At 47.7% G+C, this 111681-nt stretch overlaps 13 protein-coding genes and 1 long non-coding RNA gene across 18 annotated transcripts; 7 read left to right on the top strand and 7 right to left on the bottom strand.

Moving 5' to 3' along the window:
* The first annotated feature begins 3812 nt into the window (after nucleotides 1-3812).
* On the top strand, nucleotides 3813-5003 carry LOC128298671 (uncharacterized). Its single transcript, XM_053034440.1, has 2 exons — nucleotides 3813-4871; nucleotides 4935-5003. Exons 1-2 carry the CDS (start codon nucleotides 3813-3815, stop codon nucleotides 5001-5003), a joined length of 1128 nt encoding a protein of 375 aa, XP_052890400.1.
* Nucleotides 5004-18152: 13149 nt separating this feature from the next.
* LOC128297445 (FAM172 family protein homolog CG10038) lies at nucleotides 18153-19856 on the bottom strand. The gene is made up of 5 exons (XM_053033082.1): nucleotides 19696-19856; nucleotides 19421-19577; nucleotides 18695-19359; nucleotides 18536-18620; nucleotides 18153-18323 (listed from the first exon to the last, which is right to left on the bottom strand). The coding sequence occupies exons 1-5, from the start codon at nucleotides 19750-19752 to the stop codon at nucleotides 18193-18195; spliced, it is 1095 nt and encodes a 364-aa protein (XP_052889042.1). The 5' UTR covers nucleotides 19753-19856; the 3' UTR covers nucleotides 18153-18192.
* A 224-nt stretch (nucleotides 19857-20080) lies between these two features.
* LOC128297826 (integrator complex subunit 3 homolog) lies at nucleotides 20081-25136 on the bottom strand. Of its 2 annotated transcripts, XM_053033527.1 has the most exons (2): nucleotides 23395-25136; nucleotides 20081-23013 (listed from the first exon to the last, which is right to left on the bottom strand). In XM_053033527.1, the coding sequence occupies exons 1-2, from the start codon at nucleotides 24878-24880 to the stop codon at nucleotides 21326-21328; spliced, it is 3174 nt and encodes a 1057-aa protein (XP_052889487.1). In that variant the 5' UTR covers nucleotides 24881-25136; the 3' UTR covers nucleotides 20081-21325. The 2 variants fall into 2 exon arrangements, with proteins under 2 accessions (XP_052889487.1, XP_052889486.1); XM_053033526.1 differs by having other exon boundaries at nucleotides 20081-25136.
* A 7307-nt stretch (nucleotides 25137-32443) lies between these two features.
* On the top strand, nucleotides 32444-34042 carry LOC128297358 (vacuolar protein sorting-associated protein 37A). The gene is made up of 3 exons (XM_053032986.1): nucleotides 32444-32669; nucleotides 32754-32946; nucleotides 33030-34042. Exons 1-3 carry the CDS (start codon nucleotides 32626-32628, stop codon nucleotides 33744-33746), a joined length of 954 nt encoding a protein of 317 aa, XP_052888946.1. The 5' UTR covers nucleotides 32444-32625; the 3' UTR covers nucleotides 33747-34042.
* A 937-nt stretch (nucleotides 34043-34979) lies between these two features.
* Nucleotides 34980-49242, top strand: LOC128299227 (calmodulin). Of its 2 annotated transcripts, none has more exons than XM_053035126.1 (4): nucleotides 34980-35075; nucleotides 43252-43938; nucleotides 48258-48945; nucleotides 49048-49242. In XM_053035126.1, the coding sequence occupies exons 2-4, from the start codon at nucleotides 43936-43938 to the stop codon at nucleotides 49203-49205; spliced, it is 849 nt and encodes a 282-aa protein (XP_052891086.1). In that variant the 5' UTR covers nucleotides 34980-35075; nucleotides 43252-43935; the 3' UTR covers nucleotides 49206-49242. The 2 variants fall into 2 exon arrangements, with proteins under 2 accessions (XP_052891086.1, XP_052891094.1); XM_053035134.1 differs by lacking the exon at nucleotides 34980-35075 and having other exon boundaries at nucleotides 42930-43447; nucleotides 43590-43938.
* Nucleotides 37281-41605, top strand: LOC128298830 (bursicon). The gene is made up of 2 exons (XM_053034629.1): nucleotides 37281-37329; nucleotides 41277-41605. The coding sequence occupies exons 1-2, from the start codon at nucleotides 37281-37283 to the stop codon at nucleotides 41603-41605; spliced, it is 378 nt and encodes a 125-aa protein (XP_052890589.1).
* Nucleotides 47310-52025, bottom strand: LOC128299210 (serine/threonine-protein phosphatase Pgam5, mitochondrial). Of its 2 annotated transcripts, none has more exons than XM_053035104.1 (4): nucleotides 51601-52025; nucleotides 51139-51535; nucleotides 50540-51053; nucleotides 47310-47806 (listed from the first exon to the last, which is right to left on the bottom strand). In XM_053035104.1, exons 1-3 carry the CDS (start codon nucleotides 51780-51782, stop codon nucleotides 50772-50774), a joined length of 861 nt encoding a protein of 286 aa, XP_052891064.1. In that variant the 5' UTR covers nucleotides 51783-52025; the 3' UTR covers nucleotides 47310-47806; nucleotides 50540-50771. The 2 variants fall into 2 exon arrangements, with proteins under 2 accessions (XP_052891064.1, XP_052891074.1); XM_053035114.1 differs by having other exon boundaries at nucleotides 50540-51050.
* Nucleotides 52026-52370: 345 nt separating this feature from the next.
* LOC128296701 (dihydropteridine reductase) lies at nucleotides 52371-53649 on the top strand. Of its 2 annotated transcripts, XM_053032170.1 has the most exons (4): nucleotides 52371-52563; nucleotides 52667-53187; nucleotides 53265-53352; nucleotides 53485-53649. In XM_053032170.1, exons 1-4 carry the CDS (start codon nucleotides 52480-52482, stop codon nucleotides 53491-53493), a joined length of 702 nt encoding a protein of 233 aa, XP_052888130.1. In that variant the 5' UTR covers nucleotides 52371-52479; the 3' UTR covers nucleotides 53494-53649. The 2 variants fall into 2 exon arrangements, with proteins under 2 accessions (XP_052888130.1, XP_052888129.1); XM_053032169.1 differs by having other exon boundaries at nucleotides 53265-53649.
* An 871-nt stretch (nucleotides 53650-54520) lies between these two features.
* Nucleotides 54521-56222, bottom strand: LOC128297221 (polycomb group RING finger protein 3). The gene is made up of 4 exons (XM_053032828.1): nucleotides 56009-56222; nucleotides 55780-55932; nucleotides 55421-55704; nucleotides 54521-55332 (listed from the first exon to the last, which is right to left on the bottom strand). Exons 1-4 carry the CDS (start codon nucleotides 56112-56114, stop codon nucleotides 55207-55209), a joined length of 669 nt encoding a protein of 222 aa, XP_052888788.1. The 5' UTR covers nucleotides 56115-56222; the 3' UTR covers nucleotides 54521-55206.
* A 176-nt stretch (nucleotides 56223-56398) lies between these two features.
* LOC128310279 (cyclin-J) lies at nucleotides 56399-57795 on the top strand. The gene is made up of 2 exons (XM_053046882.1): nucleotides 56399-56787; nucleotides 56853-57795. The coding sequence occupies exons 1-2, from the start codon at nucleotides 56586-56588 to the stop codon at nucleotides 57680-57682; spliced, it is 1032 nt and encodes a 343-aa protein (XP_052902842.1). The 5' UTR covers nucleotides 56399-56585; the 3' UTR covers nucleotides 57683-57795.
* A 52-nt stretch (nucleotides 57796-57847) lies between these two features.
* LOC128310278 (threonine aspartase 1) lies at nucleotides 57848-59215 on the bottom strand. Its single transcript, XM_053046881.1, has 3 exons — nucleotides 59084-59215; nucleotides 58080-59017; nucleotides 57848-57986 (listed from the first exon to the last, which is right to left on the bottom strand). The coding sequence occupies exons 1-3, from the start codon at nucleotides 59109-59111 to the stop codon at nucleotides 57906-57908; spliced, it is 1047 nt and encodes a 348-aa protein (XP_052902841.1). The 5' UTR covers nucleotides 59112-59215; the 3' UTR covers nucleotides 57848-57905.
* A 398-nt stretch (nucleotides 59216-59613) lies between these two features.
* LOC128298038 (ADP-ribosylhydrolase ARH3-like) lies at nucleotides 59614-60857 on the top strand. Its single transcript, XM_053033770.1, has 3 exons — nucleotides 59614-59804; nucleotides 59878-60557; nucleotides 60618-60857. The coding sequence occupies exons 1-3, from the start codon at nucleotides 59642-59644 to the stop codon at nucleotides 60822-60824; spliced, it is 1050 nt and encodes a 349-aa protein (XP_052889730.1). The 5' UTR covers nucleotides 59614-59641; the 3' UTR covers nucleotides 60825-60857.
* Nucleotides 60858-62686: 1829 nt separating this feature from the next.
* On the bottom strand, nucleotides 62687-90188 carry LOC128299755 (1-phosphatidylinositol 4,5-bisphosphate phosphodiesterase epsilon-1-like). Its single transcript, XM_053035824.1, has 14 exons — nucleotides 89571-90188; nucleotides 75487-75654; nucleotides 75164-75309; nucleotides 73431-73554; nucleotides 72667-73320; nucleotides 69959-70103; nucleotides 68998-69847; nucleotides 68789-68922; nucleotides 68479-68705; nucleotides 68162-68399; nucleotides 67887-68098; nucleotides 67660-67817; nucleotides 67453-67589; nucleotides 62687-67380 (listed from the first exon to the last, which is right to left on the bottom strand). Exons 1-14 carry the CDS (start codon nucleotides 90186-90188, stop codon nucleotides 64733-64735), a joined length of 6459 nt encoding a protein of 2152 aa, XP_052891784.1. The 3' UTR covers nucleotides 62687-64732.
* Nucleotides 78548-82122, bottom strand: LOC128299757 (uncharacterized). Its single transcript, XR_008287313.1, has 5 exons — nucleotides 81406-82122; nucleotides 80683-81169; nucleotides 80297-80589; nucleotides 79815-80217; nucleotides 78548-78668 (listed from the first exon to the last, which is right to left on the bottom strand). It is a non-coding gene; the product is annotated as an uncharacterized LOC128299757 (long non-coding RNA).
* Nucleotides 90189-111681: the final 21493 nt, after the last annotated feature.

Raw genomic sequence — 111681 nt, 5'->3', positions numbered from 1 at the left:
AAGAATCAGTGGCATTGGTGAGGCTGAAGACGAAGAGATCGAAAGATTGGGCCTCAAAGATTTGCAGCAATTTTCTCGATGTTTGCCGTCAGCAGAACGGTAGCTTGCGTTGCAGAATTATGGGCAAAACGGGAAGTCAAAAATTGGTTGTAAAACATTTGAATGAAATTTCATATAAGAATTCCCACATTGTTGCAATTAAAACTAAATAATAATTAATCTCTACGTCAATTTTAATAAAAAGTAAGTATTTATAAACCCTCCTCCTAGACTTCGGATATTATTCCTCCCACTGTTCAGCTGCAACTGGGTGTCCTGTTCACCCAAAAGCAAATAATTCAACCACTGCAGGTCGGCATCAGCTCTAAATGCATGCATTTTGTTTTATGTCGCCGTTTTTTCCTTCTTTTTTAACTTCGCCACTACACGAACGAATGATCGGAGTACGCAAAAGCTCACCGAGCATCGAGATGCACCCACGGCAACCTTCCCACACACCCTAATCCATCCACCCACGAGCGAAGGAGGAAACGAAAAGAAACGCCATAACAATAAAAGGTTAAAATAATAACATAGAGAAACGAGATTGCATCAAATTAAGATAATAATTACGGCACACCAGTCCGCGCCTGGACCTTCTGCACGGAAGCTGCGCGAATGCGGTCCGTCGTACCCATTCCTGCGCCGCTGTTTGCGATAATTTGCGTGCGTGGTCCGAAGTGAGGACGTTTCTTCGCCCTCGCGGAAGCGGGAAAAAGGATACCGAACGTCGTGTTTGCATACACGACACAACCGAAAGTGAGCAAACAGATCGGAAAAGTACCATCGGAACTCATTCCCTTCGGTCCATCGACATATCACGTGCATACACGGTCGATAAACTTCGTACTTCCGCGGCCTCTAGCAATTACTCAAGAATCACGGCACCGTCAGGGTGAGACCACCTCATCACCGGTGGTCGTACGGGGTTGTGTGTTGTTCCTCGGCACACCATGCTCCTCCACCGCCCGAGCCCAACCGTTTGGAGATAATTTAATTCAATTAAATAAGACAACAAGCGGTCCCGAATCGGAATATTTTCGATACACTACAAGCGCAAAACGGACGGAGCGCCATGGTGTGTTTCTGAATGAAAGATTCGTAACGTACGGGAACGCGGGGACTACACAGCGAGCAGCGTAGGCAAACGTGGCAGAGGTCCAAAAGGCGCACAACCTTCGGCGCGAGATTGCACTGATTCGCGTAAAAAATCAATAAAAGATAGCACACGATCATCGGCTTCAGGTGTGGGCATTCGTGGTGCTGCTGCATGTCCGTTTGGGCAGGCCGCATAATTGGCGCAGGATTTTATGCACGAACGGGCACAACATCGCCTTAGTAGTAGTCCGATCAGGAAATGAAGCCATTCTGGACGGCTGGTCGTGACATCGTGTGGTTGATTTTAAATTGTTTCGGCAGGGCATGGACCCCGCGTGCGGACTGAATGACCTTTGTTTGTATTGCGTTGAAAAAGTGGGAGGATTCTGTGGCCGAAATGATCTTCAATTACACCACAATCTTCTGCAAGATGGGCATGCTGTATTTATCCATTATTATACAGTAGTTCCACAAAATCATAACTTATTAACACTCCGAGCTGTCAGGATCGTTTGGTGGGATCAGATAGAAATTAAGCATTATGAGCCTCGAGTACAGAAACTAAAGGTTTATACAAAATTAAAGATACAATTTGAGATGTTTCGTGAGGATGTACAAAAACCTTTGTACAAAGTATTATCACTGTTGATTAAATTATTCCCTAATACCCCCTTAACGTTGAAAGATTTTAAAACCAATGTTTTGTGAACGAAATTCTTGCTTGCTTCATCCATAATTGTTCGACAAATAAAATAAACCACAAGAGCAAATGGAACGCCTTCCCGCCCGGCAAGGCTTCTACTACCGTCGCCCGATGCTTAAAAGCGTTACAAAAGTGGTTCCCCGGGATCACAAAAAATAAATCACCGCACCCACTGGTGGTGAAAACTTTTGCCAAAATCTCGACGCTCAAATCTCCCCCTAACACGCATTCGTTGTCGCCCGGAAGTGCCAAACGACCTATCCCCCAAGGGACTCTTCAGCTGTCATTGAGCGGTCTTATCGCGGCTCGATAAGGGAATAGTGGGGGTGGCAATGCTTTCACTCACAGACAGCAGCAACTTCGATGGAATGTGACAATCACGGACCGATTTCCCGTTTCCCGTGAAACTCCTCTCGTACAGGACACCACGAAACCAACTGCTCGATTGCTTTCAAAGTAGCAATTGAGAGATTTATCGCTGGCATGCGTCGGTTGGATGAAGGGACATTCCTGACTCGTGATTCGACGTGTACAACCATCTTCACTCACTGGCAAGGTTGGTGGCATCGCCATGCCGTACTAGACTGACGAAGCATCTTTACCAAGCGTATGGCAGTAGAAAGGTGATTTAAAATTCAAATCAACCATCAAATGTAAATCGACAAATTATTTCCACGTTTGATGGGCCATTCGCGGAACAGCGCCTTCACGATGTCGCCTGTCCGGGTTCGTTTCTATTCTTCTAGCCACGTCTGGCTGCAACAACTGTTTGTGTTCCGGAAAGCAACTCCGACAATCGGATAGGACGGTCCTGTGCGAGCAGAAGTCGATAACCTGCACGCCCAAAAGGTCATCTCGCTACCACTACTTGTTGTCCCACTAACACCACATCCTAGATGTCATAGATCCTGCCAGACCCCGCATTTCGTGGACCGTTCTAGAAAATGCCTTTTTTATGTTTCACATCAAGGATGAACAAATCCACACACACAAAAAAAAACCCTCCAATGGAAACATACACACATGAGACAGACTTTCCGTGACTTCTCGGCCGGAAATGATTTATGATGTTCTTATTGCCCGCGACCAGCGGGCACCACGCCAAAGGAATCCATAAACAGTGAGGTATAGTTCCGAAACAATAATGTCTGGAGGGAGTAAGTAAAAAAAATGGTCCAAAATCATACGTCGCATAAAACACTCAGCTATCAGGAATCTGCCCACACCAGTCGGTTGTGTGTGAAGGGGAGTTCCACATTACACTTTCTCCGGCACAGCTCTCCAGGACAACTCGCCCCTCGCAGATCTTGCGAGCTGTTCTTGGGCAATAGCTCCAAGTTTATTTCAGGCCGCACGATGATGTATGGTTTTTTGCTGAAAAATATAATGCAAAACAATACATTTTAGTTTTACAAAAAAATTTTCAGCGGTAATCTAATAGATTTAGTGACGGTAAGGACCAAGGACCACAACTTCCCATCACACCCAACTGCATCAACTCGGTGGTTTATGTAATTGTCCAAAACATGCCCGGTGTAGTATATCATGTCCAATAAATATTTATGAATTCCAGCCCTCATCACGAACGCCCACACTCACTCACAGTCCCAAATCCCTGTGGAGAAATTCCTGCAAAGTGAACCACATGGAACGGAACTTCCGCCCGTTGCTACTTGATGCCGCTTCACCGAATGCTTCCGAGAAAGTGAGGCGACACACTCGCTGTGCGTTGGGTATGGGAAAAACCTTCATATTTCAGGGTACTGTTTTGATTTTTCCACTTTCCATTTCATTTCCCTGGGATTGTTGAGACTTATCGAATTCTAATAACCTTGGTTAGGAGTATAAATAAAACTGTCAATCAAAAGCGGCAATCGACATCGCAGTAAGCTGTGGGAGTGTCCCTTCACGTCAAAACTAGCAACAGCCGGCTCGTACCGTATCGAAAGGGACATTGGGAGATGGTAGAGCAATGAACTATCTCCTGCACCGACAACGAAGCCCTGGTGCGGTCATACCGATCCCAGAGGAACTGGAGCAATTGATGGGGGAAATGAGTCGCGAAGTACTCCGCTCCCAGCCACCGAATGTGATCTCCTTCCTGGCGGACTACCTCGAGGACAAGCTGGCCCGCCGTGAGAACCGTCGTGTAGCGGAAAAGATTGTCGACAACGTGCTGGACTTCAGCATGGACATTGTGGCCATGCTGGAATCGGTCGGTATTGATTCTCCGCGTGCCGAGTCGGCAGTGAAACGCATCCGGGAGGAGTTCCATCGTCACTTTGAGACGAAGCCGGACGATGAACGATTGCGTGAAACATTCCGGGAGCGTGACGTGCTAGAGCGGTTGGTTAAAGAGTGCCACTTTAGCGAGCAGGAAGCGCGCAAAGCGTCGCGGATAATCGAACAAGCGTACCGGACGTACTACTTCCGAAATGCGTACAAGGAGCCACACGCCGTCGGTAAGGACAAGGACTGGCGACAGGCAGCGAAACACACGCTTGGTCTCTACGCCCAGACTGGTCCAACTAAAGAAGAGATGGAAACCGCTGCACGTCGAATTCAAGTTGCGTATCGTGCGTACTATACACGCAAACGCCGGGAACTGGATCGGAACGCAACGCTCATCCAGCGAGCTGTCCGAGGCCACCAAAGTCGCCGACTGCAGGAAGCAGAAATTGCCGGTGTACCTTCCGTAATTATCAAGCGCGAAATTATTGACCATGATCTGTACACACCGTCGGAAGAAATTCGAGATTTAATCAATGCTGCTCTTGAAGTTGGCGATGATTCGACGCAAGACATTCACTCCACACAACAAGATATGACCACCGACGAAGCGGCCACCTTGATCCAATCGGTGTTCCGTGGCCACCAGACCCGAAAGCAAACGGTTCCAAAGTCTCCAACGCCCGATGTCGACGTGGAACAAGCGGCCATATTGCTCCAATCGACTGCCCGGGGACATCTGGCACGAAAGCGCGTACAGGAGGAGCAGCATCATCAGCACGAGATGGCCACCCTGCTGCAGGTAAGTTTGTACGGTCGCATATATCGCACTGACCCCGAACTAATAAAGCCATCAACTTTACAGTCCCACGCTCGTGGCTATCTGGCCCGCAAGCAACTGCCGCGGAACGATCCGTCAGACCCGAAGCCGTGATTGTTTCGCCCTCCTCGGGATGCCCGAAATTTCCCGGAAGCCATTCCACGGTGTACTTTCTCACGCTCTTCGCCACTCGCCGTGGTATGTACATGGGTCTTACCTTATCCGTGCTGCTGGCCACGGTGCTGCTGCGACACTTTCCAAGCACCGTCAAAATTTAATTAATTAAAACATCCCGTCGTTCCTAACCTGGCCCGCGGTGTTTCGAAGGTGTGTAAGTTCCGCGGAACACTGGGGCGCTCGTACGTCAAAGTGCGCAAAGTAGCGCGAGATCGTTCCAATTTAGGCAACGCTCATTCGGTTTCCCATCTTGTCAGTGATGCTTTTCTTTCGTTTCGCCTTGTTGGACGACAACCCGGGATGATGTAGTTGCTATGGGTTTCTCAAGAACATCTTCCATGGCAGTGGCCCAGGATAGGGGATCGTTCGTTAACGCGGTCGGTCGGTTTACGACTTTCTGTGTGAGTTTATTTCCATTTTCATAAGTGTCCTGTATCGAGTGTACCTGTACTCGTCGGATCGCCATAGCGGGACCGCACGTTAAACACGCCACCGTATCATAAAGCAGCGGAGTATCTGCGTGCGTCAACATAAATAATTTAATTACCTCGTGTGAGAACTCTCCCGACGTAACATTTCGGGTGGCAGTTGATCCATATGTGTGTATGGTCCTCCTGCCGTCATTGAGAATCATAAAACCCTGGCTCTGGCTAAAACTGTTTCTGCGTGCACAGGTCTCTCCACATCATGATTCATCTTTCATCCATCGTTTCTTTTCTGCCGAAATCTTCCACGTGTGCTTTTTCACATTTGCTTTTACACTGCCAGTTTTATAGACATACAACCGGGTAGCGAACGTGTTAGATTCGCGTTCGATTCCCGCTCTCTCGCTATCCACGTTTCGGTGGACCACCAACGTGTTCAGCTAAAGGAGCAAAATTAATGACCCCACTACTGGACCCCCTTGCGGAGGTTAAGGTCGGCTTGGCGGAACAGAAACATGCCACGGAACACTTGCCGGTTTCCAAGTTGCTTCTCCGGCCGGGTTCATCACCGAAACCTTTGGGTGTCAACCAAGGTCCTAACCCGTCCTGTGTGGCCCAACAGACGCATCAATCGAGGGATGAAGTGTCGTTGGTGTTTTTTTTTGTTTCTCTTCCAACCACTTCCTAGTAAAATGAAAAAAAGTTGGTTCCGTTCCGCCGACTCCCGAAATCTCCAGGAGTTATCGGCGTGTTTCAAACTGCAAGACCAACTCTACCTCTTCCTGGACGGTTTGCCCGTATATCCGGACTGTTGCATCGAGATTTATGACGACTTCCGACTAATTACGGACACATGTAGCGCCGGGTGTTTGCGCGTCGTTGTTCTTGCGGTTGTAAACTAATTGAGATGAGATGCGTGAGAAAGTTCTCGCTTTTAAGGGAACGATGGTGTGGATTGGTCCTTATGGAATACACACAGCTGGATGAGCTGGAATTATACTTTTAAATCCCGCAAGACATTAAACCATGATTCACTACCATTCGTTGTTCGTTTTGATGGCCGGGTAAGGTTATTCTTGTATTAAAACATAACTAGGCTTGATGTAAAGGAACTCGGTTTGGGTAACTTAGACTGCATGTAAATTAATTACGAACTTTGTTACTTGTTTTTGGCAACAAATCGATCAAACTAATCACCTCGAAAACTGGACATCTTTCTTGGGTCGACCTTGCGGCCACTAAATTGTCTAATCACTGCCATCAGAGCACCGCAGAAAACAAATGGGCCAACATTTGTCGTCGACTTTCAACGAATGGCCACCGTTGGCATCTCACTCGCGCAGGTCCTTTCGGTCATTGGTCTGAATGTCCAACAAGCGCCACTGAAGAATGACCGTTGAATCTCGACCGTCCGGTATTAGATAGATTAATTAAAATGTCCTCCTTTTTGTACGGTGCCATTAGGGTGGCATGGAATGTAACCCACGGTTACGTCCATTCGATTCTTCGACACAGGGGAGGGGGGGGTGGGGTGGGGCGGGGGGAGAATTCCAATCCTTTTCGAAATAAATGTATCCTCTGGGCGAGATTGCGAGGTATTGCGCTGTATGGAAAAACCTCAAGCTGCACAGCCACATCCCTTCACCACATGCGGCAGGTTCTGTAAAATTTAATAAAAGTTATCACTCACCACCACCGCACAGCAAACTCGCCCGCTATCGATCATTGTCAACCGGAATGTAATTATGCATGGTGCCGGAACCTCGCTGTGGCTGCCCGGCTGGAGATGGATGAGCACACAAGCGGTCACCACCATGACACGCACACACACCGCAGCGCAAATTCTCCGGGGGATAATTGGGATAGTCAGTCCCACGTGCGATCGGATAGGTGTTGTAGCGTATCCATACTCCCGGTGGGTGTTTTGGGAGGAAAAACCATCCCAAAATGGACGCGTATCAACCGCGTTGACAATAACCGGACAGGAGCACGTGATAATTGTTATCTGCCCATTGGAACTCATAAATGTTTCATAATCACATTACGCTTAGACGCCTGGGGGATGGCATGCGTTCACGGCGCAGGACGTGGTCCATTGTAGCACAACCGACGCTAATCACGATGTGCATCAGTGCGCTTGTATCGCAGTGCGGTCTTCTGATGCAATTGTTACCGGTTTGTTGGTTGAAATTGATTTTTGATTACACCGAAACCATTCAAAGGATGCACAGGGTGACAATTATTAGACCTGCAGCATAGAAACATAGAGGTTAAACGAAAAAGATTAAACTCTGTGCTTACCTTTCACGGGAAACAACATTTCCATTACATCAGATGACATCCATGTTTGAGGAGTTACTTATTTCCAATAAAACAGACTATTCGTCTTCAACTTGTGAAAGTATTCTGTCGAATGGTTCTTTAAACGAAGGACATAAAAAAGGAAGGCACACAAGAACGCTAAGTGCTACAAAATCACGTCACCCTTACGGTGGACGAACGACCCCGTAATTGGACACTCCCGAGCAATACAACACCGGAAAATGATTAACATATTAAGGAGTCGAAAGGAACCGAGCAGCACTGACTCGCTCACTATCACTTCATTCTAGTTTGCTTTGTTCCATGTGCCTCCTTCTTGTGCAGCAGTTCCCATACCGATCGATGACTCTGCAGGAAGGAAGCAACACAAACTGTGGATCGTTTTAAGGGAGTAAAGATTATTGAACTAACGTTGCGTTCGGGCTAGATAAAATGTTGTGTCCCCTTGAGCGAAACCTCGCCCAACCTAAGGAACTCCCCGCAGAAGCGTAAATCACACACACTAATCGTTGCTTCCTTTTCGACTTCGGAACATCTTGGAACACGACCTCGGTGCGCGTGGAAAGTCAAGTTCACACTGTATCATATGCGTGCCCAACTCGGAAGCCTATCGCACCCGCAGCAACCAGGCGCGCGCAACATCTGGAGCGAACGGAAGAAGGTCATCGGGGGTTGTCGACCATGGTCGGTAAGACCGGGAACACATACCGTTGGAAGCTTCAGGACGTTCAAGTGCTTAATGCTTAACTTCCTGAATGCGATGGGAAAATCATGTCGTGACTCTGTCGCGCAGCCGGAAACATCAGGAGAGGAATGCGAGAAATTGCACTCAAGTGGGTGATCATTTAGGCAGGACGTAGGACACATCGATAGGATTTCTGCTATTGCTTCCCCCTCTGGTTACACAAAAATCGCACCAGCATGGGGAGTCAATCAAACTATCCTGCCATCTTCGTTGACGTGGCGGATGAGATAACACGTGTACCAAACCACGAAACATCCCTTTACACATCTGTCGTCGCTTGTTTGTGATATGGATCGATGTTTGACATCGTTGAACACACCAGAGAACACAAACAGTAACGCAGCTCAATGTCGCCATTGTCGGTGTCGAAAGGCGGAAATGGCTGGCGCCGTTATGCGTGCGCCATTGATCAATCGCGCGAGCTGTTTAATTGAGTTTTTCCACTACATGGAAAACATTTGTTAACAGCATTTAAAATTATAGCAAAAAAGTTTGATAAAAATTTACATCTTGTACAACATACATGCTCCCAACAATTTGATTCTTCAACAGTGCGCAGCCTCGCCGAAAATTATTCCATTGGCTTTTTGTTTCTTTTCATCTTCATGCTAATTTATGGCTAAGTGACTACTCACGGCGCTGAACACCTGTGTCCTGGCGGTTGCTAAGAGCACAGGGACAGGACACATTACCAAAAAACGCTCCGATCCTAATTACAAGCGTGCCGTGTGCTTCCAGACTTTGTAATAATTGATGCCAAAACCAACTGTGTCGCGCGTGTTGATACGAGCGCGTTTTAGTGTCTTCGGCAGAGTACCTTCTCCACGCGTGGTAAAGTTTTGAGCAAGTTTTTTGGAGGGTGTTTTTTTGTTGGTACACTTGAAATGCGTGATCATAAATTAGGCTACGGGAGCGTTATTTATTCAGCAAAATCTACTCCGGCGGTTCAGTTTATGAAGCTGAACGGTGTGTGGCGTTTGCTAAATTAGTCTCTCTCAGTAGGCTAGTAGATAACAAAGTGGTTGGCTAAATCGAGTCAAACGGATGAACGATGTGTAGTAATCCGTGAGAGCGCAAATTTGCACCCCTCCCCCGGGGGGTGTCTAACATTTGCCTCTCTACAAAAGGAACTCCACTTCCATCGCAGAAGCCGCATCGACCATCTACTGATTAAGTAATTACTCTCTTGCGAGCGCACACCATCCTCACCACACCCCTGGGTGCGTTAAATTGTGGTGAACCAAACATTAATACACCCGCATTCTTGTCCCTTTTGCGAGGACAACAAGAGAGTGAAGCCACTCGGTGAAGCCCCAGTCACTTCCGAAGGTATGGACGGTATTCCTGTGGTGCGCTTAAAACAAAGGCGCGATTTTTGCCAGTAGCGCCTAACGGGAAGGGTACTTAAATAAAAATAATGAAGCGCACCAGCTGAAGATACGAAGCGAGCGCGTACAGAGCGCGGCAGGAGATTGTGTATCCTCCCGTTTGCACAGGTACACAAGCACCAAAGGGACATGATATTTAATTCCCATTCGCTCCCCTTTTTTGTGCAAACCGTTTGTACACTTTAGAAAGGGAGGCGAAGTTGGAGTTGGGATACGAATTGCCAGCAAAAGGTCCTCGTTAATCTTTGGCTGGTTTTGTTCCCCCGATTCGCATCACCCGGCCACGGCTTTGTTCCGCCGAGGTGACGGACAGATTCCTTTCGCTTATCATAAATATTGCAACACCTCCCCAAACCCGCAACTCTCCTCACACGCAGCCACGATTTCATTCGCAACCACAAATCATCAACAAAAAAACGCAAAACAAAAAAAACGGCAACAACACCTCCTCGGCGAAAAGGACCCGAACCCCACAGTGCACAGCCCCTTAATGCGCTCGGTATTATTAAGTACTTAACATAATGACCACCGGCTGGATTGGATTGGTGGGAATGAACGGGGAGCGCAAGTGTTTCTATCACTAAATGATGCACTTTATTCGTCTGCTTGTCTGCTTCTTTGGCTTCGCGGGGTTCGGCGATCTATTTAGCGACCACATGACCACCGACGGAACCGCCAGGCAAAAAGTAACACATCCTTGGCATGGTAAGGGGACAAGGACAACACCGGTGCGAGATTCTAGTTTGCCGGATTGCCGTTTAATGATTATTATGATTTACCGAGCACCGATGTGCATGGTGCGATAGTGGATTGTGGCATACAGTTGCACAACGACGACCCCACCAGCGCACCCCCAAGGGTAATTATTTTAATGGTCAATTTGTCACTCGATGCTTTTGGGGTGTTGCGCCGGGCTATATCCCATGCAGGAACATCACATTCCAGCGGACACACTATCACGCTCACACGCGCACACAAATAACGCGCCTAATAACGGACCGCACAATTAGTCCGAACCGCCGGACTAGATTAATTACTCACCCCGCCTCACCAAGATCAAGTGGGACCTTCTTAATGTAGTAAGCTAAGCGTTGGCTAACCTTTTTTCGTGGGTGATCGCGGTCTCTTGCATCACACCCCCGGCGAACTTGCCATTGGTATACATGAACCCTCAAACCGCAACTAACTCGTGCGCTTCGACACGTGGGGTCACAAGATGGAGCAGCATCCACAAGCTCCGGCGGGAGTTTGGCTGACCACAACGCACCGAACTGCTGCTGCCGCGGAAGGCTCCAGAGCACAAAACGAAGATAAACGATCGATCTAAATCGGGCATCCGTGAACGTGCGCGTGTAGGGTTTCCCGTTCGACCATCAATTCCACACGATCACCGGTACCGATCGCTGGATGGCTGGATTCGGTGAGGGTTCGCTCAGTTCTTTTGTGTCAGATTTGCTACAATGAAAGGGGCATTCATCAATGATAAATTAACGTATGCAACGGTGTAATGCTTCGTTCGATTACAAATTAGATTAGATAACAACAAATTGGTTTTATCTGAAGGTGTTAAACAAACAGAGCTGCATGTCAGTGTCTCTTGAGCAATCGACCGTGAAGGAGTAGCATTCCAATGCTGTTCCTTTGTATTGTGCACTTGTGTACGCAGCATGTCGCAAACGGCATTATACAACAGCTCACCATCACTTGTTGCCTTCGATTGCCATCAATAACCATTTCGTTTGCCCCTGTCTCAATACCTCTGCAGCATCACACGAGACCCACATCGAATCGGCGTGTAAATCCAATTAATGGACTCTATTTCTAATTGAAATGTTTATAAATCTCCTTTCTCGCGGCGAGACTCGGACTCGGCGTGGTCACACCTTGCACCACGAACGCACCCATCACTGAGGTTCACCATCATTATCGCCGGCTCTTGCCGGGTTCGGTTTATTGGTTGGATCGGGACAACCTCCCTGGAACTCCAGTCCCCGACGGTCTAACCGTTGGAGAAAGGGATCTGCTCGCCTGGGGGGGGGGGGGGGGGGGGGGGAGAGTTAGGGAGGTTGTGTAGAGCCCGGGAGGAGGGGAAACACCTCATCCAGTGCGTCGTCTCCTTTGAAAACTGAGCAACCGATATTGGAAGACGTCAATCATTACTCATCCAGCGCACATCCCAGAGACCTCTCTCTCTCCGTGTGTCTCGATGCTCAATCACAGGGCACCGCCACGGCCAACAACAATCAAGCGGAGCGCACGGACGGCCACTTCGAGACGGGCGAGAAAGCAAACGAAGTGTTTTCATAAATTCATTACCGTGTATCATTTATCATTTTCTCGAATTTTAAAACGATTCGTACACGCTCCGGCACCTCCATGGCTTGTCGTTCGTCCTTTGGGTTCCCTTAGTCGGATGGGTCGCTCACACACCCGTGGCGAACCGTTAACAATATCAACCCGAAACCTATCAGCCCTGGGGAACGTACACGAGGGAAGGGAGTGAGAGAGAAAAAACGCAACAAAAATGCCACCAGGGATGGATGCCACGTTGGACGCTGTGGAGTGGGGAGTCATTTCCCGGGAACTGAGTTCCTGTTTTTCGGCCCTCATCTCAAATCCTGGCGCGCATCGTTAAGAGATGACTCGCGGTAGGGTATGTTGTCAAACGGATGGGTAATGGCCGTTGGCCAAAGGTGCGAGAATGATAATTTCATCACACACCGACATGAGCAGGACGGCGGGCACGACCCTACCGGTCGCATTTGGGGTGTCCAGGTTCAATGAGAGGGCCACATTCGGGGATGTTGTTAAGGGTTGCAGGAAGCAAATGTTCTGTCAACCGAAGGATGATTGATAAAATCATTTGCGAGATGCGATCTGGATGAAAGTACACAATAATGATTGCAGTGCAAATATAAAAGGCAGGACAAGAATAGGAAGGAGTAGAGTTCCCAAGGGTCTTCAATTTGTGTCCTGCCTTGAGTCAAAAGATCGTCATATTAGAGAAGATCATTCTAATTGATCTCAGGTCGGAAGTTGTTCGGTATCAGGTGAATGACGTGAGGAACCTCTTGTAAAGTATTAGAGAGATTTCAATATCTTCCCAAGGATGTTTTCAGAAATGGAGTCTTCATAATATTCCTATGTTTAAAGTCGTTGTCTAGACAAGATTTTATCCGCAAATGGGTTTGTAGTGATGTCAGTCCTTTGCTGTTTGATTAGCTCATTAGACACAGTATAAGAGTGACTTAGTTATGTCCTGCATCTGCAATTGACATGAGCTTTGTCAGTAATTACACGAATTTTAGTGACTAATCCGCGTAAAAGACCACTTTTTGTCTACTCTTCAGTCGGCAAACAGCTGAAATGAAGCAAAAACAAATTTATCATCTTCATGAAAGACAATCAATTTATGGCACGAAATCGATTCCGTGCACACTAGAACGAAAGGAAAAACATACCTTAATTTGCTCCGGTTCTTGCGGCTGCCAAACCTCAAAACCACAGTTCCAGAACGATCAATCACCGCTTCACGAATTTTTTTCCGAAAGTTTCTTTGAGCGTAGCAAAAGCCTCATTTTCCCTCCAGTCGAGCTGCATCCGAGACGATCGTCATTGAACCCACTTAACCGACGGGGAAAAAGGTGAACCGCGAGCCCGGCTGACAAAACAGCGCAAAAGTGCACAGTTAGCAGCTTCCACAAATTAGTTTGCACCTTCGAGCGACTTGTCAGGGAGGACCTCCCTTCGTTGGCACCTTCGTTTTGGCTTTCCTTTTTTTTGCGCAACAGGATCAACCGAACACCATGGCCAAACCACATTCACTCGGAGCACCACACGGCTGGAACGAACCAAACCATCAAAATCTGTTAATTTATTGAATAAAATTTATTATATTTTGATCATTAGTTACCACGCCATTGCCGGGCACCGGTACGCCGGTGAAGGGAGAAGGGGCTCATCAATCTTTCTCCACTATTGGTTGATTACTGAGCACGGATCCACGGGTTCCGAGAGGGGGAGGTTTGCCGAGGGTGAGCTCCAGCAGAATTATCGCTTGGGCCCTTTTTACGTGCGCTCCGTCCTCTTCTCGATTCTCCGGCCTCGCGCTGGAGTGTTGATGATTTTCGTGGATCATCATCATTCACATGCAACCCAGTGTCTTGGGTTAGGTGTTCCGCTGATGCTACGGATGCTGCCCGGGAATCGCCTTCTGCCCAGCAGAGTACTTCTAGCCGTGTATTTATGCTCGTCAACAATCTGTGCCTCGCTAGCTGCCGTGGCTATGCTGGTGCACGGGAATCGGGAGGTTATAATCAGCTTCGGCGCGAGCGAACTTCAGCGATCGAGCAATGTGGCACAGATGAAGATGAAGCAAAGGTGCGAACGGTTTCGCACGCACCGTTTGGATCCGAGTGATGGTGGTGGTTCCGCGCATGCATACGTTTGGCGGGAAGCCAAACGGTGATCATGTCAAGGGCAAGCCCATTTATCAGCCCACAAAATCATTAAAACTTACCGTAAGCTTTTCTCTGCCTGTCCGGAGGGAACGAAACGGATCCGTGGCTCTTACGCCGTGGTCCGCGTTCTATTACATTTTATCTCTCACTGCCGCTGCACTGCCGGTGCCTGATGCCATTGTTTTAGGATTGTTAACAGACCACCCGAGGGGGAAGGTGGGGGGGTTCAGGTGCACCGGAGGTGATCTGCGCGCAAGTGTTAAGAGCTTTTACTTATGCACATGCCCCTCACGGGGCGGGTGAGGTTAAAGGTGCGAATCCCCAGGCGAGCGAGTGCTGCGTTCGTGTGCAGTAATGAATAGGCACAAAGCTGACAAAATATTTATTTCATAGAATTATGGAACTGTGCAATGGGTACGCACCGTACAGGCAATGAATCATGTCGATCCCGATTGCGATGAAGAAACGTAGTCAACCTGCTGCTATCATCTTCTAGCCTCGGTGTAGCGGAGGTTTCTCTTTGTTGGTTCAAGAAGATCGTTGCCCAAGATTGCATCAAAGGTTACGGCAGTATTTGTCCATCAAAAATGGTAATCTGAATTGAAGCTTCGTGGAAATTGATCAAATATTGCTTCTTAAACCAAATAAATGTTGGTAGTTTATTTAATCAATAGTTTCTTTAAGAATATATTCAGAAATATATTCAGATAAAATACAACTAACTCCTAACCTCTAGATTATTGCCCCCCGCATGAAAGTTTTGTACTTTTCCCACGCAATCAAACCTACAAGGACATCTGTCCTGTTAAGATTTGATCAACTATACCGGAAATGGTCAACTGCCGTTTTCCTCCGATTCAAGGTAATCAGTTCCCTTTCCATGTTGTTTCACATGAGGTTTGATTCAACGAAACAAAAACTCACTCACACACGTTCATCATGCATCGGGAAAGTGCAACTGCACATGGAGCGCCTCAATCAAACCTCAAAACCTCAAAGTCAGTGTAATTATCTATCTGACCACTCCGAAACAGTTAGGGGTCAAAAATTCCCACACACTGATTCCGCTGCGTTATTGTTTCAACTGCCGATCAGCTCACCTTAAACGATCATGATTTTTTGGATGCTCTCCCTTTTCGCTACAAGTCCCCCCTAGAAAAATATCCTGCCGGAACTAGCGCGCCTAAAGTACGAGTGCACGAAAGGATCATTTGGAGGAAAAAGTTAATCAAACAAAATTATCAACCGAATTTGATGTCCTGGAACGAAAAACAGGACTCTCACCGTCCTGCTAAACCCCGACCAGTAATTACACTCTTAAACACAGATTTTACGTCAATTGTTAGCGGAGCATGAACGTAAATTACGGAACATGACAGAATAACCGACGTTGAAATGTTTTTTTCGTCCCCCCACGATTTGGGTCCAAATAAAAATACACGCACATCCTTCCCTTTCCCTCGGTGGTGGTGGTGGTGGTTTCAGGATATGTGGCGATTCATTTTGTGGACAACACATCCTGCTCACCACCGTCACGCACGCAGCTGGTGGGGTGTGTGACGGTGCTGCTCAGTCACCGGAAAACCCGGACTACCCGGGGGGAAAAAAGCACTCGAACGAAATGCAGTTGCACACACTCTGACGATGACTGTCAGCGAAGCGTAAATTGCGCGTTGCAAAGGTAAAATGCATTTGTTTTGTTATTGGGGCTTTTTTCCTGTTTTCGAACGTTCGTAGGTGGGTACCCTCGTCCACTTTTAACCAGTGTGTACTCGTAACTCGTTTGGTTCGATTAATTCTCCACACGGTGGCAACTATCAATCGCGGCGGGAGAAAATGAACGTGTGAATTTTATAATTACGATCGGTTGAGTTTTTTTTTCGATTGAATCCCTGGCGAATGATGAATGCGTTCGGTCCCATAAATCCTGTGCCGTGTAGCACAACCAAATGCCAGCACTGATGCGGCGAGAAGATAATTTACTGTTCAACCTTTAGCATTCTGCGCTTTGCGTGTTGCAATTTAACATAAATCCTTCGCGGTATGCCACCCGTAGGTTGACGAGGGGAATTTTTTATCGTCAAATTTTTAAACGCTACAGTATTGAAATAGTGCAACCCTCTTTTTTTGTTCTATCGGCCATCATTAATAGCGGCAGCAATTATTGTGCTTGATGGATGATTTTAAAAAAGGCTTTTCCATTCGTCCCTTTTTTACCTCCTCGGGACACATTCTCCATCCCTAAGAGCTGTCTCAATTGACGAACGCATTATGAGACGATTAAAAGAATTTATTGCCATTGCTGGGATGACGATTTATCATGCAAAATATTTATCGGAAATTGTAAAATAAATTAACTTTGGACACATGTTGAACTAAACCTCCCGTTACTCTTAATGTCCTGCTTGTGTAATGTGAAACGAAATGTTTCATCCACTCCCTAACAACACCTGTCACACCGACAGCAAAAGGTTACACATCGAAAGGGACAATCTCGCTGATAACCGCTCAATTAGAAGACGCCGCAGCATCATTAGCATATTCGACCTACTCGTCTTGCTTTAAACCAAGGCTGTAACAACTTTCGCGACAATTTGTGGCACTGGCTCGAACCACCAAGATGGGCCACTTCGTAGCACGAAGATTAAGCATCTGCATCCCGGCGTTACGGTCGGTTCACTAACCGAATTTCGCACTCGAAGCTCAAAGACACTCCTAGCTGTCTTAAATGGAGTCCGGGTGCGTTGAACAATTGCTGCGCGATTACTTGTACTTTTCACTCGTACAAATCGCACCGTGTTGTCCTTGGAGGCTAAGATAGGCTAAAGATAAAATGATCCGATAGCACAACGTTCGTTGTAAATCTCCGCAAGCAGTGTGTCCCATTCAGCCCTTGCGGAAACGAGACCGACGCACACAACCTGCAATGGGGAAAATACACACAAAATGAGATACTTTATCCATTGGTGGTAGCAATTCTTACCCATCCTTACATCCCTCGCGCCTTTTTCTCTCTCGTAGTCAGCGTTTCCGTACAATGATCATCACCCCACAGCGCAATGGTGGGGGATAAGGGATTTTCTGCTACTCCATCGAGTGGAACTGAACACAATAGAGCTGACTGCTTGCAAATTTCCTTAAGAAGATTGAGTCGTTTTCACTAAAATTATACTCCGAGACTTGGTTCCTTCTGGTCTTACTGGTTTTTTGGTGTTTGCTATTTGTGTGGTGAACATAATAAAAACAAAATCATCGCCGGAAAGCGGCAGTAGCGAAATTGTCCCTAGCAGCAGCAGCTGGGGAGCCGATGGGAGAGCATCGAACAAAGAGCGAATTGTAATCTACTGTTACAATCGGCACGGGATTTATGCACAAAAGTGAAATGTAAAATAGACTTAGCTTCTATTTAGTTGTCGTTCAAGTCTCTAGTGTTTGAGTTCCTTTGCTTGTTCTTGTAAGACGTCAAGAAGCGTGCACGAACACCACGAGGCGAATGGAGGTACTGGAAAACTGGGAGTTTCCGTAGCTATTGATCTGCCTTCCAAGATATTGGTTTTCAAGATGAATGTAAACATATGCACCAATTCAAACTTGTCCTTGCTAGCTACTGTAGCTCTAATTCTCTACTGTAGCGTTTCTGCTCGATGTACGCTTCGCACACCGCCGCAGATGTCTTTCGAAACAGGTTAACTATTGGTGATATCAAACTATCTTTCATAATTCCGCAACCTTCCGTACCATTTTAAAATTGGCTTTATTTTTATCATAATCAACCATGCAGGACACTCACAGTTCGTCGCCCTTCACCTTCTTCGCCAGTGGTTCAGATGCGCCCCGAAACGCCGCGTAACGACTCTCGAGAAACTCGAAAAGTGCACTCATGCAACTGTACGATGTCATTTCATGTTTGATGTGGCCTGTGTGAAAGATGAAGAAGAACGCCAATTAGACCATCGCAGTTCAATTGCAGCTAATCAACGTAATCTAGTTAGCCTGGTGCAGTATGTAGCAGTTTGTCAAGTATCATCCATATCGCAGCAGGCGCCCCCTGGGTCGACACCTCTTGATAACACTCAAACAACCACACTTGACACACCGAACGCATCCACAGTTTCTTCGTTCGTCTTACCTGCGGAGTGTCGAGGAATATCTTGCTTTGTGATTGTCAGCGGGGTATCGAGTGGATCCTTTGCCGTCACCCAATTGCGACCAATCTGAAACAAAATGAAACACATTAAGGTACTGCTCTCTAATATTGTTTTTTTGTTTTTCAGGAGAATCGTCCTACCTTCTTCAGCACCTCTGGCACGAGCGAAGCAGCATGGACACTATCGGTAAAACCTACGGCGAATACTTTGTCCTGGAAAAACTCCGGATAGCGTTGTGCCAGCTCAACCGTTACCACCCCACCATAACTGTGGGCCACTATTGCTACCGATTGGGGTTCGCTCGTGAGAATGTATTTCTTCAGCACGGTTACGGCATGTTCGGTTGGATTACGACTACCACGGATCGACTGCTTCGCCCCTTTCACCGTGCGATAGTTATCGTTCGTGTTCAGCAGCAACACCTCATAGCCTAGCTCGCGACCCTTGTTGATGTAGGGGATCTGCGAACCGGAATCGAGACAATCGTTGATGATTAAACTGCGCGCCCATTGTCCCGCACGGACTACACCGCTGCCATGTATCAACACTAGCAGCTTCTTCGGTTTATCCAACTTTTCCTTGGTGCTAAAGATGAACGTGGCCTCTTCGGGTGGCACATTATCTGGAACGTAAAGCTTCTTCATGTCTTCCTTCTCTTCCAGTCGCTGATAAACGTACTGCGTGATTACATCGCCCAACGCTTCATAGTGCAGCTGGTTCTCCTTCAAGGATGTGTACACCTGATAATCAAAGACACGGTCGGTAAGCTTTCCCGTTTCCGTGTCAAGCTGGCGCAATTTTCCATCTAAAATAAACAGCGTACATTTAGCGTGTGTAACGAACTACCCTGTTGTATGTAAACTCACCTTCATTGAATCCGTATCCAAATCCTTCCAAGGTGGTCGGATAGGTACGTTCCTCTGTGGAAGCCATTCGAATAAGCGCTGTCGTCGTCACTACTACCTGAGGCCACCGTAACTCGTATCCACTCGTATGGCCACGCTGTCGTGCTAGTTGGGCGTGCTGGAACAGACGAAGCAGAATCCTCATAAGCTATACGCCGTCGGTGGTGCCGGTGTGCCGGGACAGTATTTCGATTGTGCAGCAAATGCAGATAAATCGGGCTTCACTGTGCACTAACATTAACCAACTGAAAAGCACCGAGGGCGAGCGGGATTATGTAAAACGCAGGATACATTGATTGAATAACCACCCCCGAAAATCGTACGCCAAGTTTGCACTTTGTTTATGTCCTCGAACTCGTCGTCGTCGTCCGGTTCCGCCTTTTTTCCGTCGCGGGCATTTGTTTTGAATTGTGGCTGTCGTTCAGTTTGGCTGACAACACTGAGTTTGTTTCGTTGAAAAAAGAACGCAAGCGTTTTGACGTTTTCGTTCAGTTTGAAGCGTTTTCAATTCAAAAACGCTTCATCTCACAAAAACCGTTAAATGCAGTTCCCTGGTTGCAACTGCACCTTTTTCATTCCAGTGATTTTGTAATGCAACACCCACGGGGCGCACGTTTTACATCAATGTTCGCTTTATTTAATCTATAAACATTTTTTTAGAAATACTATTACATATTTTACGCAATTTCTAAGTGTGTATATTCTTTTGTAGCCGTGCTTTTCCCTTTTCCTACTGCTCCCACCCAGACATTCCGGAGTAGATGGTTGGGGATGCACATCCGGTTTACTCTTTTATCCTGCCGAATAAAGGATCGTGCTCGTGAGGGCCACCCACCGTCATTAGCTTCGTCTGGCAAAGACCTACGCGAGGAGCCCGGATTTTGATTATGTGACAATTACACCACACGGGGAAGAATTTCTACCATCCTTTTTCCCAACGACATGGATGATCCATTAAAATGAGTCCTTCGCTTACTCGACGCTCTCTTCCCCGTCACCACAACCACCACCAGCACCAGTCGTCTCCAAGTCTTCCCAACCCAGTGTATCGCAGTGTGATGTCGATCAACCTTCTTCTCCGGGTTCTGATTTTGACCATAATTGTTGAGTTGAAGTCGTGCCCCACCGTGTTCAAACACGCATTGGCGCAAAACATGTTAAAAAAACAAACTATGCATAATTTAAAAAACACATACAGAGGCCATATACAAATACATATTGAATATCACGAAGAAAACCCTCCCGTATCTTCGTACCCATTACGACCAGCGAGAGGTCGTGGAACGATTCTAATCGATACTGATAACTATTTATAAAAGATATTGTACAACATTGCATCTCAGGTTCACAATTCCAGTACAACCGTTCGTTTAGCATAGCAAACGAGCGGTTCGGCTAAACAAGATTAAAAGAAAACTCACGAAGTACAAACAAAATGACTTCGAAAATTCCCGCGTCCGGTTACAACCAACCGAACCAGCTTTAAAAAACCGACCTTATACCCTGTTGGTTTAGGCGAGCAGAGAGTGTCCACCATTATCTTGCAAAGATGCCCTACATCTGGAAGGGAAAAAGAAGGAAAGACAGACCGGGTTGGACCAGGTGGGTGCGTACGAGCGTGTGACCTACTCCCTCCCTCCCCATCTTCCCCTAAACTGATCGCGGATCGGTTAACGTTCCCTGCTTCTAAAAACAAAAGTACTGATCGCTGTGCCACCACCACCAACGCGGATGTGTCCATTGGATGGCATTGGGCAATAGAGCCGCGGCAAACTGTACACAATTACCTCCCATCGCCAGGCGCACCACCAACGGGAGGGACGCCATCGTCGCGCGCCGAACCAGTTGTTCCACCGCCGAACGGTGTCAATCGGAATCGCTTAGCGTTTTCCTTCGCTTCGAGGCTTTCTGCTTGGACCAGTCTTCGTCGCTCGAGTCGTCACTGAAGTGGCCGGACGCTTCCGCCGCCTTCTTGCTGTTGTTGGCATGTGCTGCGGCGGCCGCAGCTGCCGCCTTCTCCGCCGCCGTCTCCTTCTTGTTCGAGGGTGCTTTTCGACCGCGACTGCTCGTACCCCGCCGGCCAACCGTGGTGGAGGTTTCGTCTTCGGCTGCCAGTGCAAACAGATCGCTAAACTGCTTCCGTTGACTTTCGGAACTGTGAGCGAATGCTTGCTGCAGGGCACGCTGCATGTCGTTCTGTACAAACAGTCCGGTGCCGGTACCGTTCCCGTGCCTGCAGCTGCGCCTAAAATGTTCCAGATGGTTCAGTAACTGCTCCGAGGTGGGGGCCGTATTTTGTTGCGCGCTCTTCGAGGGCCGCTTGCGTTTGTTCGGCGAGTTGGAGGGATACTTCGAGGTGAGCAGGGCCGCTATCAGCTCGGACAGCTTTTCCTCAAACTCCTGGCACCAGTAGCGGAGGACCGAGGTTACGAACGGGTCGCCCCGGTGTTTCGTTTCCGTCTCGCGGCTTAGCAGCAACCGGACAAGCTCGGTGGTCGGTTTCTCGGCGCGGAGCAGCAGCAGAATGGCGGTCAGCGCCTCCGCATGTGCACCGGACTCCAGCTCGGGGATTATCTCCTGGAACGTTTCGAGTGGGATGTCGTGGGCCTGTACCAGCTGCCAGATGCACACCTGCTCGAACGTTTCGTACTCGAGGCTCTTGCGCAGAATTTCCACGATGCCTTCCTCGTCGAACAGGATCAGCTTGCCCTGTGTGATGCTGTAGATGATGTCGCCCAGATTGCTCGCATCGATGCAGCCCACCAGCAGCCGCAGCACGGTCGTGTTGTTGAGCATGGTCTGCTTGAACTCCCGGTACATGTCCGGCAGGATCCACAGGAACATCTGCGTGTTGTGCTTCTCGAGCAGATTGAGATCCTTCTCGATGTAGTCGTCCACGGAATCGTCCGATTCGAGCGCATCACACAGCACACCGTACACGGACGACTTGAATGCGGTGCTGCCGGCGTTCTCTTTCCGCCGGCTCTGCAGCTTCCCGTGCACCTTCAGGAAGAACAGCAGCATGTAACCGGCCACATTGATGCGCGTCACGATAGCGACCAGCAGCGCCATGATGCGCTTTTTACACGATTCCTCCTGCTGGTACAGTATCCGGTAGGCCGCAAACAGTGGGTAGTTGATGCTTTCGGACAAATTCTCGTCCGTCTTCGACGTGGGGAAGTAGCTCTTGTCCGGCAGTGTCTGCTTGATCACCGATATCACACTCTCCGTGAGGTAGTTTTCCTGCTCGAGGTTGAGTGCCGCCTTCCCGCAGCTGCCCAGACTTTGTAACAGCGGCTCGAACGACTTGACGCTTTTCTCACGCAGAAACTCTTCCAGATGGCCGTTCAATGTGTCCGGCAGGGCTACCTTCGCGATGGCCGGCTTCTCCAGCAGTCGTACCTTTGCCAGCGGCAGATCATCATCATCCGACACGTCCTCCGTTTTCGTAGCCGTCGTTGCAGTGGCTTTCGATGCGTCATCTTCATCGTCACTAAATTTGGGATCGTCCGCTGTGCCTACACTATCCGCTGATCGAGGCGTTTCTGAAGGTTTGGCAAAAGTTCCACCACCACCGCTGGCTGCACCACCCGGCCCACCACCACCAACATGTATTCCGCTCGGAACACTTCCGGGTCCACCTGGACCGACCATCGGTCCGGGTCCACTGGGAGGACCACCTCGCAACACTCCCTGTGTAATAGGCATCGTTCCGGTACCAGTTGCCATAGGTCCTCTTAAGGCGAGCCAACCGGCCCCTACTCCTACTCCTCCGCCTCCACCACCACCGCCGCCGCCGCCACCTCCTCCACTGTCGTGTGCTTTCCGTGAGGGATCCATTCGATTTACCTGTGTCATATCGGTCTGGCTAGGGTGAACCGTATGCACGGGTGGATGCATTAGATGGGGTGGTGGATGTTCCACCGGTTCACCGGGATAGTGCATCATCATCTGCGTCTCCATACCGGGCTGGGGTGGATGCATACCGTACATACTGTTCGGCGGTACACAAAACTCACGGAAGTTTTCCCGCAACATTGCCTTCAGATCACGGTCCAGCTTGGGCGATTCAAACAACGGCACCAGATTCGGGATCACCTTCATCTCGAGGATCTTACGCAGGGAGTTGTAAATACCGGTCCGAATGCGATCCTCCCACTTCGGGTAAAAGTTTTTCATGATACGACAGAGGAAATCCAACAGTGTGCAGCTAACGAGCGGATGGTTCTTGATCGAATGGTACATCACCAGTATACCCGGTTCCACGTTCATGATGTTGTCTTTGGCCGGGTCGAAGAACAGCCAATCGTAAAACAGGGCCAGCTTCGCATTAGCCAGCGTAACCGCATTCGTGCACGACGTCAACAGCCACCCGATGATGGCCCAGCGTGGAATAATGTCCGAACAGAGCATATCGTTCGTCGGATGAATCGCACTGATAATGAACCGTATCAGATCGCACCGCAAACTCTGCGATTCGGGCGTGTTGAAGTACCGCTCCTGAAACCAATCCTGGTAGCGCTTTTGATTGCCGAACTTGACGTTGCTCGTGAGAAAGTGTATCTTGCGCTCGATGTCCGGGGTGATGCGGCCCCGCAGAAATCGCCGGCTTGTGCGTGTCTGCAACAACTGCCACACACCGTTGAACGAGGGGCAAAGCGATTTCGGGTTGTACAGCATGTCCTTCCACAGCTGATCGAACTCCGGTAGCCGGCCCACGTTTTGCAGCAACCGCACGAATTCCCGCCCGAGCGGAATGATGTCCATGAAGCGGTCCCGTATCAAAGAGATTACAAACTTCACTTCCCTGTTGCGTAGATGCACAAACTGTGGCCCACAGTGGTCCTCGATGAGCCGAACGAACGTGTACGCCACCGTACCGATCAGAAACTGATCCTTTTCTAGCCACGCCCGGTGCTCCGTGAAAATGTCCAGCAAACCCTCGATCAATGCAATGTTCTTCGGGCTAATGTCGCCACCGCTTGCCTGGCGCAGAATGTTCCACGCCAGATTGTCCACGTTCAGCACCTGGTTTTTTATCAGCTCGCGCAGCAACCAAAGCAACTGCTTACGCCCAACGTCCGTCAGCTTATGGTATTTCTCCGCAACCAGCATTGCCAGATTGGCCGTCACGAACCCGAGCCCGTCCCGGGTCAGCAGCGTCAGATCGCGGTACATCTTTGGTGCACCGTTCGGGTCGGTCAGTATGATATAGACGAGGGCGAGCGAGATTTCCTCGTGCTGCTTCTCCTTGCTGACCAGCGAGGACAGCAGGTCGTGAAAGTCCTTATCGCTGAGACCCGCCGTCGTTTCCTCGAACGAGCGGTACGCCCGCATATACTTTTCCTCGTTCTCATCGCGCGCGTCGATTGTCTGCACGAACAGCTTGCCCTCGAAGGCCACCTTCCCGCACGAGTCCATTTGTGTGCGATCCGCGCGTCACTGTGTCCGCGTCCGCTTACCGCTACGCGTCCGGGTTAATCGTCGCTAGCGGAGCTGAAGCCACCCTTCTTCTGGCGTTGTGTACATTCACAGACTTGCCGTGCTGTGTGGCGCGCGACCAAGAGCGAGAATGTCACGCACACGGCACTCGTTTCACAGCACAGTGCATGCAAATGCCAGGTGAGCTGGCGCTAGAAGGGCAACGATTTCGCTCGCCCGTATTCGTGTTGGCCAATCGTTGTTCGTTCCCGTTTACCAAAGCAGCAGCAGCAGCACCAGCAACCCGTTTTTTGCCGTGCAACTAGAGCTGTCAAAACGAGACCAAACCTATCAAGAAACGGACCCGCCACGCTAAACGCAACTGTTCGAACTTCCCAGGCTGCAAAGAACCCGCGAAAAGACCGATTCTTTGTGTTTATACTACTAGTTAGCGAGTTCATTTGTTTCAAAATCGTTTGTACGACATATTAAGTGAAAAGTCAACGTTATATTGTACTTACAGTATATTGCATAATTTATCCTACAAGTTTCATGCACAATCAGACGATTTTCCAACAATTTTCTATTTTAAGCCTACAACTGCCCAAGCTCCAAAACGGCACATGAAAAGACATCTTTCCGCAGTCTTTTCGTCCCCGAAAAGACCGCGGAAAGACGTCTTAATAACGCCTCATCGGACCAACTGTCATGGCGGCACAAAACATCAACCGCTGTACAAAAAGTTGTGCCGCAGCAACAATTATTTTTTGTGCCGCTTTTTCTGAGCTGTTTTTGCGACGCTTTTTTCCTTCGGTCATCATTCCCCAGTTAAACCCTACAACAGTCCTCATATGCAGGCTAGCTATAGCTATTTATAGAATTGAACTTGTGTATGGCTGAATATGCAAATGTTTCTAGCGCTTTATTGAATTGTCCTATGCGTCTGTGTTGTTTGGAAGACGACTGTAGAGCAAGAAAAGCAACAATGGTGTAGTGAAGTGGAAAACGTACTGCTGTTGTATTTCTTCATCATCAAATCGCGTAAAATGCGCAAAATTGATGGTGTACAACTCGGTAAGCGTTTTGATGTACAGGCAGTCCCCGAGATACGCGGTTCCTCTTATACGCGGATTCGGAGATACGCGGTTTTTGAAAATTAGACAGATGACAGATTTGACAGATGACAGATAGTTTATAGCGCAACATTTAAGCAAAATGGTGAAAAATAGGTCGAAAATACCTTCGATGTCACATAAAACATTTGTTTTTAACTTATTTTAATGTAATGTTTCTAAAAATCGCCTGATTCGCTGCATAAATTAAAGGCAGAGAAGGAAGTCGACTCGGTGACTTTGAGGTATAAACGAAATCGCACCAGGATTCGACTTACGCGGAAATTCGAGTTACGCGGGTTTTCCCGGGTTATAGCGGTCCGCTATAATAGCGTATCTCGGGGACTGCCTGTATTTATCACCTTTGACCTCGGCCACGTGTTTTCTTTATATGGTTTATATGGTTTGAGATAAACACAGTGCGATATTTGTGAATCGTTTCAGATACGGTAAACGCTTCCGATGCCATTTTACCATCTGACTTTCTCCTTCGAACCTTTCTGGAAAACCTTTCTCCTTCGAAAAACTGCATCGAATCGGCAATAGGTTAGAAACATATCCATGATGTGTTATCAACTAACCGAGGATTAGAAAATGTTTAATGTTTTTTAATGTTAACCGAAGTAACAAAGATGCGTCCTCGTTCCTGTATTACACAAATAGTCATTTCGTCAAGAATAAGACCAATAGGGACAAATGGAATGATATTATAAAAGAATGTTTGCAATCCTGCAGACCCGCTGGAAGAGATACAGCATCATGACCACCTGCCTGTGTAATAGAGGGCAGTGCACTCCTTTCTTTCAAATAAAAGCTTGCCTCGTGCAATCGCAGTGCTAAAACACGCCACCTGCAAAACGTACATGTATTGTTCATTCATTCTATTTCATTTCATTTCTATTGTCTATAACTTATGCGTTGTTTTGGCTGTTATGCCATATGAATATATTACACAAATAGTCATTTCGTCAAGAATAAGACCAACAGGGACAAATGGAATAATATTATAAAAGAATGTTTGCAATCCTGCAGACCCGGTGGAAGAGATACAGCATCATGACCACCTGCCCGTGTAATAGAGGGCAGTGCACTCCTTTCTTTCAAATAAAAGCTTGCCTCGTGCAATCGCAGTGCTAAAACACGCCACCTGCAAAACGTACATGTATTGTTCATTCATTCTATTTCATTTCATTTCTATTTTCTATAACTTGTGCGTTGTTTTGGCTGTTATGCTATATGAATATATTACACAAATAGTCATTTCGTCAAGAATAAGACCAACAGGGACAAATGGAATAATATTATAAAAGAATGTTTGCAATCCTGCAGACCCGGTGGAAGAGATACAGCATCATGACCACCTGCCCGTGTAATAGAGGGCAGTGCACTCCTTTCTTTCAAATAAAAGCTTGCCTCGTGCAATCGCAGTGCTAAAACACGCCACCTGCAAAACGTACATGTATTGTTCATTCATTCTATTTCATTTCATTTCTATTTTCTATAACTTGTGCGTTGTTTTGGCTGTTATGCTATATGAATATATTACACAAATAGTCATTTCGTCAAGAATAAGACCAACAGGGACAAATGGAATGATATTATAAAAGAATGTTTGCAATCCTGCAGACCCGGTGGAAGAGATACAGCATCATGACCACCTGCCTGTGTTATAGAGGGCAGTGCACTCCTTTCTTTCAAATAAAAGCTTGCCTCGTGCAACCGCAGTGGAAGAGATACAGCATCATGACCACCTGCCCGTGTAATAGAGGGCAGTGCACTCCTTTCTTTCAAATAAAAGCTTGCCTCGTGCAATCGCAGTGCTAAAACACGCCACCTGCAAAACGTACATGTATTGTTCATTCATTCTATTTCATTTCATTTCTATTGTCTATAACTTATGCGTTGTTTTGGCTGTTATGCCATATGAATATATTACACAAATAGTCATTTCGTCAAGAATAAGACCAACAGGGACAAATGGAATGATATTATAAAAGAATGTTTGCAATCCTGCAGACCCGGTGGAAGAGATACAGCATCATGACCACCTGCCCGTGTAATAGAGGGCAGTGCACTCCTTTCTTTCAAATAAAAGCTTGCCTCGTGCAATCGCAGTGCTAAAACACGCCACCTGCAAAACGTACATGTATTGTTCATTCATTCTATTTCATTTCATTTCTATTGTCTATAACTTATGCGTTGTTTTGGCTGTTATGCCATATGAATATATTACACAAATAGTCATTTCGTCAAGAATAAGACCAACAGGGACAAATGGAATAATATTATAAAAGAATGTTTGCAATCCTGCAGACCCGGTGGAAGAGATACAGCATCATGACCACCTGCCCGTGTAATAGAGGGCAGTGCACTCCTTTCTTTCAAATAAAAGCTTGCCTCGTGCAATCGCAGTGTTAAAACACGCCACCTGCAAAACGTACATGTATTGTTCATTCATTCTATTTCATTTCTTTTCTATTTTAAGCCAACAACTGTGTGCATTCCTATTGCTTATGTTAGTAACTTGTGCGTTGTTTTGGCTATCATGCCATATGAATGATTATGATTATGATTATATATCATTTCGTCAAGAATAAGACCAATAGGGACAAATGGAATGATATTATAAAAGAATGTTTGCAATCCTGCAGACCCGGTGGAAGAGATACAGCATCATGACCACCTGCCTGTGTAATAGGGCAGTGCACTCCTTTCTTTCAAATAAAAGCTTGCCTCGTGCAACCGCAGTGGAAGAGATACAGCATCATGACCACCTGCCCGTGTAATAGGGCACTGCACTCCTTTCTTTCAAATAAAAGCTTGCCTCGTGCAATCGCAGTGTTAAAACACGCCACCTGCAAAACGTACATGTATTGTTCATTCATTCTATTTCATTTCATTTCTATTGTCTATAACTTGTGCGTTGTTTTGGCTGTTATGCCATATGAATATATTACACAAATAGTCATTTCGTCAAGAATAAGACCAACAGGGACAAATGGAATGATATTATAAAACAATGTTTGCAATCCTGCAGACCCGCTGGAAGAGATACAGCATCATGACCACCTGCCTGTGTAATAGAGGGCAGTGCACTCCTTTCTTTCAAATAAAAGCTTGCCTCGTACAATCGCAGTGCTAAAACACGCCACCTGCAAAACGTACATGTATTGTTCATTCATTCTATTTCATTTCATTTCTATTTTATTTCATTTCTATTTAAGCCAACACATGTGTGCATTGATATAGCTTATGTTGGTAATTTGTGCGTTGTTTTGGCTATTATGCTATATGAATATATAGGTATGAACAAGAACGAGGAAAGGATCCCGAACTACAACTGTGTTGCCTTATTCCTGTGTAGACACACCCAGCGATAGTTCCAGCATCACATCGCAATGCTTTTTTGTCGGAATAGTTTCTCTAAACGCCATCAACCCTCGGAATCCGAATCTGTTTTTACATGTTGAATTTGTGTAGCTGATGGTATTGTTTGTGTAGTTTTTGTGGCACTAAAGGCCGTGAATGAACAATACATGTACGTTTTGCAGGTGGCGTGTTTTAGCACTGTGGTTGCACGAGACAAGCTTTTATTTGAAAGAAAGGAGTGCACTGCCCTATTACACAGGCAAGTGGTCATGATGCTGTATCTCTTCCACTGCGGTTGCACGAGGCAAGCTTTTATTTGAAAGAAAGGAGTGCACTGCCCTCTATTACACGGGCAGGTGGTCATGATGCTGTATCTCTTCCACTGCGGTTGCACGAGACAAGCTTTTATTTGAAAGAAAGGAGTGCACTGCCCTATTACACAGGCAAGTGGTCATGATGCTGTATCTCTTCCACCGGGTCTGCAGGATTGCAAACATTCTTTTATAATATCATTCCATTTGTCCCTATTGGTCTTATTCTTGACGAAATGATATATAATCATAATCATAATCATTCATATGGCATGATAGCCAAAACAACGCACAAGTTACTAACATAAGCAATAGGAATGCACACAGTGGTTGGCTTAAAATAGAAATGAAATGAAATAGAATGAATGAACAATACATGTACGTTTTGCAGGTGGCGTGTTTTAACACTGCGATTGCACGAGGCAAGCTTTAATTTGAAAGAAAGGAGTGCAGTGCCCTATTACACGGGCAGGTAGTCATGATGCTGTATCTCTTCCACCGGGTCTGCAGGATTGCAAACATTCTTTTATAATATTATTCCATTTGTCCCTGTTGGTCTTATTCTTGACGAAATGACTATTTGTGTAATATATTCATATGGCATAACAGCCAAAACAACGCATAAGTTATAGACAATAGAAATGAAATGAAATAGAATGAATGAACAATACATGTACGTTTTGCAGGTGGCGTGTTTTAGCACTGCGATTGCACGAGGCAAGCTTTTATTTGAAAGAAAGGAGTGCACTGCCCTCTATTACACGGGCAGGTGGTCATGATGCTGTATCTCTTCCACCGGGTCTGCAGGATTGCAAACATTCTTTTATAATATTATTCCATTTGTCCCTGTTGGTCTTATTCTTGACGAAATGACTATTTGTGTAATATATTCATATGGCATAACAGCCAAAACAACGCATAAGTTATAGACAATAGAAATGAAATGAAATAGAATGAATGAACAATACATGTACGTTTTGCAGGTGGCGTGTTTGAGCACTGCGATTGCACGAGGCAAGCTTTTATTTGAAAGAAAGGAGTGCACTGCCCTCTATTACACAGGCAGGTGGTCATGATGCTGTATCTCTTCCACCGGGTCTGCAGGATTGCAAACATTCTTTTATAATATTATTCCATTTGTCCCTGTTGGTCTTATTCTTGACGAAATGACTATTTGTGTAATACAGGAACGAGGACGCATCTTTGTTACTTCGGTTAACATTAAAAAACATTAAACATTTTCTAATCCTCGGTTAGTTGATAACACATCATGGATATGTTTCTAACCTATTGCCGATTCGATGCAGTTTTTCGAAGGAGAAAGGTTTTCCAGAAAGGTTCGAAGGAGAAAGTCAGATGGTAAAATGGCATCGGAAGCGTTTACCGTATCTGAAACGATTCACAAATATCGCACTGTGTTTATCTCAAACCATATAAACCATATAAAGAAAACACGTGGCCGAGGTCAAAGGTGATAAATACAGGCAGTCCCCGAGATACGCTATTATAGCGGACCGCTATAACCCGGGAAAACCCGCGTAACTCGAATTTCCGCGTAAGTCGAATCCTGGTGCGATTTCGTTTATACCTCAAAGTCACCGAGTCGACTTCCTTCTCTGCCTTTAATTTATGCAGCGAATCAGGCGATTTTTAGAAACATTACATTAAAATAAGTTAAAAACAAATGTTTTATGTGACATCGAAGGTATTTTCGACCTATTTTTCACCATTTTGCTTAAATGTTGCGCTATAAACTATCTGTCATCTGTCAAATCTGTCATCTGTCTAATTTTCAAAAACCGCGTATCTCCGAATCCGCGTATAAGAGGAACCGCGTATCTCGGGGACTGCCTGTACATCAAAACGCTTACCGGGTTGTACACCATCAATTTTGCGATCAAACGCGATTTGTTGATGAAGAAATACAACAGCAATACGTTTTCCGCTTCACTACACCATTGTTGCTTTTCTTGCTCTACAGTCGTCCTCCAAACAACACGCATAGGACAATTCAATAAAGCGCTAGAAACATTTGCATATTCAGCCATACACAAGTTCAATTCTATAAGTAGCTAGCAGCTTGCATATTAGGACTGTTGTAGGGTTTAACTGGGGAAAGATGACCGAAGGAAAAAAGCGTCGCAAAAACAGCTCAGAAAAAGCGGCACAAAAAATAATTGTTGCTGCGGCACAACTTTTTGTACAGCGGTTGATGTTTTGTGCCGCCATGACAGTTGGTCCGATGAGGTGTTATTAGGACGTCTTTCCGCGGTCTTTTCGGGGACGAAAAGACCGCGAAAAGACGTCTTTTTATGTGCCGTTTTTAGCTTGGGTGGGTCCACTCAGTCTGTGTTCGAATATTTTCGAACTTCGAGTGCACGGTTTGTATTTTTCTCCACAATTGCATTCAATCTTTGTGCAATTTCTTAGTTCGGTTTGATTTTTGTTAATTTCCCGTAATTTTTTATACCATTCGCATGAACTACCGATTGTTATTGTCCAAGAACTGCATCATCGATCTTTTGGTCATTGAAGAATGGAGTTTCATGAAGGAAAAACGTGTGTAAAATTCAATCAAGCATTCTCCGAGTTTCCTGAACAAAATTATCGCACGATTTGCTAAGTTCAGCATTATTCAAAGCACTTTTCCGTCCCCACAAAATCCATCCCACGCGCCAACCCTGCATGATTCGTTCGAAATTCTGCTGGAAACGGATTTCGAACTCATCGCTGTCCCGAAATTAGACGTTTCGCGTAAATAAGAAAAACACAATGACGGCACAAACGTAACCAAAACAAATCAAAACTTGATCATCGCGATTTTCTGCTCCTCGCTTCGGCCGTGGTTTGTAATCAAATTACCGATTATCAATGACCTTCTCCCCGTAGGCCGTATTGGGTTTTTGGTGCTGGATCATCGACAACACATCCCAGGATAGTCACATTCGCAACGATGCGTAAACGCCAGATCGATACGCTCAAGATATTCAACCACAAGTGAGCATAAATCCTAACTCCACCAGTTTATTGCAATTCATTAACGAGTTTTGCGTGTTTTCTCCCTTCGTACGCACACGCTAGTGTACAAGAGGTGAAAGAAAATGAAGAATATTTGGTCAACTTTAACTGTGGAGGACGAGAAATTGCCATCAATATTTTGCTTGGGAATGGTTTCCCGAATGAAAAGCCAAAGCTTATAGTCAGTCCGATTCTTCGCCATCCGTGGGTGAATGGAACGACGGGAGAAATAGATAATGCGCCCGGAATACTGAACGTAAGGCAATCAGGAACGCTCGTTTCCTCACGCTGACAGTCGACATTAATCGATTGATTTCCCCTGTCCCCTGTCCATTCCAGTACACCATTCATTCCGATCTCGGAAGGATAGTGCAAGCAGTAGGCAGGGAATTTGAAAAACATCCTCCAAAGTTCGTGAATGAACCAACGTCCACGCCGCAGCACCACTCCCAACATCATGCGCCACCAGCAGCGCATCAGGCATGTCGAAACGGAAACGTCCAAGAATTCGGTCCCGATAACCGCAACGCCCTTCTGTCACCATCACACGAGTCGGATCAATTCGGTTTGCGAAATCTTACCACCGATGAACTGAGTCGGTTGAACGCGGATGATGATTGTCTGGAAGAGTTCATCACAAAGCTCCCCTTTGTGCAGCATCAAAATGACGAAATGGATCAACTGCTGGCGGGAATAGAGTCGCTTGCCGTGGAAAATCTTGCCCGCAAGGAAGCAGTCGAGGAGCGCAAATCGAAGGTGGAATCGCTAGCACTCGAGTTTAAGGAACTGGGTCAGCAGTGGGAAAGCATGAACCAACGGTATCAGCGCAAGGCGGAAGATTTTTCCCCCCAGCACATCAAGGAACTGTTGCAGATTGCCGTATCGACGGCGGACGGTAAAAGCGACGACGAGGCACAACGGTTTCTCGCTGGCCAAAGTGACGTTGGCACATTTCTGCAAAACTTTATCGAATCCCGCAAACTGTACACGATGCGTAAAGCCAAAGAGGAACGATTGGTCCAGCAACTGACCGCACTGGAGCGTGCTGCCTTTTAAGGGTACTACTGCAGACTAAGAGAGAAATTAAAACATGCATTTTCTTGTGATATTCCAACGTAAAGGATGTATTAATTATAAGAAATAAACATTCTTTCCCGCATTGGAACGTTTCGGTGACAATGATATGCGGCTATTGTTGAACTGGCAAGCAAAATTCCGAGCTTTTGCGCAGTCTCGCGAAACGAAGGTCTCCACTCGCTCTTCATTCTCGCGCGTCGTGGCCGTGTGTGAATTTTCCGGCTCCGCTTTATTGGCGAATTAGAGAAAATCACGCTCTTTCTTTGTACGACAAAACGGCACCGTACCGTGTAGGAAACAAATCCAACCGACGCGGCCTCCCACTGGGCGCGCACGCAACAGTGTTGTTTAACATGGTTGTCCTTAAAGGATTACGATGTGAGGGACGTACAACCACAATGCGTAAGGCATGTTTAGCATTGTTAACAAAGTTGATCGACAGGACAGCACGAGAGCGCAGAGGTGCGCTCCGAATGAACCTCCCCCCCGCCCCATTCTGTTCCGATTGCCGGAATGAGAGCCTAATCAGTTCAATGACGCCTTCAGGGATGTATTCAACCTGGGTTTACGGCAGTAAGGTTTATGATAACGAAACAGGGTTACCTGTCCTTTGACAGCTGTTACTTTAATGAAGTAGATAAAGTTTGTGGAATGTAAAGCATAATCATATTTATTTTGTAGTTGTAAAATTATATACCCAAACCCCGAAATGCTTAATGGACATCCTCAAGTTTAAACTAAAATTAACTCATTCAACCCCGGCGCGTTGCACCGGGATGAAGCTCACACACAGTGGACAAACTGTACGTCCCTCCCGAAGGGCCAACTTGCCCACCGTTAAGCTGTTTCCCATCAACCAAAAAAAAAGCGTCCACATCCAGCAGGAACAGTTCTCTTCTCGCACATGCTTGCATCTCTCTCTCTCACAGTACGAATGCTGCTCGGTAGGGCCACCGACCACTCGGGGCGAGTACACTTTACTACCACTTCACCCCTACAGTCCGCGGCGACCTTTGCCATCCCGCCATGGGAGTCGCGCAAACACCACCCGCAGGAACGATGGCCAACGCACGAAGCCCGCCACGTACACACACAGCCCCAAAACTCTGGAGAGTTGGCGAGAGCTTCCGGAGAACGAAGAGCCAGAATGCACACGGATTCGGGATATAATAAACAGTCCGCACTCGGAAGATGCTCATTCTCGGTATAAAGTGCGCGGCGAACGGTGGCCACAACGTCGGGACTCCTTCTAACCGGAAGCGCAAGTGGAGTGGAGTGACACACAGGAGCATTTGCTGCCCAACAAAGGTTGTTGTCGCTGTGTGTTGATGCTGTGTTCACCTTCCGGGAGGGTGGGGGTGATTTATCTGTGCAAGGAGTGAGCAGTGGGGAAAGCATTCCTCCCCCACCCCACTCCTGTGGCCCTGAGGACCCGATTGTGGCTGCAGGGATTCCGCGAGTGTTTTTCGCTGCAACGGAATGGAATGAAGAATCAGTGTCAAGTGTGTTGACTGTGTGTGAAAGCCTGTCCTACCCCGCGGATGCGAAGGACTCACGGGGGACAATATACAAACAAAAGATGAACACGTGAGAAGTGACGTTGAGCGAACGAACAAACTTTAATAACGCGAATAACTGTCCCGTGTGTAACCTTAGTGGCCACAACGACTCTGCTGCTCGTGAAAAACTAACCTTGGCCAGTGCTGGTGGAAAGAACGGGGGGTTTTCCCTTTCGTGGAATGCTCACCTGATACAGACAGTCGACGAGGTGCACGACGAGTGACTTTAAAACAGTGTGTAATTTAAAACCCACCAAAGGGATTTGCTGCAGGAGTTTGAATGGCTTGCAGAATTCGCTCGTCTACGGGGCTGGGAAGGATGCTATGTAATGAAATTCAAATCAACCTTCACCTTGCCACCTTGCCAAGTTTCCATTTTCTGTTGCCGTTTGTCCCCAATTAGTCGGTTCCTTCCCTGAAGGCATCATCTCGCTGCTGCTGCTAACGTGATCTTTTTCTATTGCATCTTTCATCCCATCGTCCGGATGATGGAGACGCAGGCGGTGGCAAGGCTGGGCTGCCAAAGGGGTGCCTGTAGTATTTCTGTTCTCTTCGTGGAAAACCCACAATTTTCCCACCAACAGACACACACACATACAAACAGTGAAGCAGAATCATCTTTACGGTTTTTCCAATTCAGTAGCAACAAACAACAACATAAAAAACCCCCTCCGGACGTTTTGTTTCTGTGAATTCCTGTTAAGAACCTTTCCTTTTTCTGTGTCGTTTTGCAGTTGTGCACAAAAAAAACCGAGCAAAGGGAGAAAAAACATAAAATGCCATACTGCGCCACGCGAAACGGGTTTTGGACACATTATGCCGTAAATCCATGGTCGTCCGTTTTTTTTTATGCAAAATAATCTTCAAAGTGCAGATTTTGTTTGGGCGATGATCGCATCAAACACGGCACCGCGAGAGTTAGCATAAGATGCACTGGACACTCCAACTCTCTTCTCTACGCTGGAGCTTCCTGCGGGGGTTTTTCGCGTTCCGACGGTAAAGATGAGCTTTTTCTTGGGATGTTCTGCTGGTGCGCGGCGGGCAGCACTCGATGATCGTTTAGCGATCATTATTTCGCTTCAACGGCGGTGATGGGGGGGCGGTTTTTGTGGCATTTTAAGCTCCCCCCACCCCGGGAAAGGCGCTCTATTCTTATGCGCTTTTGGGAGATACACATCTTCCGAAGCTGCGGCAGCGCTTGAAAGCATGTCGTGGTTTTATCGAATTTGCTTGACTGAATTTCCTGTTCCATATCCTCCGACACAGCACTTGTCACTCGACGCACTGCTACAATTCTCCACAATACCCCGCAATAAACACCGAAAATGCCCAATCTCTTGAAAATGCCTCCACGCGATACGGCTCGATGAAGGTAAAGCACGACCGTGAAGTTCCTTCTTTATTAAATACCATTCCCCCTTAGTGGGAGCAAGGGGAACTACGGAAACGGAACTACGGAACGGTGTTACCGTTATGGTGGCGTAAACAAAAAAAAAAAACACCCACCGACGTTACAATAATGCCGACGAGGCCCTACTAGCGGAATTCATATCTTTTGCGCACGGTTCTTCTGTTCCGTGTTTTCTGGTAGTGGCAAAGATAAAGTCTCTTATTTGAATATTGACTCACTTCTAGTCGCGTCTCCAGCATCTGCTCTGTTGGGTAATGATGCTGGTACGGATTTCCAGCTGGTTGTTTCGTTTCCAGTACATCTCTTAAGACAACAACCGAAACAACCCTCCGTCAAACAGCAATTTGCCTAATTTTCCAATACGAAACAATCACGGAAGCGAAATCACCGGCTTTTAGTCAAGTGTTTTTGTACTTCAGTGGTTTGGATCCTCTGCTGCTTTCATCGCTCATGCGGAGATACAATAAGACACTTTCATCTAAATATTTTCTCCGCTTCTGGAACTGACCGCGCAGAGACCACGGAAGCCAAACCATTAGAAGCATGTCTATCACTGAGGACTTGGACAACGTGCCTTGCCTTGCAGACGGCAGTCAGTCAGCTTGCTGGCTTATCATGATTGATGCTAGTCATTTTTAATCGAAATCGTACCACAAAACGTACCGAGCTGTGGGCGGATTCCGCTCAAAACGGTTTTGGGCGAGTTGTGCGAGTTCTCGTCTTGAAATAGGACACACACCATTTCTTACTCACTTTTTTCCCGCTCGGCAACATTCGGCATGATAAATGACCCTTTCTCCTGGTTTTCTTTTTTTTCGTTGGAGGGCTTATGACGTACAAAGCACGTAAAGGAGTCCTGGAAGTAGTTCGTGTACCGACGAACGGAACAAAGATATTTCTGCTGTGTCATAAATAAGTGTAGCGATGGTGGGTCTATTAATGTAACAATAAGCTGCAAAACACAATTGCAGAAGGTATTACCAAGCGTTAGATTGCAGACGTGATTATTTATCAATATCTCTCGCATTTCGCATACTGGTCGAACAAGTGAAATCTTCTCAGGGTACTTGGGCTGATACAGCAGTGCCTTAAATTGTCGCTTAACACATCAGAAATATCTTGTGCAGAGCTCTGGTTGTTCGGTGCCATTTCGGTGACATCACCAGCATACATCATCCAGGGGTCGTGTGAGTTCGTTACAGTGAGGTCATCTTATTAAGAACTAAGAACTAAGAGATATTCTTTAAATTTGATAAGGTCCAATGTCTCGGTTGGCTCGTTGATTTTGGGTGTCGACTGACTCACTTCCAATGTGAAACAAAACTCGCTTTCGCAGACCCTGGCCTATTCTAAGGGATTGTCCAAGAGCACTAAGGATTTTCCATTGAAGACGTTAGTCACGGTCATTCTAGAAGCATGATAAGCTTCGTCTGAATTCCAATAGAATTCATAGCTATAATTTAAGTTGGGGCCTAGACTTGCCTTCCGCATCGTGAAGATCTGATCTATGGACACTCATAAATTGTGTGACCAATATCCCCCAAACGTAATCGAAAGATCGCTGAACTCCGATTCACTCTTGCAGTTACGTTCACTCGATAAAACCCAATCATGGTTAACGCATCATCGAATACTTCATCCACTATTTAGCTTACTTACCGGCGACCAATTCCTTAGCTTCCCCTTCGCCCCGCAAAAAGAAAGGGAAAGTCTTATTTCAACATGTCGAAAGTTACGGTTCTGCTCGGACAAGCGTTAAATCCGATAAGTCCATCGAAACTGATAACTTAGTGGTGTTGGCGGAAGTCTTTTGTTACAAAAGTAGCTAAAGAAGCATTTGGTGAAACTTTCTACTTTCAGTCCATGTGCAATCAGGCTATGCCTGAACGATGCCAGAATGCCAGAATCGTAGTCAATGGTATGATAACTGATAGCGCCAGATGGTCATTACGACGAGACAAACATCAAACACATTCCCCCGATAAGCAACAGCACCATTGGGCTCCATCGTCGTTTGCATCGTATTGATTTCTTATTTTTTAACCATGACCCTTCGGGGGATGGGTGGTAGGGCCAAAACTCTTCCCCAAATTCGCAATAAAAACCGTTGACATCATGTGTCATGTGTTTTACTAAGCCCTCACGATTACTAATACCGTGGGGTTCATAATCAAACAACTTTCCATGCAAAAGTGTTGACAAAGTTTCGTCCATGCATGGAGCATCCGGTGACGATGTCGTGCTGTCGTGCTGGGCTAGGATGAAAGGCGGGAACAAAGTTTGATTACATCCTTCTCTTCCATCAATTCCACCACCAACAGTCATGTCCACTCGGCGCCACTCAGGCTCATCATCATCATCGTCGGTGTGAAACGAGAATCGGTCACAGAGTATCGGACGAATGTGGGATAAGTGTCCAAATATGTCAACAGCGACGCTTCGTCGATGGACTTCTCACTTCTCACCGGCGGATGGCGAAGACGTGGCGAAGGATATGCGAAAAGGACAAACAGGGAGTTGTTTGACAACACGAATCACGTCACTGCCGACTTGTCTTTGTCCGGTCGGGTTTGTTAAGGGGATTGACAATTCGACAAATCGTGATGCAGTTGGGAAGAAAAAAAGGGACTGCTTCACAGCCCACAACTCATGCAAGGAGTCCTTTGGCGCCTTCGTTCGATATTCTGCAAAGAGCACGCCATCCTTTCGTAGCTTTCCGACCCCACCGTAGTGTGGGCGAGAAAGCTCGTCAAAGCTAACGAAAGGCGATAGATTTATTACTCCGGTTGTCGATACTGGTGATGGAATTCTGGAAAGGAAGCAGTGTCAAGAAGCTTTTGCTGTCGTGACCATCAAAGACATTTGATATGCGCTCCCTCACAAGACGGGATGATCTTCGCCAGGTTCAAAGTTTGCTTTGATATCGAAAGCACACATGAAAGGTGTTCTTTGTTAAATAAATGCACTAAAATATGATAAGATTCTATAATATGATAAGGAAACAAACACGAGTACAAAGACCCAACGGTGGACGACGGTTCCCCGGAACAAATTCTCCATTTTCCACGCTTCACAGCATCAGTATGTACGTTGGAGCCCAAATCCGGGTTTACCTTTCCTTCTTTTTTTTTGGGGCAGGTGAACATAAGTCAAGCAAGAATTCTGCGATATTGGGATTACATTCTCCAACTCCAAACCCCGCCCCATGTACTAGAGCACTGGAAGCAAGCAGAAGTGGAAGGTTTTTGGGAGACAAACCGTCCGAAATAACATTCCAAACAACCCCGCATTCGCAGCAGTGTGGATGATAAATATTAACAAGAAAATTAATCGCAAAACTTTCTCCTTCACCGTCGCTACTGCAATAAACGTAATTTTATGTTGTTATTTTATTATCTTCCCAAAACTTGATCGCATCGTACTTCGCAACGCTGCGGCGTAGCATTTTTGAGTAAGTTAATTCGTCCCATTTGTTTTGGGGGCAATAACGGTTACACACGAACGGTGTTGCCAGAAGAGTAATAGCAGTAGAGCTCATTTATTTGCCCAGCGGTATCCAACGGAGAAGCGCAATTGAATGTCCTTGTTACGGTACGTGGGTGAACCCACTCTCACACGTGCAGATAGCACCCCGGTTGGCGCTTTTGTCCAACAGGTTTTGAATTTATAGCTGTGTTACACCACCACCACCACCGGCAAGGAACAGCCATAGATTGTCTATCGATCGGGACGAGCGTACCGGTTTTCGGTACAGTCCCCTGGTTGCGAACCAACTAGGTCGATCGCATTCCCGAGCGCATCACGGGAGATGCTTGCGAATGCAATCGTACGATTGGCCACTGGAAATGGAATGGAGCGAAAGCAATAAATTGTAGAGATACCAATTCTTCTAAATGTACAACCCGTGTAGGTGCAATGCAATTCAGCAGCATGTGACTGACGACGGGCGTTAGGAGAATTGCGTTCCCCTTTTGCTGCCTGCAAATCGGATTACTCCTCTTTCACGGTGACAAATTGACTTCATCGGATGGACAGAACAAAAAAAAAACACCATCATTGACAAAACGCTTCTGTTGCTCTAATTCTAAATCAATGCCATTCAATTGGCTGTGCAGCAGCTTTTTCCATTTAACGATATTTGCTCACATTTGTTTATTCGCAGTCCTGTCCAGTCCGTTCGAATTTATCATTCGTAATCCTATTTTCCAGCTCTGTATGTACTTTGCAGCTTAACATCGGGTGACGACCCTATGACGACACACGCACAGCACTCATCACCACAATTCAATTGCACCTAATCGACAAACCAAACTAATCGACCACAGCGTACCAACCACGACCGAATTTTGTCACTAGCCTCGGTGATGCTTATCGTACCGCTTGTTCATAGATTTGAAATTAAACTATTGTATCCCTTTTCTCTGCACTGCTCTCTTTCTTTCCCCTCTTTATCTCTTTCTCTTTCATTCACACACAAACACACACACACACACATATCCACCCGATCCATCCGATCCTATCTCGGCACTTTTCGGTCAGAGGATGGCGGATCTCACTATTCAGGAGATGACTGTCAGGTAACGCCCGTCATCCACGTGCTCCAGTATCCGGGCTGCGTACCGAAGCCCATCCCATCGTTCGCGTGCATTGGCCGCTGTGCCAGCTACATCCAGGTGTCCGGTAGCAAGATCTGGCAGATGGAGCGGTCGTGCATGTGCTGCCAGGAGTCGGGCGAACGGGAAGCGTCCGTATCGCTCTTCTGTCCCAAGGCGAAGAATGGCGAGAAAAAGTTCCGCAAAGTAGGTTCCGACCATCCCGACCCCCGTTACGATGTTACGCATGCTGTACGCTTCCGTGCGATAAGATAACACCCCCTCCCCATTGCTCCCGTGATCCTAATTTGCTGCGTCTCGCAGCATCCCCGAAAAAAGCTGCTTATATTATTCCGCTTGCATCCTGCCATACTTCCGGTTTGGAAAAGGAACAACAAAAAAGCGCAAACTTTCCAAACTACCATCCCAACCCGAAAGTCTTCCCGAAAGCCAACACCAACGCTAACATAATTCCGTCTAGTGCTACTACTTCATGCTTCACAATTTTTGGCTCCACAGTTCCAGCCTGTGGAATTACGGAAGCTAAAAGTTTCGCTTCTCCCAAAAGCCCAAAAGTGTTGCCCACCAGCGCGCCCCGGTCGTAAGCAAAAACCGGACCTGACCCGGATAACACACAACACCCGAAAACTGCTGCATATCTCCGCACTAAACCCCGATTTTTTTTTGCTGCAAAGCTCCTTATCCTTTCCCGTCTTGGCGTTCTGTTGTATTTCCTCTCAACGGTGTGAAATGTTTTGCTTGTTCGTGTTTTGGCCTTGCTTTAACAACCTGCATTTTTTTCTCTTCTTCAACTCATTATTGTTCCGTGTTTCCTTGCATCCCTGTGGCTCCTTTTCGTTCCTTCGTCCCTCTGTGTGTATTTGTCCTATACTTTTTTTTAACAGCTGCATAGTAATTATACTTCATCTACGTGTTCTGTTGTTCGCGCTGCTAACTGGTGCCCTAGTAGCTGAAGTTACGTTCTCGGCACTACTTGCTGGGTTCCTAATTTCGAACTCGAGCAAATTACATAAACAATCCACACTAACGATACAAATGCAACGGAAGGGAGTCGTTGAAGTTAAATTAAATTGCGCGCTGCAGGAATTCCAGGACAAAACACAAAAACAAACGTTCATTAACCCATCGCATCCCATTAATCACAGCGACATTATCTTGCCTGTTTTTACGACACCATTTGCCCGTAATGATCATAATCTCTTAGCACTAAATCCATTTAAACGAGCAATAAAACTCAAAAACGTCACCGATTGATGGACAACCGGGCGCATCCATCGGGGTAGAAGAAGGTTGCAATCGCGCAGACACGTTGTCTGCATTCTGAACAGCAAGTCGTAACTGTACTACAAGCGAACGTTCTACGAATGACCTACGGATTGACCAGACCAGGCCAGACTACCTTACGCGGATAACATATTAACCATTCATGGACGACGCAACGGCATTGTCGGCACTTGACTGGGGACTTGATGAAGGCAAAGTACAAATAAGAGCAAAACAAACGAGAATTCACGTAGACGTAAAGTACGCGCTGGAGCTGGACCACAACACGATGGGCATGGTGGGCGAGTTCGTGCGTGGAACAAACAAACAAACAAACATGCAGCGGCAAAGAAACGAACAAACGGTGATGACGATGGTCGTCTTCGTACAAAAAACATCCCCAGAACATCATCGGAGTATCAGAAATCTGCAATGAGAAAAATAGAAGACAGAAAAAAACCCCCATTATTAATCATTCAGTCAACTTTGGGTCATGTGTGGGGAACTTACTTTACTGGGGCGGCATCTCATTCGACGATATGATGATGAACTCCACAGTCCAGATCTGCTCCGGGAAGGAACTCCACGTGCGGCGTGTTGTACTCTAATTCTTCATAAAGTTTTATTTCATTTCGCAGCCATTCGGTTCACATCACAACCCTCTCTCTCTGGAGGTGTTATTCCCCCCCTAAAGAATGTGTTGATTGGTGCTCGATAATAGTGCAAACATTCGTTCGTCCGAACGATCTGTTCGAGATTGATCGAAACTGGCAGCAAAACGCTATAAACCACCGGTACTAAAAGCCGCTCGCATCACCAACATCCTGCATCCCAGTACGTCGGTCGGTCGTGGTGAGAAGTGTGTGCCATTTTTTTTCGGCGTGTGTGGAATAGGAAAATATCCAAACATTTCAACCGGGTCCGGTTTTATGTCGATGTGAACGGCCGTCACCTTCGGTATCTTCCGAACCAACAGGCAAAGAAAGCCCAACCGTGGCCCAAACGCAAACCGGTCAAACATCATAATCAGCAACACCCCCCATTCAGCATCATCAATCGCGCAATCACCGTCATCGCGGCAAACGGATCCCAGCCCAACCCAACCTACCCCACTCCCTCCAGCAGCGATCCCTTCCCACCACGCTTCCCTACGGGCACGCTAGGGGCACGAACGCAGACCCGCGCCATATCGCCATCATCACGGATTCTACGTAGGCGACCCACACCCCAAAAACCGTTTCAAGTTGGAAGGAAAAATCTTCTCGGCGGTGAACAACTTTCTCACTGCATCGACCTTCGTCAAAGACATCAGACAACTGATCATGGTGAGTACCGAGGGTGTGAAGGTGAAAGGGGAAAGGAACATATAACTCTTTATGGTCACAAAAACACGTAACGCACGGCGCAAACGGTGCGGAATGGTGTCAGAAATAATGTGGAACTTGCTCATTGTAAGAGACTGCTTTCACTGCTTTTGGGAAGCTCCACCGAGGAGCTTCGGTTTATAATTCGCGATGAGAGCTAACATAATTAGATTGCAACTGGCGTTGGTTGGGAGCCTTTTTCTTTGGTGGAGAACTGAGGGTAGAATCAGAAGAACGAAAGTATGCCAAACGACGAGGACATTAAAAGCTTTCCCTCTTCCTGATGAAGCTATTACTATAAGCGGGAGAAAAGACATTCTAACACTCCGGCGGCACAACATTCAGAAAGATCTTAATTAGCTGCCGGCTATTAATTACTACCGCAGACTAATCGCATACGCCACACGTACGACGTGCGCTCGCTCGTAAATAGAGATCACTACCACAGGACGTCACAAGCTTCCCCCCGAGTATAATATTCCAACAACGAGTAATGAAATTACACGTACATGAAGGCATCTTATCACAATTGTATCGCATGGCAGCGCGGCACAGTCTCGCACCTGACACTTTCCCCCAGTTAATTGTTTGTGGCGCCATGGACACATTACTCCAGTTTCCCACGGCATCAGGCACGGCTAGGAGGACGAGTTCATTCGTTTGACATCAACCTCAACCACGGGTTGATTCATCCTAATCTGCCATAAATTAATCCACCTAAACTGATTACCGGTCGTCGCGGTGGTGGTCGGTTGAGTTGAGAGGAGGGTGGCTGTTCCATGTAAGTGGCTTGTTATAAACCAACTCCACTACCACCCCCCCCCCCCCCCACGGGGAGGCAGGGGTTCATCAGCAGCCAAACAAAGCGTTATAATTTAGTCATTAGCAAACCAGGGGCCTAAAACCGGGTTCCCCGATAACGGCGCATTGTTACACTCGGTTCGGCACCGCAAAGCCATAGGGGGATTGAGGTTAGAAGATCTACGGAGGTTTGTTGGCCTAAAACTGAACCTTCCGAACCTTCCCGTTGTTGCTCTTATGTTAATAATTTCCCTGTTTGGATGGAGAATCCCAAGTTCGCGAGGAACTTTGTGGTACAACTTGCGCAACCCACATTCACCAGGAAACAATTCTGTGTCTGTGGGGATGTGATCGCCGACCCCAACCGGAAGCTTTCTTGCCGACTGAAAACTGTATCTAATTTTACATAATGCAAAAGATTTTACGTGTCAGAAGAAGACGGCGTTCCTTGCAAATGGAAGTCGTCTCACGGACGCTTTCGAAAAACGCTTAGACATTAAGACTACCCCTATTGCGTTTAATGAATTCACCAACTTCCAGCTCGCTTCAACGGTGAGCTGTCTCAGCTGGAATCTGCGCCCTAAGTACCTCTTGGACACGAGTGTAAATGCCACGACGCACCGTGAGTGTCGATTGTGTGTCCTGAACGTCGAGAAACCATTCCTTGACACATTAATCCTCCACGATCCAACGGGCCGAACGCGATTACTTCGGTAGCTTCAAACCTGCTGGACAAAGGTCAAGCGATTCAACGGAAAACACTATTTGACCATTAGCTTTTATCGACTTCCGCCCGCTCGTTGCCGCACACGCTGTGACACGACATGGCAATCTAAGCCATGAATGCGACCGTTATTGCGACCTACTGCTGACTACACTAAATGTGTCTGTCATAGCAGTTGTGGTTCGTCCTTCGGTGCTGGCCCGGTATCGGGAGTGGTACATTTATGGGACATGGGATCCACGTGATTGCATGTACGTCGCGCAGAACCATTTTCTTCGCAGCACATTCATTTGCTGCTCTCCTTGAAGTGTTTAACCTTTGCGCTAGAAAGGAAACAAGTGGACGGTTAGTGTTTCGGGGCTCCGGTCTACCTTCCGGTCTTCCGCAGTGTCGAACGATAACTGATCTCGTCTCTGCTGGTCATATCAGCTGTACATGCTGACTAAATACTTGGATTGGAAACTTGCAAACGCAGCAGAACGGTATGATTCAATTCCACTGGCCAAAGAAGCTCTCGCTAAGATGCTCTTACTGTCCATCAAATTTCCCCCGAGGGTTGCGCACGAACTTATTAAAGAGACGTGCATTTATTCTCCCAGTGAACTCTACATTGGGTTTTCCTTCCCTGTTCCCTCCGGAACGTTATTCTCAGTCAAATGTCGGTAAAGAACTCACAGAACTCTGTCGCAAAACGGGGGCGCATTTTAATGAACCACCGTGCGACGTGATCGCAGCGTAACATTGTCATTAAACTTACAATTTCCCGTAAATGATGCCAATCGCGATAGGAGTGATTCGATTTCCATTATGTGACTTGTTGCTCGCCGTCAGTGTGCAGTGTCCTCATGCACCGTCGACACTTGACGATAATGTAAGGGCCTCCCCGCGTACGTATCACTGTTTCGAAAGCTGTCGCGTTGTGACAATGTTTCGATTAAGTGTGCCCGGAACGCGCTACAGTGAATCGATTTTTGTCCTCCTGACGGTGTTGATGATGATGATGATGAAACGATTAGCGACCGATGGCGTACACAAAAGGCCAAAGGACACGTGGTGCCGAAATGCCGCGTACCAGATGGTGCAACCAGAAGCGATACAGTGTGATAATTGGCTACTGTGCCTGGGCGTATCGACTGGGGTGTTCACAAATTTCCAAAAACCCCTACGTAAATGTTCACACTAGCCACGAGGCGTCAGGAGGGGCTTTTGGGGTCGGGGGAGTCAGGCGATGGTAAGTGTTTCATTTTCAACGTATCAGTTACACCATCTGGCTACACCATGCGCCTTTATAAGGTTCTCCTTTAATGTCTTTTGTTAGTTCTACGCACCGATTGTTTCCTTATTGACTGAAAATCACATCTGAGGGGCTTTAACTTCCGCCATCGATACTTTCACGAGGATAAATTTAATTCCTCCCGATGACTACCGAAAACTCGGAGTATAATTATATCGACAAAACGAATGCGTTACAACAGTTCTACGCCGCCGCTGGCAAATATACAGGGAACATCAAAAACTCGTCAAATATTTGCCAACAATTCACTTTGAAGCAGCGGCAGCAACGGCTTACACACAGCCACTCTCAACCTGCTCCACTGCGGGAACATAACGAAATCCGAAGCGAAAATAAACTTTATGCTTAAAATATGGTACGAAAAATCAATACCATCATTTGCATCCTCATGTCCCTTTTTACGCGTTTTACTAGCTCCTCGGCGGTATGTTTTTAATACTTCCAATCGTATCGGATGGGGTGTCCATTCCCTTGAGGTTCGCAAATTATACTTTCATTGTTGGACCGCTGACCGGAACCGGAACCATCGTGGGCTGTCATTGGCAAACATTTCAAACCGTTTAAGCGATTGTTGTAATGTCTGGCTGTTGCAGAAGAAGGGAAGATATTAAAGAGTATCGCTCCTTTCACAAAACAGTTTCTCCTCTGTTAACAATCCTCTAGAGGGGTTGCTTACAAATACAAGGAATTCAATCACATGTTCGTTTAAAGATTATTAAAAATGCAAGATCCTGCTTGGTGGAGTGCATTTCCGTAATCGAAATTGAAAATGGAAGTCCTGTGTCCTAAAGTCCCTTACGTGTTGTTAGTTTTTTCAAGAAAAAAGCTTTGTAAAAACGTTTTTCTCGTTCGCTTCACTGATTTGCGAGTATATCAAATCTTTTAAACCGCATTTGACGTGTGAGAACGGTCTACGTAAGGATACTCTGGAATGGCACTGAGATACTGAGGAGGGATCTTCAATGGTTTCCAAAATCGGTCCCGGTGACATGTTTTCAGTTTGCCTGGTCCTGGAACGATGGAAGCAAAAGGAAAGAAATTGTATGCATTAGTGATCAATACCAATACGTAGCACGTCCTAAATTTGCTGACATGACGAAGACAGGCATAATTTCGATTCGAATTCACTGCTCTTAAAGGCAAGCGTGGACGCTTTTTCAACATTAAGCCACATTACATTTCATTTCCCAAAGCGAGCAAACAGTTGCCGTACGGTTGTGGGACTTGTTTGTTCGGTTTGACCGATAACATATCCACTTGTCAACGGGTGGATTATAAGGGAACGCAGGACACACGGATACATTATTTGGGGGGCGAAACCCTTGTTCTCTCTGGTCATATTGAATCAATTGCTCCACCTCCATTAACGTGTGCAATCAGATGGGGTTGAGCAGCAGCGCATAAACTCGTACCACCGTCCTAAGCAAACATTTTCCTTTTGCCCGAATTTTCCCACCACAGACCCGTCAGACAAACAACGACCCTTCGACAGCACCGGAAGCGGGATCTAACGCAACAGGCGCGGGCAACGACCAGCAGCAATATTCGCACCGGCCCGAATCCACCAGCGGACACAGTGGCCGTTCGAGTTCACGGTCCCCCATCGATCCGTACCGGCAGGACAGCATTAACCAACCGCCCAGCGACAGTTCCAGCCTGGACGGGAACGTGTTCGTCGATGGGGCGAACGTGCCACTGCACAGCAAACAGCGCCGCTCGCAGACAACCGATTCGCTCACTTCCGGCAACAACATCAGCTACAGCCTAAACAAACGCTTCATCTCCAAGAACCAAATGAAGGAGTTCCGGGAAGCGTTCCGGCTGTTCGACAAGGACAACGACGGGTCGATCACGAAGGAGGAGCTCGGCACGGTGATGCGCTCGCTCGGCCAGTTCGCACGGGTCGAGGAGCTGCAGGAGATGCTGCTGGAGATCGATGTGGACGGCGATGGGAACGTTAGCTTCGAGGAATTTGTCGACATCATGTCCAACATGACGGATACGGTCGCGGAAACGTCAGCCGATCAGGAGGAGCGCGAATTGCGCGACGCGTTCCGCGTGTTCGACAAGCACAACCGGGGCTACATCACCGCGTCCGATCTGCGTGCGGTGCTGCAGTGTTTGGGTGAAGATTTGGATGAGGAAGAAAGTGAGTAGAGCCGCCGTTCTGATGACACCCTTATGCACTGAGATTAGTGCTGTATAATACGAAATACACTCTCTGTTCTTTTCTATCCCAACACCGCTGCAGTCGAGGACATGATCAAAGAGGTGGACGTGGATGGCGATGGGCGGATCGATTTCTACGAGTTCGTCCATGCGCTCGGTGAGCCGGAAGATTCCCAGGAAAACGATGAGGACGATGAAATCGTTTCGCAACGCTCGCCATCGTTTGAAGTGCAAGTTTAAACCGAAACGCACTCCGCCATCCTATAACATCACGCTGGTTAGGCCGCCTCTGCGTACCGGATTCGATTGGGAATTTCCGATCCGATCCGAGAAGCAACATATTAAAAGAAGCACAAGTAAAACGGCACCACAAGTTTTATCGTACGTTCACAAGAAGGGAAGGAAGTATTAAATATAATCGTATTTTTGCTTCATCATAACTTGATAGATGTGAAGTAACTCGCTCGAAAGATACCATTTTCAATGTTCTGCAAGTGCACGACAACGACGACGAAGACGAACGGTGACACAGTGACACAAAGAGGGCGCACGCACTCTGCTCGCATAACTTACAAAAGCCAAATTTTTAAACTCTTTTTCCATCGTATTTACCGTTTCAAAAAGCAAATAAAAACAAAAGTATTAAGAAAAGAAACTATACACTGAGATTTAACATGCAAGCAATTACTAAATACCATATTTGATAGAATAATAAGGAAAAGTATCGAAACTCACGATGAACAGGAAGCGGTGAAGCACGAAAGGTGAAAAAAACCAAATTACAGATATCGAGAAATGCGACATTTGTTTTCCGAAACTCTCTTTCCTTTTGCAATCATCTAATGAACATTCATCCCCTATGATGTGTTTGTACACGCAGGTACTACGAAAAACATATCAACCGCAAAGGATGATGATGATGATGATGATTATAGCGGATCTTTCGGTAGTTCAAATTCAAAGATAGTTATTTGGAATCGACGTTACGTATCGTTCGTTCTGCTGATTAAGCTGTACATTTATCTCGGTTTTGATCCTTTCCACGATCGTTCAAGATCACGGAAGGTGGTAAGGTGTCGGATATCACGTCACGATCACGCAAAGAATAAAAACTATTAGCTAATAGGTATGGGGAATTGATAAAAACAATCGTTAATATACCAATCAACACTCTTTTCTGCATTTGTTTGCGTTGTTGCATTGTGTATACGTTTTGCGCAAGCTTATGCATTTATGGTATGGATAGTGACGAAGCACCGTACAGTACAGTGCTGGTGGAGTAATATTTTAAAGCATAACACAAATATCCACTAAATCAAACATTTACGCTACTATACTAAAGATGCTATTAAATCATTACAATCACGCATAGTCAAGTACCAAACTTTTGCAAAACGAAAAAAAATCACAACGTTCGTTACCACATGTGACCCATGTACAATCTTGAAAGTAACACTGAACATCAATAAAAGCTAAGGGATTTTATGTATGTTTCAATGCACCATCGTTGCATGTGAATTTTGTGCATCCGAAATGTGACGCTGTTAGTACGATAATAAAATGAAATCACTTACCTTTTTAAGACCGGCCCTTCGGGAAACGGTGCGTATTGATGATGTTCTTTCAGTATTCAGAATACCAATTTAATGCTTCGTTTCGATGGATTCTTATTCCTAAAATGTGGCGATATTCCTCCAAGATTGCAATTTCACTTTACACTCTGTGCCAACATAGCTGCCGCACCTTTCCGCACAGTCTGCAGAAATACTCCTTCGTTAAACTCACTCACGCCAATGTGTATCCGTTTTATCGCGTAAGACAATCCTTCGACATGTGACCACAGTCGCCCAACGTGCGTAGTGACACCCGTCCATCCGGGTAGATGGATACCCAGGTTAGCGATGCGTGCCCAAGCGAAATGCGTAGCCATCCTTCGGCGGGATACTGCAAAGCTCGACATACGAAATACCGTATCACGTTGGCGTGACATACAATGATGGTGTACGAGTCCGACTTCTGGGACGGGTCGGCTCGGTAAAAATATTTCCGGAATGCACTCTCGATTCGAGCACCATCCTGGAAGAACTGCTAAAAAAGCGCAGCGAGTGTTGTTGTATGTACATTAGTTAGTTAGAGGATAGCTTTCCATTCCTAAGGACGCTAATATCCTTACCGATGCTTCAGGACGCCAGTGACCAACCGGAGGTTCCGGAGGAATGGGCGATCCTTCCTCTAGCAGCGGACAGTTGACCAGTTTTAGATGCATCAATGATTTGCCTATTATCTCCGCTGTCTCTTGTGCACGGGTCATCGTTGAACGAACGATTTCATCGTACGGTAGAGCGAGATGCTTCAGTCGCTCTCCGCTCAAGGCGGCCTGTTTACGTCCCAGCTCGGTTAACGTTCGCTGACTGTCGGTCATACCGTCGAGATTGTACTGGCCATGGCGTACCAGAATCAGATGGCGAATGGCACGACCTTTCTTCAATTCCACTGCCTTATTGTAATCGTTCTGCGATTCCGGATCATCCACTTTTTTGAGTGGTTTTACGAGACTTTTCGGATCACGGCTAGAATAGGAAGATGTGGAAAGTCAATCAAAATGCAATGCCAATGTTTACTGCTTTGTACTTACTGGTCCCAGTTCCATTCCCATCTTGCACACGAAGACGGTTCATAGTTGGTTGTGAATGAATTTTCCACTGTCCGGCGTTCGGAGGTTTTCGAAATAAACCAATAGCCGGATACACCCCCAATTGCACCGATCACTGTACCTGATACAAGCTTTTTGGACATAAAACGACTCCAAACCCCCATGGTGTACAGTTTTTCTCAGTTTTTCGTCAAAAATAAGTTGAGGTTAGGACACGAATGCCGGCGAACAAACGCAAACAATGATTATTCTTCGGTTGAAATACAACGTATAGCCAGTAGATCGTTCTACAAACTTTAAGTGCTATAAGTTCTATTTTCTTAAGCTAACACAATTATCACAATAAAATTGAACTGCCAAATAAACTATTAAGTACGGAGTAAAACAACACGGAACTTATTTTTCCCGCGGATGTTTTCCTTTTTGTTTGCAAATGTTGTCAAACCGAAATGTCTCCGCATGTTTATAATGTAGGGTTGTAAATGCTGCCCTTAACCCTTTTGGCGTGCAACCTGTATGAATTCGAAAGTTGATGATTTTTTGGAAATTTTAATGTTTCTTTCGTAATATTCTAGTCTGCAAATGTTTTAATTTTGCTTTGAGAATTACATTCAAAATACTGAAATAATAAGGATTCTTTCACCTTCACTGCACGTTCAAAAATACACATCCGACAGCAAAGAACTTCCCCCTCCACGGGAAGCTGTGCAATCGCGAGATAGTTTTCCTTACTTCGGAGCGGCCAAGTAACCTGTTGAATTTAATCGCTTAGCAACCGTCCGAGAACGAAAACCTCTCCACTTGAGCTGCTCTCGTGCGTTCGATCGATCGAAGAAGACAAAAAAGTGTGATTCACAGAAAATGGCCTCAGGAAAGATTCTCATCTACGGTGGACGCGGTGCACTCGGTGCTTCGTGCGTGCAGTTTTTCAAAAAGAACAACTGGGTAAGAGTTCCACGTCGTTTCCTTGCAGTTTTGCATAATACGCCCCGAAACACCAGTGTAGAAGACATCTTTCTGTAATTCTGTGTCTGTAACATCTTTCTAGTGGGTTGGTTCGATCGATCTGACAGAGAATGATGCGGCCGACGCCAACATTGTGGTGGACCGTGATGCGGACTGGGTGTCGCAAGAAGCGGCCGTATTGAGCAAGGTCGGTACGGAGCTGAAGGGCGAATCGCTGGACGCCATCATCTGTGTGGCCGGTGGCTGGGCAGGTGGTAACGCGAAAAAGGATCTTGCGAAAAATTCCGACCTCATGTGGAAGCAGTCGGTGTGGTCGTCGGCAATTTCGGCTACCGTCGGTGCGAACCATCTGAAGCCGGGTGGCTTGCTTGTGCTGACCGGAGCTAATCCCGCGCTCGAGGGAACCCCTGGAATGATTGGCTACGGTATGGCGAAGGCCGCCGTGCATCAGCTTACGAAAAGTTTGGCCGGTGAAAAATCCGGATTGCCAGATAATTCGCTCGTCGTTTCCATCCTTCCCGTGACGCTGGATACACCGATGAACCGCAAATGGATGCCGGATGCGGATACTTCTACCTGGACGCCGCTCGAATTCCTTGCTGAGTAAGTACCGTTCAATGATGCAACCTTGAGGTGGTTAGCCATGTATTGAAGTAAAAAATTCACCATTCCCGTTACAGGTTGTTCCATAAGTGGTCCAAAGGAGAGGAACGTCCCGCCAACGGTAGCCTGGTGAAGCTGATTACCAAAGACTCCAAAACTGAGCTGGTAATCGTCTAAGCGCCCTCCCCGGCAGATCTTCCCCCGCATTCCATGTCCTTTCGAATCTCAATCTGTATGCTCTTTTTCTTTCTCTTTATCTGCATTCCATGACACGGGCGCTTAAAACAATCATTCCAGAAATCGTAAAATATCCACAACTAAACGATTCCCAACTTACTGACGGGAGGCGTTGGTGTGTCAGGTAGCGCTCATTGTTGTTTAATTGTTAAAAATTGAAGCATACATCGAATTCGTTGATCGAAAACTTAAGTGAAAATAAAGTGTGTAATACATATGCTGTTAAAAACAGAACCGAAGTATGTTCTGGCTTGCGAATAGCATTGACCGAAATGAACCGCTCATCGTAACATGGTTCACACACAACGTCACGAATGCTGCCACAGACGGACGACCTTGAAGAAAACATGAAAAAAACAACGGTTGTGCAAATCACACCGAAGCAATGAGGTATGGCATGGTATTGAAGGGACCTTGACTTTGTTACACACGATCTCGCCAATGGGCTCCATTCGCCATGATCATTTGTATTGTCTCACGCGATCAGTCTAGTCGATTTCTCCTTCTCCTAACTATGACCGTGGGGCTCTCTAGTGAAGGGGTTCACTAGTGTGAAGTTGGGTTGCCTAAATATTGGTTCCTTACTTTGGCAGATCGTAGTGAAAACGGGAAGTCGTATTACATGTAATCTTTCCCACTTGTCATGGTCGACCAGAACCGGTTCATTGGTGGGGGCGCGAATCGGAAGTCAAGTGACCGGTTCGTAACAGGAATCGATACCAGTCGTGAACTTGCGTTTAACGTCACAGACACTTTAGAAAGAGCTCGTTTCTTACGCCATACATAAACTTTTCGAACTCATCGAAAAAAAAAAGATTTCTTGGGTCACTGCAATAGCTAATTGATGTATCCCGGAATCTCAAACACATCCTCCGATTGGCTCCATTGGCTACCGAGCATAACCGATAGGAGCATAATTACGGCATACCTATCGCACTTCGTCCGCAGATAAGAGCTAATCATTAGGGATGGCGTAGTTGCGCTGCTCTGCGGGTCGAAAGGTTGTGTTCCACGAGACACTTCTCATATGCTGCATAGTATCATCTTTCCGGTTTTGTGGAACGATAACGATCCTCCCTTGGCTTAATGTCTTTAGAATATAAATTTATTGTAATACTTATACAGATCATCTTTTCTACTACGTCATGCTTGAGTGATCCTGGTGATCCCATCGCTCCCTACGCACTTTCTTCTATTTGCAAATTGAGAATTATTACACGCACAAGTACATCGTTGTGCACCACTACTGCTAGCTGCTCGTCGCGCCGCGATCTCCTGATTTTTTCTATACATTTCATCGCACATTTATCTGGTTTTTGTGTGCGACCGCAGTCTAACGCTGACCCGTTCGCGATGTAAAACCTTTCTTGGGGTAGCAACAATGTCCGCGCGGAGTTCGTCTACTTTATGTTCACGTCCTTATGTACATTCACATTGCTTAAATAACACATAAACAAATAAATCTAGAGCATAAAACGAATCTTTTCTATACCTCTCTCTCCTCTGTTTAAACATGTGACCATTCGAGACTCCTTCCTTTTGCTTATTGATGGTATAACACGAAGGCGGTGGGAATGCAAAAGCATTTTGCCACCATTCGTGTTGCCCACACGTGCTATTTCGCGAAAAACCTTCCTGATATCACAACGCTCGGGTTTGCGCATCAACTACTGAAGGACGAACGCTTGTCCACACCCACATCTAAAAATCTCTTATCTACATAGCCCTCCGTAACTCTTAGACAGGCTGAATAGAACTTCCGTTGTTCGGTACGCGCCCTACTTAAAGGTCAACTCGTGGTCGATATTGTAATTTGAGCGGTGGGTCTTTAAAGCGCCACCGCGTGACGTACACGAACTTTAACGTGTGGTCCTTTCCCAGCAGCTCGTCATTGCACAGGATATCGATCTAAAACAAAAAGGAGGAAACAACCCGATTAAATGTTCACCCTTACATCCTTTTTAACCAGCGAGCCTCCCTGCTTCTTCACACTCACATCTTTATATCGGTCGATACCGTTCAGTACTTTTTTCGCGAGGAACTTCTTCAGGTGCGTTATCGTGGCCTGCGAACTACACCGTATGAACCTTCGCTTCAGGTTGCGCAGCTTATCATTGAAACATTCGAGGCACACATTAACCTGCTCGTCCTGCCGATGGTAGTCCGCTTCCTGGTGCGCCTGCTCGTTCGCTTTATCGTCACTGTCGTGCACCTGCGGCATATCTTTCGGACAAGGCAGGTTCCGTGTTTTGTAAAACTCCCGCTCCCGTTGCATTTCATCTGAAACGACAAGCCATGGTCACGCATGGTCACTTCCCCCGTGTTGCAAATCCCCGTGCTCTCCACGATACTCACTGTCCATAAGGTTTGGCACCAGCTTGTACACGATGTCCTGCATCGTGCGGTCGAAGCTGATGTACTGCAACGGATGCGACTGGTGGATAACATTTTCACACGTTGGGCAGGTATTGTTTTCCTCTAAATGTTTCACTAGGCAGCTTTTGCAGACTGAAAAAGGGAGAATAACCACGCTGATTATAGGGCATATCTCGGTCAACCACGCAAAGGGCCTCTCGCTGCTTACACGTATGTAAACACTCGGTTACGGTGGTTGCATCGATGAAATAGCCTCGGCAAATTTCGCACGTGATGTGTTCATTCAATGTTTTCAGCTTTATCCGTCTTTCCATTGTCGGGACAGGCGCCTGGCAAGCCCAGGGATGATGAGTTTTTCCACGATCGCACGAATTTGTTGGTCGCGATTTTAGAAAACTGCTTTTTTATCTATTGTTGCTTTCTATCCTTTCTCCTCCCTCATCGTTGCCTTGGCTGTCAAACTTCGTGCACAACAATCAAACTTCGGCTCTGCGCCTGCTCTGGAAAAGTTTCATCTTTCATCCAATGGAGCGGGGCTTGAAATGTTTCACGAAACAAAACACTGAACTACCATTTTGAAGCGACCATTGATCGCAACTCGTGCTTCAAGGAAATTACTAATTGTTCTACTGCATATGCAGGACTGTGCTGTGCTTTGTCGTTTACGTTTTGCATGTGTAAAAATATTCGCTTGGACTAGATTCCGATTCGAAGAAACATCAACGATACGGGTGATTCGCGATGTTGGTCGAGATTAAATTGGATTGAACTAAGAAAAAGCAACAATGGATCGGTGGAACATTTTTTCCAATGGAGTGTACTGCAACGAGTACGAGCAGGATATTCTGGAAACACTGAAGGAATGTGAAAGGTACCGAAGAACCGTGTATTACGTATCGCCTCAGCAAAAGTATCGAACAGGCACTGTTCGGTTGATTGAAAAAGTCTGTGAACAGCAATCCTATCGTCGGAATACTCTCCATTTGGGTAAAATAGTTCGTGTAACAAAGTCTAACCTGAGTACATTCATGCTTGCTTCTATTTTCTTGTAGCTATCTACCTTCTGGATGTGTTTATGTGTTACCATACAATACCGAACTGTCGTCTTGGTCTAGTCGCCTTAACGTGTCTGTATGTGGCTTGTAAAATTGAAGAAAATGACCCGAATGTGCCTACGGTTTCGAAATTAAATCGGATCTTGGCAAACGCATACACTCCAGCCGATTTCACCGCTATGGAAGTGACCATCTTGACCTACTTCGACTGGCATATAACCATCCCAACGGCGTCCACCTTTCTGGACATATTTTTGCTGAACTGTTTCACCCAGGACGATTACAACGACATGCCGAAGGATTTGGAGACTGAGCAGACTTCTGTCGAACGATTCGCAAAAGCGATTCAAGAAACCAGTGATACGATTCTGAAAAACAGTTTGCAACAGATAAGACTGTGTGCAATTAAGCCGTCCCTGCTTGCGGCTAGTTGTGTGGCAGCTGGGCGTTTGAACGTTAAAAACTTGCCTGTTTGGAACGACCGACTAGTGCGTATTACTGGATATGAGTATGCCGAGATTCATTCAATTTGTCAACAGCTACTGGTCGAAGCATTTCCCCAATCACCAGCAATCTCGTCATTGATACACGCGCCCTATCCTGATTCAGGATATCTGTCTGAATGCCACGAAACGGACGAAGACAATAATTCATATAGTAGTGGCCAGTCAAGTAACATCACGAGCGAGGATATTGACAACACGACAAGCCCTTGCATGTGTAGCGAAACTACTATCGGCGAAGGGATAATAAGTTCTGCTAGCGATACTGGTGAGCCGAGCGCTAAAAAACGAAAAATAGTTGTTGTCGATTGGTCTGCTGAATAAGACTAGGTTCTGTCAAACAGTACCAAAGGGTAGTTATGTTATGTTAGCAGGCTTTATTTCTATACAAGGAATATCGGAAGGTACCATCTCAGGTTAAATCTCTATCTCTCTTTCTGGTGAAACTATAGTAACTCTATCAGATTGCGAATCACTTTAGGTTGTTGTAGATTAGTTTGTTGCGCGTCTCCGTTGACGACGTCGTAGTACCGCTGGGTGTCATGCTCTAGATCAGCTTGAAATGGTGCCCGTTGATGACTGGTTTTGTCCCACAAGTGAGGTTCTGTGGAAGTTTCGACAGTACGAACTGTCTCGTAAGAGGGAACAGGTTAAAAAAGCATAGGCGACTGGTTCAAAATGGAAATAGAACACATTTACTATTCGAAACCAAATAGTGTACCTTCGGTTTTTTTTGCTTCGTTGACATGAATCCGATGCACATGGAGTTGGTCGTATGTGCCCAGAGCAGATCGCCATCGCCACTGGCAGTGTTGTAGATGATCGATAGCGAACCGGCGTGTATTGCCTTCTGCTTGGAGAGGAATGGTGATTCAAGCAGCTTCTTCTTGTATGTCAGGTGTTGTGAAGTGATGGGACAGTTGCATCCTATCAGATCATCTACTAGCTCCTTGGCGAACAGCGTCTTCATAAGATATTCCCCATTGCCGGTCGTGCAAGAAGCGGCCGACATACTCGTATTTTCGTCCATCAATGCCCAACAGCCGGCCCCGTACGTTGCTGCCTGACCCACACGCCCGCTCAGCTTGAGCATAAGCCCTCCCGAGCTACAACCGGCCACAATCGAACCTTCGGCATCGACGCACACAGCTCCTACCGTATCCAGCGGAGACAATTTCGCCCGATTGATTTCCTCGTACTGCATGATTTGTGATCGGTAGTGGTCGTACTTTTTGGCCGCATTGGCCGAGATCATATGTTCCGCCGGAACTATCTGCAGTCCAATCTCCCGCGCATACGCCGATGCACCCTGGCCCACCAAAACCATCGGTGGTATCCGGCCGAAGCTGAGTAATTTTGATTGTCTCTCGCAAAGATGCCGCGCCAGGCTGATTGGGTTTTTGACGTCCGATACATTTGTGCAGGCCCCGAACTGTAGCGACGCACCATCCATGATGCAAGCGTCGCACTCAACCTGCCGGTCCCAGTTTAGGTTCGAGCCAATGCCCGCATTTGTGGCGGTCGAGTTTTCCAGTATAACGATTGCACGCTCACATGCGTCTAACGCGGTTCCGCCAGCGTACAGCACGTTAATCGCTTGATTGCAGGCCTCTCGGCATACATGTTCGTACAGGGTCTCATCGAGGAAATTTCCCGCACCTAACAACCGAATATCGGGATGTGTATTACAACCATGTCTCAAAGGAAAACCAGCTCCAGTGTTACCTGTGTGCACTGCTACGAATCCGGTCATGGTTTGTTACGCACAGTCACATTGAAAAGTACTCTACATTGGCACAGGTAAGTTGGGACGGCTGCTGTATCGATTTTAGGACCGTTCTCCGCAGGATGTGTTGTTTATTTACATACTGTTTGCAGATTTGCGGTGACAGTTCAAGTGTTTTGCTTGGGGATATGAGTGGGTAGCTATTTTCACTGGGCCGACAAATTGAAAGCCTGGCATTTCGACGGCAGTTGGAATCATTTATGGCTTTGTAAAACGCCAAAAATTGTAACTGAATTGAAACAATATGCAAAAACACTTGATTAATAGGTATTTTAAATCGTACTATTAAAAAACATTATTGTAGTTCATCAAATATCTTTTAGAATTGTAAACTTTAACAGGATGATTGTAAGAGCATTTTCGCCGGACATTTGTATCAGCTGGTGTGTTTGTTTATGTTTAGTTTTGCCGGTTTTGCGCGTGAAAGTACATATTTCTCATCGAAGCAGGGCAGTTTATTGTACATTTTCATCAACTTGAACCTTACTCAACACACAATGCTAGAGAAATCATTATTGCTATCGAAATTCCGAGGAAGCCTTCTGGGTGCACTGGTAGGCGATTGCTGTGGAGCACCGTTCGAAGGTCAACTCATGGACACTGGAGCAAAGCTAATACTGAAGAAAAACCTGGACAAACTAGAGGGTCCTGCTTTCAGTGGTTCGTACAAATCTTTCTACCACATCATAAGTTAATCTCCGATAAATGTAGTTTTATTTCGGTATAATTGTAGCACCGTACAAAAAGTACACAGATGACACGGCGATGACCATACAAACAGCGAGGTCCTTCCTCGATCCGGCTGGATATTCGCAGAAGCTGCTGGCAAAAAATTACATGGTGGAGTTCTTTAAAGAACCAAATCGAGGTTATGGCGCTGCTGTGGGAGAAGTTTTTCGGAAACTAAGGCAAACCAAAATAGCCGATCCAACGTGCCCAGCCATGGCTCAGTTCAATGGCAGTGGATCGTTTGGGAATGGGGCAGCTATGCGAGTGTCTCCAGTTGCTCTGTACTGCGTGAACAAGAACATCGATGAATTGGTTCGGCTGGTAAAGGAATCGTCCGAGATAACACACACCAACGTGCTCGGTGTGAACGGTGCCATCCTGCAAGCATTGGCCATCCGGCAGAGCTTACTGCTGAATCCGAACGATCCATTCTGCTGGAAAACGTTTCTTGCTCAGCTGAAACAGCATATGGTTGAGATAGAGAAAGAAAACGACCCCGATTTGGATGCAAATCCGCATGCATACGAGAAGCAGCTGCAGAACATGGAAAAGTTGCTAGACAACACAGTCGACCCGTCGGATGAGAATGTGTTGAATCTGTTGGGTCACAGCGTAGCAGCGCTATACTCGGTCCCAACTGCAGTGTACTGCTTTTTACGACACACGCAAGACTTGCTGAAAGACGTAAGTAGCCAATGCTTAGTTTCTATGTTATTTTGTAACCATCTAGCGTTTGCCTTCCAGACGGACCGGAAATCATTCCGCAATACACTTGAATACGCCATTTCTCTCGGTGGAGATTGTGATACGATCGGGAGTATGGCCTGTGCAATAAGTGGCGCCTACTATGGTGAGTCTATAATCTCATCTGCATTGTTGAAGCACTGCGAAAGCGCTGACAATGTGGCTGTCCTCGGCGAGCAATTATTTGAGGTTGCTGGGGCACAATAATGTAGCTGTGTAGATCGATCACATCTAGTATGCACCGACTGAGTGGTGTGTAAAATAAACAAAACTCCCATGTGGAGGAGTATTTCGTAGCTAATTACGAACCCTGCTTCACGTTTAACTGAGAAAACGTCATACAACCCTATGACAGCATTCATATTGAGATACGGTTGATAACGTCGTCCACAGAGGAGTCATGATAGTCCCATGTGGAGTTGGAATAATGGCGTTGATGCGTCCGCCAGGAAGGCCAAAATATTAGACGGCCAGACGAGGAAACTCGTCTGTGAGCAGTGGGGAGGACTTCTGCACCAGGCCAACACCAAGAAATGGTTGTAAGCAAGTAAGCATACTTTTGCTTCCTTTACTTTTAAGTTTGCAGTGCGGCGAGATGAAAGTGTATAAAAATATGTGTTCGTTAGATTGTTAATTTTTCGATGGGTAATTGAATGCAGTTATCTTGCATGTCTCTCTATATTTCTACCTCTTTCTCTTTTTATCTTTTTTGTCGCTTAATTACTCGTGTTCGGTGCTTTTCTCAGGTTTCCAGTGTTCTGTTTTCCTTCCCATTTTACGTTGCGATTACGTTTTGATGCGGTTACCTGCCACATAAATGAATTGTCTTGTTTTGTTTTGGTTTTTCATTTTATTATTTAAAAAAATCTAACCGCTGCTCTTTTGTTGCACGTTTTAATTAAATTACTCTCTACTAGTGTTTCCATTTTTTTACTATTGTTATCCGTTACCATTAGTATTAATTTATCATAATGTCTGATATTTATTATTTCTGTATTTAGTTATTTTCATTACTTTCATTAGTTTAATTGTTATTATTATTTTTATTATTAGTATTATTATTATTATTATTATTATTATTATTATTATTAGTATTATTATTATTATTCTTTGCAACCTGCCACTAATGCATTGCTATGGGATACCCCCAATTCGGGCATGTCGTTACTGTTGTTTCCCCGTTTGTTTTAAGTAAGTCTGTGTGTCTGTTTTGTTGTGTGTTGTTGTCTCGATTTGTATGAGCTTTCTTGCGTTCATCCCCGTGTGATCATTCTTCTCTCTATAATGTGTATATAAATATTCGTACAAATTCTCAGATTGACACATATAAACATCAAGAATAAACTGTTATTTTTTATTACTTTGCTTTTCAATTCCGTGTAACGCTAAATGTTAATTTGTTTAGTGGGTAGCTTGTTGGTTTTGTGCTTTTTTGTTTTGTTTCGTTTTTATTTTCTTATCTTCGTCCTTTTGGGAGAAGGAACAGCTGCTGGGTCCTGTGGTGTAGGATATGGTTTTCACTTTTGCTTCTCGGTGCGTCTATGTTTTGATGTAATTGTAGATGAAATGTGTGTGTGGAATGGAATTTGGAGGGGTGGGTGGGTATTGTGGGTGAAAGGGGGACGAGTGATCTACTAGTTATAAACAGTACTTCATGCTATTATCAATCGGCCCCCGCTGATGCATAAGTTTAGCTACGACTATGTTTTCTCTTTTTTCATTAAATGAAAGTAAAGCGCTTTAGTTAATTATTTCTTCAAATACGATTTAACTTCTATATTTCTTTGCTCGTTTGTTTGGTTTCATTTGTGTGAATGTTTCTTTTTTTGCTTTGCTTTTGTTAGGTTTGATTATTTTTTGCTTATCTTTCGCATTGAACAACAAGTTAAAAAAGAGAACTCTCTATTAACATTGGCGGCATTGGCGTTTTTTTTGTTGGGGAAGAAAGAACAGATAGCCGCTAACGCGCGCTTTGCCACACTTGTGTTGGGCTGTTTGAAGAGTTACATGTTAATATTTTTTGCAAAATGTTAGTTTAAAATGAAGCGGCTTTGTTCACGTTCGTTCACTACTAGTAGTTAATTGTTTTGTTGTTTTTTTTGCTATTTGCGTGTATATTTCGCATGTTTTTTGTTTTGTTTGTTTTGGTATTTCTCCCTCCTTTATTATTTTTGTGGATATGGTTTCATTCCATTTGTTTCGAGATTGCATTCAGTTTTGGTTTTTGTTCTGTTGATTTATTTTTTTTCATTTTCTTTTTGCTGGGATTTTAGTTTCTTTTATAACTGCTATGGCGCTTGGCGTATGTGTCTTTCGGGTTCTACGTTGGACATATTGTACACGTGGTTCAGGTTTTGATATACAACAAGAGCGCATTTAGTCGTTCTCGTTTCAAGTTCTTGCAACAATGAATCGTTTAGTGCTACGTATTCTATTGAATATCTATTTTGTTTGTTTTGTCTCGCTGACGAATGATTTTGTTCACCAAATGTCCTCGACTTGAAGAGTGTGTGTATGTGTGTGTGAAAGTATGCTGTGTGTGTATGTTTTTTTTTATCTCTTTTGTAAGAAGGTGTATACAAAATATAACATTTTCCTCCTACTATTCGTTCAATGTTCTTAGTTAGTTGGTTTTGAAAGAATAGGTCAATCTGATACTTCAAAAATGTATATCCAATTTAAACTTTCTTTCTTGTTTTTTTTTTTTTATTATCACATGGTTTGTTTCTGCCTTCTGTGCATTTCGTTCTTATACTCCCTTTGTTTCCATTCTTTATTTGCACTTTCTGCTTGATATTATTACTTTTCCCATTTGTTTTGCTTGTCCTTTTTTCTATTCTAGCGCACTACCAATATCGTTTTTGTGTTTCTTTTTACTTGTTCTTTTGTTTTTTTTGTTTTGTTTTGTTTTGTTTCTTTCCTGGGCTGTCCCAACTTTTGGTTTTTGAACTCGCTAGCTTATTAAATATTTATTAACGTGTTATCAACATGTGTTCGCTTTGCTCGTTTCCTCTTGTTTGCTCTTGTTGCTTTTGTTCTCATTTCTCTCCCAAGGGTTTTAACGGGAGGGGAAAGGGGGGGTGGGGGTGGGAGGGAGAGAGCGTGTTTAAGATTATGTTTCATTACTGCTAATACTATCATATCATCTTCGTCATCGTTAACGCTGAAGGGATGTTTTATTTCCTTCCCTCCATCCACACTAGTTGCGGGCTAGTTCCCCATTTAGCACGAACATTGAATCTATCATAGTGTCGCAAACGAGTTGTAATTTCTGCATATCATCAGCTAGTTTAACGAGGAGTTGTGAGATTTAGTGTGAATATGATTAGAATATGCTACGTCTGTTTATTGTTTGCAGCTGCTGCTTGATGCCGTTCCTCCCTATTCCACCGTAGGCTGCACGTTTCGTCCACTTTTCGTCTCCGCTTCCTCCTCCTCTCATTCTGGGTGCCTCTAGAATTATATCTATAATAATGCGTGTAGTGCCCTCCATATTGCGCCTTCACATTGTCTTGCCACATTGTCGATTAAAACACGTTTCTCGCTAGGGTGGAGGGCGTGAACAGCGTGAAACTGGGCACAAAATCACAGGAAACAGTATTGGGGATGGTCCAACTCTTGTTTTTTTTTCTCTCGTGCGGACATAAGTGGACACAATCTATTCTTGGCGCGCGCGTGTGAGGCGTGCGCGGGTGGTTTTCGTGCTATCAAATGTCCTAGTGTTTGAAGCATCGTCCAAAGCGCGCTCTCGGCCGTTCTGTTTGCTGGAAGCTTGAAGCCTTTTACAAACGCAAGCGCGATATAAGTAGTAATAGTGGTGAAGCTGATAGCAATAAAACGAGTACCTAACGAGTATAGTGTTGCTTGCCTGTTTGCTTGCTTGCTTAGAAAATCCGATGCAGCTCTGCTGCCCATGTGAGAAAGTAAAGCCATGCCAACCTTATAGCCTGCTTCACGGTTGGCCTTTGTGCATTGCGGTTTCATTTGTGTGCCTGTGTGTGTGTGTGCGTGTCTATCTTTCTTTTAACCCTACCTATCCGGTCTGGTTCTCGACCTTTGTGCTAGCTTGCTGGCAGCATTTCACCGCTGGCGGAAATGTCCCGCGGGGTACCGAGTTACGATTTCCAGGATTTTAGCTTCTTGATAGACATACGCTTGAAGCGCGACATCGTGGACATAATGTCGGATTCTTTCTGTTCCTCGTCGCTAAGCGTTTCACCCTCGGAGTGGACCTCCCGCCGGTTGGCTGACTTAGATCCGGCATTGCCGGCACTGGTGCTCGAGAACGAGGTGTCCTTTTCCGAGCTGAACTTCGTCCGACCGTGCCCGTGGTGGCGTGACTTTGTCCCCACGGCCGACCCCGACCCGGACGCCGACTCGTGCGCTCCGGCCGAACGCGATTTGAACCTGGACGTAGACGAAGATGCCGTGGGATCGCTCAGCGCCACCTGTATCGGTGACTTGGAGGCCAACGAGTGCACCGAGGTAGAGGAGGACGACGATCCGCGGCTTATGCTGAACCCGCGGCTAATCTTCTCGATCGGTAGGATTGTTTTGCGGATCGTCGATGGTGTCAGCTGGCTGCGCTCGTGGATGACGAACCGACCGATCGTTTTCCAGTTGGCCTGCGTCACGTACACATTCTCGTCGTCTAGCAGGATGCGCTGCATCGTGTCGTTGCTCTTGTTGCTGTAGTTCAGCTCCTCCACCAGCACAAAGTTGTTGGGGTTATCGAGCCGGCGCGCCTTCAGCAGAGCCTGCGCCAGTACGTCCTGGGCGGTCGATTTCATCGGCACGCGCAATATCGCGTACGGGATGTCCTGCGACACGTTGTACACGCACACGAGGAAGTTGTCCACGTTCTCGAGCGCCAGCAGATCGTCCGCGGTCGGTTCCTTCCCGGTGCCGGGGCCCCCGGCAGCTCCGGTACCCCCGGCCGCTCCCGCCAGGGTGGCCGCAAGCGACGCCCTCCGATCGGTCGTCCGCCGGATGGAGGTAACCCACGCCCGGCTGCTCGGATCGTTGCCGATCTTCTTGAGAATGAAGCGACCCTCTCCCTTCCAGTGACCCTGCGCCTGCAGCGGTTTCTCCGTCATGTCGAGCACGCGCTGGCTCGGTGGCAGCAGGCGGTCCTTCTTTTCCCACCCCCGGTAGACCTCCTCGATCAGTATGAAGTTGGACATGTCCTGGGCCGACTTGTTCATCTTCTGCATCGCCTGCGTCAGCACGTCCTTCGTTGTGCTTTCCTGGGTGATCTTCAGGATCGTGTACGGCTTGTCGGGCACCACGTCGTACACGGTGAGAAAAAACATTTTCCGCTTCAGCTGCGGTACCTTGCTCTCCAGGCTGTTGGCCACGTCCAGTCGGCTCGCTTCGAACAGCACCGGGACGTCGCTCGATTCCGCGCCACCGCTATTGCCACGGCCGCCACGATTTTTCTCTCCCCGCTGCTGCAGGTACTGCTCATCGATCTCGTCGTACGATCGATCCAGACTCTCTTCTTCCACGCGCGTGTACACGAACAGCGAGGCCATGTTGAGCGGCTGGTTGGTGGGTGAGCGGAGCCGAACATGTCGATAGCCCGGCCGAATGCATTTCAGCGATATTACGCGCTGGGCGATCACGAGCCCCGTTTCGGCATCGTACACGCTAAACTTGAGGAACGCCAGATCGTGAAACATGATCTTGAAGTAGAAGGTTTCGTTCCACAGCGGATTGAACGAGTTCTTGCGGATGATCTTCGTCTTGCGCTTGCCACAGTCCACCGGTATCCCGAGCAGCTCGATCTCGACGAATGTGCTCGAGTACAGGCTAGACTGGTTGAGGTACTGGCCCGACACAATGTTCAGCACGAGCTGCGTCACGTGCAGCCCGTCGAACTCCTTCTCCAGCGGGCTGTACCGGCGGTACATCAGGTGCGACCGGTTCCACAGTACGTCCGGCTTGCGCACGTACCCGCAGCTATTGTTTTCCTCAAACATCGCTTTGTTGATGTGCATGGGAATGTCCTCCGTCTGGTAGTTGAGCGCCACCATCTGTATGCCGAATGACCAGAAAAACACCGGATTAAAGTTGGACGAGTCTATCCGCAGACCGGCGGGATAGGTGCGCATCAGCTGCGATTCGGTGTGCGCGATCAGCCCCAGTGGGTCTTTCCGGCAGAGCTTCTTCGCGCTCGCCTCGTTGATCGAGGAGCACTGGTAGCAGGGATGGTTGGCGTTCGGTAGGGTTCGGTTGCGAGTGGAGTTCGCTAGCGGTGGCAGGTGCGTTTCGCTTCCGCTGATGCTAGACGCGTCGTAGCTCAGGGACAGACTGTCCGACAGATGGCTGGACGAGGGCAAACTGAGCGTGTCGCCGGAGCTGTTCTTCAGTATGCTCCCAACCGTCACGACCGAACCGCTCGTCTTCAGCACGTTCTGCTGCTGTTGCGCGATTTGCTGAGCATTCGGCAGATTCTGCTGACTTTGTTGACTCTGTTGCTGTTGTTGCTGTTGCTGTTGTTGCTGCTGCTGCTGCTGTTGCTGCTGCTGCTTCGGATTGGCACGTATTGAGTTGTGCGGACTGTAGGGGTTCAGGCCGCGAAATTTTATTGCTTGCACGTAAATCACCAGGTCGGAGAGCTCTCGGGCAATCTGGTTGCTGCGCTTGCGGGATCGTTCGTCCTGGTCTTGGACTTTCGACTTTGTCGGCGTGATGTTGGAATGGCACACACTATGCCTATACTTATCTTCTATTGATCCCCAAGTTGTATGATATGTTTTTTCTACCAGGGAGAGAGAGAGGAATAAGATGGTTAGTGCCTAAAGAAGAATACGAGGCGAGAATACGCGCTTACCATCAATATTGTCAAAATCGTCATCATCCTCATACTCGTCATCGCTAAACTCTTCATTCAGCGAACTACCGCTAGTGTTTGATATAATTGAACTGGCTCTGCTGGATAAATTCGATTGTTTGAAGGTGTTCTGTCGTCTGCAATGGCAATGGCAATTAGTAAACGCAACGTGGCATCGTCGGAATCGATACGAACTGGGATACTTACGTTAAACCGGTTGATAAGGTTGCCGGTATTTCGACTATAAGCTTTTTGTTTTTGATCAGTATCTTGTGCTTGAGCGATAGCGGCGACGGCAGGTATGGTTCATCGCTGTAGTCCTGATCGAACATAAAGTTAGTCACCAGCTTCTCACCGAAGATTGCCTGTGGAGTATCGGAAGAGCGTGAATGCCGAACACAGATCCATTCCCCGTTTGCGGGCGGCAGACTCACCTGAAAGATGTTGGCCATCCGTTGCTGCTGCTGCACCGAGCAGTGGTTCTCGATGGAGAGTATCACGGGGTAGGAAGATTGTATGAAGGCAGATTTATTTATTGCTTCTACGACGGCCCGGAAGGGAATCTTCGTGGTGAACGTGTGCCCATGGTAGATGACCGGCGTACCATCGTCACCGTCCCAGCAGTCGAGTTCCACGCAGCGCGCACCTGCAACAAGGGGGAGGAGAGAGTAGGCGAGGCCGGCCAGTCGGAAATGGGCGGGATACGAACCTGTTAGCAGCACCTGACTGTAGAGCTCGACCGAGCTTTCGCCCTTCAGCTGATGCCCGGTGAGGTACGTATTGTGCGAGGACGCAATGTAATAGTGGGACATCGGCAGGTTCATGTAGGTGCTTTCCGGCATGATTTCGCTGAGAAACGCGTAGTTGTCCTTGTCGATCATGTACCGGGCGAACCCCTCAAAGCTGAGACAGTTCTCGATGCGATGTGCCGCTTCCGGTTCGTGACGCTGGAATGGAACGGAACCAGTGGTGCAGTGGTTACTGGCTGGCAAAGGCAGCCGGCGCCGCTGCGGTAATGCAATTTACCTGTATAATGGCTTTCACATCCTCATCGGTTTTGATTTCCATCTGGCGCGTTTCGAGAAACTTTTTCAGCGTCGATATCGTGATGACTTTGTTGCTGCACGAAAGGAAATCGTTGCTGGCAGCGATGTGGGCGATGCTGGACGCTGCTATCGCGTCGAAGTATTTCTTCTGCGTGTGTTTCGCCTCGGTCAGATCCATGTCCAGTGAGCAATTGCGTGTCAAGAGTCCTGAGGTGATGTTGGCAAGCAATTTGGCGTGTTATTGCGGTGGGACATTGAGAAGGAGCTATAAAACTCCGAAGGGATCTTACCGATTTTTCGCTTAACCATCGTCTCCGATAACTCCGGTGCACTTCGGCTTTTCTCCCCGTTCAGCGTCGTCCGTGAGATGGTCGTCACCGAGAGTTGGTCGAAAATATCACGCAGGTCCTGCCGTGCAATTAAACTGTGAAGGAACGGTGGAATCAATATCAAGCGGCTCTCAAGCGGAGAGTAACAAAAGGAAGGTATTTCATCTTACCTAAATGATCGATACAGCGAGACGAAGCTTAAAAAATCTAATTGAGTATCGTAGGTAACCGACCCGATGCGGAGATGCTTCACGTTCTGCCAGAGCTGATCGTTCGAGCCGTTCCGTTCGCGCCGTCGCTCGATGGACCGCGTCCGGTAGTCGCGCGTGTCCAGCAGCATCGAGTCGGAGGGTGTTGTATCGCCTCCACTGCCGCTACCTCCACCGGCCGCGGCACTACCGCCGGCCGGGTTGGTTTGGTTCAGCAAATTGACGACGGACCGCTTCTTGCGTATCTTCGTCGTCGACGAATCCTTCTTCGCGACGGCACTGGTATCGCTCGCATCGTTAATCTGCGAGCCGGACCACGACTTGATGGATGACAGGCCGTAACAGCGGCCACCGAACGCTTTGATGGCGTCGGCCACGCTCGGTTCGCTGCAGGCACCCTCCTCGAAGTACAGCTGTATGTAGAGCTCCTTCAGCCACAGCATCGACCGGTCGATCAGTATCTGCTGGCGCCGGATGCCCCGCAGCATCCAGTTCAGGCCGACGTACCACGCCCGGCACAGCATCGGCGGGCAGAGGATGCACAGTATCCGGTTTTCGCTCGCCGAGTTCCCGTACAGCAGCGTCACGCAGCACTCGACGTGCGTCAGACCGAAGCGCTTGCCGGCGGCCAGTATCTCCGCGTCGTACTCGTGGTTCCGCGACCCCATATTGATCTCCTTAATCGTGCCGAGATCCAGCATGCCCTCGTCCAGGTTCTGGCACTGGCCCTCCAGCTCGCCGACATTCGATGCATAGCGATTGGCAAACTTCCACGCCACTATCTCCTCCGGGTTGACGTTAAGGCTAAAGTCTGCTTAGGGTGGCAAGAGACACGAAGGGAACCGAGAATCGAAGGGGGAGGGGAGAAGGGTGAGTGAGTAATGGCACGGTACGGCATGGGCCAAAATGTGTGCTACTGTACCTTGTTGGGATTTAATCCGCCGCCAGGCCGTCCTTTGCCACGACACAAACGAACAGGAGCGCTCCAGCCGTAGGTACACGTAGGACGACCGGTCCGACGGTGTCTCCGGTTCCCACAGTACACACGTGGTGCCATGATGAAGAATCTGGGGAATTCCGGCGGAGGGGGGACATAAGAGGGAGAGCATAATGTATTGATATGTATTTATGGTACGGCGGTGTGGTGTACGGCAACAGCAAGCCAAAATGATTGAATGTCCCCGTTTGCCATTCAATCCCCCTCCTACGACGGTCTACGTATCATCGGCGTGGCACTCGCGTAAGGGAAAATGCCATAATTTGTAATTCATTAAATCGCCGCCAGGCTTCTCTCTCTCTCTCTCGCTCTAGTGCCACATCGGAAAACCATCGTTCTCTGTCTCGCACGCTGTACAGGCACGGGTTGCGACAGGACGTTAAGGACATTAATGTAGGTCACACAATAATTCGATATTTGCGATGATTGAAATTGATGTCGGTTTATAAACGCACACGAGCAACAGCGACACGACACGTGTGTCCATACACACACACACGGTGGCATACCGATAAATGGGATTGATGTCCTGTGATCGCCCCCCGGAGAAGATGATGCTGGTGCGAAAGCGGCAGGATACCCCGCGACAGTTCGAAGAACTGTGACAAATAACGGTCGTACCGGCTCCGGTAAGGACGGTTTGTTTTGCTGATGTGCTGAAGGGCCACACATCAGTAGCACCATGGTACAGCAGGACACACAGGAGAGAAGCGAAACAATAGTGTGGCAGACTCTCCAATCGTAAACACGGAGTCACTAGCAGCAGCTGAAGCCGAACTGACAGGTGTTGCTGGCCTCCATTACAACGGCCAAAATGGCTGGACGGTCTTTGTTTACCGCACCGCAGTGTGTGTGTGTGTGTTGTATGGGCCAATCGAGTGGCCATTGAGTGGCCATCACTTGATGCGTCGAGAGCTGTTGGAATTGACCCCGATCTCGTACCAGCCAACGATACGCACGGATTCCTTCCGTCGGCCGACGCAACTCGAGATCCGTTTGCCACCCGTTGGGTATGATCTTATCATAATGATACATCTAATAACTGCACGATAAATGATGCGTAGAATGGAATATCTCTCCACCCCCCCCCACCCCCCCCCCACCCCCCCCCACCCCCCCCCCCCCCCCCAGCAACGGCACCAGCCGTCGCCGTCGCCCTCGCGTACCGCTCGTAATTGATTCCGGAAGCTGGAAACGCTTTCACTCGAGCTTGAACACATTCGTACGTTTGTCCATTTGCCTTTGCCCGTGCCATCATCGTTGAAATATTGGCGTAATAAATTTCAACATTCCGGCTAACTGCAGGTGTTTGGAGGCTTACAGTTACAGGGTCGCACGTGGTCGGGTTTGGAGGCGGAGGGGGGGGGGGGGGAGGGCAATAGCGGAAGTGTAGCAGAGTGTTATCGGGTTCGGTTCCGCCAGTTCCGGCCGCATTCGTGCAACACAAATTGCCAGCAAATGCAGGCAGTGGTGGCAGCGAGGAAAGTGAGAAGAAGCCATTGCGGCCGTAGGGCCAATATCAATTTCGCTTCGTATATCGCAAGGGGTCTGAATGGAGGAATGATCGATAGCTAATGTGGGAGCGAGAATCGGGGGGAGGGAGGGGGGCCTTTGCGAAGGCTTTTCATATTTTCATCCAACGGCAAACATTCGCATCGATCTATTGCGCGCCCGGAATGGTTGGATTCAATTTGACTAAGTAGCTGATTCTTCTCCACGTGTGTGTGTGTGCTGATTGATAGCGGACAGGCGCTTGCATGCTGTTCTTGCTCGCTAGACGAATAGAGATGGTCCCGGTTTGGAGAGGTTTCTATGAATGTGCATGCTAATTGCAACAGAAACTACTTTAATGCAGCGAAAATCCAATATAAAAGGAACCTTTTCAAACAGTTCCTGTTTATTGGAGCCTACTGCCTACATTTAGGCGCGCTGCCGCCGTAGCATAAATGTGCCTACATTTAGGCGCGCTGTCGCCGTAGCATAAATGTAGGCGTCGTTTAATAACGGAAAGGGCATTCATAATGTGCCCACTCGTTTGGTCCTTCCTTTGTTTGACACCTATTCAATCTGGAACTTAGTTACAACTTCTCACAGGCTGAAACTCTTGAGCAATCAATGTCATATCTTTCTCTGTCGTCTCCGACACTTGCTGTTTGACTCAACGGCACGTTCATGTGACCTTCTCGCCCACAAGTTGTGAGTGAATCAATAGAGTAAGTGTCCTTTCATCAACGTCCCACACATTCTTCTTCGTCTTTATCGCAAGAAGTCTATGTTTATAGACCTGCCAATTCTGCCTTTAGTTGACTATATTTACCCACAGTGGGAAAATCAGTTCTGCGTAAGTGGGGTTTAGTCTAAATGGGATTTTTAACCGGTCCGGTCGTGTGAAGACCTGTGCCGCTCCCAATACCCTCATTAGCTACATCCATATAACCCCGTGGAAATGATATAGCTGGAAGTAATTTAAATTCCTACTATATCTTGATGCTCTATTAAACGTACTCTGGTGATAGAGAAGTGATAAGAACTAAGCTTTTTTGTATCTACATCTACTCTATCTTCACAGTGTGCATAGCATCCTGGTGAACAAAAGAATAATGCCTTCAAAGTATAACGTCTTATCTACCCACCTGCAGTATGTGATGATCGATGGCGTTGGTTTGCTTGGACGAGAGCGGTATGATGCTGATCCCGTGGTCGTAAAACAGTGGCTGCACCGGATTATAGTTACCGATCTCCACCTCGTAGTCCTCCTCCTGTTCCTGCAGGTTCGAGGGCTGGTAGATGTAGAGTGGGGTTTTCGTTTGGCGCGGACTGTTGGCCGCCGCCCGTAGGTACTCCAGTAGGCTGTGTGGCAACTCCCGGCACAGCTGGTCATGGTGGTCGATGAAGGTGGCCACCCGATGGACGGCCGGTTCCGCCCGTAGCTGTATCTGCTCGAGCAGCTCTTCGCGATTCTCCTCCGCGACACCGGACTCGTCCCGCTCGTCGGACAGCAGCAACGGTTCGGTCGATTCGTCCGATGGGATGTCCGGTGGTTCAGTGGGAACCGGTGTCCGTACCCGGCAATCGATCGGCAGCGCCAGTGGGAGCAGTCTCGCAATGAATTCCTCATCTTCCCGCAACGGGAGCGGTTTCACCTCGCCCAGAAAGTACTTCTCCACCGGGTTCTCACCGCTGTCGGTGGAAGTTGGGCCAAGGGATTGCGGCACGGTCAGTAGCAGGGTTTTGATCTCGTCCACGTGGTTCCGGAAGTACGGTATCATGCGACACGTGGGTATGGCCTGGAAGGGGGAGCGACAGGGCAAACGTTCGAAGCCATTATTTCGGTTTTTGGGGAATGATTATTGGTGGGAGGGTGTTGGTGGAGAGAAATCTTCCGAAAACAACCTACCAGAGCCCGCGTAACCGCATTATCATACTCGAAGCTATCGAACACGGTCGTAAGAAACTCGTACACCGTATTCCGTCCCGTGCGATCAGTGGCCGACGTCCAGAATGCTTCCTTTTTGATTGATCTATAAATAAAGCGCACGGGCAAAAGAGAGAAGGGCCATCGCTGTAGCAAAATACGGCAATGAAAATCGCTGTGTGTTGGCCGAAAGGAAGTGTGATGTGGTTCCAATTTTCCCATGAAACGGTACGGTCAACTGTCCGTAAAAGCACCCAATGTCGTGGACGATGGCGGCTCTGGTCGCTTGTTTGCTATTCTTTCGCTTTCCTCCTTTACCAATGAACCGAAGCACGGTAGCTCCCCGATAGTGACCCGATTGGATAATGAAATTATAATTCACATTTATAGACTCGTCGGTGGGGCGGGACTGCTTTTGCTGTGCTGGGTGCTGGGTCGTGCCGGTGGGAAAAAATAGACTCCCGCATGAGTAGTGCTGAAAGGTAGGGAGGGATACGGCGGAACAACGAAGAAAAGAAATCATCCAACCCCTCCGGACACTGTTTGAAAGCGTAACCGAATAATGTCCACTCAGCAGCAGAGAAGGAGTCCTCCGAACGGATGGGGTCATCCGCCGTTCCGGGGAGAATGGCGCGAGAGGCGCCCGATGGTTAACACAGATTGAAAAGAAACACCTCACCGTTTGCAAAGAAGAATGGTACAACCAACCAAACAGGAGAAAAAAAATCGAACGAAAACACGCGGAAAGTCCACTCCAGCCAAGGAATTGCCCAAGATCTCGCTCTCGTTCTCGCTCCGTGTGCATCCCCTGTTGGTGTTGATGCTTTTCTCCGGCGCTGTTTCTTCGGACGACGGAAGCAAGTAGTTTCCGCCGGCCTACAACGGTCAAATGCTGCTGGAGGCCGAAAGAAACCCCTGCTTCCGGTGCGCCCCGGGTTCACGAGTGTTCACTTCTCCCGACGGTGTTCTCGTTCTTGCCTGGAGCAGCGTTGACCCAACACTACACAATAAACATCGACATCCCGAGGAATGGGTATGGGAACGGTGAAGAATAAGACATAGTGGTCGACCCCATGGGCCATCGTGTCGATTTAAAGTAGATAGAGAAAATGGATTCCGGGCAACCGGGGGGATGGGGAGGTTATCCCGGACACTCCCTTAACCGACATTCAGGCAAAGGACTCTTGACTTCTCGGTGGGTAGCCCGGCCTAGCGCTTGAAGGCGTATCGTTACCGATTGCTATTCTTCGCTCAGTTACGGAGGACAAACGGGAGCAAAAACACAAGAAAAGAAGAAAAAACAACAAACACTGAATTTGAAATGCAAATCCTCTCCATTTCGTTTGAAAAGCACAGGGAGGCATCTAGTAGGCTTGCCAAACCATTGCGTTTGGGTGTGTGAGTGTAGCGTTGCTATGCACAATTGGTTGGGAAAAATCGACTAAGGTGAAAATATAACCGCCGCTCTATACACACACACACATACATACACAAAAAGAAAAGTCTCTCGGTTTTTTGGAGCCCTCTCGAGCCTAATTAAATGATGTCCGCGCTTGTTCCAAAACCTCCCGCACGACACGCTCCGACACATCCACTGATATAAATAACATTTTTAAGGCTTTCTTCTACCATCTCCATCGAGTAGCCTGAGCTGGAAGAATAAAATGGTTGATGATGATGATGATGATGACGATGGGAATGGAAAACAAACTCACTTCAGACCATCCACTATCTCTTTAGCACCATTGAAGTTTCCGATATTCCAGCATGAAATAGCAACACGCAACAGACATGCAAAGGCCGCTTTTCGTTCGTCTTGTGTACCTTGTGAGAGCACAATATAGTTGGTCCACGCGCTGGTCTACATTGGGGATGAAGAAAGAACATATTTCAAACAGGAGAGGGGGAGGGGGGGGAGGGGGAGGAAAAAGAATATGACATGACGATATCAGCAAGATATGCATATTTGTTCGCCTTGCAGTAAAACTCCAGATGGGAGAGATGAGTTCGTCATCGCATCGGCCCGAGTCGCCCTTACCTCATCGAATCGTTTGCGTATGGGATTCAGTGACGATATAAAGCTACTAAAAGGCGACTGGAAGCTTCCGCCCTCTCGGCCACCACCACCACCACCACCGACGCCGACGCCGCACCGTTCCCGCTTCAGCTCGAGGATGGCCTCGTTTATGAAATCTACCGGCGATACCTACGAAACAAACAAGAATAAAGTTAAAGTTAGTGGGGGGAAAACCGTTCAACCAGACTGTTGTAAATGCGTTTGTTTTGATAACGCTTACGCCCTACAACAGCCGTCTGCTGTTGTAGAGCTTCGAGAGCAGAAACAACGGTGGGACAGTGCCCACCATTATTATAGCGGCGGTTGCGATGGCGCCCTGGGAAAAAAGGGATAAATAGAGCCGAAGGACGCGCCCTCGGTCTCTTTTAACCGCGACTGTTTGCCGAAATAAAGGACTAATTTTGTGATTCTTCTGTAAACTAAGATATCGTACAGAATTAATTTTGGACTTTCGCGGCATTCTCAACACTTCACAAAATTAGTATCGTTTCACTCACTCGTTCGCGATATTTAATCGTATTTAAATCTTCACTGCGAAGTAGTACGCGTAATACGAACGGACGACACCGCGCGAAAGTAGGCACGTAAATCTTGCTATCGGGAGTTGTGTTTTTTTTTCGCGAGTGAAAGCATAGTTTTGTTGCAGAATGGAAAGAGCGTCGTTGGACGAAAGCTGCGAAGAGGTTGCGGCGGAGCTGCAAGAGCAGCTAGCAAGCACATCGGCTGTTTCCCCTGGAAGGCGCCTAAGCGCCGTGGAAAAGCCATCGAAGGACGAGGACGCGGCACCAGCGAGGCAACATCGGAGCTTGGAGGCAAGGCGGAAGCGCCTTGAAATAGAGCGAAAGGAGTTTGAGCTTGAAACGGCTCGAAAGGAGTTTGAGTTCGCGAAAGCTCGAAGGGAGCTTGCTTTCCAAATGCAGGAAATCGAGCTCGAGGAAGAAATCTCCGACCGAAGCAGCCAGGTGAGTGCTTACGTGGGGAAAATGGAAGCCTGGGTACGGGATACGGACTGTATCGGAGTGACGCCGTCGGGTCGTCACCATGGCGACGATCATCGAAATGGTGGTCCGGGTCATCTACCCTTGACCCCAAGTGCAACCGCGGGTGCCTGGGCGGCACGTATGGCTCCCATATCGTTTCGATACGACGGCGAGCTGGCGGACGATGCGCAAGGTCGTCAACCCTTGACCCCAGCAACAACCCGTTGCCCCCCAGAGTACGATCGCACTTGGGCAGCGGATCAAGCGGCGGCTCAGGAACGCGAGTATGCGGAGTGGAGACGTGCGGTGGAGGATTCCATCAAGACGCACCGCGAGACCAAGCTTGGACGGCCATACAAGCTTGGGAAAATGGCAGCAGCAACGCCAATTCAAAATAAGCCGAATGTAACGGAGGAAAAGGGCCCTGCAGTTCGCGTATCACTCCTGACACCGAGCCAAGAGGCTGCACGCAAGGCGATCCCAAAAGAGCTCCCGATATTTTCCGGGACGGTCGAACAATGGCCACTTTTCATCGCGACGTACGAACGATCGACAACGCTCTGTGGGTTTAGTGACGATGAAAACCTAATTCGGCTTCAGCGGGCACTACGAGGACCAGCGTTAGATTCGGTGGATCACCTGTTATTGCTACCGAACGGTCTAGCGAACGTGATAAATATTTTACGCACGGAATATGGCCGTCCCGACCTTATAGTGGACAGTCTAATCGAGAAAGTGAGGAGGTTACCCCCTGTTAGGGCCGAACGCTTAGAGTCGCTAGCGGTGTTTGGAAAAATGGTGCGGAAGATGTGTGCCACAATAGAGGCTTCCGGGTTACGCGATTACGATTGCAACGTTACGTTGCTACGGGAGCTAGTAGCAAAGCTTCCCGCCGAACGAGGTCTAGAGTGGGCCAGGTACAAAGTTAAGCTGTCGCGGGAAACCATAGGTGAATTTGATAAATGGTTTTCCGAAATCGCTACGGCCGCGGGCGCCGCGGCAAAGACTCTCGAACGAACGATACGACCCGAAACGACACGATCACTACCGGTAAGAAAAGCACCCGCACACGTAAACGTCCATAGTGCAGCGCGAAGAACGTCTTGTGTCCTGTGCCACGATTCCTGCCGTACGCTAGCCGATTGCGCACGTTTTCTTGAATTGACGGTGCGGGAGAGACGCACACACATTCAGAGGCGTAAATTATGCTCTTCGTGCCTAGGAACGCATAGGGGCATATGTTTCGTCAGGACGCGCTGTGGTACTAACGGGTGCCAGGAAATGCACCACCAACTGTTACACAGCACAGAACAACCAGGATCGCACAGGAACACACTAATCACTCACTCACTTAACTCACATCTCGGCAACAACACTAACGCTCTTTTCCGATATGTTCCCGTTGTAGTGTATGGTGAGAAGGCGAATATAAACACCTATGCGTTTATAGATGAGGGTTCCTCAGCTACATTCGTGGATCGCGGGCTGATCGAAGAACTGGGTATAGAGGGTACTTTGAACCCCTTGTGCTTGAAGTGGACGGACGACACTGTGCGGAACGAGGCCGATTCGTTAGAGGTTGGGCTGCGGATCTCGGGGAGGCATCAAGGAGCGGTGGTATACGACCTACGACAGGTACACACCTTGCGAGATCTCTCGTTGCCAGCACAGACTCTGTCGATCGAGAAGATGGTGAAGCTGCATTCGTACCTAAAAGGAATCCCAATCTCTTCATACACGAATGTGGTACCGCGCATCCTGATAGGCGTGAACAATATTTACCTGGGGAAACCGCTACGCTGTGTTGAAGGTGGTTTCAACGAACCAATCGCCGCAAAGACAAGGCTCGGGTGGACGATGTTCGGTCCGTGCAGCGCATCCGGTCCCGTAAGTAGCACCGCATATAACAATTTTCATTTGTGTACCTGTAACGAGGAAAATAGTCAGAAGCTGGACATGGCATTAAAAGCGTACTTCTCTCTGGATTCCATTGGAGTCACCGCTTCCCGCAAACTAATACCGAAGGAAGAAGAACGCGCGGTTGAGATGCTGAATACCGGAACTAAATTGATAGGTGACCGGTATCAAACGTCCCTATTGTGGAAGTATGACGACGTGCGCCTACCATGCAATCGCGAAATGGCTCTCAAACGTTATGTGTGTCTGAAAAGGAAATGTGAAAAAGAACCGAAATTAGCGAAGGCGGTAAACGATAAGATGCGTGAATACGTTGACAAGGGATACATTCGGCGTATGTCGGCGGAGGAAATCGCGGAGCGAACGGAGAGGGATTGGTATCTCCCGATCTTTCCGGTTCTCAATCCGAACAAGCCCGGCAAGCTACGTATGGTGTTCGATGCAGCTGCGCAGGTACACGGAGTTAGCCTTAACACGTTTTTGCTCGCAGGTCCAGATCAACTGGTGGGGTTGGTTCAAGTGCTATACAAGTTCCGGGAGTATCGAGTCGCTGTAACGGGAGACATCCGCGAAATGTTCTTCCAGGTGCGCATGAATCCCGCCGACCAACGGAGTCAGATGGTTCTGTGGGACGATGGTAGAAGGTCAAGCGGAGAGCCCAGCGTCTATGCCGTCTCCGTAATGACGTTCGGGGCGGCTTGCTCACCCGCTAGTGCTCATTTCGTAAAAAACCTCAACGCGGAGAGGTTCGTGGATCGTTTCCCACGAGCAGTGCAGTGTATAAAATACGAGCATTACGTGGACGACATGCTGGCCAGCGTCGAGACCGTTGACGAGGCAGTCACTTTGGCGGAGAACGTAAGGTTCGTGCATTCGAAGGGCGGTTTTGAGATAAGAAATTGGTTGTCGAACGAGAAGGCCGTCTCACACAGGTTACGGAGCGGAGCTAACAACGATACGTCGATGGACATGTGTTCAAATCAAGGCACCGAAAAGGTACTTGGTATGTGGTGGAATACAGCTGACGACACCTTCACCTTTCGAATAAATCCGCGTATCGATGTGAAGCTACTAAAAGGTGGCAGATTACCCGCAAGGCGTGAAGTATTGAGCACACTAATGATGATTTACGATCCTTTAGGACTTATTGGCCATTTCCTAATGTTCCTCAAAGTTCTCTTACAGGATCTATGGAGATCCGGTATTCACTGGGACAAACCAATTGAAGGTGAAGCTGCAAGGAAGTGGTTGAGATGGATCGGGCTACTACCAGAACTGGAGAAGGTAACCATCAGGAGGTGTTACCGAACCACAACGTCATCGAAGGCACCGAACGTACAACTGCACGTTTTCACCGACGCTAGCGAAAGTGGAATGGCTGCTGTGGCTTACCTGCGTTTCGAGGAAGACGGGATAGTAGAGTGTGCTTTAATTGGGTCCAAAACACGAGTCGCACCGCTGAAACTTTTATCCATACCAAGGTTGGAGCTTCAAGCGGCGGTGATAGGAGCACGATTCGCGGAGCACATCATCAAGACGCATCGGTTGAAGGTTACCAGGAGGGTGTTCTGGACGGACTCGCGGAACGTTGTGAGCTGGATACGATCGGACCATAGGCGATACAGCACGTTCGTCGCCTTTCGGGTGAGTGAGCTGGTCGAGACGACAGAGATTAACGAGTGGCGGTGGCTTTCCACTAAGGTCAACGTAGCGGATGACGGGACGAAGTGGCAGGGAGTTCCGGACTTAACCTCATCCAGCAGATGGTTCCGAGGGCCAGGGTTCCTGTGGGAATCTGAAGAAAAGTGGCCAATCAATAGATATGATCCGGGTGAGACAGCAGAAGAGATACGCAAGAGCGTGTTACACCATACCGTGGTTGATGTTGTAGTCGACTTCACTCGTTTCTCACGCTGGAAGAAACTATTGAGAGCGGTCGGTTATGTTCTTCGGTATATCGGGAACACTCGGCGACGGATTAGGCAAGTGAAGAAGGTAACAGGGCCACTGACACAGGATGAACTGCTAGCTGCGGAACGGACACTCTACACGTTGGTGCAGTCGGAAGGGTTTGCTGCCGATATTAAATGCCTGCGCAGCGATGCGCGGAAGAAACATCCTTGGAAACAGGCGATTAACCGGAACAGTGTGCTCTACAAGCTTTTGCCTGAAATTGATGAAAACGGTGTACTACGTATGAGGGGACGACTGACAAATTGTGCGTTGTTAGGGGCTTCGTTTGCAAAGCCAGTTATCTTACCAAGAAGACACCCCGTCACAGATCTGATCATCAGAGACTTCCACGAGCGCTTTTGTCATCAGAGCCACAGAACAGTGGTGGCTCAACTCCGGATGCGGTACTATATACCGAAACTGCTAGTGGAGTTTAACCGGGTACGACGAGACTGTCAGCAGTGTAAAATATGGAACGCCGTGCCAAATCCACCCCTGATGGGGGACATTCCTCGGCAGAGGGTAGCAGTGTATCAACGGGCCTTCACGTATACCGGTCTAGATTATTTTGGACCGATACTCGTGGTCGTGGGACGTCACTCGGAGAAGCGCTGGGGAGCGCTGTTCACCTGTCTTACTACAAGGGCGGTTCACCTCGAAGTAGCTCATGCACTAACAACTGCTTCCTGTATTTTAGCTATCCGCCGGTTCATCGCAAGAAGAGGCTCGCCGAGGGAGATAATAAGCGATCGGGGTACCAACTTCGTCGGGGCGGCGAGAGAGCTCAAAGACGCCTTGAAGGAAGTAGATGAAAGCACGCTTAAGTCGAGGTTCAATAGTCCTGAGTTGAAGTGGAGCTTCAACCCGCCGGCAGCACCTCATTTCGGTGGTAGTTGGGAGCGTCTAGTCCAGTCGGTAAAGAAGATACTGTGTAGCTTCGATTTACCACGATTGCCCACGGATGAACTGTTACTGTCCACGCTAACAGAAGTTGAGATGATGGTCAACTCCAGACCACTTACATACTTACCGATCGACGATGAGCTGGACTGTCCGATAACGCCGAACCACTTATTGCTCGGTAGTGCCGATGGGAGTAAAGCAGCCGCTTTTTTCGATGATTCACCGACTTCAATACGGTCGTTATGGGGTGCCCTGCAAACCAACGCGGATATATTCTGGAAGCGGTGGATTGCAGACTATCTACCAACACTCACCCGCAGGACGAAATGGTTCCACCCGGTGCCGCCGATCCAGGTGGGAGACGTAGTGGTAATCGCGGACGGGAATTTACCGAGGAATACCTGGCCAATGGGACGCGTTCTAGAAGTGACCCGTGCTAAAGACGGTCAGGTTAGAAGGGCAACGGTGCAAACGACATGCGGGATACTAGAAAGACCGGCAGCTAAGATAGCGGTTCTGGATGTCGGGAAACGCGAAACGAACGAATGAGGCGCGCGCGAGATAGGGAAACCGCGTGGTTTCGTGACAGATTAGGATGCATAAGATAAACAAACAAACGTTAGAAGAGTGTAACGCCCAGGGGCGCTACACTGGTGGGGAGATTGTTGTAAATGCGTTTGTTTTGATAACGCTTACGCCCTACAACAGCCGTCTGCTGTTGTAGAGCTTCGAGAGCAGAAACAACGGTGGGACAGTGCCCACCATTATTATAGCGGCGGTTGCGATGGCGCCCTGGGAAAAAAGGGATAAATAGAGCCGAAGGACGCGCCCTCGGTCTCTTTTAACCGCGACTGTTTGCCGAAATAAAGGACTAATTTTGTGATTCTTCTGTAAACTAAGATATCGTACAGAATTAATTTTGGACTTTCGCGGCATTCTCAACAACCAGACGATCACAAGACGTGGCGCATCAGTTCACTTTCAAGCCTGTTCCGGCTGCTGTAGCTGTAGCGACAATCTAATCGATATGCCGTTCCGGAACCGAAACCGAGCGGAAAATCGAAGGAAACAAAAAGAAGAAAGGGAACCAAATTTGCCGCCTTTGGGAGAAGGAGAGAGAGTAGACCGCGGTTGGAAGCCAGGAACGCATTGAAGCACAGCTTTACGGCACGCTTTCTGCATACGCGCGGGCACGTGCAGGCGAGCTTTCGCGTGGGATTTTTTTTTGTTTGCGGGAGACGTTCTGAAGATGAAATCAGTCGCAGTGCTGCCATGTGGTACGTAAGAAGAAAGGTACCTTTTCTTGATGCTTGTCTCTGGGCGTTGGGTTGGGAGTGGAGATTGGAGCGGAGTCCACTGGCCGGGACGCCGACAGAATGTAATAAAATGGCAGTGAAGTTTGTTGTAAATTTCCGTACGAAACCGGCCTCCTGCCTTCCACGCCCGCTGGCACCATCGACTGCGGCCGGTTAGTCGTTTTCATTATGAATCATTTGTGTGCGATGACGACACCGTACGACGCTTCCGGAACGTGACCGAGCCGGAAAACGACCATCCGACACAGACCAGATGGAGAAACGCCGGCCGACTCACTGTTTGACTTATATTGGTTTCGCCCTGCCCCGGTTTTGGGGCGAGGACGGTCGGACGACGGCACGGATGGCCATTTTGTCATTTTTGTAACAACGCAGCACCATCATTCGACGGTTTTGCTAATCTTGCGTGCAGGGTGTCGTGTACCTTTCTTGGCCGCTGCATGCATAAAGCTGAAATGGACGAATTTTAACGCACACACACACATTTTTGGGCAAGAACCATCCAACCCACCGGGGAGCGTTATGGGGTGAATCGGCGGGGCTTACAGTGGGAAGGTCATGTTACGCTTCCTCATGATTTGAGATTTCCATTTGTGCGAAAGCCACAGCATGGCTTTTTGAAGGGCAATGAGAGATGAGATTGAGTTGAACGAGCCAAAGACAAAGAACCTTCAGAATGGATGGGGCTGGGACCGTGTATGAGTCACGCCGAAAGCATTGGCACATTTACAAACATCAAATGAGTGGAAAGCAAGAAATGTTCCGTGTGGGGAATGCAGCGGCCCGGGGGGCATGTGGCACGTCAGTTTCGGGGCGGTGCGGAAGGTCTTTTGAGTCAAATCTCATGTGACTTCATAGTTGAACAGCTCGCCCATACGGGATGGGGGGAGGGTGGGTTTTATGGGTCCCAGTGAGAACGGAGCCTGCAGTTTGCAGCCAGAAGGCGCACAAAGCCTAACGAAACAATGAAACGATGAAATTTCAGCCTTCCTTATCTCGGGTGGGTGTGACGCCATCGTGCAGCAGCATAAAATAAACTGCCGTAAGCCCTTTTGCTTCATTGGACAAAGTGATTGGCCAATATGTGAGGGGGGATGGGATGGGATGGGGGGCTGGGGCCTATGAGCTCTCGCCATACGAAGCGAACCAACACTAGGAACACTATTATTGTAGTTTGCAAAGTTACGATAACGTAACGTGGGCGCACGATGGGCAATCGCCGAGCGCCGGGTTGGGAAATGATTTATCGTTTTTGCCACTGGGTGCAACACTTTGCCACGGGAGAATGAATAAATTATGCTGTAAAATTTAAACATTCACCAGCATGCGGGCTCGGTTTGGGCTGCCCGAGCGAGCGAGCGAGCCAAGCCAAGCCATTTGACAGCGGTCCACTTCCGGGATGTATCCGTTGCCGTTTGTTTACCTTTCATGCCTAACCGAACCGGACACGGAACGGGAAAGGACACACCGATGCAAATGATTTTTATTTACGGCAGACCTTGATGATAATTTCAATTTTTAATTACATTCAGCTGGGACGCACTCATTAAGGAAAAAGCTTTATGGCATCCGATCGATGTGGGCAAAAGGGCGAAAAGGGCTCAAATTTTTTTTTGTGCTGGCTGCCCACAACACCTTACACCGGAAGACGCGGTATCAGGTAAACTAAGCAGCCCTTTGAGGGCTAATTTTTGTTAATGATTTCATTGTGCTCGGAGGCAGCACGGGGAAGCATTTATCGGTGGTTTTTTGTTCGGTTTTATTGGAATGATCACGTAGCCATGTGGTTAAGCGTTCCATCTAATACACCGAAGACCATGGAATGGGATCTTAAGTAGGCTGATAACCAAAAGCAGCTGCATAAATTAGCTTTTTCATTTGTGTAATAAAAATGGTTTGTTAATAAATTGTTTTTGATAAATAGCTTTCGTTTGGGAACTTAGATAACTATTTATAAAAGTCAACTTATAATATAATATAATAATAAATAATAATAAAGTCCTTGAACAAGCTCTATATGTCGACACACTATACATGTCACCGCCTGCTTTAAAATTGAGATATTAGTCGAATTTAAATAGATGAACAAAGAAAGAGTATGATTTACGGGAAAAATATTACGTTAGGGTTATCATTTGTCGTCATAAATGTGGAAAATTGATAAATCGGCAGTATTCGAGAAATCGCCCAGGAGGTAAAGACGCTTTTAAACCATGTGCACTAAGATGGAATTGGATTCAAAAAAAAGTTCCATGTTTAAGTTCCAACAAACTTTCATCCACTAACTGTTGGTCAAATGGAGTAAAATCGTCCAAAAAATTGCATAAATTATACAACAAAACGAGGGACATTTTTCAACCAAATTGGACAATCCGTGACAGCCATAAATCTCTTCCTCTCTCTCCAATTTATTATTGTCTTTCGCTCTCTTTAATATGATTAAAATTTAATTACTAAATTTATCAGCCCAACCAATTGCAAAGTTGATTGGTACAGCTGTTGACCCTTGGAGCAGCTGCTAGCAAAAGGCTAACCGTAGGGTACGTATGCAAACAAGAGCAATAAATAAACTTCCACACACCACATTGTGTCACGACCCTGACCGAGAACGGCCGGAGAGCGTCATATATCATCATAAAGTTGTACTTACTGTTTGTGTATTTAGTTCTCCGGGGGCAAACCTTTGAGCTTTGCGATTTCGCCACATATTGATTGGCTTCAATTTAAGTGGCCCCAAATGCGAGAGGGAACTTGTTCCACCGTTAAAAGATTCATTTAAATTAATTATTTTCAGTAAACATTTCGGTGGGTAAACTCACACCATTCATTCTGTTCGTGTCTGATAAGATAGTATTAATAAGAGACATGCAGTGTGTAAATAAACCGGATTTCATGTATCAACAAGCAATGCTCAACTCCTCGGGCCCAAATTCCCCTAAGAATAGCGATTAGAGGCGCGCTTCTGGGCGAGACCCCAAAAGCGACAGGGCAAAACGCAATCAATTTAGCGAGCAATCGTCGCCTCGTTTTGCCAAACAACGTTACAGATCGAATTCCCTATCGGTGGGACACTTTTGCCGCTGCTGCTGTACGCCTTAAGAGAGTTCAGCCGTCCCCTTTTTTGCGGGTAGGATCGTCCCGCGCATAAGTAGGGCAACCGAGGACACAGCAACCCCGGAAAAAGGAAGCTAATACAAAAGGGTGTGATTGAATTGATTTTCGGTACCGTTTATGAGGCCAATCCTATTACATCCCTCGGTATTATCCAAAACAGACCTCCACCGACGCCGGTCATTAAATCAAGCAAAAGCCCTTTTGTGGCACGGATTCCCGCTTCCCCCGCCGTATTGCCCCCCCTCTTCGTCATCCCATTTCACTATCTAACGACCGATTCAATTGATTATCGTCCATTTGGGTATGCAACAGAAAATTATCTTCCATCCATCTACTACAGCATTATTGGTGCGGCACTGGCCGTATGGATGCATATTTTTACTCGACCTTGCCCTATTATCCCGCGGCCCGCAACGCCGTTCCCTCTTTCTCGGGTGTGTATGTGTGTGTGTAAGAAAGTGGGACAATCTTTCTGCCCAAAAGAATACGAAGAGCGGAATAAGAGCGGAGGGGGTTGGAACTATATAATGGAACTGTTTCGCAACCGGCTTCACTGCCGGTTGGATCATTTCTCGTCCATAATTTTGTTGACACAATTCAATCGGCCTTCCAATATGGTGGAACGGGATATCGGAACCTAGATCCGGTTGCCGGGAATTTATACGTGGAGCGCAACGAAGAAAAGAAAAAAAGGGCCCCATACAATACAATAACGTAACAAAGGCAACACACAGACACAGGGACACAGCGAAGAAAACGATGAAACTGATTAATGATCTGGAAACCGAATCTTTTCCATGTCAATTTTGCATAACCAATCCCCGGAGTCCGCGCGACCACGTGCACGTAACTTGTTTTCCTGCCAAACGGATGCGGCGAGCGAATGTTTGTGGGCGGGCGAAAGGAAAAAGGGTGGCTGGACGATGGGGAGGACGATTTAAAAGAATAAAACTTTTCCCAAGCACGACCATTATCCATGCCCCACGAACGCCACCAGACGCAAGGTGCCGGTGGGGCGGGTGGGGTTGGAAAATGGAAAATGAAGCATGGAAGCAGCATCGTTGGTGGCTTTTGGGGCATCCATCGTATCGTTTGGTACCGTCCGTTCGTTAGTTATTGATTGGGATGGGATGTTGGCTGATTTTACCCATTCCTCCCCTTGTTATACCCTTTCTATTTCACGCGCTTTTCCATGCCGGTTGGCTGGATGGTGGAGGACGAATGGCTTCATTTCTGTCCGAAAGATGATCCGATAATCAGAGACATAATGAAGCTAATTAGTTTCACATTTAGTATTGTGATTTATTAGATCCGTTTCGAAGGTTGATGGAGATCCCCGCGGCCGGGAACCGTCCGGGGTTGTTTGTTCGAAGAATTCAATCCAATCCCAACGGGGGGATTGGATCCACCCCCCCACCCCCCCCGCGTCCCGGAGGGTAGAAAGTTTTTCCCGTACCTCAAAAGCTCGATTGCGCCGAAGAGAAACTGTGCTCATCTTCAATTGATATGAGCTACTTGCTTTAACGCGGGTAGGCGCTCACTAACGGAAGCTGGAAGGAACTATACGCTAGCGTAACGGAAACTCTTTCAACTTGTCCAACTTTTCTTGGGACTTTTCTTTTCACCAGCCGCCATGCAAACGGAGTGGGGTGGGCTCGTTACACAACGCCGCACGTAAATTGATCGGACGGTGGGAAGAATACACCGCACACTCAGCAAAAGATTTCTGCTTTCGCATCGGAAAAGATAATTAATTTGAGTGAAATACTTCTTCTCGGCAATTGCTGGGCATTGCGGCTGGGCGCGGGAGGAGTTTGTGTCCGGGTCACCAGTTACGTCCCGGGTGCTCTCGTATACGTCCAGAATGGGCAGCACTGGGCCTGCTGGATCGAACTACGGGACGTGATAAGAAAATCGAGCCGGAAAAATATTGGCTCTGCCAGATATGCGTTCGGGCCGTTTTCCCCTTTTTCCCAGCGCACCGGAAATATCGATCGGTGGTTCCGATCGGTTTTGAGGCGGGTGGGGTTTTTCCTCCTGTTGCTTCAAGAAGCAGACCCCTGGCCACTGGTGAGTGGGTAAAAATTATGCTCCGAACTCCAAAGCAATATGTTGCTCCAGTGGTTGTACCTCTAGTCCGAGTTCTACTGACTGATGGTAATCGATACTGCCGCTTTAGCACGTGCCACGTGTCCTAACAGAGGCACGGAATGGGTGGCTACCAAATTTCGAAACTCCAACGCGGTACACCACACGCTGCGGTTTGCTTGTGGGGCGGAAACGAAGCCGAATGGGTGCGGTGAAAAATCCAGAAAACCAAAAGGAAAAGTTTTGTTCCACTGAGTCCAGGGTCATTATCGTGACGGTACGACGGTGATTGAGCTGTTTGCCGTATGTATGTATGTGTGTGTGTGTGTGTGTGTGCAGAGGGTATAAAAAGCTACGGTTAGTCTGTTGATTTTTGTCGGGGCGAAAAGTTTTACTACACCCATGCTTGGAATAAAGTTTCACTTTTCACAGCAACCGACATGGCCGCGTAAAAACGGATTAAAAGCTATCGAAATATATACCCGTACACGTAATGTGTGTGTTTGAGAGAGAGAGAGAGTGTGGGGTATTTTTAAAAAATAATTTCCCTTTCCTAGAACAATTTCCTTTAAAACAGCGGTAATGGAGACGCCCAGTTAACTACGACGAGCTTCTCATTTACAACCACCTACAGTACCGGGACCCGCTGTCAAATGATTGTCATCATCAGCGATGTTGTGCTTTTGTTTTGTTATGTGCTGCGAGCTGTCAAAAGCCCCGGGAGACTGCTAACTAACAATCTCCTTCCTGTTTTTTGTTTGTTTGTTTGGTTCGTCCCTTTATCCCACCGCTTGTAGTTATAATCAAGAGCCACAACAATGCCCCGGCAACATTCAATGGCTGCTAGATGAGCACACATTTTCCGAACGAATTCATCTGAAAGCGTCACCAGCGTGCTGGACCGCCACTATCCATTGAAGGCTTTCTGCTGAATCCCAACTTTGCCAGCCCAGTCAATCGGAAGGCATTAATTGACCATGAATAAGGTATATTCTGCGTGCGAAATGAGTGGCGTGCGGGATTTAAAGAAAAAAAAACCACCCAGGCGTTGAGGGAAGGAACTGATTTTCGGTATTTTTCACTTTGGTTTGCCTCCCCAAAAGGAGCAAATGTGCTGGAAGAGACGGGCATTGTGGGTGGGAAAGATAAGTTATGCATTGAAAAGTGGGAACCGAACTTTTTGCGACAAAATCCCTCCACCAAGAAGGGTGGAATGGTGGCGGAAAATGAATTCGGACGAGTGAACATCAAGCAAAGACGCACTTGGGGGTGAGAGAGAGAGAGAGAGAGAGAGTTGGGAAGTAGAGCCAGTAAAAGTTTTCTGAAATTAAACTGAATTTCAATCACTCCGCCCGTGGTCTGGTCGGAGAAAAGTCGGGGTAGAGGATATCGAACCTTTCCACATTTCCCGAGTCAAGTCAAGGCACTCTTGCGCTTGCTGTAAGGTCGTCTGGTCATGGCGGTTTCCATTCATTTCAATTCATCATCCATGGTGATGATGATGATGGTGAGTTTTAGTGTGAATCTCGCTGAATACTAAGATCGGCATATCATACAGGAATGATCGGAGCCCGAGCTTGATGTCCCTTTACCCGACGCGTACCAAACGGGCCACAGAAACAGCGTGACGGTAAAACTTGATTATATACTTCATGCAATGCGCTCCAACCGGGGGTCCTCTCGGCGGGGGAGGAAGAGTCTTCGGATAAGCCGTTGGATAAGCCGTGTGGAAAATGAATAATAAGCCACCCGTCCCGTCAACGGAGAACAGTACCTGGTAGAACAGCTGATACTCCATGTCGGTGATGCGAAGGGCGACCTCCTCGGGAAAGTGCAGTATGTACTGCAGCTCCTCCAGCTCGCCCGAGAATGGAACGGGAGCCGCCGCTAGTGCCGCTGTGCCGCTGCTGCTCGAGATCGAGGTGGTTGCGGTGGTGGAGAAGGTGGCGGCAGCCGAGGCGGTGGCCGATGCCGCCACCGAGTGCTGCTGCTGCTGTTGCTGGTGATGCTGATGATGGTGGGTCGTCGAGCTGACGGAGGGTGACGTCGTGGCGGTCGTCGCCGTTGCTGCTGCTGCTGTTGCTGCCGTAAGGACTGCTGCTGGCAGATGGCCAGCGTGGCTTTGCGCTGTGTCGTCAGTATCAAGTACAGCATTCTTCTGGAGCGTCGGCTGGTCCTGCTCGTTATCCACCAATGTTTGCTTAATTGTTTCACCCTCACGATTAATTATTATCTTTTCGCCGATTATCGTCAGCTCGTCCGGCCGCCGGTCGTCGTCGTGGTGCGGTTCGTGGTGCGCCGTCGGGCACGGTCGGCCCGCTAGCAGTAGTATTAGTAGTAGCTTCTCTTCGGTAATGTTATCAAATGGAAGACTTGGAAAAGCTTCACGCATGTTACGCTAATCGACGCCAGGAGAATTTAATTTGACATTCTGTGTATATGTGTGTGGGTGTGTGTTTCACTGTTGTATGTGTGTGTTTGTGTGTGAAAGTGGCTTGGAATTTTGGTGTCGTCTCGTGCCTTCTGATGGCTGTTTTTTGCCGGTACTTGAAGGGTTTTTTCTTTCTTTCAGCAGCGCTCTATCGATGCGCTTTGATGCGAACCCACATTCGGAAGAACCCTTGTTCAGGTGGATCACTGGAGTGTCTGAAGAGTGTCACTTCTTCTGCTACGTTTCCTATTACGAACGGTGCATCCACCCAGGTACACTCGCTATTACGTTGCTAATTTTGCCAGCGGAGTAGCTCTCGGGTGCAAGTTGTTGTTGGCGCTTTTCACGGCCAATACTCCGCGCTGGAAGCGATCCCGGTTACCGAACGGTTCGTACTGTCTGTTCCGTGCTCAGATTTCATGGCTTTTGCGTGCGAGGTCCCAACCTGCAGGCGTGGGAAGCGAGAAAGAGAAGAGAACGAGTTAGAAACATTAATTAATTATTCACAGTCGAGGCGCGACATCGGTTCGCGAAACATTACACTCCAAAACCTTCCAGAAATAGAGCGGAGCAAGCGGAAGGGGTAGATGGCCGGCTGGGGGAAGCGCAACAACTTGGCACTTGTTTACGCCGTGTGTTGGCTCGTAGTTAAACACTTAACGCTTGTAATTGCATTGCAACTGAGCGCAAGTACACAATACGACCAGATGTTTTCAGCAGCACAAGCACTACGGCGAGAACTCTCGGCAGCGAACCGGAGAGGCTTTTCCAACTATACAACGGGTAGGAAAACTTTCCCCACCAGCAGTACGGCAGCATAGCTGGTAGCGCATTATTCTTTCCGGGGGTAATTCGTTTGGAATTAATGAAGGATTTTCCAACGAATCGTTTTGGGGGGCGAGCCCCAAAACCAGGGGCTTTGGTGTGAAAATACGGTGCGCTTTCGTGATGAAATTATTTATCCGAGGGATTGCGGAATTTCGTTCTAATTTCCCGAACTCATCCCCTCCACAGCGACCCTCCTCCGTCCCCAAAACAAGGGCTAACCCACTAACAAAGTTTGCATCTGTTTTTGAATCCATCCGTCCGCGGTCTTGGTTCGCTTCAATCCGCTCGCGCTTTCAGTGTTTTGTGCATTTCGTACCACTTTCCACAAACATTAACCCAATAGAAGCCGGGAGGTGCTAATGGAATCAACTTGAAAAGCTACCCAACCCACCCACATTCCCCCCCCCCCCCCCCCCCCCGCCGGCCAGTGGAATGATCTTTTCGCGGAAGGGAACGGGAAAAGAAGGGAATTGGAAACTTTTTTGACAAACGGCGAAAAACGGGCGATCAATAAAACTGCCATGCGACGACTTCGCCACAAAACCTGAACGTCGCCGGGAGGTTCTCGCACAACCCCCATTCCCAGCACTGCACAGGGAGGTATAAACTCGCTCCACTTTCAGTCTCACCTTCAGATCACGTCCCTCGGTTCGGAGGCTTTGCCTGAAATCCGGTGGGGGCCAGCAGGGCGAAGAGATTTTCGAATCGAATCAAATTTATCGATTCGTTGAAGAGGGCCTCACCGGACGGCTCGTGTCCGTATGTGTGTGTGTGTGTGTGAGTGCGGTTTTTAGAGAGACGAGTGGTTCGGTAGTGGAGCTCTTAGGTTTCGACTTTATTGACTCGCTGTTCGATTGGGGATCATTCCACAAAAAAGGGAACGTAAAATGGCGCTGAACCTTCGGGGACGAGGAGGAGAGTGTAATTTGTGAATGTATAAATGTAACCCCTTTAATAATCCATAACCGAACGAAGCTGGTTATGTCAGTTTTGGGAGAAAAGGAGACGGGCTTGCGAAACTTTTTTGTTTTGTGCTTCGTTCGGTTGATATAAAACAAGATTATGGGCCAGGGTGCTCGAAGCATATCATTCGATTCGCAAGCTAAACTGATTAGAACGTATGGCGGTGTTCGAATTCGGACAACCAACTGACGGGAGCTGCCTCGGGATACATGCGTTGCTGACAAGCTGCAATTTAAATAATCCTTGTAGCATAAATTTCTCGGAAGGAACTACACCACCAACGGCCGAGCCAGCAGCTGGAGTGTGTTTAGTGATGCTCAGATATTACATTTTCAAAGAACCGCCTACCAGCAGCAGCACCAGCGGCAGGAGTTAATCGATTTCCATGGCTGAAAAGGCTAAGCTTCCGCTTCAACGTACCGAAAAAGAGTTGGAAATGAGCGCCACAGACAAGCGCCACATATGCAAATCCATGGACCAGATTCCATGCACTGCCACCAAAGGGCGCAGCTCATCGCTTGTGGGATAATTACGGTGAACTTGTCTTGAACACGTAAAAGCACTATAACTTCCACGATGACACTTGTAGTAATGAGCTGGGGTTAGGTATGATTTGTTTGAAGGTTGTAGCACCTTTTTTTCTGCTGCCACCGCTGCTGCTGCTGCTGTTCCACTTTTGATTTAGAGCTGCGGTTACACAGGGACGGCAAACCCGTGTGTGTGTTTTGCTCCCTTTGTGTGTGCCCCGAAGGGCGTCCATGATCAACCAGCGCCAACCCAAAAACCGACCGACACTCTGACACTGACGCTAAGAGGCTGTGGAAAATGAAAACCTCACCCCCCCCGCACCTGCACTTGCCACTGTATGCATTCCCACCAGCACTTGGTGTTCACTGCCAGTGGCAATGAATAAACAGAACATGAACCAAGCCAGCATAGCAGGCACTGCTTTTGAGTGAGTGAGTGAATGGGAGAGAGAGAAAGCGAAAGAAAAAACAACAAACGGAAGAAAAACACTTCTGGCTGCACTTTTGAGCTAACCATGCGTGTGTGAGCTAACCTCCTTGTGTGTGTGTGTGAAAGGACACGCCATAGCTGTCCGTTCATCCGAGTAATCCTTGTTTGGTTGGGTACCGAGCGAACCAATTCATTGCCATTGGCAGAAGAAGTAAAAACTGCAAGACCACCGTAAACGGCACGGCAGCAGTAGTTAGACCCTTGTGTCGGGTGTCGGCCGGCGAGTACATCGCCGGCAAAGTGTGTGAGCTGTCAACCGTACAAGTCAACCGCAAGTTGCGAGTGGCACACCGATCCAGCACCAACCAAACATATAAAAAAAAACCGACTCAAGCTTACTAGGCAAGCGGCCACCCCGGGGCCGGGTGGGACTCGACTCGATGGGACGACCATCCCCAGCAGGGCATTCCTTGCACCAGCCGTGCAAAGGGTCCACTGCTAGTGCAATCATTCACTAAGAAAACCGAGCGCGCCTCAATGTGTGCGAAAGCTACTTGAGTGAGCTTTCTTGCTTTCGAGACACGTCGTGTGTGACTTACTTTACACGCGCGAATTCTAAAGTGTCGTGCGAGGATTTTTTTCTTCTTATGGACATTACGTGGCAGGCAGACACGCTAATGAAACGATCGCACAAAAGCATCCGAAACGGCGATGAGGGAGAGAGAGAGAGTGTTATTCTTCTTTCTAGTGGCCATTTTAAACTCCACTCTTCATCGCGTCACCGATGTGACTTTCAAGAAGTCAAAGTCAACAAGCAATCAATTGTGGATGGTGGTGGAGGGAGAATTTTCCCTCTCCCCCTTACGGTGACTTCATTCGTCGAGGAAAACACGGAAGCCATCAATAAATGTGGAATTGTACAGCGAGGGTGTGTGGGTACGCGACAGGTACACTATAAAACTAAAACGCCACCATCAAAATGGACGTTCCTTCCTGAAGGGGAGCACGCTCACATGTGTAAACAGATACAAATACCGGTACGGTTTTATAATGGTTCCCGCTATTGCAAATTTCCTTTCGCATTATTTCCCATTTCCGCCCGAAACGATCGTCCACGTCGACGAAGTGCATCGGAAACGTCAACAGGTTCGATGTTATGGGCGAAAATGTGGGACAGATGTATGGGCAGGAGGGCAGGTACGAAATGGCAGAACTTTACGAGCTCCCATAAGAATACAAACACGGCACACATACACACACACACGAATGCAAACGGAAAACGGAAACGCTAGTGTGCCACGCCTGTCACTTTCATTTCCATCGGGAGTTTTCCAACCACACGTGCGTGTGTGTGTGGGCATCGCGTCAAAGAACTCGCTGCCAATTTGTCTTACTTTTTGTTCAATGGGAAAAGCGGCAAACAAGGAAGTTTGCTGGTGGAAGTTTTTGTGAATTGAAAGTGATCTTTAGCCCGGGGAGGCATTTTATCGAACGGAATATTTCGGCTGTCCTTGCATTTTCCCTGGTTGAACAATATAAGAAGTTGTGTCATAAATTGAGAAGCTGTCGGAAGAAAACTTCTTTTGGGAAAACGCTTGATAGCAAAAACGCTTCTTCCATTCGGTGTCCTATTAGTGGTCCCCGTTAAGCTTAATTAGTTGCCCGAAAGGAGCTTTCTCGTGTGGAATGTTTTACTGCGATACTGTTGGAAGAATTATTCTTCAAACTCCATCAAACATCGTCCATGCCCGATCACGCTTGTTCTTTGCTGTTTATTTTCTAGCAAGTACAAGTACATCTATTACACGCTCCCCGACTGCTCCATATCAATCCATACCTTTGTTAGTATTCGTCGTAAAAGGCTCAGTTCCATGGAAGCAAACAAAAGCGCTGAAACATCAAAACATTGTGCACTGTTCGGACCGCCTCCAACAACATGATGGCGGCTAGCGAAGGGTTAAGGCACAACAAAAGCATTCCAGCGCGCGCTCGGCAGCCGTCGGGGCCGGGGGACGGTTGTTGTTTTACGCTGCGTTACAATTTCCCGCAGAAACAAGCAAACAACCGGGGCAGGGCAAAAATGTGACAAGACTAATGAGCTCGCTCGTTGAAGTTTGCCGCTCCCGGTCCCGGTCTTTTTTTTCTTCTCTCTCCCCCCATTATTGCATACCAGTGTTCACCGAAAGTGGTCGCGGGCTTTTACCAGGTGGTACAATTTAAAACTGCAATGCTAGACGTGGAACGCTCCGCTGCATGTGGTGCCGTCGTATCCGTTCACGTTACTGATATCCCTTTACACCGCCATAGGGTCTGGGGATGAAATACGACGCGGCCACACCGACTGCTTTTCGCCTAAATTCTACGTACACTCGTCACCTTGACAGCGTTGCAGCCAATGTATTTACACGCGAACCATTTGGGGCTGGCAGCCGCCGCGGTGTTTACGTTCCTGTCTTACGGCGGGCGAAACAATGGAAAACGGCACGAAAGGCGCATCCTATGGAAAAATTGTTCAACAAAAGGCAGCAGCAAACGAAGGAAACCTTCGTCTCGCTTGTCCTCTCCGCTGACATTCGGTCCCCTTCTTCTTCGTCACCCTTCTCGAAGGATACGTTCTCCCACCCCCTCATCCCCCAATGGATGCCGGATGTCATTTAATGGTCGGTAAGTCCTACCAAACTTTTCCTCAACAAGTCCCACTCGGGGATTGCGCTCCAACGAATCACTTCCACCAGGCTTGGCGTGCTTTCGGCTGCTGGTTCGGGGGACGGGTGCGAATGCATGAAAATGAGGTATTTCTTATTGGAAAAGCAGGTGTGTCTCACTGGGGGATGTACTAAGAACGGTAAATCTACCCATTCACCAAATGGAAATGGAAGGCGATAATGAGGGCGCGAGGGCGCTCCGAATCAGATTTGCTTCGGTGTGGCGTGAGTTTCATGTTTTCCCACGAGTCCCACGAGTTTTCCCTCCCCCTCTTCCGTTTACCCGTGTGTGTCTGTATGAGTGTGTGTAAAAGTTGGCGCTAAAGAAAGTGGATGGTGGAAAACGGAATAATATGCCAAGATAAACAACAACATGTGTACAAAAGTTCGAAGAATGTGTTGCTTTCTTCCCGCTTTTATCATTGGGTGGAGCAGAATGGGCAGGATTTTCCACACACAGACACAAACTCGTGCCAGACTTGTAATTGTCACCATGACTGGGAACCGGCATTCGACCGAAAAAGGGGAGTGAAAAGGAGCGGGAAAAGTAATAAAATGGAAAGCATCTTCTTCTTTTTCCCGCAGCTGGATAAACTTTTCAATCCGTTATTTTTGAGATGGAGCAAATTGGATTTGCTTGCGTGTTAAGAGCGTAACGTAGATGATGATGATGCTGACGATCGTCAGAATGATGATGATGATGATGATGGTGCAGAAGGCAACAGATAACAGATGGTGCTCGTTGTGATGTGTTTTTTGCCTCCCCCTTTTTCGTTTCCCAACGCCGTTGATGTTATTTGGGGAAAGGAAATCGAAATGTTTGGTTTTTGGGTTGTGAGTTGACAAATTTTTAATTTTCGATTCCGATGTTTGCATCGCCTATTAAGCCGGGTGCTAACACGTAACGTGGTACATGAAGCAGCATCGGATGGTGACAGAACATGACATGACGGCAGATGAATGAAGCAAACCTTCACCACCAGCAACAGTTCTTGGGAAAAAGCTTAATACGACCATGTTCGACTTTATGATTGCGTTACAATAGAACAGAACGGATAAAAGGAATTTTAATGCGCCTGTCGGTTAGGCAACATACAGTAGGCGCTGAAATATTTGTTGCTTTTTTGCGCTCACATTTACGAGAGGGTTGAGTTTTGTGCTTTTTATTTTGGTTGTTTGACAGATGGTGCATAAACGAAGGGAAAAAGATGGGAAAATAAACATCGGTTTTCGTCGTTTTATTACTGATTATTTCCATATGGTCAGAGCTTCTCCACTTCAAGTGGTGCATCATTAACCCCTCTCACCCCAAAATAAGCCTCTCCAAAAATGACTTTACTAACGATTATTAAGGCAATAATGATGTTGGAACATTAGTTATTGTTTTGAATGTTCCGAATACTAACCTGTCAAATGGGTCACACATCAAGGATCGTATGTTACTGAAATTTCCTTGAAAGAACATTGGTGCCGTGACCAGGATTTTTTGACAGCATCGTACAATATGAGAAGTAGGAAAAGAAAAGCACTTCATCTGAAACGCTCGCGTACTAAACAAAACGGTTTAAGTGCACTCAACTCATTGCGCGTTATAAGTTAATAGTTTCATAATAATTAGTTTTGTTTTCAAGCGGTCTCTCAGTGGTCTGGAAACAATACCCATCACCCAACAATGCGGCAAGCGATCGTAAAGCCATAAAATGTAATTATAGCAAGTATGCGCGTGCTTGAAAAATAATCACACAAATGAAAAGGAAATCCTTTACTCATTGAATAAATGATTGCACTCGTGTGTACGCTTTCTACGTACGCTTCGTACCTTAAAAGCCACCAACAACACCAGGAACAGTGTGCGCCCTTGTCAATTGGTAGCCCCTTTCGCCTCGACTAGCACCATTAAAATCATCATCATCGTCATCATCATCAAACCAGAGTAGCCAGTTTTCCGCTAATGCACACACACACGCACATCCACACATACATATAAATACTAAGTGCTTCCATTTCCATTTGTCCTAGCTGACAGTCTGGTGCTGCGATTTGCGATCCGTCGGTTCGTGAAAATACTTAAAAGCTCTCGTCCGCCCTCTTCATCTGAGGTTAAATTTTGGGTTTTCTGAAGCTTCGCTAACGGACTTCGCTAAGGTAAGGTGAACCTTATGCGGTGACGGTCGGGCGGGTGAGCGCACCGGTGTCGGTGCGGGGGCACCACCCGTCCACAAATAGCCAAAGGGCGAATGGTAATCCAATTATAAGCAGCAAAGTGCCACCATATACATCCACAGATGGGTGATGCTGTGTAACGCGACCGCTTCTTGCTTTGCCTGATGTGAGGCCCGCTCACACAACGTCCGCGAATCGGTACGCGTCTCTCTGTGTGCTGCTTCTCTTTCCGTTGTTTTTTTTCCACTCCCCGTATGCATAGACATTTTTGCTTTCCATTTTGTTCCAATGGTGCTCTGGTTCCGTTTTGGCCACCATTTGCTTCCCTCACGGGTGGCATATAGATGGAGTTTTCTTACTTTTTCTCCACTACCGTTGTTATGTATTCCCTTTTTTGTTCCTTTCTTCCCACTTCTGCGTGTTGCTTTAGGCCCGCGCCAACCGAACCGGAATATATTAGTCGCGCACGTGCAGGTATGTGTGTGTGTGTGTGTATGTGTCGGAAGTTGAGGTGGGAAGCAGGTGGAGTGGTTTCCATAGAGTTGCCAGTGGCATTCTCGCACGCTTTCACGGTCGAACGGTACGGAAAAGGCAAAAAAAGAAAGGGACCACCCCTTACCGGCTACGACACTGCCAGAAGCGGATGCTGTTGGTTAACTCGGCTCTCGTTTGGAAAATGACATTATAAACACGGCCGAACCTAGCCTTCTGCCCCATCTTCGGTACCCACGGTAACGCGACCCACGCATCTGACCCGCGACCCGAACTGCCCGCAAAGCCTTCCCGCAGAACCCGCCCATTTTAGCAACCATGGCAGCAGTCAGGGCAGCCTTCAACCTTCAACCTTCAGAAACACATCCTTCTCATTCGTTGGTGGCGCGCACCAGCCGTTTCGGTGACAGTGACAGTTGTCGTAGTTGTTTCGTTTTTCTTTTTACACCATTTACCCTCCATTTTGCCCACCATTTTGCACCATCCACCTACCGCGAGCGCACATCCGGAAGCGAAAACGGATCGGATGTCGGATGTGTATCCATCGGGATGCTTCCAGGAAGTTCAACGTTTACCTCACACACCGCCTCACACGCACCACGGAAAAGGTACCCCCTACAAATGAACACGTCGCTTTTGGGTCAGTGAACGACGGTACCCCGTGAGTGTGTGTGTGTTTTTTTGGGTCACATTAGCAACATTAAAATCAAACACAACACCTCACCCTATGTCAACCATGCGATCGAGTGAGTGTACGCAAACCGTGTGTACGCCGAAATCACTGCCACCTTTGATTAGATTTGTAGCGACTGTGTTGTGTGAAGGGTTGCCAGGTTCACCTGGGGGTGGGTTGTTTTCCTTCGGTGGGGTGAGAACTAAAACAGCCACTAATCAATTCCAACGAAATTTCCCCATTTTCTTCCTTACACTCACTCACCCCATACCGTGAAATCGTATTCAAAATTGCCTTTCGAAAACGATGATCGAATTCAGTGTGTGTGTGTGTGTGTGTGTGTTGGTGGCTTTTTTATGGTTATTAGCCGGAAGCTGTTTTTCATGAAGCTGGCTAGGTGACATTTTTGACTTCCTGGCTAGAGTCATGGCCACGTGCATTGGCCTCAGCAATGAGTATCGTACCAGTGGGCGGCATAGTCATGTGTGAAATGTGATTGAGTGAAGAAAGAATAAAAAAAACACACAAAATGGCACCAATCATTCGATCCGTTCCGAGATGGTCTGCATCACGGATGGATCGGATCGTTGCTCTGAACGTACGGGGTCGAGGTCGCAGCTGGATTTTATTTTCCCTACAGTCCAATAAATCAGCACTTTATATACGCCCGTTCGGCATCGGGCATACCCCCGGCGGCTTGCAAAAGATAAGGCAAATGATGACGATGATGACGCTACTGATTTTGCCCCCCCTCCTTCCCTCCCCTCTTCCCCAAAGTGTCAATGGTGCTTTTCGCCACCGGAGGCAAGTCACATGGTGCAAGTGCTGAAGAAATAAAGCCTTGAATGGATCCTGATCCGGTGAGCTTTTTGCACTGGTTGAGCAGATTTGTTCAAATGCTTTCGCTCGTGATTCAGCCCCACCGAGATCACCGAGTATGTGTTTGTGTGTGTGTGAGTTTTTATGTGTCCCCGCATTTAAAGTGAAAACCGATGCGAATCGAAGCAAATTTGGTGCTTTGTTACCGAACGATTGCCGATTACGAGTTTGCGAGCTTCGTACCTATCGCTTTTGCTTGCCGTGTGTCGTCATCGTGCGTTGTGAAAGCAATTGATTCCCGGCACCGAGTTTTGTGAAGGATGTGCGAAAGGGAGAGAGAGAGATAAAGAGCAAAAAAACCCAATACATCAGCGCACAGGAAGATAAAGTTCCCGTAACCCATAAGATGCCGGGGCACGTTTCAAACTCAAGCCACCTTCTGCGATGACTCGGGACCACATCCCGTTGGGGATCGAAAGAGGGGTGGGAGCAAGGTAATGCCACGTGGGAGACGCACACGATGGAAAAGAAAAATGGTCGGCTAAGTCCTGACTGCCACCTTGGCTGAAGATCCGAAATTGTAAGAGGATTAGAAATTAAAAATATATCATTTCCCAACCTCACCGTTCCATTTCCGTTACGGCTGCCAGTGCTTGTGGTTGTGCGCACGTAAACGAGCGTATAAAAACCAGAAAAGGAAAATAACAAATCATGGCGTTCGGTTCGCGGAGGAAGGGAATAGGTGCAGATTGGGCAGGGGGATGATTCATATAAGTGGAAAAGACAGCTTGTCCATCTTCATAGAAGGTACGAGGTCGTGGAGTTGTGTGCGTGTGAGTGCGGATAGAAGTTCTTTTCTCCCTCTTTTAACTTCTGCAGCCGGAAGCATTTGTCCCAAGATGGGCGATGGAGGGAGAAAATTTCATCATAACTGACGGAAACACGCCAAATACACTTTCAAACGCAGCACACACAGCGATGGGGACACTTTTTGGTTTGAGCCTTTCTCCTGCATTTTCATTGTGACCCGTTGAGAAGAGGTTTTCCGTTTGCTGGCATACTAATAATGCTGATGCTACCTGTCCTACTGCTATTAGACCTCTTCCCCTGCCAGTTCCCCCAAATGGGGGAGGGTTCCTCCGCTTATCACTCCGCCAAACGGCTGACGAGAGAACCTTGGAAGATCTCGGGTTTTTTGTGTTCCTTCTTTACTGTAAACGGAAGAAGCGATGTCGGCAAAAAAAACGTTCTCTCCAGTTCCACGACACCCGTGCCATCCGGACCAGGGCGCGAGGTTCACCCTCCGGATGGGCCAAACCGTTCCCAGCGGTTCGCTGGTGCTGGCAAAGAACCGAACCAAGATCACCACCCTAACAACGATAACGGGCCAATGGTTAGCGAAATGAAAAGCATCCTCCGCATCACCCAGTGGAACTTCGGTGAGTACTTCGAATATCCGAAGTCACCCATTTGCTTCGGTTCGGCACAACAACATCAACCACGACGGCACGGTGGTGGAAAATCTGCCAGTAATGAAAAGCTTCCGCAAACATTCACCCGGCTCGTGGGGTGGGGGCAACAAAAAGTGAAACGAAATGGAAAAAAGCGATAAGAACTGGGTGGGTACACCTCTACACACACACACTCACAAAAAGAAAGTGCAGAACTGATGATTCAATCGACGACCACAATGTGTTGCGGATGGCTACAGATCGGCATTGGGGTTTTGGGGAGATGGAGGTGGAATCTCCCCTTCCCCATTTGTCCATCTCTTCCAGCCAGAGCGACCGCACAGGGATGCGATCGTGGACAGATAAAGTGGGGGCATGTTCAGCGCTTTGTTGGGCGAAAGTTTTCCACCGAGCGCTATTTCCACAACTTTCCTCAAGCACGGTGATTATGTAAGAAAGTGTCTTTAAACAGCAACATTTCACAACCGTCCTTCCACGTCTCCAGCCGCTCCTCTTCCACGGACTCACGGAGGGTGGAGACGCCCACCGGCAAGTTCGCTCGATATAATTGAAATAATCTTGCCGGTTATATTGATCCAGCTGAGCGTTAAAAGTTTTGCCAACCATTTTTCTCCTCGTCGCGTCCGAATGCTTCTTCTTTGCTTGCTTTCTTTCGTGTTTTTGTCTTCGGTTTCGCCGTTGTTTGGCGCATTTGTTTGCAGTGTTTCGATTCGCGTTTCGCACCCGGGGTCCCCCCTGAAAAGCCACCGCAGCAGCACAACCATGCGTCACTGTCCTCGGGCGTCGGGAGTTGATGAAAGTCCATGCTCCCACGTTATTTGGCGCATGAAATGAAATTTAATCCTATTTTAAGCCACTGCCCTGTCCCCCCCCTATTCGGTTTGGATCGGGTTCGACTCATAATCCACCGCAGGACATGGATTTTGATGTGTTTGCGTCGTGCAAACCTAAATATAAACCAAACCTGAACCTGATCCACTGAATCCGGCCCGTCCGACCGTCGACCGGGCCACAGTCCGTGCTGGCAATTTGGCTTTCAGTCCATTCGGAATTCGGCCACAGCGCCGGCAGTGAAAGCGAGCGCGCGCGAGAATTACAAACGTTTGTTCCGGTCGGGTGACATTTCGGTTCCTCGTTTTCTACCTTATTCTTTGTTCATTTCCACCATTTTTATTGATAAACCTAAACCTAAACCAAATCAACCGTTAATAATGTATTCCCTCCACCGACCCCACCGAGGGACCCCACGGGTCCCCCCCCCCTCTCCCTGACACACAGTGTATTATGTTTTGTTTTGTCGCATTTAAAAGAAAGAAAGACTATGCTATGCAAAGCGAGAGGGAACACAACTTTTCCTGCTCGGCCTGTTCCGCAACCATACGTCTTCAGCGGGGGGTTTTTCGCCGACATTGGGTTTTGCAGGGCTGGGGCGACAGCTGGAGGATTATTATATCCACAATACACAATACTACAGGTAGGGCGGACAGGCGGCAGGCCTGGCACAGTGGGGTTGTTTTTTCCTAGCCATGAATAAATAATCACCAACCGAACGCAAAACGTGTGTAGTGAAAACGTAGCCGCCATTTTCTATTTTTCCTATCAACGGAGCGATCAACATAGAGCCACGATTAAGCGTTTCCAGTGTTCGGCAACCGACCGTCACCATTGCTCGGGTTTTCCCTTCCTGCCGAACGTTTGCCAGTGAACAGTGCCAGTGACTATTACTTTAACAAAGATGATGGCGGAGTGTAAAATTCGACCCCTTCTGTATCGGGTGGGACCAAATTTGGGGCATTTTTATTTCAATCCACTTTTCGCGCGATATTATTAAATGATAATACGGTGGCCGGGGAAGCTTTTTCCCTTCCCTGAGAGCGTGTCAGTTGTGGGTTTACGGTGAATTAACCTTACCACGGGGTGACTGGAATTGCTATCGGGCACAGAACGCCTTCAATGGCGTCTCCCGGTTAGAATGGCCATTACCTCGCCAGTAAGCTGTGTGGGTGTTGATAAAAAGAAGGAAACACACACACACACCCACACACACAACAAAACACCATCATCGAACGGTGACTCAGAACCCGGTGAGTGCCCCGCTTCTAGCGTCGTTCCATGAGGGCCGCAGCGAGATAATTGGTTAACTGTTGATGGGGGGTGCCACCGGGTGAGAGACGGGCGCTCGGGGTTTGGATGTGGCGGCGGGACCTGGCAGTTGCCCAAGGACTCGCGGACGGTTAATTTCATGAAAATGTACCATCACCGGCGCGGCGATAGCGAGCAAGTAATGTTCGGCGAAGCGCGAAATTGGATAATGAAAGCGACAATGGTCATCTGCTTGCCGGGGCCAAAGCGAGCTGGTTATTGTGTGTGTGTGTGTGTGAGGAACTGGGAACGATATTATTAGTTCTTTTATTATGATACCGTTTTCTCTCTTCCGATTGCGAAGAAAGTGAAGCTGGACTAATAATAGCTCGTCGGGGTGTTGGGAAAAGACCCCACCCCGGGACAGAGAGAGGGAGAGAGGTGTGAAAGCGTCGGTAAGATCTCGCCCGGCTTTTCACATCGTACAGATTGGGTGTTGGATGATAGTTGGTTTTTTTGCCTTCGTTTCTGACGACTGTTTGCCCTCCGGTTACACTATTTACACTTCACTCAATCGAACGTCGATTTGCGAGTGTCTGTTGAAAATTAGTCGAAATCAAATGAACTTCAACGCCACCGGTGCTGGATGATGTCATTGGACAGGGGCGACACGACGGGTCTGCGTCTCGTTTGACAGCTTACTCAAGGCAGGAGCAAGCCCGCAAGGATCGATAAACTCGCGCCGGAACGCTTGGTGCGCCTGTCCCCAGCAGTTCTGTGCCGTTTGCGCCAGTAGCAGTTCAAGGGAAGCTTTTGTAACTTGTGCGTCCTTCATTCGTTAAGCGACGGGGTTTTGAACGTTTAGCCAACGACGACGAACGTCATCATCCATTAATGCTAGCCCATCGGACGTGCGTCCTTTCGGGGTCCCGTAGCAACCTCCCATCCATCCATCCATCGGGCCCATCGCTCACGGAACGCACGCATGTCTGAAGCGCGATATTGGGTTCTCCCCCGATGGCTTATCACGCAATTTCGAAGCAATTACATGTTCAGGTTTTATTTCCATTCCCAATTCCACACCCGGTCCCATCCCCGGCCCCCTGGTCCACAGGGGTACGCTGACTCTGCCTGACTCCTCGGGGCGGTTGTTTTCCGTTGCGTGGCGTAAGGCTGCGTGACGTTTATCAGCATTATTATGTGACGGTGGCACGGTCGTCGTGGTGCCGCACGTTCTATTAAAACTTCGTTAAAATCAACCCTTGCCGGTTCGAGGAACCGGCAGAAACACGCTCACCCCCTTTCGTTGCCGTTCCGTGGTGGGAACACACAGAATTCCAATGCGGGAGGAACAGAAGGAGAACAGAATGCTTTACATACAATCCCCTGCTGTGTGCGTTGTCTAAATGTTGCCTAAAGAGCTGTAAATGTAGGCTCGATATGATGGAAAAATGTTGTATTACTTTATACCGGTCATAAACATATTTTATTTAAACTCTTTTGAATACATATCGTCTATCCTTCCAAAGTGTGTGTAGGTCCTGTCCCATACAGTGTTGAGTGTTCAAAAATTCATAATATTTGAGATACTCATGAATCTCAAATGACTCCTGTCTGAAGATTCGTATGAATGACAGTTTTATAAAGATTCAATCATTCGCCCACCTTTTGAAAGTCACTCTGACTCTGAATGACTCTTGCCCGAAGATTCATAAAAATGACTTCTCTCTAATCAATCATCATGAGCTTTTGAGAGCAGAGGCAAATGATTCGGGTGTCCTTTTAATAAAGATTCATATGGCTCATTCATTTATGAAGCTTTTGGAGCTTCGAAGAGTTGACTTTTCACTGAATAATTCTTCTCTAGTTTATTATTCATTGGACACAATATTTGAATTATTCTTCATTAAAGATTTATAGCCACGATTCCTTTACAAAAAATTCCTTTCTGTTGGTATATACATTTAGAATATAAGTCAGAACTTTACTTTATAAGTCGTCCCGTACGTAGGAGAGATACTTTCCTCGGAAAGCTGTAAGAGCAATTATCACATACATTAGCAAAGCATCCAAAGCTCCTAAAAAGGACTTATGGTATTTCCGAAACGATTAGCGCTTCTGTGTTTTAAAAATTCTAAAGAAGCGAAACATTGAAATGATTGTTTGATCTGCGAAAGTCAAACATTGTCCATATCTGGCGGTAGCTTTCTCTTTCGAAGAAACAATGAAACTTTTATCCACCCAAATTGGTTCCGGCTTCTTGTTCTTCTCCGAAGGGTTTACCGGTGTACATTCCGTTCCAGCCGGGCAACAGTTGATGGTGGAAATGTAGTTTTCACTCGTTATTATAGCGCTTTGTTTTTCTTTCCTTACTTCCTTTTCCTCCTCCTCCTCCAGCAAGTCTACAATCCCTTTTTGGTCAACTAATAACGATCTCAAGCCTATGATTTGCGCTTGATTGCTTTACAGCACGCCCGGTTGGGGCAAGCTGTTGCTCATGGTCAGCGTCAACGGTGGTGCTGACGGACCCCGGACCGCCCACGGGCCCCTTGTCTTGTGCGACCACGGGAGAACAAAAAGCGACCCAGCGCTCAGCGTTTCCATATGCGAAAATCGAGCGACAGTGACAGAGAAACGAGGGCGCCGGCAAAGTGGTCCCGTTTGTTATGCTTTCGTAGAAAATATGCTCTAGCCTTTTAGCAATGGCAATAAACGGGACCAAGGAGACCTGAGCCCACCGGTGGAGGGGGCAGGGAGGTTGTTGTTTCGGCGGTGGGGTGGTGGATTGATAAATGGTCTCCGGCATGACCATGAGACAGCGCAAAAGTTCCGATTACGGTACGGCTACTCGACGGGCGCTCGAGTATCGAACCGCCGAACAGCCCCAAAGTCCGAGCCGGAATCAATGTCGACCCACAGCGCGTATCGCAATTTTTCCACGAAACGACATCCATTCCATCCCCGACGGGGTGACACCCCTTGTGTTTGGCCAACCTCTCCGCTCCCAGTGGACCGGTGTGGAGTATTTTGTTAAGCATATTATAAAATAACGAACGCCCATTGAAAGCGACGAGAACCGTGGTGTGGCGGAACCGATCCGTTGGGAGGAGGGTTGGGCAAAAATTCCAGGGTGGCGTGGTTGGTTTCTTGCTCAACCGTCCCCGTCTCCCGCCAACCTGTCCCGCCACTCACACACATTTTCCAGGGTCTAGCAAATTCTTCGATAAAAAGAGCCCTTTTTTCAAGAGCAGACAATGGGGGGGAAAGCGGAGAGGGGAAGGATTGGGGATTGGGAAGGATGGCTTGCATTATTCATGAGCAGCCTGTGCGCGACTTTACGGGCGTCTAATGGTTTAAGCTTTTTGATGTTTTCATTTTTTATGACGAATCCAATCGACAAACCACAGCCCCCCCATCGTCGCTTAGGGGCGTTTCGGTGGTCCACACCGTGTTCCGGTGCCGGTGGCCCATTAATAGGGGGGGGGGCGATGGGGCAGGGTAGTCGGAGAGTCGGAGGAAAAAAATGCGAATGACAAGCGACAAGCCGGTCCGGTCGCGACCAGCGAGGAATGGATGGCGTTGACAAACTGTTGAAATATGTAGACCATCCTAAGCACGGGATGACTTGGGTTATTTTTCACGCACACTCCGAAAAGTGCTCACCCAAAGGAAGGGGAAGGGGGGGGGGGGTTGTGGACAAAAAAGAAGGTGTGTGGCATCCCCATTTTGGTCCCCCAAAAATCTATCTCACCCGTTTAGGGCGACGATAATAATATTCACTTTGTGTCCGGGCTTGAGATGGGAGCGAATGAAAAAGCCCCAGTTGAGGCGAAGAAGAAACGATCGCAACCCTCCGGATGCCCTGAGCGTAACTGTTCCGCGAAATAGCTTCTTAAGCAGCTCACTTAGTCTGTCGGGATCTGTTTCACTTCACGCGTTGATGAATGAATTGCAATCACAGCTCACAATTACGGGTTCCTGGGGGGGATTCGAGGGCCAGCCAGCGCACGAAACCGGAAGGGGAATTATTAATACTACCGATACTTACACCATATCGGGCTGAAGCTTTTCTTGCGATGTGTGAGTGTGTTTTTTTCTCTCTCTCTTTCTCTCTCTCTCTCCCGAGCGTGGAAAGTGGGACTAATTTTTCATTCTGGCTTGTCCCAGCTTGTCCCACCGAGCGGACCATAATCGCGAAATCACTCTAGATGGGAATGGCTAAAATAAGCTTAACTACTTTTATTAGTCCAATGAGTTTTCTGTGTGTGCCTTTTTGTTTGCTTTCTTCTTGCTATTTTTCCCTCCAAAAACTTCCCGCTTCCCATGACGAGGGGTCTTTAACTTTGGTCTGAAACTTTCCCTGCTGTGAGGAATGGGGGGCGGGAAAAACCATGCCAACAGGTGCAAATGGACGGGAAGAAGCCAAAAATCGATACTGGAGCTCACGAGTCGACGAAACAGTCGACCGATCTCGCTACGGAACGGAATGGAAACTTTCGACTCAACTCAAATTGGAGAAGGTGGACACATCTGTGTGTGTGTGTCTGTGTTTTTTTTTTTGAGTTGGTGTTGCCTCTCCACGTTTTGTTTTATTTGATCCCGAAAAATTTTGTAATGATTTCCGTTTTTCTTTTCGTGTTCTTTCGACGCTAGCCAGCCAGCCAGTAATATGGCCGTCAAAGCGACGGTGTTTCATCTTCGCCGGTGAAACTTTGCCCCACACCATGGTTGGCGCAAATGGTACGTGGAAAATGTAGCCAGTTTGTCACAACTGTTACCACGAGCTGTTGGAAAAATTGGCGAGCTGCCTTTCGTTACCTGTGCCCCACTCACCTTTAGTGGACGATCATCATCATCATCGTCATCATCATGGGGAAAATGTTTCATTTGTTTGGGAGGAAAATTGGAGGAACACATAGCACAAAAGGGTAACACCCATTTTAGAGTTTTACAGTTGACGTGTGTCAGTCCAGTCGATCCCTTCGGAGAAAAACCCCTTCAGGACATTCGAATAGATTGTTATAATTTTTTTCCTCCTTTTTGGCTTAGGTCCTTTACTTACGCTATAATGGACATATTATTTTTCTGGCTCAAGGCCGGTCGGGGGGGTGGGGGGGGGGGGGGGGGTGGGACGTGCATGTTTCACCATCGCATGCGACCCTGCCGTCCATTTTCGCAGGAAATTTTCTCTCAAAACGCCACAGGGACCACAGGGCGACCATGGGTGGACAGGAGCCACTTAGCACACTGTGGAGAGCACATCGAGCAAAAGTGAACCCTTGAACTCGGCGAACATAAACACATCCGCATACAGTGGAGGAGTGCTAAGACGCATAACCCGAACCTGAAGGACACGACGAGTCAATGTTTGTTTGCTTCCTTTTACGTTATTTGTTTTATTTGGGGACGTCTTTCACTGAGAGCGCTGGATCGTGATTCGGGAACTGTCAAAGCATTGAAGTTGAACTTCAAACCAAGAAAAAAACCCCTCCAGACCCGAAGGCTTTCCGAAAGGACATTGGGCGAGTCCGCCACTCAATTTCGGTGTACGTGTGTATGTGTGTGTGTAAAAGAAAAAAGAAGAAGAAGAAGTGGAAGAAAACACATTAAGTTAAGGTTCAATTTTCCACCAATTCCAGCGGCGTAATATGGCCGCGATGAAAAATGAACGCAGCCAAGAGTAGCACTTTTTCGTTTTGGGGGTTTTTGGGGCGTGAAGCACACCGCAGCCAAACCGCAAGTGTAAGAAGTAATTTTTCGTGACCACAAGAAAAGAAAAGAAATAAGGGGAAGGGGGGGAAAGAAGAAGAAGACCTCTTTTCCTCCCGAAAGGTACCCGTGCGTGCGTCTCCCTTGGAAGGTACCGATTAGGCGGTACCGTTCGAATGGAATAATGGCGTTTCCTGTGTGGGATGTTCTGTTTTGTTTGCCGGGAAAATGAAGGCGAGGGGACTGTGTGTGTGTGTCCCGGTGGTGAACTAACACACCCAGCTCACCAGTTCCCCGTGATGTGGCCGTTCGCACCACCCCCTGGGTGTGGGGTGAAAATTTAATTTTCCCCGTTTCCACACTCACGTTCTGCACTTGCAATTAAGCTGACAGTTTATGCCAAACACCAAACACCCTGGTAAATGAAATGAATGAAAATTCTGAGGTCAGGTCGGTGCTACGGTTTTGCAGGCCGTAATGTAAACACACCGGGCTCACGCGCACGCACACAAACGCTCCGCAAAACACGGGGCAGCGCCAAAAAACCGCACCCGTGTTCGACAAATTTTGAATGTACTACAAATTTGCAAAACCAATTTATGATGCGCGTGGGACTGTTACCATAGCTGACCCGGTTAAATGGCCGGAAAAGTGGGATGAGGGGTGGTTTTTTTTGCCTGCCCCCTGCTGCTTTTTTCCAATCGGGACGGGCGGGACGAGTGGACTAGAGCAAGGAAGCATTAGATAAAACCACGAAGAGAACGGAAAACTCTTAAACAACAACAACCAAACACACACACACGCACACACACACGCACACACACACACACCCGTACACCCATAGATATTATTTTTCCAAGTTTTCACATAGCACATCACTACGGCCATCAGCGGCCAAGGTAGGGCTAGGGCGGGACGGTGGGGTGCGGTTGGTTTGAAACGAAATATAAAACCAAAATATGGCACATAAAAACGAAGCGCATTTTTAGCGACCTCAACAGCGCCTTCGGTGTGGCGGCCATTTATCGTACCGCGCGCGACCCGCGTATACACACGCGGAAGGGGAAGCTCGAGTGCGAGACGGGTGGTGTATTCGGTTGCATACATCCCAACCCGAAAAGGTCCCAAGATTGGTATTCTAAGAAAGGAAGCCAGGGAAGGTAGAGAAGAGAAAAAAACACGCGCGGAAACATTACCCGATCCTTTGCCATAAAATGTTCAATATTGTATACACCCTTTCCTGGCTGGCTTTGGCCGCCATTTGCTGCTCGGGGACGTCCGATCATGTGTCCGGGGGTGAGGAAGCATTAAAGGGCGGGTACCACCGTTGTCGGTCGTTTGCCGGCAATAAAATCGACCTTTCGTGTGGTCACAATTAACATGAACCGAACCTGACGGGGGTTTTCTTCGCCGGCACTGGCAAGAAAGAAGAAACGTGAAACAACACCGCCTGCCTAAAGGACAAATAAGAAACGGAGATACATCAGGGAGATGCTGCTCGGAAGTGTAACCGATTCGAGTGGGCCTTACCTTGAATCGAATTCTCAATTGGGTTTTTGTGGGTGTGCGTGTGTGTGTGTGCTTTTTCCTTCCTTCCTTCATCGGTAGAGCTTTGATGTGCGAAGCTTTACCGATGAAACGCATCAGTGAAAGTCGCGCCTCTGCGGCCTAATGCAAAGCGACAGAGAGGAACGCAAATATTGATGCGATATTGATGTAATTTCCCACCGCTCCGGGGATGGGCCGCCGTACGCCGAACGAAAGCAAAAGCCAACCTATCGTCAGCCAATCTACCTGTCCGCGCCCGTCTCCCGCCCATCGGCTTTTGGCCAGGCTCGGTTCCATCGCGCTATCCGGTAGCTCTATCGGAATGGAAGGGCCGTACCGGCCGTAGCACATGCACGCACGCACGCACTCGCTTCCGCGTAATGGTAATAGGATGCGAAGCCGGGAATCGATTTTCTATCGAGTGGCGTTTTTTTTCGGGGCACAATTTTGCAAACACACGCGGTTCCACTGGATTTTTTTTCTTCTCACTTTTCGCCTTCCTTTTGCGGGTGTTCCCCTCTCTTACGGTGTGCCTAGCCGGGGGTAGGCGACTTTTAATGATGGTTGAGCACTTTTCGCCCTAATGTTTCCCTAGCCCTGAATGCCTGCTAATGCCATTTTGGCAGCCTGTTCGGTCCCGAAAACTTCCCGTGGAACGCAGCGGTGGGGAACGCGGAGGGGAGGCAAGAAAAAAGGTCTAGCGAAGAAAGTTTGAAGGCACTGCAAATGGAAGCACGTCGGATCCCGTGGGACAGAAGGTGTCTGCCGTGACAGAAAGTGAAGGGGCTGTTAGTAATGATGGTCGGAGGTATGCGCATATCGCTTTCCCTTAAAAGGGGTTTTGGTGTTGTTGTTCTGATTTTTCACCTTCCGGAAACTTTTGCATTGTTTTACACTTTTTCTCCTGTGATGGAATTGTCTAATTTGAATTTGCAAGGTGCGTATCCCCCCTCCCCTCCTCCCAGTCATGGCAAATGTCTTCATCACCGAAAAGGGGAAAGGCGTCTCCAACGAAATTTAAAAACCACCAGGCGTCTCCATCG

The sequence above is a fragment of the Anopheles moucheti genome, chromosome 2, assembly GCF_943734755.1.
Source record: "Anopheles moucheti chromosome 2, idAnoMoucSN_F20_07, whole genome shotgun sequence".
In the NCBI taxonomy this organism is placed as follows: Eukaryota; Metazoa; Arthropoda; class Insecta; order Diptera; family Culicidae; genus Anopheles; species Anopheles moucheti.
Note: the sequence above shows the minus strand (reverse complement) of the source record. Positions and strands in the feature narration are given on the sequence as shown.

Bases quoted from the DNA above. Each gene is read 5' to 3' on its own strand.
- LOC128297358 (XM_053032986.1), top strand. From the start codon at position 32,626: ATGCGTAAACGCCAGATCGATACGCTCAAGATATTCAACCACAA. The intron at 32,670-32,753 runs GTGAGCATAAAT...CGCACACGCTAG, and splicing joins CTCAAGATATTCAACCACAA to TGTACAAGAGGTGAAAGAAA. The intron at 32,947-33,029 runs GTAAGGCAATCA...TGTCCATTCCAG, and splicing joins ATGCGCCCGGAATACTGAAC to TACACCATTCATTCCGATCT.
- LOC128298830 (XM_053034629.1), top strand. From the start codon at position 37,281: ATGTCTATCACTGAGGACTTGGACAACGTGCCTTGCCTTGCAGACGGC. The intron at 37,330-41,276 runs GTCAGTCAGCTT...CTTTTCGGTCAG, and splicing joins GCCTTGCCTTGCAGACGGCA to AGGATGGCGGATCTCACTAT.
- LOC128296701 (XM_053032169.1), top strand. From the start codon at position 52,480: ATGGCCTCAGGAAAGATTCTCATCTACGGTGGACGCGGTGCACTCGGT. The intron at 52,564-52,666 runs GTAAGAGTTCCA...ACATCTTTCTAG, and splicing joins TTTTCAAAAAGAACAACTGG to TGGGTTGGTTCGATCGATCT. The intron at 53,188-53,264 runs GTAAGTACCGTT...TTCCCGTTACAG, and splicing joins CCGCTCGAATTCCTTGCTGA to GTTGTTCCATAAGTGGTCCA.
- LOC128310278 (XM_053046881.1), bottom strand. From the start codon at position 59,111: ATGACCGGATTCGTAGCAGTGCACACAG. The intron at 59,018-59,083 runs GTAACACTGGAG...TTCGGTTGTTAG, and splicing joins ATTCGTAGCAGTGCACACAG to GTGCGGGAAATTTCCTCGAT. The intron at 57,987-58,079 runs GTACACTATTTG...CTTACGAGACAG, and splicing joins CGAAGCAAAAAAAACCGAAG to TTCGTACTGTCGAAACTTCC.
- LOC128299755 (XM_053035824.1), bottom strand. From the start codon at position 90,188: ATGCGTGAAGCTTTTCCAAGTCTTCCATTTGATAACATTACCGAAGAG. The intron at 75,310-75,486 runs GTAAGGGCGACT...TCCCCAATGTAG, and splicing joins TACGCAAACGATTCGATGAG to ACCAGCGCGTGGACCAACTA. The intron at 68,099-68,161 runs GTTCGTATCCCG...CCCTTGTTGCAG, and splicing joins CAGTCAGGTGCTGCTAACAG to GTGCGCGCTGCGTGGAACTC.
- LOC128299210 (XM_053035104.1), bottom strand. From the start codon at position 51,782: ATGGGGGTTTGGAGTCGTTTTATGTCCAAAAAGCTTGTATCAGGTACA. The intron at 51,536-51,600 runs GTAAGTACAAAG...TTCCTATTCTAG, and splicing joins TGGGAATGGAACTGGGACCA to CCGTGATCCGAAAAGTCTCG. The intron at 51,054-51,138 runs GTAAGGATATTA...GCGCTTTTTTAG, and splicing joins ACTGGCGTCCTGAAGCATCG to CAGTTCTTCCAGGATGGTGC.
- LOC128298671 (XM_053034440.1), top strand. From the start codon at position 3,813: ATGAACTATCTCCTGCACCGACAACGAAGCCCTGGTGCGGTCATACCG. The intron at 4,872-4,934 runs GTAAGTTTGTAC...TCAACTTTACAG, and splicing joins AGATGGCCACCCTGCTGCAG to TCCCACGCTCGTGGCTATCT.
- LOC128298038 (XM_053033770.1), top strand. From the start codon at position 59,642: ATGCTAGAGAAATCATTATTGCTATCGAAATTCCGAGGAAGCCTTCTG. The intron at 59,805-59,877 runs GTTCGTACAAAT...GTATAATTGTAG, and splicing joins AGAGGGTCCTGCTTTCAGTG to CACCGTACAAAAAGTACACA. The intron at 60,558-60,617 runs GTAAGTAGCCAA...TTTGCCTTCCAG, and splicing joins CGCAAGACTTGCTGAAAGAC to ACGGACCGGAAATCATTCCG.
- LOC128297445 (XM_053033082.1), bottom strand. From the start codon at position 19,752: ATGTATCCTGCGTTTTACATAATCCCGCTCGCCCTCGGTGCTTTTCAG. The intron at 19,578-19,695 runs GTTAGTGCACAG...CGTCTGTTCCAG, and splicing joins GTGCTTTTCAGTTGGTTAAT to CACGCCCAACTAGCACGACA. The intron at 18,324-18,535 runs GTAAGACGAACG...TCTTTCACACAG, and splicing joins TATTCCTCGACACTCCGCAG to GCCACATCAAACATGAAATG.
- LOC128297221 (XM_053032828.1), bottom strand. From the start codon at position 56,114: ATGGAAAGACGGATAAAGCTGAAAACATTGAATGAACACATCACGTGC. The intron at 55,933-56,008 runs GTAAGCAGCGAG...TCCCTTTTTCAG, and splicing joins AACCGAGTGTTTACATACGT to TCTGCAAAAGCTGCCTAGTG. The intron at 55,705-55,779 runs GTGAGTATCGTG...TTGTCGTTTCAG, and splicing joins GGTGCCAAACCTTATGGACA to ATGAAATGCAACGGGAGCGG.
- LOC128299227 (XM_053035126.1), top strand. The intron at 48,946-49,047 runs GTGAGTAGAGCC...ACACCGCTGCAG, and splicing joins AGATTTGGATGAGGAAGAAA to TCGAGGACATGATCAAAGAG.
- LOC128297826 (XM_053033526.1), bottom strand. From the start codon at position 24,880: ATGGACTCGTGCGGGAAGGTGGCCTTCGAGGGCAAGCTGTTCGTGCAG.
- LOC128310279 (XM_053046882.1), top strand. From the start codon at position 56,586: ATGGATCGGTGGAACATTTTTTCCAATGGAGTGTACTGCAACGAGTAC. The intron at 56,788-56,852 runs GTAAAATAGTTC...ATTTTCTTGTAG, and splicing joins TCGGAATACTCTCCATTTGG to CTATCTACCTTCTGGATGTG.